Source organism: Camelus bactrianus, chromosome 3, assembly GCF_048773025.1.
Source record: "Camelus bactrianus isolate YW-2024 breed Bactrian camel chromosome 3, ASM4877302v1, whole genome shotgun sequence".
Taxonomy (NCBI): domain Eukaryota; kingdom Metazoa; phylum Chordata; class Mammalia; order Artiodactyla; family Camelidae; genus Camelus; species Camelus bactrianus.
Genome location: NC_133541.1, coordinates 33,729,356 through 33,873,534, shown reverse-complemented (window position 1 = coordinate 33,873,534; position 144,179 = coordinate 33,729,356). Strand labels below are relative to the sequence as shown.

Here is a 144,179-nt window from a genome sequence, read left to right as displayed (position 1 = left end):
AGAACATCTTTAAGGGACTGCTGAAATTGGAACTAGGACAATGGAGAACTGGCATGTGAAAGAGTTTATGCGATTATTAGAAAAAGTCAACAAAAAAAAAACCCTAGGTAAGGAAAAAAGCATTTGCCTAAGAGAAGGGTATAGAGAATGAGCAAAACAAGCTCTAAATGTGCATAAACTAAACTTAAGGGGTAGAAAATTGGGATGGAGAAGAGTGCACTCGTTATATTGACAAAGAATCTTATTAAATGTAAAGGGAAACAACTACAATTATCCCTTGGGAAATGCGGGCTCTCTGGGATATCAGCATTTTGAAAGCATTGCTATGTACAAGGTTCGGTGGACAAATGATCCTGAAATGCGAATTACATGCTAGAAAATAGAACGGAAAAGGCAGTGACAATTTGAGTAACCAGTCTTTATAACGTTTTGCTATTTAATATTTTTGTCAGTTTAGTGGTGAGAAGAAAGCCATGAAAGTTGAATAAAATCAGTTTGAAAGATGTGCAGTCATCTTAAGTATGTCTTTGTTAGACATTATTAATGTTTGTGATTTCTAGCAGTAACTTAAAGGGAAATCTGTATTTACTATTGTGAAATACATTTTTAAACACTGTTTTTCTATTGAGGAGAAGGGCAGGAAAAGAGAGGGCTGACTAAATGAAATTGTAAAAAAAACCAACAAAAACTCGCCTAAGTACCTATAGATTATAGTGGAAATTTAGGGATTTGCCTTCAAACTTGGATAGATACAAACTGAAAATGATGTTAAAGAAATAAGAATATTATTAGCTTATTTGTGACTTATATGTATATAGATAATATATTGCACCCAAGAAAAAAAAAGTTGAAACATTATGGCTCAATATGATATTTTCCTTTAATATCAAAGGAATGTAATTAAAATCAATGAATTATAGAGAAGAATGTTGACTTAGAAAAATATTTTTTAAAGAATTGAAAGAGTCAGGAGCATGGGGAAATATTATTTAATTGCCATAAAGTGCAAATGTCTACATTAAACAGAAAAAAACTTTGCTAACCTTTTCTGACGTAAATGGGAAAACTCTTTTTTAGATATTTACAAGTGAAATACAAACAACCTGATCTTTGAAAAAATGATTGACAGGAGTTAGTCTGTATGAAATTAGGCATATGAGACTGTTGATACTAAATTATACTTGACTCATGAAAATGGTAATAAAACGTGATTCAAATTAGTACACAATTTATAAGTATTTATAGAGTGCTAAATGCATATTGAATGATGTGTGATTTTGCCTTAAAGGAGGAACAATTTTCATGGATTTTTTTTATAATCACTCTTACAAAGTTAATCATGAAAGTAAAACAACATTGACTAATTTCATAAAACAGTATAGAGGAGTAACCCTGGCAGGAATTAAATGAAACATAGTTCTTCCTGATGGCTTTGGAACACATTTTCCCTTGGGTATTACCATTTTCTTGTCTGTGACAGAAGCCTCAGGTAGTCAGTCATAAAAGGTTTCACAACTTTCCTGGTTTGTTATAAGGTTAATCTCTTTATTGGTAAGTAATTTCCGATTTGGGTTTTAATATTAATGATCTCTTTGGAAAATGTGTCTCTGAAAAATTATTTGGGGAATGAAAACATTCTGTGTATAAATATCTGAAATGAGCAGTCATAGCGGCATCTCGGGGGACGTTTGAGATCTTTTTCTCTAAAGCAGCCAAACAGCTTTTCAGCAGCATGTCCCGGGGGCTGTCCTGAGGAACTGAAATTTCCCTTGAGAATGGAATAAGGGTAAAGACGGAATTTTTATTTTAGCTTTGGAAGCAACAAAAGTTCCTTCTGAAGTTTCGAGAATTCAGCTTAAATTAAAAGTCAGCCGTTTCTGCCCTAAACAGTGCTAAAGGTTTGCTAAAGGGAGAACTAGTATGTTTCAGCAGGAGGTAAACACTGAAATAAAGCAAAATTTAAAAAAAATACTCTTTTCCCTCATTCTCCCCAAATTTTCATTGTCATCACAAACACCCAGGAGGTCTTCCTTTTCTTTTCTTTTCTTTTTTTAAAAATTCTTTTCTATGTGTTCATATCATTTAATGTACCATAGTGAGGCTTTTTTTTGCCCTTGTTTATACTTTCCAAACTTCATTCTATCACAAAAATTGGCTAAAAAAAAAAAAAAAAAAAGGAATAACATGGACAAAACTCATCATTCATAAATAATCACAGTGATCAAAATCATTTTTTGTTTGAATTGCACATTGTAGTTTTTCAAGCCCTTAGCTGTATGATTGTCTCACTTTACAAAATCCATTGAGATATGTATGGCACTTTGCTTATATCCTTTTGACGGTGAAGAAACTGAGGCCCAGCTTGGTTAGTGATATGTTCAAGATAAAAAGCAGTATTATGATGAGTGAGTTGCCTGTTGCCTAATCTCAAATTCAGAACCACAGCCAATCCCACAACACTCCTTCTGTGCCTGGTGCCCCAGTGGCAGGGGTTTAACTAGAAATTCTGGGCCTTTTACTAGTACATCTGAAAAGAACATGTCTACCTTGGAAAATTTAAGGGTCAGGTGGGGACAGAGTGGAGAAGACAATTAAGGCCTGCCTGGCTCTGCTCTTCTCCCCACAGGCTTCTGTGCAGACCAGAGAAACACAGTCATTGATCTTCAATCACCTAAAACATTCGTTTTGAGCAAGACGTACTTCCCACAGGCAAAGGAGATTTAGCTGAGACGAGGACTGTGAATATAGTACCTAGTGACTGAGGAAATATCCTTGGTTGAATTAGATCTTACATTTCTTTGACTTCCAAATTTGTCTCTTGGGAGCCCTCCAGTTTCTAGGCCTCCAAACCTTGCTAGGGCTCCCTCTGGCTAAACTTGTCGTCTAGGGTTGTTTTGTTGTTGTTAGCAATTTCAAGGAAAAGAGGAGGGACATTTTCGAAGCAATGCATGACCTACAGTAGCAATTCTCATTTCTGACATTTAAAAATAAACTCATACCTTAATCCTACCCCAAAGACTCTGATTTAATTGGGCCCAAGCAACAATATTTTTTAAAGCCCTCAAGAGATTCTAATGTGTGAGCACAGCTTGAGAATCACTGTCCCCAGGAAATTATAATAGACATATTTTAGAGAAGCTCCAGAGAAAGAACAGAGAGCAATGCAATACTATATGCATTTAAGACTTTAAAAGAACACAGATGAAGGAAACATACATAGTGAGGAAATGTCAGTTTTGAACAGGGATTCAGAATTGTCATGGGATTATTAATACATACAGGTTTTTAACTGGGTCAACTCAATTCTTCTATTTTGAGAAGCTAAAAGTTTACAAATTGTGCTCTGATAGAAGGGAGATTTGACCAGTCCAGACAGGTAAGAGGCACAGGAGACCCTTTGAATAGGCAGAAGTGGGAGAGAAAGATCTGTAAGAAAGGATGCTCTTCGATTTTTAAAGTCTGAGTTGGGCCAAAAATAGGAAGCAAGGATGAAGATGTGTGATGAAAATGAGACCTGTGGTGAGAGCCTCCCGGCTTAAGATGAAGACACTGCTGTGACTGCTGCACTGTAATTTACCTTAGTATTTCAGGGTGCAGGTCCGCTGAGATGAAATAATGATTTTTATTTCTTTCCTGCCTTAGAAAAGGAAAAACAAAAAAGTCATTATTAATTTAATTGCTTTTTCCTAGATAGCCTGCAACACTTGGCAGCAGGGCAGAGCAGGAATAATATGTACTTGGGACTCAGTCAGACCTGGAATCGTCCCCTGACTCGGGCCATTTAGTGTAGTGAAGAAGGACCGTGCAGTATTGAACTGTGTGCACCTCTTCCTCTTCTGCACCTCCTGAATATTCCCCTCGGAGGCAGAGGCATCTACATTGCCTTAGAAGAATTAGGTAGAGCAGAGAGGTAAAAACAAAAAACAGTTAATTTAAAAATATCTTTTACTTTAAATCTAGAATTTTGAGAATAAAACAGAAGGCTATCAGAGGAGCAGAATACAGATGTCTGCTGTAACCACTTATCTCTTCCCTGGGGGATGTTACATGAAGGTGTCCAGGCTGGAGGAGTAGCAGTGAGGAAGGGGAGGAGTGGAGGTCTCCCTCTAGGTGTTCTGGGGAGAGGAAGTCTCCCAGGCAAACGGTGGTGCACCTGCCGTAACAGAGGGAAAGGCTTTCAAGAGCTGTTAAGAAGATTTGCTTGGACCCTCCTGCAGAGATTCTAGTGAGGCCTGGGAGTGAGACCTGGACATGTGTGCATGCATCTGAGAGTCTCCCAGATGGTTCTGACATGCAACAACTGTCACATAAAGCATGTTGCTGGCAGAGAGTAGGCACTCAGTAAGCATAGGTCTCTCTTTCCACGTTTTCATTACTTTGACTATTACCTGCATGACCTCGTCAAGTCAAATCTATATCACTGCAAAAATGTCCACCCTGGTTTCCAAGACTTTAATTTTGCCAGAAGAAATGATTGCTTTTATTTTGTTATCACTGTGACTGAACACCACTGATGAGTTTACTCCCACTTCGGAAATAAAGTCTCACGTTTCTAGAGTTTACCGTGGTCAACAAACTCATATCAACATGCCCATGCTACCATAACATGCCCTTCAAACTCACAGCCTTAGGTAAGTAAAGCCACGTAAAATTAAGTATAATAGACAATGTCTCTTGTTTATTCATTTGGCAGGTTTTATCATTTTTGAACTATCTTGTAGCAGCTGCTCGACATACGTAATCTCATCAATCCTCAAAGCACCTGTAGGGAGGAGGAGAGTAATGTTATTGTGTGAAGGAAAAGCCAGGCTGGTCTAACAAGATAACTCACAAGTCTAGGAATGTGAAGGAGAGGCTGGGCTGGGCTAACAAATCTAAGTATCAGAATACTGATCTGAGTTCTGCTGGACTAACTTGTAAATCTAAGTTAATTAGTGTTGGTTTGCTGTTCATGTTTTTTGCTAGCCAGCTGGATTTTCAAAGATATATATCTGGCTTTGGAATGTTGGTTTGCTGCCTCCCCGCCTCCACCTTTGTGATAATGATGCTGCTAAAGCTGTTCCATGCCTATTGGCCGAATACCCCAAGCTTGTACTTTACCCTATAAAACCTCATGTGCACATCTTGGAGGTGCTCAGAGCTTTGGAGCAGAAGCCCCTCTGAGCCCGCCGGCGTAATACATCTGAGTACTCCAACCCTCCGAGTGGTGCTTGTTTCTTGGCTGGCCTGTCGTTTCCGTAACAATTGTACCAATTTATGTTTTGTAAGTTTTTAAGAGAAATGACTGTGCCTAGGGCCTTTTGGAGCCTTGCTCTTCAAAGTGTGGTGAGGGCTGGAAACATCCATTTATCACCTCTAGAGTTGGAGAACTTAGGGCTCCACCCTAGACCTACTGGACCTGAGAGTTAGAAAGGACAATTCAACGTTATCCCTGAATGGTTCACTTACACATTGTAGTTTGAGAAGTACTGGGGATGTAAGTGCTCAGCTAGATTAGCAATCACTGTACACTCAGCTGTCTGTTGATTGAAGACAAGTAAATAGTCACGCTGGAAGGAAGGACTAGTGGTATCATTATAGCATACAAGTGAAAAATATTCATAATGTATATTTACTTTCCTATGAAGAAAAGTCATAGAGTTTTCTGTTTCTTGCACCATCCCATTAAACATCACCACCAAGAACAAAACCAGTAGCTTAATTCATTGACCCGTGATCTGTACAAACAACTTAAAGATCCATTAGATGAAGTCTGAGAAACTTCCAGATGAAGGATCACTACACTTGACTGGTTTCACAACTACTGTATTAAGGACAGTCATTGAAAACTAACATTATAACCTTTTAAAGAAAACCCAGGGGAAATCTTCATAGCAACCAAGTCTCATTCCTATCTGGAGACTGTACTGAAAAACAAATTTGGCCAGTGCATTTTGCTCTTTCATTCACCTCCTCAAGCAGTAATATCAATCTCACAACAGAAATGCTTAACACCGCTTTTACTCTGACCTTGAGAGACAAATGTGTTTGATAATAGTAAAGGTTACTCCTGTGTTTATAGATTTCTCTAGTATTAACAAAATATATAATGAAAACTAAAAGACTTGAGTCTAAAAGTTAACTGCCAGCCATAGTACTTTGATATCTTCTTTTAAGATACTCAAATAGACGCCATTTCTGAGTGTGACTACAAATTGATACTCAAATAATGCTAAAATAAATATCTCAGAAGAATTTCCACACACATCACTGTCTAGTATAATAATAACCTGATTAAATAAAATAATAATATAAAAATATACACAAAATAATATGAAAAATAAAAATATGATTGTTTAGTTTAATCACCTATTATAGACTGAATGTTTGTATCTCCCTCTAAATTCTTATGCTGAAGTTCTAGCCCCCAGTATGACTATATTTGGAGATGCGGCCTCTAAAGAAGTAACTAAGGTGATGAGGTCATAAAAGTGGGGCCATTTTATGATAGGACTCGTGTCCTTATAAGAAGAGACAGCAGAAAGCTCGTTCTCTCTCTCTCTGCTGTTTGAGGACACAGCTAGAAGGTGGTCATCTGCAAGCCAGGAGGAAAGTTCCCACCAGCACCTGACCCTGCCTGACCTTGATCTGGGACTTCCAGCCTCCAGGGCAGTGAGAAAATCAACTTCTGTGATTTAAGCCACCCCGCCTATGGTATTTTGTTGTGGCAGCCAAAGTAGCACAGTTGTCAACTTTCTCTTCTGCCAACTTCATAAAGAGAATGGAGTTAACTGTTGGTAATTCATGGGGAGCTCTAACTTTTAGCAAATATGTGAACTCAAAGTTCTCCTAAAATCACTGAAAGTCTCCCAGGGTCCCTGCAAGCAGCCAGGCACTTTACAGGGACATATTGCAGAGTCTCATTTATTGGGCATACAATTGTCCACAGGTTTACTTACCGGTTTCATCTCTCATGGAAATCAACAACTAGAAGTATGAAAAATACTAAAAGTTTGGTAAATTTGGACTCCTCAGTGCCACAGAGGAAGAGACACAAAGCCTAAAATACAGTCCTAGTATTTTATTTCAATAATGGATGCTCATCAAAAGTCATTAAGACTCTATGAATAATGAAACAAACACAGTGATTCATCTTGGAGCTGAAAACCTTAGTTATCTGGGAAATTTACTGTATGTATAATGCAAATCTCAGTTCTTGACTATTTAATTGTATTTCTAAAAGGAGTAGTTCATCGTCAGAATATCAACACTGAGGAATTGCTTTACCAAGGTTTATATGACATTATTTCTTTTGTATTTTCTTTATTGAGTGTACACAGTACAAATGCACCCAGTATAAAATTCTAAAATATTCCTTCCACAACATTCTGTAACCATCCAGTGCTTTCCCTAGTGGCAAACATAATTCCCTGTTTCTTTTTCATCCTTTCCTAACTACTATTAAACGCAAGCAAAATTCAATTTTATTCCATTCAATACTATTTAAGGGATGTTACCCTGAAAAAGCAGGTGTTCTTTTTTATAAGGTAAACTTGTTCTAATTAGAATAATTTGCATCCCACAGATGAAATGCTGTCCAAAATTCAATGATCCAGAAGTGTTCTTTGAACATTAAAGTAAAAATGTGTATTGCTGTTCTTTATTACTCCCTGATGAAACTGGACTTGGCAGGAGCAGAGTCTGGGATAATGCCAAGTTTATTTCCAGAGTTTGCAATCAGAGAGCAGACTATAGTAGACATCACGAAGGCAGCATGGTGAATGGCTATTGGGCCAGTGTTGGGCATTTAGCAGGGAATGGAGAGAAAAAAGGGAACTAACACTTATTTATCAGTAATAATCAATGTAATGTGGTACAAGGATTCCTGGAGCCTGGCTCAAGACATCTGAGATAGTGCCCTGATTTTCTTTCCAAAGAGTCACACTACCTTGGAAAATTACCTTAGTCCACTTCACTGGGAATTGTGTCCTTCCCTATGAAATAAAATTTCAAGGATTTCTTGTGAAACTTTTGATAATTCTTAAAAGGCTGGCTGTAAGTTGTCTTAACCATTACTGTATCTCTTCATTGACTATAAAATGTCATAGAACCTATGTATTATTATTATTGCAGTTGGACACATAACCAATGAGATTTTAAACTGATGTTGAACATGAGCACAGCAGTGAGTGGGAGACGTGTTCGGAACCCCTGCTTCCAGGTAACCTCTAAAGAATTTAGGGTTTCTTGATTTAGGGTTTTAGGATTTCAGGTTCTAGGGTCTAGATTTTTAGCAGAGCAGGGTAATTTGATGTGTACATAACACTTTTTTGGCTTTTGTGTGACTCTGAGTGTGGGCATCTGAATTTGTAGATTTTTTGGCCACAATCAACAGTAATGGAATCTTCTTGAATGTTACGCTCTAATATTCAGAAGCAACAGATTCAAAACATTTACATCAGACAAACTAGGGATTTGAACTCTGGCTCTTTCAAGTTACTTTCTTTGATCTAAATATCAGTTTGTTTATCACAAAAAAATCATGAATAGTAACTTTTTAGAATCAACATATAGATTAAATGAGAGAATTCATATAAAATGTTTAGCTCAGTGCCTGACATTAAACAATAATTCAGTACATTCTTGTTATATTTATTGTAATGATGTTCTGGTAGGTCAGAATTTTTTCTTTCTTTATTCAATCTGCCTGGAATTTGCCTCATAAAATTGATTTTGGTTTTCACTTGGGTAAGAATTCAGTTGTTGGAAACACACGTCACAGAAGCAATATTGGCATTCATATTTCCTTCCCTTATTTCGTTTTTTAGATACGGCTTTACTGTGATAACATTCACATGCCATACAATTCACCTATTTAAAATGCACAATTCAGTGATTTTTATTATATTTAGAATTGTGCAACCGTCACCACAATCAATTTTAGAAAATTTTAAGTACTCCCAAAAGAAACCCCAGACCTATTAGCAGTTACTCTCATTTATTTCATGTTGTTTGTAAAAGTGAGGAAAGTCATTAGATTGCTCTTGGAATAAGTGAGTGTTGAAAAAACAAGCGGTGGATGAGGGCAGAGTACGTCATGCAAATAAGTTTGAAAACAATATATAAATATTTTAACAAAATAAATGCAATAAAATTCAGACAGTTCTGTTCAAATCCATGGAGTAATATTCTCTGTGGAAAAGGGAACATAGGATTTCTTTTGACAAATAAACCCTCATCATATTATCCTTTTTGGCAATTGTTACAAAAACATTTATTATTCTTGACTTAATGATGTTCTTCTGGGAATACATCCTTAGGAAATCACTCAAATTAGCAAAAAAATAAAGATTTTTTTTGATAAGAGTCCTGTTTATGGTTAGGATAGTAAAGGAACATGAAAGACAGTTACTCCTACTCACACAAGTTACCCAATAAACCAAAAATTGATGCATTTGTTGAAAATCACCATTTGGTGAAAATCCTGTTTAGTTCAGATAAATCTAGAACTAAGCTATCCAGAGAGACATATTCTTCACAGGCGAGCAAGAGATGGAGAACACTTTTACCTGGTGCAGTTGCTGAGGCTGGAAACAAGACAGGTGTAGGAGCAAGGCTCCAGAACAAGGACAGTCTTTGCTTTGAGTAAGAGAAGACTGCCAAGTGGTTTTGAACCTCTGAGCTGATGTGAGGGCTTTGAGTCTGAGGCTGTCTCAAGTGCAAAGAAAATGCTCTCTCCCAGTTAATTCTACTACATGAGTATTTTACTAGTAATCAAGTCTTGGGTCTGGAAATGGAAACACAGGGCAGTACCTTTCAGTCTCACAGTTTAAAAGTGCTTTATTTTTGCTATTTTCTGATCTCAGAAGTCCTGTGGTCCCTAAGACATGAAGTTGTGTGGTCTCACTGTCCTGTAGTCCTACAATAACTAGAAAGAGTCGTAAGTGTCAGCAAGAATGTGGAGCAACTGGAAAAGTCATACATTGCTGGCTGGAATGTAAAATGGTACAATTAGTTTGGAAAATGGTTGAGTGGTTTCTCATAAAATTAAACATATACCTACCCTATGACCCAGAAATTCCAGAATAAGTATTTATCCTAGAGAAAAATCTATGTCCACAAAAAGACTAGTACAAGATGCTGGTAGCAGTTTTATTCATAATCTCCCCAAACTGGAAACAACCCAAATGTCTTTCAACATATGAATGAATGAACAAATTCATACAACAGAATACTACTCAGCAATAAAGAGGAACAAACTACTGATACAGATGACAATATGGATAAATCTTAAAAATACTATACTGAACCAAAAAAGCCAGACATAATAGATACTGTATGATTACTTTGTATTTCATTCTAGGACAGGTCAGACTAATATATGGTGATAGAAAGTTGGTAAGTGGCTTTGGGATGAGGAGTTGGGAGAAGGTGGGATTGACTGCAAAGAAGCTCAAAGAAACTCTCTAAGCTGAAGAAAATTTTATACATCTGTATTGGTGGTTATATGCAAGTGTATATTTGTCAAAACTCATTGGTCTTTATACTTAAAACATGTGCAATTTATTATATATATTATATCTAAGTAAAGTTGATTAAAATATACTTCATATTCAAATAAATCTTCTAAACCATTATTGCAAATCTTCTAAATAGTTATTTGTTGGAAAATATTCATTTTAATGTTCCCTAATACAGAAAAGCAAACAAATAAAGAAATTGAAACAAACTATGTAACTAAAAGTTGAGTGATGATATAGTCAAATTAAGGTAGCTCAGTGCTGAATAACATTATTCAGGGCAGTTAAATTTCTAATTTTATTAGAATATTTACTGGAATTTTATTAGAATATTTAACAACATTTCTAATATTATTATTCAGAATACCATTATTCGGGGTAGTTAATTCTTTAATTATTAAGAACATGTAGCAGCATGGTAAATATTTAGGATATATAAATAAACATTTAATTAGAAAACAGACTGAAAAACGAGAATGTTATGGATTGCTGACATTGAGATTAATGGGACTCATAAATTTAAGATGTACAGTCTTAGAAAAAATCATACTTAACATTTCTAGCTGATTCTATACTTTACTGATAATGTGCAAACAAAATAACCATAATAATAAGAAATAATACTGTCAGCAAAACTTAGGTAGTAGAATAGATCAGGCACGTCTAGTTTAAGTGATTACATTTGTGAAAGTTAATCATCATTCTTTCTCAATAAGAATTATAAAAGCCTTTGTGGAAATTTGGCATGCTAAAATTTTTTATTTCTAGCCTTACTATAAATATTAATATTTGTTAAATATTTTCCTAGTCCATTATATTACTAAGTAAAGCAAACAGCATAAAGTATGCATCTCTGTGCATTATTCTTTGTATAAGTAATATTTTGTTAAAGTTTAGATAGCTCTTTAGATCATGCATTTATTAATATATCAGTTTATTTTCAAGGTTAGCACCAGACAATAATCAGAAAGAAATGTCTTAATATATTACTATTCCTCAAGTTCTCTAAATATCTAATATTGTAATGAAACTTTAGTAAAAATGAACCAGCATTCTACAGCAATAACCAAAATTTTAAGCCTACTTGGTATGGAATAAAACAAAGGAAAGACAACAGTGATATCTGCATACATTGTGGCATAGAAAAATACAGCAGCAATTCACCTGTTCAGTGTTCTTAATTTCCTCAGAAAAATAATTGATACTGATTTCGGTTGTATTTATATCTGTAAACTGTACTGTACAGCAATCCAAGCTGTGCTTGCAAAGCAGCCATAGATGAGACAAGTAATACACATGAACTTGATTTACATTTTGGAATTCAAGGGCAAAGATAAAGAATAACCAGGATTTGAGCTATTGAGGGATGTCTCCAGAGTAGGCAGCAATAAAATGAAGTGAGGCTAAGATTGTTCTTTTATACATGGTGAGGAGTGCAGCTGTATTCTGTCACTGCAGCAGCATTTAATCATAAAAGTAGTCATTTGGTGAAATGCTAAGATGTCAGATTGCATCTAATACAGGACCACTCCCACGAAGAGAATGAGAAAGGTAGTAACTCTTCCCACAAACTAGCGCTTTCTTAAGAATATCAAAACGAATATATGTAGGTACATACATGACTGGGACATTGTGCTGTACACCAGAAATTGACACATTGTAACTGATGGTACTTCAATTAAAAAAAAAATAGAGCTTATGTAAATCTAAGGGTTGTTTTCTAAACGCAGCTACTGATGTTTCTAGAATGGTGTACAGTTTAAAAAAAAAAAGATGGCAGTGAGTTTTTCTATTTCTTCTAATGTATTGTCTACAAAACTCAGGCACATTAATAGTCCTTACAATGTCTCACATAATTAATGTCTTCACAACTGAAGAGTCATCACTGTTGGAATTACTTGAACATCTATCCTTGATTACAAGTTCCCCAGACGTAATCTTATACTTTGCTATGATAAAATAGAGAAGAAAGAAAGTCCTAACCTTGAAATATTTCATTTGTGGGTAAAGGAGGATAAACTCAATAAAGAAGTTGAGTAGTTGCAGCTAGACTAGGAGAAGACTGGGAATGAATAGTGCCAATGAAGGAAGCGAAGGGAAGGAAGGAGTGGTCAACAGGTACAAAAGTTACAAGGAGATTAAGTAAAATGAGGTTGAAAAAACATCTGTTGGGTTAATCATTTAACAAGGGGAGTGAATAGGGAGTGAGGAGTGAATAGGTGTGAAGAAAATGTAGGCAGTGAATATGGACAACTTACTAGAAGAGTTTAGCTGTGAAAGGATAGATGAAGAGGTATTTAGGGCTAAGGGGCAAGGTTTTCTGTTTGTGTTTGTTTTGACTGGTTTTGAATATGGGAAAGACATGGAGATATTTAAAAGCTGTGTGGTTGAGGAAAGGAAGAAAAATAATTGGTAGTGTCAGTTTCCTAAGACAGCAAAAGACGGATTGATTCAGAGCACCAATGAAAGGACTCGTTTCAAAAGGAAGAGGGTCAGCTTCTTTATTCCACTTTGAAGAAGACAATGAATGGAGGAGACATGATTGTTGCATTTATTTGGGGAAACTGAGGTAGGTCCAATCCAATGGCTTTTTTGGGGGGGGGGAGGTGGGAAACATCATAATTAGATGCTAAATGTTAGACTTCATTTCCTACCTTTAAAATGGAATGCTTTGAGGGATTAGTAGCGACAATGAATATGAGAGCACTGACAACTGAAAGTGCTGTTCACAGTAACTACTTTCACTATAGATACACCCCTGTAAATCTGAATACTATCACATTCTTTTTAATAATCAAAAAGTTTTTTTTTTACTTTGTGGCATTGTTTCCAAATCCTTTATAAGTAAAGAACAGTATTGAATATCTAGAGATATTATAAGAGTAATAAATATGTAAAATATTATATTTTATTAAAAATTACAAGATAAATTCAATATTTTATTTTACTGTATAGTGTAAGTGTTACATTCATCCATAGGCATTAACACAGTCCCTTACGGTAGTTTATTTTTAGGGTGGAAAGTTAATGTCTAAGAGTAACTCCAATACAATAATTCCAAGGTCTATCAGATTTATGTGAAAAGACCACAAGATGACTAATATCTTTATTCTGATGTTCTTCCATTTCAGCTTTTTTATCTCATTAGGACCCACATGCTTGTTTGTTTTCCTGTGTTTCCTTCCACTTGGAGAGCAATTTTGGTCAATTCCAACATATGAGGTAAAAAGGACAAGAAAAGAAATGGTCCATGGCCAAATTATTTTTCAAATTATAGTCACATATGTCTGGAAGCATTTTTACAACCATGTTTTAGGTTAACCTTTCAAATACTGTGCTAATTCCTTTTCCCAAGTGTTTTTTTTTTTTTTTTTTGACGACTTTGGTGGGACATGAATCCCCAAGTATTTTTAAGGGCTACTCTGCTTTTGTATAGGTTTAGCAATGCTGCTCGTTACTATAATCTATAGCTGTCCATTACTATTATGTTCTTTATTGTTATATTTAACAATGGACTACCAACAGTTTTAACACTTCATTCAGGAATATCATGATTAAAATAAGATTATAGACCTCTTCAGTCTTTGGAATCATCAAAATATAGTGTAGTGTACTGAGAAATATTTATGAAGCCTATTCTAGGCAAACTCTGCCATGTCCCCTAGGTTCTTAGCATTGTAGTGCATGCCAATTGACTTCCAAGAACAGCATGTACATCTCTTTGTGGGTTTTCTCTGGCAGTTGGGAGGTTGCTATGCTGGGGCATGGTAGCTGGCTTGAAGTCCTAGGAAATTTGCATCCCTCAGGAACATCTTTCAACTACAGTTGATGGGAGGTAGTGTTTAAAACTCCTATCTTCTTTGCCCCTCAGTTGGGATAAAGCAGAGGTACATGTTCTACAATGGGTCCCAAAGCCCAAAGTAGTAACTTTCTTAATAACACACTCTTGTTACTGTGTTGTTATTATGTTATTATGTTATTAAATTTGTCTCCATTTTCTGTTTCACTTTCTCACTCTGCTACCCAAGTGTTTCCTTAGGTCATCTCTTATCTGAACTATGTACACTTGAATTCCTTTTTCAGGGCTTACTTGGAGAGGGGGGACTCAAACTAAGATACTATCACATGTTATCATATATATTTTCTAATGTAACTTAAAATATCTAAATATAGTGGAGAGGAAAAAAATGAAGAAATGGAACATGTCACCATTTTCAGAAAAATGAACCTTATGTACATTGTGTACATGATAGGACTCTTGGAATTATCTGAATTCACCTATATAAGTTACAAAACAGTGAAATTTCTATTTATTTGTGATTGTAATATATTTTCATCAATATATATTTAAAAAGCTGTATGTTTATTCATTCAATCAAAAATATTTCTTGAGCAACTACTCAATCCTCAGTACAGTGCTAGGCTGTAAGGATAAAATGGTGAGTAAAATTGATAAGATCCATTTTTATTCATGAATCTTACACTGCAATATATTACAGTGGTTATTAATGTTATCGTCATTCAATGTTACACTGTGGCTAGTGGTATAAAAGAAATATTGGGACCTGGATGAGCATGGAACAGACGAAACTGATCTTATCTGAGGGTCCAGGAGTAAATTTTGAGTTCACACAAGAAGCAAGATTTAGCTGGAAGGATGGTGGATACATTCCACATTTCAGCAAAAAGTAGGCAGCACAAAGGTGCTGAGGACCTATGGATTACGGAACTTTGGAAGAACTAGAACATGATCACTGTGGCTAGCCTATAGGGAGTAAGGGAGAACCATGTGCCTGGACCTTTCTGTCAGGCACTATTAACATTTTGTTAAGGAATTTGGCCTTGGAGAACTATTAGAGGATTTAAGTTGGGAAGTAAAATAAGATTTATATTTTCAAACAATTGCTCTAGACACTGTATTGGAAGACAGGCATAGATTACTTCAATGTCCAAGTAATTTGTGTTAAAGCCTAAAGCTCAAGTCCAAATCATTAGAAATGTCAAACTATTTAAAAATATGTTGCATCAACCTGACTATTTAATAATATGTTGAGATTGCAAAGTGTTTCAAATGCTTACTTGAGAGTAGTTATAAAAGCTTTAAATGAGTAGTCTGTCACAATGTCGGACTATTCTCTGTTTCAAATTCAAAGGCATCCTCATTTATATTCAAATACACACACACACACACACACACACACACACACACACACACACACACACACACTTCAGGCACTAGCCAGCAGCTTCTCTATTAACAAAAAATAAAGCAAAGTGAAAAAGCTCAATGGCAAAGCCTATTGAGTGCACAGTGGCTTCCACATTTGCCAGTCTCTGTGCTGCCTGTTCTTACTGTTGAAAGCAATTCAGAATGGATGAAGTACGATGTCTTTCCCTTCACTTGTAAATTACAAAGCTATCATTTTGTCAAAGTTATGCATGCATTCATTCTAAGACAGAGCCTGCACAACTGAAATAAATTCTGTAAAACAATTTCAGGAATTTATGCGGGATCACCAGTCACCTTTCTATTTTACCCTTCTGCTCTTCTCCTCTTCCTTCTCTTTGTTCCCCTCCTCCTTCTTCATTCTCTAGGCATCTTCCCTATGTCGTTTTCCCATTGAGCCCAAAACTGTGGATATATCTAGACTTTCAGAACTGTTCTGTGGAGCTCAATGGTTAAAGATATCTATGTGCTCATCTTTTCCTCTTAACCCCTGACTCACTGTCTCACTTTGAGTCTACTCACTGAACAATTGTGTCCTGTTATGGAGGGACCTTCTTGAGTCATTGTTCTCATAGATGTCAAAAAAAAAAAAATTTAGAAATTGGGAAACCCAAAGAAGAAAATAACACCATGATAGTTTCAAGCAATTATAAATACATTGTTGTGAAGAAAAATGATTACTGACAAAAAACAAGCAATGCATTCAGAAATTTTACTAATCTGAGAAGAAATCTACACTTTTGATGAATAAAGAGTGAAACTGCTTTATTATCAAATCTTTTCATCTGAAGCTCTTAAAGCATTCATTAAATAGAAAACTAATTTCTTTTTTTGTTGTTCATACAAAAACATTTTTTATTTCTTCCTTTTTTAAGTTGAAGTATAATCAGTTTATAATGTGTCAATTTCTGGTGTACAGTATAATGTTTTAGTCACACACATAAATACATATATTCCTTTTCATCTTCTTTTTCATTAGAAACTTGTTGTATATCTATGTAGTAGTTAGTATCTGCAAATCTCAAACTCCCAATTTATTCCTACCTACCCGCTTTTCCCCTCTGGTAACCGTAAATTTGTTTTCTATGTCTGTGAGTCTGTTTCTGTTTTGTAAATAAGTTCATTTGTGTCTTTTTTTTTTTAGATTCCACATATAAGTGACATCATACAGTATTTTTCTTTCTCTTTCTGGCTTACTTCACTTAGAATGACAATCTCCAGGTCCATCTATGTTGCTGCAAATGGAATTATTTTATTCTTTTTGTATTGTATAAATATACTACAACTTCTTTATCCAGTCATCTATTGATTGACATTTAGGTTGTTTCCATGTCTTGGCTATTGTAAATAGTGCTGCTATGAACATTGGGGTGCATGTATCTTTCTGAATTAGAGTTCCCTCTGGATATATGCCCAGGAGTGGGATTGCTGGATCATATGATAAGTCTATTTTTAGTTTTTTGTAGAATCTCCATACTGTTTTCTATAATGGCTGCACCAAACTTCATTACCATCGACAGTGTAGGAGGGTTCCTTTTTCTCCACACCCTCTACAGCATTTATCTTTTGTGGACTTTTTAATGATGGCGATTCTGACTGGTGTGAGGTGATACCTCATTGTAGTTTTGATATGGAAAATTAATTTCAGTAAACACATTTTATAATAAAAAATGGTGGAAACTGTTAAAATTTTAAGATCAAAGAGAGTCAGTGATACAATTGGAAGAGTCTATGTTCTAACATATGACCAAAGTCATTATTTTTATTGCACATTGCAAATGATAGTAACCATTTTTGCTGAAAATGCAAACAGGTAATAAACTAAACCTATATTAAACATTTTAAAGAGAACATAGTAAATACATATCAGTAAATTTTAAAGCATACATGAAGAAACAATTTTCTCAAAAGAACATATTAAAATAATCAAGCCAAGGCAAAAGGTAAAAAACAAACAAAAAAATCAGAAAACCTAATAGATTAATAATCATTTCATCAGGTAATACCAACTAATTACTTTGTTCTGCTGAGGAAAAGATTAGGTAGACTTCAAGGCCAAATGTCAGATGGGACACGTGCTAAAGGAAAGATTTTTCTGATTTATAACCCAAATTACCTAGTACACTGAATCACAAACCCCCTTTTTAAATGTGTATAAATCTGATTTTAAAATACAATAAAAACAAGCTATGCTATTACAATAACTCTATAATTAATCTTAAATAAATTACTTCATTTTACCTTTTAAAAAATCTTAAGTCATATTTGGGCTAACGATTATAATCTTGATGAGAAAATGAATCATATCTTTTTTATAACTTGCAGTCACTGACAATCAATAGAATATAGCTTTTTTTGGCTTACATGTGAAATACATATTTTATATTTAATTCATTTTATATTATACAAAATGCTAGTAAATGTTATGTAAGAAAAGGCTCTTGAACAAAATTTGCTTTAAAAGGCTTTGTTCAAGTTGCATGGTCACAATGGTACTGCAAAATGTGCTTTATTTAATCACTTTTCTTTTGTTTTACTTAGTTAGCTCAATTTTCAAAGCTACACTGATATAGTCTTGGCACTGCACGGTAGTCAGACATGGGAGTATTTTATGAGAAATGCAGTTGGATAGATTCCTAAATTTTTCTAAATGATTCATGTATGACAGTATAAAGGTAGCTAGATTATGGTAACTTTTTTTCTCTTCCTGAAAATGACTATAATATTTAACTGCTGTGAAATAAAACCGTAAATTATAACCTAGACAGCAAAGAAAGAAAGAAAATCTGTCAAAACATATTCAAAATTGTTAAAGACATAAGTGGATCTGTCTGGCTAAATGAGATTTAGAACTCCTTAAGCCTTTTTTACCTTTAGAAAGGAAAAAGACTTGAAATTTTTAAGTCTGAGGAGAATGATTAAAAACAACAACAACAACAAATAAAGCATTAAGCAGTCTCTCTGCCATTAGTTATTTTGATCATCCATCTATAATCTTTATCCAATCAAATTATGTAACATTTTAATAGGGAGAAAGAAATTTTATTGAGAGAGGAAAATAAATTTTACTAATTGAAGAAACTAAATTCAAGAGACTTAATAAATAGATGCTTTACTGGGATACTGCAATTAGCAATGATAACAGCAATACATAAAGCAAATTATGAGAGTAAAGTGATTTTTCTTCCTGCTAGGCTATAAAAGATGCTTTTTAAAGGGTACATTAATACCATTTCCTTCTTAATGTAAGCTTGGGCATCAGCCCAGGTACCATTTCTAAAGGAGTAGGCATTTAACAAGGCATTTATGGAAGCACATCAGTAGTATTGCTCAAGGCAAACTGTGCATTTCTAGTGAAAGGACTAAGTAGTTATTAGCAACTTTTATTGAAATCTTTTGGGCAACTTTCACAGGAGAGCAATGAAGGTATTGACTAAATTGCTCAGGAAAATGAATTCTAAATGAAAGAAATGCATTTGCAATTCTAGAAGTTCAATGGAAATGCCAATTAATCACATTTTCTATTTAAGAAAAGATTAGACAGACTTCAAGGTCAAGATGGCAGAGGGAACACATGTTAATACACCACTTCTTGTGTGCATTCTCTCTTTCTCTTTCTGTATATATTACACATACATATATGCATCTATTCCTGCCATGGATACATACATATGTATATGTATAATATGTGTGTACATATACACACACACACAAAACAGAAAGATTGATAGATATATAGATAATTGTATAGATAAAGAATTTTTAATATCAGAACAAGAAAGTAAAGTGTCTAGATAGATATATAGATAATTGTATAGATAAAGAATTTTTAATATCAGAACAAGAAAGTAAAGTGTCTAGATGTCTAGCTGCTAGAAACAGAAAAGAGACATATAGCAATAAGCCAGATTTGAAGCCAGTAGGCCATGCAGTGACTATCACTGAGAAACTCCACAGTGGCTAAGGCCTCAGCACCTACAGAGAGAAGAGCCAAGTCTCTGAGCCCCAGGTAAAGTGGGGAACCATAACTTGGAACCATCTGTGAAGCCAGAAGATGGAACGCATTCAAAGTGACAGAGGGAAATATTTCACAATGATAAAATGAACAGTCAACCAATACATGACAATTAAAACTTGTGTGCACTGAACCAGAACTTTGCAATATATAAAGCAAGGGTGGTATAATAAAAGAAGGAAAATCTCAAATCCAAGAATTATGGTAGGATATTTTAACCAACTAATTACAAAACTGATAGATTAAGCAGACAGAAAGCAGGTCTTGAAATGCCCAAACTTGATTAATATTTTTTAGTCAATAGATATTTTAGCAATCTATTCACTCAGTAGAGAATGTATATGTTTTTAAGCACGTATTTTGAAACTTCATAAAAATGAATCATTACTTCAGACAAAAGTTTTAAGAGATTCAAAAAAAAAAAAAATTAAACAGTCCACAACTCTCTAGCCAAAATAAATAAAACTGAAATCAGCAACCAAAGATACCTAATAAAACTCAATAATTTTGGAAATAAAATACCACATTGCTAAATAAATAACAATGGACATTTAAAAATAACTAAAATTAATAAACAGAAAAGGCACTTTATTTTCCAACTAGTGGTCCTAAATCAGTATTTGAATGGGAATATATAATTTATATCTGTTAATTAAAAGTTAAGACAAATTGAGAATAAATAAATTTAGCAATTGTTTAAACAGAAATGTAGTAAACCAAGGGAATATAGAGAAAGAAATACCAAAAGTAAAAGTAGACACTAATAAAATAGAAAATGACAAGAGTAACAGAAGCAATCATAACCAAGAATTGGAGATGATGATCAACAGAACTAAGGGATAATTTTTTGGAAAAAACATTCTTACAAGCATGGTAGATAATGCTGGAGAACATAATGCATAAATATCAACAAATTTGAAAGTATAAATGAAATTACAATTTTCTCAAAAGATTAAATTACATAAGTCAAAAGAAGGCAAAAGAAAAACGATTAATAAACAAAACATATAGAAGACCTATGGATTTCTCTCAGAAGCAGACACCCGAGACAAACATTTGGATCCAAGTAATTTACATAGAACTTGACCTCCCAAAGCACTGATTGGGTAGTGGAGAAGCAAGACTGGGAAGAAAGTTCTTGTACAGGTTACTGCTGGGGGCAACTGAGGCCCAGTCTCACTGGAGACTCTGGAAGACTGTGTGAGGGAGCACCCCTCAGAGTTATCCTGCTTGAGAGGCAAAGAGAACTAGGCTTTTTATCCACGAACTCTCATCTTTCATTTGCTGAGGGTTTCTCTTGGGGGTGTTAGCTCCCTGGATCTTGTGGCCAGCTCTGCCCAGGAGCCAAAGAATCAGCCAGAGAATCCAGGCGCTCCTAGGAAGCAGTTATCAGCATACACAGTACAGATGAATTAAGGGCAGGGCACCAACAGCCTGTGCTGAAGTATCTACTCATTTTTTTTTAAATACTTCAGCAGGATTGCTGGGGGTCGAACAATGAAGGGGACCCCTCACCACAAGGCATGCAACTTGGGAAGCCTCCCCGTCCTCGAGGGCCTGAGAGCCCCCTCTCCCATCCAGCCTGTTAACACTCAAGTTTTTCATTTGATGTGAGAATTCAGATGCAAGAGAACTCGTTTTGATTTGAGGTAATCAGAACAGACTTTTTAGAGGATGTGAAACATGAGAGGGCAAGATTTCAGTGGGTAGTAAGAAACAAAGAGAACATTCCAGGTAGAGGAGACTGGTATACATAAAATGAGTGCAAGAGTAGAAATGAGAAAGCTCGGTTCATGTTTTCATACTAAGGAATGATCCAGGTTGATTATGTAAGTAGTTTGTATGATAAATTTCAGTGGCAGGTGATTTAGAAAGATCTGGAATATGGCTTTAATTGACATTGCTAGGCTAAAGAAATAACAAAGAAAATGGTATTTCAGACAGTTAAATCTGTCAGTAAGGTCAAAGAGGGGGTTTTAGGGCAAAGAGCTGCAGTGATTTTTGAAGTCATGTGAACATCTACAAACAAGTGCCTATATTTGGACTGGCTACAGTGGGGATGGAAAAAAAAAAAGGGACAAGTATGACAAAAGGGAGGATCACATAGAATTTTAGAATCTATTTTAGAATACCACCCACTTCCCTACCATTTTGAAGATCAGGTAACTGAAGCAGAGAGGGGAAATGTCTTATCTGATGTCACAGGCTAGTTAGTAGCTGAGACAAGAATAGATTTTGATCACTGGACTCTAGGCAAGGGCTATTTTTAAATTCACAGGCTCCTTCTTCCAATGATAAGCAAATGATTGAACTATGCTTGTTACATGTAGACTTTCCTTTCCCCTTTCTGGTGTGAGGCATAAGAAAGGAAATAAGAAATAACCAAAGATTCTTTTTCTTATCTCACTAGAAAAATTTTTAGAACTTGGTAACTGGTTAGACATGAGGTTTAAAACCAAATAAAGACGAAAGACAAATGGATACTTTTAAGCCTTAATGTCTGAGGAAATAAAATGGATTTTAAGTGAGAAAGTGAAACTATTTTTGCAGAGATAAAGACATTTCCTCTATGCTTGCTGAGTTTAAGGTGACAACAGCATATACAAATATGGTCATATACAAGCATGGTCAGCATGAAGATGGGGTATATGGTCAGGAGGATTTGAGACTCATCTGTATACAAGCACTGACTTTACTTATATATCCATGGACTTCAGACGTGGCTTCTGAAGTTATTTTATTTAGTCAAATTTCTCTTCTCTATCCTCAAAGACCTAGGATTGAGTAGCAACTTATTTGTTTAACTTTGTACAGTTTGATTAATCTCTGATACCCAGTTGCTACATAATACCTGTATCACATTTATAAATTTATAGTTAAAGTTATTTTTATTTATTTATTTATTTTTATTTAAATATAGTTGATTTACAACATTGTGTTAGTTTCAGGCATACAACTTCAGATTGTTTTCCATTATAGATTTTCAAAAGATATTTAATATAGTTCCTGTACTATACAGTAAATCCTTCTTTATCTATTTTATATACGGTAGTGTGTATCTGTTAATCCCATATGTCTAATTTATCCCTCTCCCTCCCTGTTCCCCTTTGGTAATCATATTTTTGTTTTCTATGTTTGTGAGTCTGTTTCTGTTTTATAAATAAGTTGATTTGTTTTGTTTTGTTTTAGATTCCACATACAAGTAACATAATATTTAGACAAAATTATTTTTAGAGGAAATTTCACAGGGTAAGATTTGACTGTCTGGAAAATATACCCAGAATACAATATCTAGTTCCATAATATTGTCAAATAAATGTACTACAATCTTTTTTTAAAGTCAAGCACCTAAATTTCTTTAGAGAATGTTTAACAAGAATTATCTTGAAAAATGATTTTTAAAGTTTGTCTGAATCTCTGCTCTATGAAATTGATTATGAAAAGTATTTTTCTTTGAATTATTTTCTTTCTTTGAAAAATTTTTAGAACAGTTTTAGGTTTACAAAAATATTTAAAGGGAGGTACAGAGATTTCCCATATACCCCTTGCCCCCACACATGCATAACCTCTCTCATTGTCAACATCACTCACCAGAATGGTACGTTTTGTTTTTGTTTTTAAACCAAGGATGACCCAACATTGTCACACTGTAATCACCCCAAACCCATAGTTCACCCTAGAGTTCACTCTTGGTATTATACATTCCATGGGTCTGGACAAATGTGTAATGATATATATACTGTATCCATTATTATTATATCACACAGTATTTTTACTGCTCTCAAAATCCCCTGTGCTCTACCTGTTCATCTCTCCTTCTCCTCCTCCACCCTTGACAATCACTGATCTTTTTATTGCCTCCATAGTTTTGCCTTTTCCAGACTGTCATATAGTTGAAATCATACAGTATGTTGCCTTTTCAGACTAACTTCTTTCACTTAGTAATATGTATTTAATGTCTTTTTTAAAAAAAAACTAGAGTTCTATTTCATTTGCTGCTGCAGTCTCTAGGTTATATAATTGCTACCTATTTGTTCCTAGATGCATTAAGTCTTTATTGCTATGAGTGAATATTTATTAAGCAGCAATCTGAATAGAGAACTGAATACAGTATGGGTTTGAAAAATGTTTGCTTTCTAATACATGTAAGCTTAAGTGATTTAAATTGGGAAACAAATAAACAAAAAACAAAATAAAACTTTCACTATGTGGTAGACACTCTACTAGCATTCCACTTAATCCAGAAAATGGCTTGCACATTAGGTATTATTCTCTCCACTTTAAATATAAAGAAACTAAAATAGAGATTAAGTAAGATGCCGATATTGATATAATTACTAAGAGACATAGCCTACAAGTGAATCCAAGTCTTCATTCACGTAATCATTCATAAATTAGGAGATTGGGAAACACTGATCCTGCATTTTAGCATAACACTTGACTTGGGGCTCACCACAGTACTCACCACTTCCTGTTGTCTTCTATTTGGCCTGCTTTACTCATTGTCTGATTCACCTAGTTTTTCAGTGAGCCCAGAAAGAGTCCAATAGACTTTGGATAACCCTGTTAATTTTGAGAAACTTATTCTGAAAAGTTTCAACACTGATACGGAGTCTCAAAAAGCCAAGAACCATACTGTGGCTCCTTGGAATTCCCGCAGTTCCACACAGTCATGTAGGAAAGCTCAGAAAGCCTCTTTTATCCTAGGAAACTCCTGATGAATAGGTGAGTAGGAAGGGATTCCAAGGATGTCCCCAATTATGACTTACTGATAGTTGCCTGAAACTTCAACAGGAACGTTAGGGAATGATTTCTTTAAATATAATGACCCTCAATTTAATGACACATGGAGAACTGAGGTGTTAATTCATTCAGCAGTAAATATTTATTCCACCCCCAATGTAGGCTTTGCACTCTGCAATGTGCTGGAGGGTCCTTGGAAAACAGGGTTGGGGTGTCTGCTCTCATGGAGCACAGGTCGGGGGTAAGAAAATAATAAACAACTAAGTAAATAAACACAGATATATAACTGCAGGTTATGAGAAGTGATGGAACAGGGTACTGTGATAAGAAATGGCATAAAAGGCTTTATTTTAGGTTGGGTGGTCAGGGGAGGTACCTCTGAAGATATTACCTCTGAGCTGAGACCTGAAAGATGAGAAGAACCCAATCTCATGAGGGGACAAGGGAGCAGAATTTCAAGCAGAGCTAAGTGCAAGAGCAAAGTGAGGTGGAGATTATGACTGTTCTAAGCACAGACAGAAGGTGAGAATGGCTGGAGCTTCCTGAGGTAGGCAGATAAAAACAGAAAATGAGGTAATTACTTGTCCTTATTTCATGAATTTAATTAAAATCTTCTGGCATATTTACAAATCATAAGCCCCCTCAGTGGATTCTGAAGGCTTCTTACTGTTTAAAAGTGAATAAGAAGACACACACCAATAAAAATGAACAGAAGATTTGAAGAGATGCTTTCCAAAAGGATAGAACATGAGCACATGAAAAGATGCCTAACACCCCTGCTCAGAAGAGAAATGCAAATTAAAACTACCAGGTGATAACACTACCCACTAAAATGGCTACAACTACAAAGACTGACAATGTCAAGTGTTTGGAAGGATATGGAACTGAAACGGTTGCACATTGTTTGCGGGTCCAACTACTTCAGAAAATAATTTGGCAGTTTCTCACAAAGTTAAACATACACTGAACTGTATGATACAGCAATTTCATTCCTAGATATTTACCCCAAATAAATGAAAATACGTATCTACAGAAAAGCTTGCACACTAATGCCCATAGCAGCTGGATGATAGCAGGCAAAAATCAGAAACAATGAAAAGGTCCATTAAAATGTATCAATATAATGGCATATTCTCCTTGTAAGAAAAGGAAACAAACTGCTTACGTCTACAACTCTATGGATGAACCTCAAGAACATTATGCTGAGAGAAAGTAGCTGGACATAGACATAAGCACAAACGTGTGTGTGTGTGTGTGTGTGTGTGTGATGATTCTATCTATATGAAATTCTAGAATGGACAAAATTACTCTATAGTGACAGAAAGTGAAAGCCCATGAGACCAATGGTTGCCTGGGGCTAAGAGCGGGAAAGTGTTGCCGCAAAGAGTCATGAGGGAACTATTTGGGGTGATGCAAATGCCCTAAATCTTGATTGTGATGATGGTAATATGGGTATAGATATCTATGACAACTCACTGAACTTTACACTTAAAACAGATGCATTTTATTATATATAAGTTATACCTCAATAAAGTTCATGGGAAAGAAAAAACAGTGAATGAATTTGCTTTTGTTGATGTTCGTTATTATTGTTCATAAGATCTATTTTTTGTAGTAATCTAATGTTTCTTGTATTTCTTTTAAAATACTCACTTTTTATTATTTTATTTTCCTTTACCAGTTCTAACTGAAGTTTTAAAAAATATATTAGTATTTTACATTATGTGGTACAAAGCTATGAGAAAAATAGGATCTTTTCCTGAACTCAGTTAATTTACTGGCATTAAGGAAACCTTTGCCTTATGTTTTTTGGGGGGGACTTTTTGTTTGTTACTTTAATTTGGGGTATTGTGTTAAAGAATGACAACTATGGATATTAAAGGGAAGTTTCACAGGAAGATTTTAAATTATTGTGGTATTGTAGATTTCTCACAGGTTTAAGATTAAATGTGCCCCTAAGTGGATGTCTTAAAACTCCCTGAAAAATAGAGCCTGAGTCAGAGCTTACGTCCTAAGAGTTTATTGAGAGGGTCAATGCCAGGGCAACAAGAGTGAGAGAAAAAGAAGTGAGTCAAGGAAGGAAGAAAAGTGTTCCACTGCCAAGCAGCCACAGCTTCGAGAAGGAAGTGCAATATATTTCTCACAATTAGTAAGGAAGTTTTCAAAAAAAGGTCTTAAGGAACCCCTGCCACTTAGAACAGTCTGAGAGAGAAGGAAAGGAGAGGAATTTATCTGCTGGCTCTTTCTAGTTCCTGACTCTAATTAGTCTAAGTTTGTCCATGGGGCATTAAACCCTTACACTTCTGAGCTGTGTTGTTAGGTGCTGGCGGGGCCCTGTCCTGGGGCCCCCAACACAATACTCTGTCTGAGTCTAGACGTGATAGGAAGAACCAGAGCTGCTCTGGGTCCCATCAGGATGGGCTTGGGTGCATGGCTGCTGCGGTTCCCCTTGTGGAAAGCGCGTGAAGGCTGTGCTGGAGCAGCTGACACCTGGGAGGACTGAGACACCAGAAGTGTTGGCAGATGAAGCACCAGTGGTGACAGTAGGAGTATTCCAATGAACAACCTGTTGAAGCCTAGTTGGGGAGATGTGAACGTGGGCATCTGGGCAGGTACGTGAGGTCGGTTCTTTACTAGAAGCCAAATGAGCTTTTATAATTGCAGTCCTTTAAGTATGGGGGAAATTTGGTGGTGGTAAAGAAAGAAAGGAAAATTTTCCCTCTCGGACTATTTTGGGGTGTTTACTACTTCAAATTAATAATGATATTTGGTAACTAATTGTGCTCTTATCCTAAAAAAAAAATACTTCTCATGAAGACACAGATTAAATTTCCTTTGATGGTATTACTATATTTTATTTCTACCATGAGTCCACCTACAGTTGTACGTTTCCGAATATTCATTGATCTACAAGGATCAATACTGAGGCTCCAGTTTGGTCACATCTGCAACTTAATTAAAAATGAAACAAAATAAAATAAAATGAATCACCATAACATCATTTTTATGTATGCAAGATGAGAATTAATATAAATTTTAATTCAAATAAAGCCAAACACCACCTTAAACAAATGTCCACAAAAGTTTAAATTAAGATTTAATTTTTATAAATTAAACATGTAAAATGTTAAGCTAAATCCACTCAAAAATAAACAACTACTTTCTGGCATATAAAATTTTTCACATGGAGTCATTAATATTTTATTTATTTAAAATATAGTGTGCTAGAATTTGATAAAGTAAATTCGGTTATATAAGAAAAATTGCATGTCCCTTGCAAAATAGAAAAGGTCAGGCATTAGTAAAACCTGAATGTTGCTTCTCTTCCTTCATCCTATTTCTCCTCATTTTGGGGAAAGTACATCTACACGTATTTTCTTTGTTCTTTCAGGTTCCAAGTAATTTAATTTTTTTTTTCTCTACCAAGAATGAACCAGAGAAACATCTTGTTTCATTTTTTGCAGTACTAGGAAAATTTTTTTTAATCTCAGGAGGAAATTCTGCAGCACACATAAGTCATGGGTTGCCTTGGGAAAACGAATTCTACTAAATATTTTATAATAAATAAATATAATCAGTATGGATCACGTAGTTATAAATGTAATGCAAGATAACTTATACAAGTGAGAAAAAAGAGACACAGAAAAATAATATCAAGAAGTAAGGTCACAAACTGGCCGGTGACCAAAGGAGGTCTAGACTTTTGAGAGTGTAGTTAACCACTATATCACCAGGGACAGAATTTTAAAAATGTATGGCTAACTACATTTCTGTTTTCCCAAAAGCCCATCCTGTTGCAAGACAATTTTTGTCTGGATCTGACCTTAAAATTCAATGAAAGGAAAAGAAATATTCTCTTTGGACTCATTCAGAGTTATCTCAACAGTGTTTACACTGAATATATAATTTCAGTTCTGAGGTTGGCAAAGCAGGAGTTTTTAGGTCAAAGACTCAGTCTCTTTGAGTCTCTTTAATCAATATTTTAGTTTCAGAGAAATGGAATATTCCTGTTTGATTACAATTTGTGTTCTATAGCTTGGAGCAACTTCCATAATTAAAAATTGTATCACAGACACCTTTCTCTGGACACACATATACACACACATGCTTGTGCACATACATGCATCAGCATACACATTCACATGACATCACAAATCTTTTTTTTTAACATTTTTTATTGATTTATAATCATTTTACAATGTTGTGTCAAATTCCAGTGTTCAGTACAATTTTTCAGTCATACGTGGAAAAAGCTAGTAGATCCTCCTGGGACGAAACATGGGTGATGAATAACAAAGGGAGACTGTGTCATCATTATACTTACTCTAGGTGAGATGACACCAGTCTCTTACTCCTAATTATTAATTCTGATTTTTGTACATGTATTACTCTGTAAGTTATGATTTGAAATTGGGTAGACAACCCTTAATAACATTAGTGACATATTGTTAATTAAATACTGAGGAAAGTAATTTCCAAACTTGAAAGTAGTAAAGACTAATGAGGGTTTTTATGCAAGATAATACTCTCTTGACTAATGCTTAAACCACACAAATATTTGAGAAAATACAAATGTTTAGTCAATGAATTTTTAATTATTAAACTGTATTATGGAATATTTTATACATTCCAAAAGAACAAAAAGTTAATAAAAATCTAAATGCTAATCACTAGCTTAGAAATAAAACATTCTGATATAGTTAAAGCTGATTATGAATCTCTTTTTAATAGCATCACATTTCCTCCAACTTCTCAGGTTACTATTTTCCTGGAGTTGCTGTTTATTACTACCATGCATGGCAGACTATATATATATATGTACATATATATACACATACACACATATATATAGAGAGAGGTGTTAAATTATTTATTTAAAGAGCAGCATACTGTATATATTTTTGGCACTTTTTTCAACATTAAATTTGTAAGGTTCACCCATATGGATTTGTATAGCTTGGATTTATTCGTCCTCTCTACTATGTAAGATTCTGTTTTATGAATCTATCATAATTTGTCTATTTTCCAGTTAATGGACACTTCAGATTTTATTCTATTTTTTTCTATTACAAAAAGTACTGCCATCAGTTATTTTGATTACTATCACAGGGGGATTATTGATCCTGTGACTTGCCAAAGTGCAGGTGGCTTGTTTAAAAAAAAGTTCCACTTGCAGATGTTTTACCATGATTTGTCATATTTTTAACATTTAAGCAGATTTATTCCCTTCCAGCATTTTTACATTCAAAATATAATTATTGTGTATAGCTATTGCTTTGTATTCAATTTACATAAGGAAAGAAATGGAATATTTTAAATCTAAATTAGAGAATAATTTTCTGGGAGTTAGTTGGGGAGAAGGAGCTGTTTGATTAGTTTTATGAATAGCATTTTTTAAAATTGAAGTACAGTCAATTACAATGTGTCAATTTCTGGTGTACAGCACAACGTCCCAGTCATACATGTACATACATATATTCATTTTTATATTTTTTCATTAAATGTTATTATAAGATATTGAACATAGTTCCCTGTGCTATACAAAAGAAACTTTTAAAAAATCTATTTTTATATACAGTGGCTAACATTTGTCAATCTCAAACTCTCAAATTTATCCCCTCCCACCCCCTTTCCCTAGTAACCATAAGATTGTTTACTATGTCTGCGAGTCTGTTTCTGTTTTGTAGATGAGTTCATAGTGTCCTTTGTTTTTTTTTTAAGATTCCACATATGAGTGATATCATATGGTATTTTTCTTTCTCTGGCTTACTTCACTTAGAATGATGATCTCTAGGTCCATCCGTGTTGCTGCAAATAGCATTATTTTGTTCTTTTTTATGGCTGAGTAGTATTCCATTGTCTAAATATATCACATTCTTTATCAATTCATCTGTTGATGGACATTTAGGTTGTTTCCATGTATTGTAAATAGTGCTACTGTGAACATTGGGGTGCATGTGTCCTTTTGAGTTATAGTTTTCTTTGGATATATGCCCAGGAGTAGGATTGTTGGATCATATGGTAAGTCTATTTTTAGTTTTTAAGGAACCTCCATACTGTCCGGTCCTCCATAGTGGATGCACCAATTTAGATCCCCACCAACAGTGTAGGAGGGTTCCTTCTTCTCCACATCCTTTCCAGTATTTGTTATTTGTAGACTTTTTAATGATGGCTATTCTGACTGGTGTGAGATGATACTTTGTAGTTTTGATTTGCATTTCTCTAATAATTAGCAATGTCAAGCATCCTTTTATGTACCTGTTGGCCATCTGGATGTCTCCTTTGGAAAGATGTCTATTTAGGTCCTTTGCTCATTTTTTGATCGGGCTGCTTTTTTTTTTTTTTTTTTTGATATTAAGCTATAAGAGCTGTTTGCATATTTTGGAAATTAGTCCCTTGTCAGTCACATCATTTGCAAATATTTTCTCCCATTCTGTAGGCTGTCTTTTTGTTTTGTTGATGGTATCCTTAGCTGGGCAAAAGCTTTTAAGTTTAATTAGGTCCCATTTGTTTGTTTTTGCTTTTATTTCCATTACTCTAGGAGTTGGTTCAAAAAAATATTTCTGTGATTTGTATCAAAGAGTGTTCTGCCTATGTTTTCCTCTAGGAGTTTAATAGTATCCAGTCTTACATTTAGGTCTTTAATCTATTTTGAGTTTATTTTTGTATATGGTGTTAGAGAATGTTCTAACTTCAGTCTTTTACAGGTAGCTGTCCAGTTTTCCAAGCTCCACTTATTGAAGAGACTATCTTTCTTCCATTGTATATTCTTGCCTCCCTTGTCATAGATTAATTGACCAAAAATGCCTGAGTTTATTTCTGGACTTTCTATCCTGTTCCATTGATCTCTGTGTCTGTTTTTTTGTTGCACTGTTTTGATTACTGTAGCTTTGTAGTATAGCCTGGAGTCAGGGAGCATGATTCCTCCAACTCCATTTTTCTTTCTCAAGATTATTTTGGCTATTCGGGGTCTGTTGTGTTTCCATACAAATTTAAAAAATTTTTGTTCCAGTTCTGTAAAAAATGCCATTGGTAACTTGATAAGGATTGTATTAATCTGCATATTGCCTTGGATAGTGTGACCATTTAAACAATACTGATGCTTCCAATTCATGAACATGGTGTATCTTTCCATCTGTATTGTCTTCAATTTCTTTTATCAGTGCCTTACAGTTTTCGGAGTACAGGTCTTCTGTCTGTTTAGGTAGGTTTATTCCTAGGTATTTTCTTCTTTTTGATGCAATGGTAAATGGGATTGTTTCTTTAATTTCTTTTTTTGATATTTCATTGTTAGTATACAGCAATACAACAGATTTCTGTATATTAATTTTGTATCCTGCAACTTTACCAAATTCATTGATGAGCTCTAGTAGTTTTCTGGTAGCATCTTTAGCATTGTCTATTTATAGTATCACATCATCTGCAAACAGTGATAGTTTTACTTCTTTTCCAACTTGGATTCCTTTTATTTCTTTTCCTTCTCTGCTGTGGCTAGGCCTTCCAAAAGTTTTGTTGGAATATGTCATTATGTTGAATAAAAGTGGCGAGAGTGGGCATCCTTGTCTTGTTCCTGATCTCAGAGGAAACGCTTTCAGCTTTTCACCATTGACTGTGATGTTAGCTGTGGGTTCGTCATATATGGACTTTATTATGTTGAGATATGTTCCCTCTATGCCCAGTTTCTGGAGATTTTTTTTTATCATAAATGGATGTTGAATTTTATCAAAAGCTTTTTCTGCATATATTGAGAAGATCATATGGTTTTTTATTCTTCAGTTTGTTAATGTGGTATATCACACTGATTGATTTGCAGGTATTGAAAAACCCTTCCATCCCTGGGATAAACCCCACTTGATCATGGTGTATAATCCTTGTAATGTACTGTTGGATTCAGTTTGCTAGTTATTTTGTTGTGGATGTTTGCATCTATGTTCATCAGTGATATTGCCCTGTAATTTTCTTTTTTTGTGATATCTTTGTCTGGTTTTGGTTTCAAGGTGATGGTGGCCTCATAGAATGAGTTTGGAAGTGTTCCTTTCTCTGCATTTTTTTAGAATAGTTTCAAAAGAAAAAGCATTATCATAAACGGATCCTCCTTTCCCCCATCTAGACTGTCTGATCGCTCCCTTTCTGTAGACCTTTGGACTCAGGGTCTATGCATTACTTGCCTTTCCTGTCAATGCAGCCATGTTTATACACCTGTGTATTTTTAAAAGTTTTTTTTTACATTGATATGTATTATTTTTATACTCCCTTTTAAGTTACCTATCTGTAGCTCAAGTTCTTGAGTCTCTCTAATCTTTCTATTGTGTCTGCTCAAACACTTTCATGGCCATTTATTTATGTGATTGCCGTATGTGTTGTTAGTTTTTAATTGTCAGTTTATTCTAGTGAGGCTTTTGTCCTCTCTTTCTTGTGAGATTATACATGTGGAACAGCTTTAAGGAACAGCCTTGCATTAGCTTTGCCAAGTGGCCTAATGGTAATCACTGTCTCAGGAATAGCATGATGTATTAACAATATATGTTAATTTTACCATCAAGCCCACCATAGCCATAGGACTAGAATTTCACTTAATTTGGGATTTTTTTTTTTCCTCATAGACCAGAGGCAGAGACAAAACAAGCTTTCTTGTTATTTCCCCATGATATTGGGCAATTTAAAAAATCAAATCATCCACCAAATGCATAGATATTTGGGGGTTCCAGCTCTGTTCAGATCCCTCAGTTCCAATTTTCTGTCATATGGAAGCCCAAGGGCACATCCTCTGTCTCAGTCTCACATGGGATGTACAGCTTGAGTCCCTAAAGTTCTGGGAAGAAAAAGCACATCACAGGACAGTTTCAGGTTCCACTCATATTCTTACCATTTGGTTTTCAGTTTCCATTTTATTTCTGGTACCTACCAATTTGCCTCTTTGTTGCAAACTTAGTTACACATTCAAAATAAGTTGTGTTATATATCCCATGTCATATTTAGGTATTCACAGTGGTGGTAGGGTTTCAAGTTATCTTAATTAGTTTTCCTGCTAGAAACAGGAGTTGCATTTTACAGAACTGTACAGTCAGGAAAAATTATTTCAAAAGTGAATTTATCCTTTAGTGGGAATAACAATTGCTAGTAAGCTCATTTTGGTAGAATTAGATACTGTTTTCTATACTACTAAATTTCAAAATAAATGGGCACTTCATTAAATTTGCCACTACAGATATATATATAGGAGCTTTGAATTGGTAGAACTCTTCCTAAATTTAATAAATAAATAAATAATTAAAAAGCTTTCTCCAAATGTAAAATATTACTAAGAATATCAATAAAATAGGGAAGATAAGACATCAGAAGACTATAACTTTGTGGAATACTCAGAAGATATGAAACATATTTTTCTCAACAAATTGGAGTTAATTTATACCCTGGCTAAAAACCGAGCTGTAAAGGTAGTTGTATAAAACAGATTGCAACAATGCTGATGTAACTGTCACATTTCAATTTACTTCACAAGCATTTGAGATGCATCTAAAATGTGCTGTGCTCAGTTTGGGCTACCCAAATATGGGATTATTCTCAGATACCTTATTGTCTAGAATGAGAATGGTACGTAAAAAACATTAAGACCCGAAATAATGGTGCAGTACTAACAGCACGTATAAGAGACAGAAGTAACACAAGGAAGGAAGACTTCACTGGAAACTGCACCCTAGCAAAAATTTGAGAGATAAATAGGATTTGACATGTAAACTAACAAGGAAGGGACATTTGAGACACAGTGGAAACGCCTCACACGTTATGTGCAACTTAATGGAAATGATGCTTAACTGGGACCATCTATACTGAACAAAAGTATATTAATATTTATTCACAGAGTTGGAACCAGAGGACCTTGGAATATCTGAGTTTCCACTCATTAGTTTGATTCAGTTATTCATCAAGAAGAAATACATTTGAGAACTGAAGCAGATTTCCCATATACAAGAAAAGCAACCAATTGGAAAGTGGAATATAAATCTTAGAACTTGCTATCCTACAGTCAAAGGAGAAACATGAATTAACTTGGATGGGAGCCTGTTTTGTACCAATGCAGATGCAGGCTGCATGTCAGCAATGGTTGTATGTTCAGCACTCCATCATAGGCTCCCTTTTTCTCTACATATTTTGTATGTAATGTGGTAGTTTTGAACAGAAGCAGGAGCCACCCTAGATTTGATTCAAATCTAAGCTTCACAACCTGCGAGTTCCATGACTTTGGAGAAATTACTCAACCTCTGAATACCTCAGTTTATGCATGTGCACAATGGGAATAATCTGGTAATGACCCCGGGTCGTTGTAAGGCTTAAGTGTGTTAACATGTGCACAAGCATTAAGAGAACTGACTGGAATTTAGGAGATATTAGCTATTTTCATTATTGCTGTGTGGATAGTCTGCCTTGGTTTTGTCACTCATTCCTGTTATAATACAAAACATCTGTTCAGAGTTCATTTGGAAAAAAATCCCACATATCCACAAATCAATAATGTAAGTATTGTCTATGGGGTAGTGTTCAAAGAAACCTTAATCTTACCTACAAAATTTAAAAATTTGTACACAGAGAATACTTTTATGTATTACTTACACGCGATACAAATTTGCAAGCATTACTACCCTCCACTTGTAGTTCTAGTTTAATGCTGGCTGAGATTCAAGTTTTATCTTAGCAAGGATACTTACTTTATCTTTTGAGCTCTTTTCAGATTAATTACAGATGTAATCAGTATTTCCCTTTCTCTCCCTGTGGCTACATTTAACATTCATTCATTCGTCATTCATTCAATCATTCCTCTAGTCTTCAGTTACTGAGTTCTATGTACAGACATTACTTCTAATTATTTAGGTATGAGTTATAGTTTGATGTTCACAATTAGCAGAAGGGTGAAAGAAAACAAAAAAATATGGTACAGACACACTTGAAGCATCTCAGCAGGAAATCAGTATTTTAGGAAAAATTACAAGGCTTGTAAGAAACACAAAATGATTATCATATATGCATAAAGAATAGGTAAAATGCTGATGGTAGCACCACCTGGGCAATTTTAAATTTAGCTTGTAATGAAGGAGGGGATGTTTTTCACACTTAGATATGTGATTTTTTTTTTAAGGAAAATAAACTTAAATACAGCCAATCAAATATAAAGCCCAAATAGAATATTACTTCTGTAATATATTAGGAAAAAGATCAAAAAATATTTTGGCAGCTCTGTAGGTAGAATAGATGATAGTTGATTAAACTATGCATAAAGCAATGAGGAAGAAAGTAAAATTTATATTAAGGTTTGTTTGTGGTTGCATTGTTTATTTTTTCTGCAAATAGGAAATAAAAAAATACTCTGAGGCACTTTTTTTGATGATTTTTTTTTTAAATTGAGGCAACACTGGCTGATAACATTATATGTTTCATATGTACAACATTATATTCAGATCTCCATATGCACTACAGTGTGCTAACCAGCAAAGGTTTAGTTTCCATTTTGTCACCATACATACAGTTGACCCCCTTGACCCATTTCACCTTCCCTGACCCCCTTCCCCTCTAATAACCACTAATCTTGAACTAAATTTTTGTAACAAAATACTTGACTTAACCTGACAAAATGTTTTTTCCTTCTTTTTTTGCTTTCTCTTTTTAAAAGAAATCTAGATATCGTACTTTTAGAAAGAATCTCCATTTCTCTATTTTGGTGGAAAATATGTAAGGTTTGGCATTTCAGACAGTTTCATTTTGAAGTATCTTCATTTTACGAGTCTCATGATACATTCCCATGCTGCTTAAAAAAAATTTTTCCCCTCCACTGAGTTTGAGAATCTTTCTTAATATACAGGGCCTTATATTAATATACACTTCCCAGTATTCTAGTTGCTTCTCACATTCAACCAGCTTGTTTCGTCCTGCCCGTTGCTATTTCAGATGTGCTCCCTCCTGCAAGACAGCCCTACCCTAAGCTTTAGTAAACACATTCCCCCCGAAACCCCACCTGATAGCCTTCATGACTAGTCTGTCACCCCAGTACTTGTACCATTAATTTAGATAAACCTAATTTGTACTTACTGGTTCCTCGTATGTAGTGTGTTTGGTTAAAACAATAGCTGAATTCTCCTTACACTTGCCTTATAAATATTTTTTAAAACTCTTAAAGAGTAGAAAATATGTCATACTTATTTTGTGTTTTCTTTTCCATTCCTTGAATCTTTATGTAAGATAACGAATGAGTATTTTATTTCTCTTCTAAATTCTAATAGATAAAGTATCCAAAACGAAACAAAACAATAATTTGGTCACTATAAACTCTACCTATAAAGGCCAATTTTTCTTAGATTTTTACTCTAAAGATGATCACAGAATCCTTTAAATGACTGGATTTGCTCTGAGTCTACAAGAACTAAATTTATTTTATTTGCTTAGGCACTTTCTTATCCTAAGAGAACATGTGTTTGTTGCACACCAAACCAGACGGGAAACAGAGGCGGCCAAATGAGTTTAATTCAGAGTATGTTTTCAATGTGTACCTTAAAAATACATAGAAGTTTAATGATTTGTTTTGATTTTTAAATTCTCAGAACAGCCTTCTCTCTCAATTCTTGCTAGCTAAGGGCCTACTTCCCAATTTTCTGTGTACCAGGTAAAAGGGGAAAAAAAAATCACTTTATATATGAACATTGCCCAAAGGTGTCTGTGAGATATATTTAGCAGTATTATAAGGAAGGTCATTATCATGAGAAAAGAGAGACCTGAAAAAAAAGAAGTGCTTTCAACAATTTCCTTTTTTTGAAATTGTTTGAATCTGTTGAGTGTTCCATGAGATGATTTTTAAATCTAGGAGAACAAATTTATGAGAGTTTTTTTTCCCCTTAAGTGTGTGGGATATCACAAGATGATGTAAGACAAAAACGAAATTGAGTATTTGGACAGCTTTGAAACTAAGCTGAATTTAAACGTAGAAATAGATAAAAATGTATCTTTCTAAATTTTTGAAGTGGGGATCTACCTTCTATCTCTATGCCTTTACCGTATTGCTTACTACATACATTTTAATAGATCACACATATAAAAGTTTGTCATTTCTTCCTTTAAAAATGACTCCACCCATGTCAATTTTCCTTCTTTCCTTTATTCTGTGATGACACTTTATGCCTGGATAAGCACAAAGCATTATTGCTGCCTATTAACGTCCTAGTTTGCATCTTCAATGTATCTCATAAACCAAGGTCAAAGCTTCTAAAACACTATTTTTTAATAGCAACACCTCTTGCTCAAGAACCACAATGGTCCACGACTGCTACTTCCATGGGAAAAGACCACTGATGTAGGTAGGAATCAGGTGGTAGCTCCAACATCTGTACAACATCTGTAAGCCTTCTCCACTATAAAAATTAACAATGATAATATCTAACTCACAAAGTTGTCAAAAGTAGTTTTGTTAAAAGGATCAAAAAGGTAAGTATCTCAAAGCAGTTTTAAAATGGTAAAGCCCTATACAGATGGAAGAGTAAACTATGTAAGTTTCAGGCCTTCTCATGAATGGACTACTACGTACCTGTCTAACCTTATTACCCATCACATTTATAGACATACTCTGCTCCAAGTAGACTGAACCTTCTGTCCTAACATGTCATATCTAGCCCCATCTTTATTTCTGCTTGCTCATTCTGTCTGCTCACATCTCCCCCTTTACATCCTACCTAACTGCCCAGGAAAACCCTTTATTCTGAGTTCATTCTCAAACTCTGACCTCCTGCTGCAGGAATCTTCATATCATACTTCATGGATTAGATTTACAGTCATATCACCAGACCCTAGAAGGCAGTCTGTGAACACACAGTAGGTATGCAGTAAATAGCTGTCAATGGGTTGGTTTTGGGGTCAATTCTCTTTCCTCTAAATGCAATGGCATTATTTGTTAGCTTGGGAAGCCAAAGGAAACTAATTAAAGTCACTTGTGATGGTTAATTTTATGTCTCAATTTGACTGGGCCACAGTGTGACCAGATAGATATTTGGTGAAATACTATTTTGGATATTCTTGTGAAGCTGTCTGGATGAGGCTGACATTTGAATCAGTAGACTGAGTAAGGCAGATTGCCCTCCCTAATGTGGATGGGCCTTATCCTATCAGTTAAAGGTCTAAACAGAACAAAAAGGCTGAGTACTGGGAAACTCCTTCTGCCTGACTGCCTTTGAACTGAGATAACCAGTTTTCTGGCCTTCAGACTCGAACTGAAACATTGACTCTTTCTGGGTCTCATACCTATGGGCCTAAAGACTGGAACTATGGTATCAGCTCTCCTGGGTCTCTAACTTTCTTACTCACCCTGCAGTCTCCAAGACTGCATGAGCAAATTCCTTGTAATAATAAATACACATATACATACATATATACATACCCTAATACAGTCACACTTGCCACAGTAGGGTCCCTTAGGATGCTTTTTTGTCAGTGACTTTTTCAAATACAAATTACTCTTAAATCTCTATGGAAATAAAAAGAAAACAAAACAAATAAACAACAATAAGCCAAAATGAACCAACCAACCAATCAAAAAAAAAAAAAGAATGAAAGAAAATCAAATGGTCAAATGCTCTACAATTAAGATATACTCTAGAGAGAACATATAGAGAACTTTAAAACAAAAGAAAAAACTTACCAGAAATTTAGCTATAAGCATGAATAACAAAATTCTATCTCATTTAAATTTGAGAGAAAGAAATATTTTAGGACACTCAGTCACAAAGCCCAAGGAATAAACATTTAGTTAGAGTGAGCATATTAAGAAATGACTGTGTACTTCTTATTATTCAACTCTCTCAGAAGATACTTTGGGAGTATGTGCATTATGTACATACCTAACTTAAGTTTTTTAAAAATAGGATGTCACTCATTAGAAATCTTAAAATATGATCATTTCCATCTGACTAACTTGAACAATTTAATATACTTTCCCATCTTGATCTCAAGGGTTGTCTTTCTAGTGGCATTTTTGTACTTTGTAATAAAATTTGAACCAGACACTTCTTGATGGGAACAATAGTTCACAGTATTCTTATTCTCATTCTTATCCTTATTTTACTTCAAATCTCTGTGCCTTTGAGCCCTTGATCTACATAGCTTCCCATGTCTTCTGCACTCTGTTTTACAGTTTCACCTTGGGTCATTGGACTGAACACAGACTCCATAAAGTTAGGGCCCTTTTTGATTTTGCTTGCACTTAAAATGGTGTCTGGCCCATTGTAAAAGATCAAAAAATTTTATGGATGAAAAAAATAGCAAAATAGTGTGTAGAAAGAAGAATTCAGCAGTCTGTTCAGGAAGATTTCCATTAGAAAATGAGATTTGAGTAAAATCTTAATTTGTAAAATTTTGCTATACTACCTAAACTTAACAGGTAATATTAAGACTAAGATAATGATAAAGGGCTTCCAAATATACCTAAAACAATGTATACATTTTTTATCAGAAGCAAATTAATGGATTCAATTACCTTACTTAAGTGAAACCATTTTATAATATAGAATCTCATTAAGAACAGAACAGTTTTCTGTTAACTGTTAAATATAAAACATGTAATACTTAGCACCAGTAATTTAAGAGAATTCCCAACAATTTCAATGCCAATTGTTTTTTAGAGAACTTATATGCCTTTTTTGTGATTAAAAAAAAAACAAAAAATTTCAAAACTGTGTGGTTCTGGAGCAGAGGGGAAGGAAACAACAAACTTTAAAATTTCTTCATTGCCCATCTTTGGTATAAATTTGCAAGTTTCACAGTATGCATTTGTTACCTAGGTGGAAAAAAGTAAAGATTTTTCCTACTTCAGAATTATTAAACAAGTAAAAATATGTAAAAAAAAATAAATGACTGAAAAATTAAAGTACAGAGAAGTACAATAATTTTAAAAAATTAAAGTAAAAACTGCATAAGTGTGTCTGGCAGTTGGATTTGTGAGGTATGATATTCCCTGCTCGTTGTCTTGCTAGATCTTTTTCAAAGTAGCTCCTGAAGAATAATGGAAAAATTCCAACTGCCCACTTCTTACCTACTTACATATTTTAACTTCTTGATTATCCAACTTCTTGGATGTCTTTATCTGCTTTCTTACTTCACAGAGATAAATTCCCTTGTCTTTGTTGTTTTTTAAAAATTATTTATTTATTTATTTATTTATTTATTTATTTATTTATTTATTTATTTATTTTGGAGGAGGTAATTAGGCTTTTATTCATTTATTTTAATAGAAGTACTGGAGATTGAACCCAGGTAGGCACACACTCTACCACTGAGCTATACCCTTCCCCTGTTTGTTGTTTGCTTTTATTTCTCTTTTCTAGAATCCTTCCCTCCCTTTCCTTGTCTGTGTCTTGTACAGAAGAAATATGGTTATAATAATTGTGTTGTGTATTTGGACTTACATGTTACCTCCTATCCTCTGGTACATTAATTGACTAAACCCTTATATGTAGTAAGATCTTAATGTGGTGCTTTTTTATTCAATTAGAACAAAGATCTCAGTTTCCTCATTTGGAAGTTAAGAGGGAGTGGACCTTTAATCACAGAATCCATCTGCCCCATTCCTCCAACAAACCAGCTTTATTTCCTGTATTTCTTACTTAAGAAGCATGAAAACACCAGTCACTGAACTGTCCAGACCCCAAATAAGAATTCTAGCTTTGGCTTCTTCCCTTTTGTTTCTTACATCCTAGAGCTAAGTAACCCCCAACCCCTGTATATTCTGTTTCCTAAATAACTCTTGAATTAATCTATTTCTTTCCATCTCCTGTCTTATTTATTCCAAACCATTTTCCACCCCAAAAAAGCCATGTTAACTCTTATTTGGAACTCCTGTGTATTTCCCCTCCTTGTGTTTTAAGGTACAAATTCTAACATATACTGAAGGACCTTTTAGACTCTGGCTCCAGCCTTCTTCCTTCAACTTGGATTTCCCCATCACTCTCTTCCCTGCTTCTCACAGCTCTACTCTCCAACTATGCTGAATTTCTTTCAGCTACCTGAACCTGGTCATTCACTTGGGTTTGTGGATTCTTTTTCCTACTTATGGCATTTGCACATGCTCCTCTCTCTGTCTGGAACAGTCTTTTTTCAATTCTTCCCAACTCCTGCTTGCCATTAAGGATTCATCTTAGATGTCATTTCTATGGGTAAATCTTAACTAACTCAGGGCAAGTTCTCTGAAGAACCCTATTCTCGACCCCTTTGTAGCACATAACACATTATTTTATTTTTAAGTGGGTGGTCCACCATTCTGCCATTTTTTTTACAAGAAGAAACTTTTTGTTCATTATTTTGTCTCCAATACCTAGTATAGTACCTTACTATAGTAAGCGCTAATTAAACATGTTTATCAGTGAGTTCATTTATTTCCCTTTAATTATTTTGACTAGATTGGGCACTTGCTTTCTCACTTCTTATTATTTTTTTTTCTGTTTCTTCCACTTCCTCTGTCAAAGATAAACAAAGCAGGTCACTAGTTAAAGTGGTAAGGACAGATTTTAATCAGCAATATACTAATTCACAGAGAAGAGAGTCTGCTGTGAACTGAACTCTGATTTATACTGAAGTGACCGGGAGTTTTAAAAGGAGAAGGAGTCAGTAGGGAAAAGAGTGAAGGAGGGCTCCATAGATTCAGGGAAGTGAAAAATTACAAAAATCAGGTAGAAGAGTTGGCCCATTTGAAAGCCATCTGGGTCTGCTAATTGGCATTTATCGTTTACTGAGGTTAAGCTAGTCTCCTTCCATCAAGGCTGGGGGACAGGGGCTCCCTCTTCAGGTATTGGCTGGAACACACAGTAAAATCTGGGGGCAGCTGCAAGTTTTCTCTGGTCTTGAGCTATTAGAAACTAAGCTACTGTTTGCTTAAGTCTTCATAGGCCAAGGTTGAAATCTAGTTGAGAGGAGGGCTTGGAGGATCCTAGCTAAAGTTTGATGAAGGAGACAACTTTTGTTTCTTCTTTGAACACTTCTAAAAATCTCCCCCTGTTTTAATCTTTGCCTTTGTTAACTCTTCCATCCAATGGAATTGAAGTAAATCAAGTGTATTAAATAAATCTTAATACATATTATAAATTTAACACAGCTGTATTAGCTTACACTGATGTAGAATTTGGAATTGAGAGAAAGTTGTTTTGAACTGGTACCAAAAATTGGTTTCTAATACAGGTGCTATTGCCCAATAAATAGCTGCTTATGTGTCTAGTTTATGTCTAATCCTGAGAAGTCCTTGTTGACCATTCCCAGAGGAACTCTCATGTCTCTTTTCTGAAGTGAGTAGTCAGACTTTCCATTTTCTTTGCTTTTATCTTTCTTACTCTACAGTAATGATTACAATCTTACATCTTAACATTTCTGACATCAGAAGGACATGTCTTCGTTATTTCACTAACTCAGAAAGGGCAGGTAATGAAACTTTCTTTATGGTAAGCATTTTTCCACTCAAGCTCAAAGAAGGAAGTTTTAAGGAGCATGAAATAAATGTTATCACTCAAACTGAACAGACTCGTTAAGCCAGGAGGTTCTTTCCATCTCTTATATTTATGGTCCTATCCTGATCAAGGACAGAATAATGTATGGATAAATTAAGTAGTTGAAGATCGTTTTTTGAATATTTGATCCACTCACTAAATCCTGTAGTTTATTACTGGTATAGTTCTTCGGTTCTCCTTTCTGACTCCATTTTCCGGTTTGTAAATAAAAAGCAAGGTCTTTTAAATAACTGGATTAATTTCTTACAGTTTAATATAGCCCTCTTTATGATATGTCTATTTGCTAAAGCTGTAGGGTCCAAGATGATACAAAAAGCTATTCTGTAAAAGCACCAAAGATATGTTCTTAAGAATGCCACTTATGAGGGAGGTTATACCTGTAGGGACATATAGGAAATCTCTGTAACTTTCTTTCAATCTTGCTGTGAATCTAAAACTGTCTTAAAAAATTAAATCTGTAAAAAAAGAAAAAGAAAAAGACTAGTTAGGTCTTTGCTATTATTTATATTCTGATAATGGGGAAAAAGGAAATGGGGAGGGGGCTGGGCAGTTGTTTACACCTATTGACAATAATCCCCTTCACTATATAACAGTAGAGAATAATCTGTTTTAAACAGTAGAATAGGGAATGGGGGAAATGAGGAGATGCTGGTCTAAGGGTAGAAACTTCCAGTTAGAAGATGAGTAAGTTCTAGGGATCTAGTACACAGCATGGTGACTATGGTCAACAATATTTTATTATATACTTGAAAACTGCTAAGAGAGTAGATCTTAAATGTTCTCACCAAATGGTAATTATACAAGGTGATGGAGATGTTAATTAACCCTTTTATGGCAATAATTTCATAATGCATATGTGTATCAAATCACCACATGTACACTTTAAACCTTCATGAAGCCATATCTCAGTTATATCTCAATAAAGCTGGGAAAAAAAGAATAGTCTATTTTATCTCTAAATTCAGAGTATAAGTTTTAATAAGGAAAAGGAGGGAAGGGAAGGAAGTTGACAGATTTATTTCAAGGCAACCAATAGCTTCAAGTAAATATTTTTAACATTATTTGATTAAGCTTCTAATAGCTATAGATGCTATCATTTTATCTTTGGAGCATTGTTATCTTTGTAGATAAATCCTTACTTTTCAGGAAGCAGGGAAGTAATACCTTAAATGTAAAGATGCCTTGTTACTCTTACACGACTTAAACTGGGGTAAGCGCTTGTAGATAATGTCCGGTAAAGGAGGAGTTCTTGTTTCTTGAGAAAAGGATTGCTTTTGGACAAAGCTCTTTTAGAGAAATGAATCCAAACAAGCATTGAAGAGAAAATTTCTTTGCAAAACAATCCCCAAACTATTCCTTACCAAATCCAAAGCAAATGGTTGCAAATTGCATGCAATCACACATATGTAAGATTGCACTTAAAATAACTTAGGTTTAATAAGGCCAGGGAAACAAGGTAGGTTTATACTCAAGAAAAAGAATTTCACATAAAATCAAAGAAGTCATATTCAAAATTACCACTAGAGGGCAGAAAATAGGGGGAAAAGAATAACTAATAGTGGGTTTCTACAATCAAAATTTTCAAGCTCCTGGAACTTCTGAAAACAACTGTAATGATCAGAATAGTTAACATTTATGAGATGCCTACTGTCTGTCTGTCTGTCTGTCCTTCTATCTATCTAAATATCTAAACTCATTTAATTTCACAACAACCCCACGAGGTAGGTACTATGAACCTAATAGATGGGGGAAAACTAAGGTTAAATGATTAGTGCAAGGTCATGTAGTAACCGAAAGGTATTAATGGAGTCAAATTCAGGCAATTTTATTTCCAAGTCTGCATGTAAGCACTACTTCTTCCCACGGATGACAAGCTCTCTTTTGTGTGAGTACTTTACTACAGAGAAGAATGTGTACAATCATCCTGTGAACTGTGAGAGAGAGCAAGAAGTTTCTTCTAGCATGATACATTTCCTAACTTGCGTCTACTGCGGTACCTGGCAAGCCAGGAATTTTGCCGCTAGTCTCATATACACACCTTGGGAAATAAAAGTCTAAAAATGTGTTTTATTAATGCTGCAAACTATCAACACTATTAAGTTTTCTGGATAATCTGCACTAATAAGCAGGACCTGTCATGGCATCATTGACAGTGTCAAGGGGAGGCTGACCTCTAAATGGAAGAATAGCTGCATTAACCAAACACAGAAGAGTGTTATGTGACAGTGCTGGAGCTCTCCTGGCGGACACCAAATGATATCAAGTATAGGAAGACCAGAGACCACAGCTTTCCCTTCAGCCATTTTGGTGCTGTGGGGAGTAGGGTGCAAATTAAAATAGAATGGTTGAGTCTTCATTGTTAAACTGCAAGTTCTCTGTACCCCAAACTCACCAGTTGATTGCAAGTTAGGGCCTGAATTTTAAATCTACACTGGCACATATGACTTGTCAGTGTGGCTGATTCTCCAGTATCAGTGGACAGGCGAAAAACTAGGGAAATGTCATGTTTGTGATATAAATGAAAGGCAATAAACTGAAACTCACAAGTCAGCAGGATTAATGGACCAGACAGAATAAGGGTCTAAAATATACATGATCAGTATTTTCAAGGAGATGCTATTCTATTTTCAGTCAAAATTCAACCAGGTATTTTTCTGGTGGAACTTAATTGTATTAAAAAATATACATGGAAGAATAAAGGTCCATGAATAATTTAGTCATTTTTATCTAAAGAAAAGAGAGAATGGGAACACATTCTGCTAGATATAAGACATAGTACAAAGCCATAATAATGTATGATAATAATGAAACCAATGTGGAATTCATTGAGATGGAAAGACCACAGTACACAACAGCAAGCTCAGGTACACACACACACACACACACACACAAGCACATATATGAATTTTTTATATGATAATGTTGAACTATAAGTGAGTGCAAAAAAGATAGTTTTGTAGATGACATTAGGAAACTGATATAATTCAAGAAAATTAAGTTGAAGCCATACCTCATACCATAAATGAGTTACCTCAGATGGATTAAACATTATAATGAAAAGTAAAATTATAAAAAGTTAAGAAAAAATTCAGGAGAATATATACATTGCCTTAGGGTAATATAAAATCACATTTATTAAAACTCTAAGAGGACAAACCACAAAGGAAGGAAAGAAAGAGAGAGAATATGGATTCGATTACATTAAATTAAATAGTGATTTTAATGAGTAAAAAATAGAGACAAATTATTCAATGGTTAATAAACTGGGAGAAGATATTTGCAATGTGTCGAATAACCTGAAGATTGGCATCTAGAATATGCAAGAAATTGTTGAAAATCAACATGACAAAGACAGGAAATCCAGTTTAAAAAAAAAATGGATAAAGGAGAATAATAGGTAATTTCCATCCAGAGAAAACTGCTCAGCTAAGAATTCTGTGTAGAGTTGCTCAACTTTTCCTGTAAACAAATAAATGCAAATTAAATCAACAATGAGATATGACTTTACTCCCATTAGTTTGGCAAAATGTTGAGAGCTGGATATCACCAAGTATTGGTAATGCAGTGCGGAAGGGAGTATAAATTGTGTAGCCATTGTGGAGACCAGGGTAACCAGACAGAATGGAATTAAAACTGTGTACAACTTATGCCCTAGTAATCTCACTCCTAATTGTTTCTCAGAGAGCCCTCTATACAGATTCATAAGGAGACATGTATGAAGACATGTATTCATTACAACGTTGTTTTGAAAGCAGGAAGTACATGACAATCTTGCTTTTCTTACCAGGAAAATTGATTAAAAAAGATGAGCAAAGCATACTAGGAATAACAGCATAGCTGAAAGAAGCACTCAGCTAGATGTATTTGAAGAGCATGGATAGATTTTTTAAAAAATAATACTGACTGAGAAAAGTTAGAAACAGTCAGACCAATAGAATACAATCATTCAGTTAAATTCAAAAGACCTACACTCCCCAAATACAATACAATTTGCAGAGTACAAGGGAGAAAAAACGATTTTCCCTTCTACCCATCTTAGGTTCATTGGCTGGGCCCTACAAATTAAGACTGACAAAATACAGATTAACAAGAGAAAAACAAACAGAAGTTTATTAATGTACTTGCTGATGATGTTTTCAGAGTAAAAGTAACTCAATTTTCTGCAACTGAGCTTTAAAATAGGCAGAAAAATATAGCAGTTTGAAAGAGGGATATGGAAAACTCTAGAAGGAGAATTTTATTTTCACATATAACTAAATTCACATTGCTATGTTTATAAATTACAGATTATTACTAATATATTTTGAAAACATATTACTGTTGAGGAAGTACTTTGAATAGGAAATTTTCTCATATTTTAATAAAAATTTTTATATTTGAGGTACTGGGCAGATGGGGCCTTAGATTATGTGCAAGATGGTTTGTATGAGTGTATGGAGATCCTTTCTATGGTACAATTTCTAAGTCAACGTATGACATCTGACTTACAAAAATTAACAAGAGAAAATCAAGGGAAGGAACCAGTTCATTAAAAAAAACAGAAATCATTTCAAAATCCTTGAGTTTTAAGGGAATAGACTGGTATTCTCGCTGAATAATGCAAACATTGGCTCTCTCTCTCTCTCTCTCTATATATATATGTATGTATACACTTTTTTTTTTCTAAATAGGTGGCACTTTTTGTGTGTGTGTGTGTGTATGTGTATATATATGTCTTCCTACAAAGAAGACATACAAATGCCAACAGGCACATGAAAAGATACTCAGCATCACCAACCACCAGAGAAACGTGAATCAAAACAATGAGATATCACCCCACATCCACCAGAACGGCTCTCATCAACAACTTTACAAATAGCAAATGTTGGCAAGGATGCGGAGGAAAGGGAACCCCCGCACACCGCCGGTGGGAATGCAAACCGGTACAACCACCACGGAAAACAGCACAGAGGCCCCCCAAAAAACTAAAAATAGAGCTACCGCACGATCCAGCAATTCCACTCCTAGGCAAACATCTTGTAATGGAGCATAATCTACAAAACTTCTGAATCAGATTGCTGCACACCTGAAACATTTGGATGAAAAGGAATTGTTTTAAATTTCACAACTGGAGGGACAAAATTGTACGCCAGTGTAAAATGTATCACCAATTGGAAGAATGAACCATGCACATATATATGCCACAATTATATAAATATAAATGCCAGGTACCTGTATGCAAAACCATAAACACTCCAAAGTGACCACTATTTTGTATCATTAGTATTTTTATCTGTGAGGTAGAATTAGTCACATTCAAATGAGTGATAAGTTTTAAGCCATGGAAAGTAAATGAAAAATGAAATCATAACTTGGTCTGTTATCTCATAGAGGACTAACAGACATAACTACCAGGAAGAATGGAAATCTTTATTTCTTCTCCACCTAGTTTTATAATTCAAAAGACATGTTCAAGCTACCTAAGAAAATACGAAGTATTTCTAGTCATTGTGCTATTTTTATGATTTTATTAAACTGTAATTTCTCTAAGACCTGAGACTTTTATGCATCTTTTATGGAGATTGCTTATGCTTTTAAACTTTCCTGTTATCTGATTTTTTACAGCCTTGAAATAACACATGCTATGAAGAAATGGTGTATTTACTATATACCATGATACAGTGGAATTATGGAACACATGTATCATCCATTTCACAGTTAGCTGGTTCTATTTTGTTAGAAAATTGTCCCTGTTGTTCACTAACTGATTGATCCAACAAACATTTTAAAATCACTTTACATATACGTAGATATGTAGGGAGCATTGGGACTAAAAGCACACGTACACACACATGCACAATATTCCCTGCCTTTGCAGAGCTTGCAGTCTCGAGAGGTTTTAATTGAAATTTAAATTGAACCAAAAATCTAACTTCCTGTAGATTGACATTTTAACTGCTGTATCTCTACAGGAAACCAAGTAAACTTCTTACCTCTGCCACATGAGAGCTCTTCAAAAATTTTAAGAATCATTAGAACCTTTCTTATATAGTTATTATGAATGTATTCTCAGATCACATTTCATTTTCTCCAAGACCCTTTTAAAATGCAATATCCAGAACTGAATGTAAATATTGTCTACTAAAACAGTAAAATTATTAACTATGAGAGAACAGATGTTAGGTAGTATTTTTAAAGTAGCCTGGTAGGCCAACAGGATGTCATTATTGTTTAGACATTGTAATGTGTCAATTTGGCTATTTGGAACATTTTCCATAACCCCCTTTCTTGTGTGTTAGGGTAGACACAGGGGAGATACTTGGGAGATCTGGAAGGCAGAGGGAAAGCAACAGCTCTTTTGTAGCTCACACGTTTCTGATCTGCTGACTCACCTCCTTGGGGTGAAGTAGCAGCTGCATCTGTAACCGCTCTAGCTTGCTCTGGGTCCAATGTCAGCTTCTTTTACACCTGTGTCAGGTGTATGTGTTAGCTCTGTGACAAAGGGCCCCAGAAATTCTGCAGGATACCGTTGTCACTAAGGTCCCAGGTGACAAAAACTGACATGGGTTTCAGTCTGTCCTCTTACTGTTCCAGCTCATGCTTATGGGTTCCAACCTTCCCTTGATCTCCCCCACTTTACGGCCATCTTCCTTTCCCAACTGCCTACCTAGTGGACTTCATGCTCCAGCATTAGAAGCAGAGATAACTGCCTTACTGATGTTGCTTAACCAGCTCCCACAATTGCCCAACTCCCTGTAATAAATTATATATATGTCTTCTAGTGGTTCTGCTTCTCCAGCTGAACAACTACAATTGCTGTGTAAGTTTTTATTATTTTCAAATTTAATTTTGAAGTAATTCACACACACACTGATATACCCCATTTATGAAGCAAAACATTACTGATCCATCTGATGCCCTTTTGTTCTCATCACTATTACACTTGCATAGCTCCACATGCCTCCCCTGCATTAGTAATCACTGTTCTGAATTTCATGCTTACCATTCCTTTGCTTTTCTTAAAATTTTAATGTATATATCTTTTAATTTTGCACATCTTTTGAACTTTAAATAAATGGCATAATTTTAGGCAGCCATATGACAGTGGTGACTTATACAAATATTTACTTAAACCTATATATATTTTATTAAGAAATATTTTCTAAATAGGTGTCTTCCATCCCACACTATATTTTTCCCTCATTACATGTTATTATGTTGATTTTGGACTCTCAACCTAGACAGTCGACATTAGCTTGGGTCTTGGTTCAACTCTCTAGTATATTAGATTTCCTACCTGAAGCTTTGCTTTCCCTCAAGTCTTGCTAAGAATATTTTCTATGTTTTCATTCAAATGATAAAAATATTAAGTTTCAGGGACATTGTACAGACACATGCTACTATTAGCTTCACCTTAGTATGGTTTTCTAGTTCAATTTATATGTTGCTTTGCTGTTACCAAAGTGTTCTTAGCATCTTCTTTACCACATACTGCTGTAATTGTTTATTTACTTATTATCATTCTCAACAGCCAGACAGCAATATCCTTGGTAAAAGGACAAATCTAAATTAGTTTTGCATTTTCTGTGAAATCACAAATCTTGGCACTAAATACGTACTCAATAATTATTTACTGAATTACAAAATTCATTTAGAAGGACACATAGGAATTCAAGAGATGAATGAAGTGGGAAAGGGTGTTTTAGGCAGTGGAAGCAATAAAGGGGCAGAGAGAAACTGGGCAAAACTGGGGACAAGCTCAGTACTATTAAATTTCCTTTAAGGAATTCATATTATAGAAACATAGGTAGGCAAATAAACCAACCATCAGATTGGGCTTGCGGCTGAAACAGCTCAAGAAGTCTCAATAAAATACTACAGGAAAATGACAATAGGGACTGATCAAGAATCATCTTGAAAAAAGAGTTCATATTTTAAAAGGCATAAATGGGAGCAGTCTTTCCTGGTCTTACACCTGTTTTTGAACAGTTTGATGTGACTTTTAAATGAGCTGGATAAACCATCATATTTTTCGCTTAATAAACTTAGAGATATTTGAATATTTGCTTTTGTTCTCTTAAGCAAGGATTTTTTGATACTGACTTCTTCATTATTTCTTTTTTCTCTCCTCCATCTTACACAAGTGATTTCTGTCCTTGTAATATGGTTGAAGGGAGGGAGAGAGAGGGGAGGAAGGAGAAAGATTGATGGAGGAAGGGGGAGAGGGTATGAGGGTGGGAAAAGGTTTATGGATTTTCTTCCCAAAGATTCTGATTCATCAGATCTGAATTGAACTCTACTGTGAAACAATATTTTTAGACATTTCTTGAATTGATGGTGATGTGAAACCAGGTTTGAGAACCATCATCTAAGGGGTAAGGTAATGAATTGATAGACAAATGAGCACAACACAAAAAATCATTTAGGAGTCTTGTGTTAAGCTATTGATCTATCATTAGAATTTTAGTGACACCTACAGTCAGGATCACATCAGCAAATATCTGTCCTGGTTCTGTATCACATTCTGCTGCTTTCTCTCTGGATCACTTGTAAATCAAACACCAATAAATTTTCTGACTTGATCCATGTGCAACAAACTGGTTATTTCTTTAAGATATTAATGTCTTATTTTCAGACTTTCTCAATATTTCATCTGCAATTAGAACAATTTTGAGGCATCAAGAATTTTTCAACTCATTTTATTTCCATTGATCTATTTCTCTTTTGTATTAATTAGATTACAGGTTTATGAATTAATAGTATATATGAGAGAAATAGAGCAACAAGGATTTCTGAAACGATAATAAATTTCAAAGTTAATGCTGTCATGAATGTAATATAGAAGTATTAAAGGAGAACATTATCTATTCAGAGACCAGATTTTAAACCAAATTAACTACAATTGATTACAACATTAAAATCAGACTTGGCAGCAATGGCTCTATTTTGAGACACCTTTATTTTCAGAGGTTTAAAATCATTTTCTAGTAAAATATCTTTAAAAATCAAACAGTATCAGAGCTTCACTGATGTGTAGCTTTCAAACTACAATGCGTTTCTGTTTTGTCATTTTTTACTATACAGTTTGATTTGAGAAAAGCAGGGATTCAAATAAACTTGGGTTTGATCCTAGACTGAGAAAGTTTAGGTTAATAGCCACTGCTACTTGGGAGAATTATGTTGCTATTTTAATACCACTAATCAGTTCATACAAAAAATCCTGATTTATAAGTTGTATATACATTATTTCATATTTTAAAGGGTAATAAACACTGAATTTTGCTTTTTCACAGAGAATTTGGTCCTCAGTCAAATATTTCTGACTTTTAAAATCACATATTTTAGGAATATACATTTATTAAACTGAAAGTTTTGTCACATATATGAATTTGAAACAATACACATGAATATAAACCTCTGTGTGTGTGTGTGTGTGTGTGTGTGTTTGTGTGTGTGTGTGTGTGTGATTTGAACTGAATTTATGTCTTTTAAGGCCATCTCATTTGCTTCCATTCCCTGAGCGCACTACTTTTTGTTATTTGAGTTTCTGAATATTCTTTTACACAAACAAAATAGAATTAAGGAAAATACTCCAGACAAAATATTGAATAAGTGTTTTAGATGATTAATTATAATTCAGGTCAATAAAGAATATTAAATAGATAACTGGAAATAATACTAAAGGGCTAATGGTATGTCTAATAGTGTGAAATTAGAATATATGTATAATGTTGATGAAATTTCTCATTAGATGAAAATATAGAGAAAAATGCCATTTTATAGTTCAAGTCCATTTATATGCAAGCAGAATGTAGCAGTAAAGCTATCTGATGAATATATGTAATATTGAAAGTTAAATATTATAACTTTCAGAAAATAGTTTTGTATTTACTCTCCTTGAAATTGGTAGTAGATGTGTAAGGTACAGATCCTACTCAACAGAGAATAACCAGTTCCTACATATATTGCATACATACATGCATGTACACATCCACAACTATATATATTTAGGACCAGACTGAAAATTTGGGAAATTCAAATTTTAGAAAAAAAAATTGGCTATTGCTGTCAAATAAACAATAACTCCCCGAACATAGAGATGCTAACCCAGTCAAATACTAACTCTAATGGAAATATATATAAAGTTGGTGGAATGGCTGAAATTATGAAAGAAAGCAAATTGACTCAAGGAGTTTCTTTAGTAGCAGATTAGAAAGAGTCTGTCTTCTTTCCTATCTTTCTCCTGATATTACCTGTCTCCCCATCTGTAAACTAGAGTTGATTAGATAAGTGAAAGTGAAAGGCAGATGTCTAGAATTTCAGTTCCTTGAGGAGCAATGACATGTGATCTCAAACTACTCCACTGCAAAGATAAATGGCTTGGTTGAAACAGAAAACACAGGTAGTGTAGGACCACTGATGGGGACAATCAATTGTTTGAAAATACTTCAGAAATTGAAAAATACTGTAGCTTTTAAAATGAGATAAGGGCTAATTAAGAAAAAAATCTTTCCTATGTATTTATAGTTATTCTTGATAATACTTAAAAGTAAAAATGATTATTTAGTTTAAATATGAAACATTTTCTTTATAGTTTCTAAGGTTTTATTACATTATATAATCTTCATTATTGAGGTATATTTTGTGTACAGCATTATATAAGCTTCAGGTGTACAACATAATGATTCATAATTTTTAAAGATTATATTCCATTTATAGTTATTATAAAATATTGGCTATACTCCGTGTGTCATACTACATATCCTTGTAGCTTACTTATTTTATACGTAATACTTTGTACCTCTTAATCTCCTATCCTTATCTAGTTCCTCTTCCCTTTTCTCTCCCCACTAGTAACTACTAATCTTTCCTGAAAATAAAGTATTTTGTAAAAAAAAGACAGTATTTTATAAATAGGACATGTAATAATCATAAATAGAAGATAAATTTTAGCTCTGACAACCTATGAAGAATTTAAATTAGTAGTCATTCAAAATACACTCATCTTCAGTTTTTAAGAAAAAGTTGAAGAAATACATGAAGCTGTGTGTGTGTTCACATGTGTATCCAAAGTATTTTTTTAGTACTCACTGTCATATATGTGACATGAATCATATATCAACATATTTAACTCCATCTGTGAGTACCTTTTGAAGGTACCTTAATACATTTCTTTAGGATCTTTTGACTTGTATCTATTCAGGAAAATGATTAAATATTGAAATATAAAGTACATTTATTGTTTGTACACTATAATCTTTTAAAGACTAATCTAACAAGTAATCTTCATTAATAAATGCTGATGTAGGAAAGAATGCATCACCTTTGAAGTCAATACATGTAAACTGTGAGTCCTCATTTGTCACTGTACTAAAAATGACATAGGAGGAAAGAAAGGGCAACCCTTAGTTCTTTTATGTCTCAGTCCTTCTTACCTCATCAGTAAGTTGAAGGTAGAGAGTAGGTAGAATGGGCATGTATCAAAAAGCAAAATAAAAACAGCTGAGTTACTTTTCTGCAGCATTTTCACTTGCTTAGTAAGAACCAAATACACATGTATGCGTGAGCTATGAAATATGAATTGTGTACTTTCAGTGATTCTGTATTATGAGTTAAATGCCCTTATATTTGCATCAAATCTGGTATTGCACAATATAAAGATGAATGGTAAAAATTCTTTCTAATAATTAAAAACAAATTTTTCTTTACCTAGAACACCATTACATAAGAAATAAAGACATGACAAGTCAAGGGAGAGACTACAGAAGAAAGGTTAAAAGCTTCATAGTTTAGTACTGGTAATGGAACTACTTTCTGCTTTTTGAACAAGGGGCCCACATTTACATTCAGCCTTGGGTTCTGTAAATTTTGGAGCTGTCTCTGCCCAGTTTACTGAGGCCCTGGAGAGGATACTACAATGGCATAGAGGTCAGTGACTCTGTCTTCTTGGTGCTGCAGGAGATACTTTGACCATCCTTCCTGGTTCCACCATTGTGGCAAATCTCTCTAGATTGTCTTTGCCAGTTTGCTGGGGCCAACTCACTCAGACTCACACCATTTCACTGGCCTGCCTGCTTACTTGGTTCGCCAACTATGGGGTCAGTAATTTCAAAAAGGTTTTTTTCACAGCATTGCCAAGACAATAAAGATCTTTTCTCTTGACTAAGGAGCCTGGCTGACCCACAAACAGATGAAGAATGTAATTCATCCCCTCAACGTTCTGAACGATACTGAGAACCTGCAGTTCTTGCTCTGTACCTGGCTATTCCATGCACCTCACGATCTGAATGAACTTCCTAGTTACTTTTCAGGCTGTCTCTGTGCCAATGGCTTTGCTGATAGATCTGTCTGTCCACTTTATTTCCGATTCATGCAGAAGCTCATTATAGAAGCCATGAACTGAGATCTGTGGTGTTTAGAGCCTGGCAAAGAAAGCTGAGAAACTGAAATAGACTCTACTTTCTCACCCAAACTTTTAAGACCAAGCATAATCCATTACATACTGTCTCAAATGCATCCCATCCCACTTTTATTCAAGTGGAGTCTTTATCTTTTGTAGATTTACTGATACTCTTTTAATATTAAGGATATTAATACTTTGTAGATGATACACTGTACGTATTTTCTCCCAACTTCTATTTTGTTTTTATTTTGTGGTGTCTTTCATCATGTATAAATTTTCTTTTAAATTCCATGTAGTTACAATTTTGTGATTTATTTTATTCTTACTTTAATTGGAATTCCTATAGTCTTTTGCTGTTAAATATATTTTTGGCTGCTGATAGATACCTATAATCATGCAAAGAAAGGTTCTTTCTATTTCTAGCTTACTAAATGATTTTTTGGTTATTATTTCTTTAATAAACAAATGGATGTTGAATTTTTATCAAATTCTTTTTGAGCGTGTATAGAGATAACTGTGTGTTTTCTACATTAATAAAAACAGTAAATTACATGAGTAGATTTCCTAATGTGGAAGTATTCTTGTATTTCAAAATATAACCCATTTGACCTAGTGGTGTTATTGCTAAATCTACAGTCAATGTTTACATTAGTAGGCATATGTAAGTATATTTCACAGCTGATAATTTTAACGTATTATGAATTTTTTTTTTGTTTTCCCTCCTCCTTTTATTTTTTTTCTTGTGTGTGTGTGTGTGTATCTATTGTTATTTCCCTCCACCATTTATCAGTAGTAGCCTTTAAATACAATTTTCAATAAGGTGATTTACATTATGTAAATTTAGACATTTCAATTATTTTCCTGGAAACAACCCTCCTGGAGACCCTTTTCCCTGTCTGAGCTGGTTGCACTCTGGGCTTGAAGCGTAACGGTCATTCTAGGATGACCCTTTTCCTTCATACTTTAAATTCTTTCCCCTTTGTCTGGCTGGGACCTATTGCTTATGGCTCCCACCTTCTTCTTACTTGATTTCTTGCAGAGGCATGGGGATGAGAGCCCTCAACAAGCCACACTGCGCCAGTCTGCACTGACTGTACCCTGTGCTCATGCCCGTTTATCACCCCAGGCTCTCCCTTCAGTGTCATCCTGATGATTTCTGTTCCTGTATTTCCCCCTTTAATTTGATTTACTCTCTTGATTTTGGGGAGGACTTCCTTGCTGAGAAAAATTATGCACAGGAGATGCATTTTTTGAGACAGTTAATACTTCATGTTTTCATTTTATTCTCATATTTGATTGACATTTCAAAAGGGCCTAGAATTCTAGGTTGGAAACATTTTCCTTTAGAATTTTGGAGGCATTTTTCTTCTGCTAAGAGTGCCAAAGCCATGCTATTTTCTGGCCAGTTCCATATCCCTGCCCCCTTCTTTGGAGCCACTAAGATTTTCTCCTTGTCCACAGTGTTCTGAAATGGAAGATTTTCTCCTTGTCCACAGTGTTCTGAAATTGCACAATGATGTGCTTTGATGTGGGTCTATTTTCACTCATTTGACTAGGAACATGGTGGAACCCTTCAGGCTGCACTTCCTTCAGTTTTAAGTTTTGAATTATTTCATTGTTGATATCCTCCCTTTTGTTTTCTGTTCTATCTTCTATTATTCAGGTGTTGGGTCTCCTGGACTAATTGTTTAATATTATCTTTTTTTTTCTTCTTACAGCCATCGCTGTCCTTATGCTCCACTTTCTGTGAGATTTTTCTTAGCTTTATTTTCCAAAACTTCTTTCCTTTCTTCCATCACATTTTAAAATCTGATGTTTTTTTCTTTCCTAGATGTTCCTTTACATAATAATAACATGTTCTTTTTTTTATAGATGTAATATCATGTCTTAATGAGGGTTTTTATGATAATTTTCTAGTGAAATTTTTTTCTCTCTGTATGTTTTTTACTCATAAGTCATGTTTCTTCTGTTTTGGCTTCTCTTTCTATATTAAATCTTGCCCTTGGGTGTTTGGAATTCTTTTATTATTAATTGTTGTTTAAGATTATGAGGATTAAAAGTTTATTTTAATCACTTTGAGCATGTGTGTGGGACATTTTTGACTTTAAACTTCACTTGACAGTTATGTTAAATATTATGTTTTTGGGGCTCCTTGGGCTGGTCATATACACTTAAAAATACTCTTTCAATCTCCTATCTGTAGAGTAAAGGTAATGGCCCATTAGTAAAGCATTCTTAGCACTGAGGATTCAGTTGTGTGTTAGAGTAGGCAGGTAGCTAGATATGAGCAGAGAAAGAGGGGCATGGGCCAAATGGCAGAATACCATACACCTTGTGAATAACGGGGGTCCTTGGGCAGAAAGAGAAAAGCAGGAACCTCCGGACTGATAAGAAAGCACACATTTTGGGGTGATAATTGCCCTGGAGGCAGACAAAGAAAGGTGGGAAAAGGTAGGGATCTCCAGCATCCAAATGTAACCTTTCGCTCATTATGCCCTCCTTACAATAAACTTAGCCTTGTGAATTAGAAGAACCCATTGTGCACCAAAGCCATGACATTTTGGATCCAGACTACATAAGGACAAAAACCCCTCCTCCCCTTGGGAAGATGGAGCTGGAATGGAAATCAGGGAATATGACCCCAAACCCCTCCCTCTCCAATGAATATTCTGCCCTTTCATTTTTATACTCTATGTAACCAGCTTGCCAAGGAAACTCACCACAGCTGCCCACCTGAGCCTGCCCACTCTCCCCTTGAGAGTGTACTATCTGTCGCTTAATAAATCCTCACTTTACTTTCTTGACCTCCGTGTCTCATCTCTGAATTTTTTCTGCGACGAGACAAAAATTTAATCACCAGTAACATCTTTGCTGACACTGATCCTCCTATTTCCAGTAAAGTATTATGTGGCCAACTATATGAGGGCAGAACCAATTTGTACAGTCACATTGAGCCCTGAGAAGGGCCCCACATCTGATTTAATTGTCTACTGTGTTCATCTTGAAATTAGTAATTTTTGAACAACGGACCCCATAAATTATGTACATGGTTCTGAGCATCCATGCCCTTAAGCCTGCAGATCCAAGGCCAAAGTTTTATCCTCTCCAGTTGTCTCTGAGGGTGGGAAGAGGGGCATTTGCCCAATACCGTACAATTCAAGTGGGTATCTAGAGATCTAACTGTTTCTAAATCAGACTTCAGAGTTCTCTAAATTCCTTTCATCCTCCTTCCCTCTCTTTCAAAAACTAGCTGTGCCTAAATCTAGCTTTCCATGGGTATCAAGGCCACAGCCTGCTGGCAGCTGACTTTTCTCTGCAACTTTGTTATGTAGCTAGCCACCCAAATCCAGAATGCCTGTTGATAAGCCATCTTTTATTCTCCCACCAAAAAGGTTGCTCTTTACCACCAACAGAGGGGTAGAATCCTTCCCCTGAATGCTAACCCTACGTTGTACGTACAGTGTAGCACCCTGGCCCTAGGATACCTCTCTGTGTGATAAGGAGAGGTATTGAGGACCTGTGCCTTTCTTTCCAGTGATCACATGCCTTATGTTTTGCCAATAAAATCAATTGCTTGACCCATTAGAGTGACTTGGTAGCAGTTCCAACAAGGCATGGCTCCAAATGGATGCATTCTGCACTGTGGGAAAGCAAAATTTGCCACCCCAAAAATGTGTCTCTTCGGAATGAGGATTAATTTAGGCTGGTTATTTTTAAGAATCAGAAGACTCAGAATTCTTTCTTTTTACCTCCTCCTTAACTGCCTAACAGAATTTATATAAAGGGCCTGTTCCCAAAATAGAGCTAACACTAGAGATATCTGCAAAGAATATGGGCTAGCTGTGACCGGCATACGCAGCAAGGCCTTGAGGTCAGAGTCCACTCTGTTTCCCAATGTGTCTGCTTGGCCCAGCAAACATTTATTTACCAAACATTAGCTTTTCCAGCTCCATGTCAATTGCCTTCCTTCCCTTTGAAGCCCCTAACCACTACCCCCAACACCCTCTTTTGTCTTTATCTGAAGATAGTATTAAAGGGGAGGCTTTGGGCCATTTTGGCTGCTTACTTAGTTTTCCTGGATCTCTCCCATGTATACATGTTATTAAACTTTTGTTTTATTTTCTCCTGTTAATCTATCTCAAGTCAAATCAAGTCTTAGACCAGCCAGAAGAAGGGTAGAGAGAAAATTTTTACTCCCTAACAGCAGTATGTGTATATATATATATTTTTTTCACTATATATATATAGTGAAATCTATAATAATGAAAATAACACTAAAAACAACAAACATTCACATATTTTGTTTTATTGTTTACTTTCTTCTTTACAACATTGGCAGATATGTATTATTTCCCTATTTTTTAGGAAGATGAACTCAATTTACAAAAAAGATTAAATGGTAGTGTTCAGTCTCAAAACTGCTGCTTCCAAGTGTCCTCTTAACCAGTGTGAACATGCAAGGCTGTCTTATCCACAGGCAGAGGTTTCTCTCTCTCTTTTTTTTTTTATATAGCAGCTCCATTTTTGCTAATTTTCTTTACTGGGGAAAGCTAATCCTCCTGCCTTTCCCTCTCGGTCAAGAGTTCCTTGACAAATAATACCTAAGTTTATTAACTAAACACTTTCCTTAGCAACCATTAATCTTCTAGAATGAAGACAAAGCTGCTTTGTAACAGAACCCAAACCAGGGTTACGATTTATTTATTTATTTATTTATTTATTATGCCCGATCTTCAAAAAGACATTTATAGAGCACCCGATGGGTTGTAAAAGCTAAGATACAGTATATTTTCTCTGCAACAGTTTAGTGAAAGAGAAATGAAGACACCGCTACAAATAGCCAAATATCTAGTTGTTGAGATCAATGAGTTTTATTAACTTGTTTTAAAAAATTTAGTTTAAAAAATTTTCAACAAAACAGTTAAAATATTATGGGAAATAATATATTGGCTATATTCTGAGATAAAACTTTCTGCATAAAGTCAAACATTTAGATAAAAATGGAGACTTTTAAGTCACTTATAATGGAAAATGTCCTCCCTCGCCATCTCCTCCTCACCCTTCACTCACATTATAAAGGCTGAAATAAAATCTTATGGATCAGGCTTTGACATCTTTGATTTTGTCTTTTGTAAATTGCTTTATCTCTAAAATATGAATATGAACTGGATCTCTTGAGAATCAGTCTAGCTACGCAATCTTTACTTCCATCAGGCTAAATAGTCAGATTATTGGACATACTCAGATTATTTAATTTTCCTTTCTCATTCATGTTTTTGGTTAGCCTTTCTTTCTATATTTTTAATTAGGCATTGTCACTTTTTTGAGCTAGCTTGAAATATGAGAAACAGGAATATTAAACAAATCATAAATGAATAATTCATTTAAATGATTGGATTGCTTTATTACCCCAACTGCAGAAACAATATGAAATTTTAAAACAAAAGATGGTTGAATATGACATGAAGATGAGTCATAATTATTAACTTAAGTTTATAAATGCATCAAAAATTCAAACATAAAAAGAGAAAGCAAAAGTACTAGAAGAAAACATAGGTACTTTTTATATTTTTCTTAAAACAATGAAGACTTTTCTAGGTATGCAAAAAGCAGAAGCCATTTTTTTTTTAAATCTTCTGACTTGTTTAAGCCATATTTTTGTTGGGGGTTGGGTAATTAGGTTTATTTATTTATTTTTTAATGGAGATACTGGGATTCGAACCCAGGACCTTGTGCAGGGTAGGCCTGCACTCTACCACTAAGCTATATTCTCCCTCCAAAGCCATCTTTCCTGAAAGACTGGTTAATATGACTATCTAATACATAATTTTTGGTGATACTGTCATAAGACAAAATGTATACTGGGAAAAGTTATCACCAAAAACTAAATAGATAGTGACAGGTGGCCCAAGCAGGTTTGGTTTCTCCTGGGGCCACTCTCCTTCACCTGTAGATGGCCACCTTGTCCCTGTGTCCTCAGCTGGCCTCACCTGTGCACATATTTGGTGTCTCTTCCTCTTCTTATAAGGATGCCATATTAGATTAGTTCCAAGATTAGTCATATTGGATTCTAGGCCCACCCATAGGACCTCATTTAACCTTAATTACCTTTTGTACAGGCCTGTATCCAAAGACACTCACATTCTAGAGTACTGGGGTGTTTAGAGCTTCAACATATGAATTTTGGGGAAACACAACTCAGTCCATTGTACCTTTGATCTGGCAAAGGCATTCTTTTCCCTCCTTATCAACTGACTTCGGGAGTCAAGTAATAACAGGGTATCAGGATTCCGTCTTTGACTCTTCGCCTTTATGTTGGGATGCCCAGAGTTGCATCAGTCACAGTGCTGAGTGGGTCCCACAGCAGAAAGTCTGTATACCTTCAAGCCATTTCTAAACTGGGTGGCTAGCAATAACTTGTGTCTCTACCAAAGGGACTAAAACACAAATTCTAACTATATTAGAATAAGTCTCTACCAAATATATCCTTAACTCAACTTCCTCTTAGCAGGATCCCCAAAACATTCACAGCATACCATCTGACACGTGGGAAAGTATGACACAGGAGAAGCTGGAGTAGAAATAAATGGCCATATTAAGTAGTTCCAGTTAAAATAGCTTACTTTGGCAAATTTTACCAAAAAAAAAAAAAAAAACATACGGAAAATGAACATATTACTAGTCCCTGTCCCAGGGCTTTAGAATGAATCTGTACAAGTCATTAATCTGACTTCCCCTTCTAACGAGATCTGTCTCTTTCTGGGTTTGGATGGAGTGTCTGCTTTTGAAATGAGTAGAAAGTATATTAAGTTGAAGAAGTATCTGCTTTTGTTTCAATGATTAAGTATGAAGAAGGATTGCTTGTCAGTAGTAGATAGGACTGGAGTGGATATTTGATATATTCAGGACTTCTTATCATATTTTAAAACCCTTCTATATTTGGGGAAATTTTTGCATTATGAATCCTGCCTCCCCTCACTGAGGTCAGAACTCAAAAACCAGCCTCTCTTGCAGCTAGCACTAAGGCATGTGCCCGAGCCTTCGACACACCCAGGTGAGTGAGGCAGATGCAGAGACAAGCAGGGCAGCACTCCTGTTTATGCAGGGCAGTGTTCCCATTTGGCAGGTGTAGGTGGCAGCAGAAGTTGCAAGAGCAGGTTCCTGATGCACAGGCAGCATCAGTGATGAAGGCAGTAGTGGGTGTGGGGTATTGAGTCCCTGGCATTTCATGTTGGCTGGAGGAGGCATCAGTGATACCCAGACTAGTATCCTGTGTGGTTTTTGGTGTTCCTGCAAGTTTATTCTTGAGACTGTTTCTTCAACAATCCCAAGTAGTATCTCATAAACTTTAAGAGATTATTTTTCTGGTTAAACTAGCCAGACTGGATTCTGTTGTTTGCAATGTTTGCACACCACATTTTAACATATAAAAAATGCTCACCCTGACTTATAACAAAAGAAATACAAATTAAATTGTAAATGCATGCTGCCATTTTTTAACTGTCAGATTGGCAAAGATCAAGGATTTGATTTGTTGGCATTAATACTGGGAAACAGGCCCCTTCATTGTTGGAAAGAATGTAAACTAATATAATTTTGAAGCAAGACAACAGTACAATATCCATCAAAGTTTAAAACACAAATACCTTTTGATGGAGAAATATTATTTCCATGATTATATTCTACATACATAATCTTGTATGAACCACTAAAGAAATGTACAATGATATTAATTTTTAAGCTGCTTATAAATGGAGGTATTAAAACAATATAAATGCAGTCAAATGAGACCTGGTAAATATATGGTTGCAAATGCACAGAATGGAATAATATTTAGCTGTTTAAAGGGGAAAGCTTTATATGGAAAAAACAGATGTATTGTTAAAGTAGAAAAGCTGGGTGCAGGACAGTGGGCCCAGAATACCACCATCTGTGTGAAAAGGCATAGGCATGCAGAAATGTACTGCACAGATTTGGAATGTCCCTGAAGAAGGCAGCACAAATGACTGTCATCCATGGGGAAGGAGTCTGGGTGAGGGACATGCCAGGAGATGGTTACTTTTCAGAGAATATTTGTAGATTTTTGAGTTTCATTCTTTAATTCATCTCTATGACAACTGTGAGCTACAACAACTGTAGCACACAGGACACAAAGGTAAACCAGACACTGCTTCAGCATTTGGGAGCTGAATGACACAAAGAAACAGATGATTATAGCACAATGTGTTAAGAGCTGAGAAAAAGATTCCAAGATGCTGTGGGAGCCAGAGAAGAAGCTCTTGAAATGGGACAAAGAGAATTTTCCGCAGAAGAAGGTATACAGAAACTGCGGTGAGAATTAGTCAGCAGAGTATAGGCAGAGTCACTCCAAGCATTAAAAAGAAAAAAAAGGAAAGAAAAAAAAAGAGAAAAGAATCAGAGATAGAGCCACAAGGCATATAAAATAGCCAGCTTTGGGGGAATTCCAAGTACTTAAGGATGAATATAGTTTGCATGGGGGAGGATGTTGAAAGGTAAGTTAAAGAGTTATTTAAGACCCTTACATACTGGATATTATTCTTACAACAAAGGTAAGTCATTAAAGCTAGGTGGAAAGAGAATCCTGTGTGCAGACAGAATGCGAGTTCCAAGGCACAGTGTAAGGCTTTTCATTTAAACCAGGGAAGTCCTGTAACATACAGGAATGCATTCAGCTGCCATTAACCAAAATCCAAACAACACTGCCATAGCCAATAGCTATTATTATTATTTTACACAGGTCTGGAGGAAGGCATCTCAGGGTCAGTGCAGCAGCTCAGTAATGGCACCAAGGACACGGGTTTCTTTTTTCTCTCTTCTCTGCTGTTCTTGGAAAAGTTGATGGATCACCATATGATTGCAAAGTTGCCACTGTTGATACTGGCAACATGCTTATATTCAAAGCAGGAAGAAGGAGGCAAAGGGATAGGGCAAAAAGATTTCTCTATTTAAGGCTTTTTCTCTCTGATGAGGGAAATCGTCCACAGCATATTCACTCTTAAATTTCATTAGTATCCCCCTTAGACACACCACTGCTAAGGGGAATAAGATTATACTCACTGGTTCAGATCAATTATGATTTATCCCCTGGGGTATATAGAGGACTTCCATCCCTGAGGTCAAAAGATCTCCATACATAGCTTAAATAATTTAGAGTTTTATATATATATTGTGTGTGTAAATATATACACATATATACATGTATGTGTTTGTGTGTATATATATATATATTTTTTTTTTTTCTTTCTTCCTAGAGAAGTAGAGCAAATGACTGTCAGATGGACATAGGTCCCAGCTGAGAAATGATACCACCTTCTGAGTAGCTCTGGAACTTTATCATCCATTCTTCTTAATATCCAAAGAGGACTAAAGTAGTTTCTGTTTTCTTCCATATCCACTCCTGAACCTGTTCAAGTATAAAATCCTTTTCTTACAATGAAAACAGAATCAAATCTGATGGACTCTGATGTGTATTAGTTTTCTATAGCTGCATAACAAATTACTACCAACCTAGTGGTTTAACACAAATTTATGATATCAGTTTCCATGGGTCAGAAGTCTAGGCATAGTTAATTGTACCCTCACCTCAGGGTCTCACCAGGCTGCAGTCAGGATTGACTGGGGCTGTGATCTCATGTGAGGTTTGGGGCTTCTTCTAAGTTCACTGGTTGTTGGCTGAATTGAAGTCCTTGGGGTTGCAGGCTGACACGCTCAGCTCCTGGGGGCTTCCTGTCTCCATGGGCAGTTAGCTCACAGTGTGGCTGTTTGCTTCTTCCAGACAAGCATGAGGGTATCTGCCTCCCTAGGAATGTCTCCCTTCAGCCTGCTAAAATAGAGTCTTATCAACTGTAACCTAATCCATTTAGTAGTGATAACCCCATCACATTCACTAACCTGCCCCTATTCCAGGGTCACCCCATGGGACTAGGGGTCAGGAATCTCGGGGTCCACAGCAGAATTTTGCCTACCATATCTTATGACTTGTATTTATATATTTGTTTATTTTCTACTAATAGGCAGCAGCAAATTCCCACCGTTATGTTTAGTACTTTATACATTACTGTTTGATACAATGTTTCTCCAAAATTTTTTTTTAAAATTCAATACTATTTTCAATAAGAAGTAACCCACTCCACATTCCCACTCTCATTTTCACACTTTGTCAGGATCTTGTCACACACTTTTCACTCAATGACAGCTTAAGAAAAAAAGTAAAGATTTTATAGCATTATTTTACAAACACGAATTTTAGGAACAAAAGGAATGCTTTGTCTATACTGATTCTCTAGCAAGTAAAACACAGAATACACTAAAAGCACTATTTTCTAAAGACATAGCAGGAACTATAAAGACGTACAGAACTATTTTCAGGTACTGAAAAGAGTTGTATTGTAGATGGGAAAGAAGATAGAATCATATAACAAGTTGAATACCAATAAAATATTTAAATTGAGATTGAAACCAACAATAAAGGTCAAGTCACAGGCTGTAAATTATTAATTGTTAAATGAATCCTAGGGACAGTATGAGTTGAGAGGAGAGTGTTTGGATAATTTATTGTGGTGACACAAGCTTCCCTTAACTTTGGTGGCTTAAAACAACAACGGTGTTCTTATACCTCACAATTGCATGAGCCAGGAGTTCAGGTAGGGCCCAGCTGGGCAATTTTTCTTTTTTAAGGAGCATCACATGGTATTCAGTTGGCCTTGTCAGAGGCTACAAGAAGGATCCCTCACAAATCTAGCACCTTACTGCCCTCCAGCCCCTCTCCTTCCACATGACACCTCATCTTTCCAGGTCCTCCATGTGGTGTGGGCTTCTCACAGGATGGTGATCTCAAGGTAGTCATACTTCATTCCTGGCAACTGTCTTGTAAGAACAAGGAGGAAGGAAGTGGACTCTCTTGTGGTCTGGATCCGGAAACTCACACAGTGTTACTTCAGCAATGTCCAATATGTAAACAGGAGTCACAGAGACCACCCAGCTTGAAGAGAGGAAATACAGGACCTTCTTTCTTCCTCAACAAGCCTTATGATAAGGACAGTGTCAAAGCAGGTGTGGCCATGTTTAATTCACTATGCAGGGAAAGGTCCATCTGGACCAGAAAGATCAAAGAAAGCTGTTCAGGGAAGGTAGTAATAAACTGGTTTTAAAGGATATGGAACATTTGAAAAAAAATGGACTGGGAATAAGTCTAAAAAATATTAAATATGAAACAGTAGTAATGGGGAAAGGACTTTCAAAATGCTTAGCAAAACAAGAATTATATTTCTTTCTCAATTTGTTTTGCTCTAACAACAAAAGCAAAGTGGTAAGTAGCCTCAATGTGGCAAGTCACTTTTTCCTGTTCATAAACACATTGATTTGACTGTGAAGATAATTTTTCTTTAAATGAGGTCAGCTCATTTGAAGAAAGGTGAATTTGAGCTTAAGTATTTTGTAGGACTAATTGGGGAAGGTCAGAATTCACTTTGTTTTGAGAAGTGCTTACTGTTAAAACTCTCCAAAGGTACAGGGAAATGTCTGTAGTCAGTTCTGAGACAGGATACTGGGCAGTGAGATAGGGGTGCGATTTAGCAACCAGTGATCTGGCAATTTGGGTTTAGCAAGTCTGCTCAAGTTCCTAAGAGGGTCATGATGTAAAGTATTTAGTCCTTCAAGGTCTGTCATAAGGCTTTGTTCACAAAGGCTTAATCATTATAACTGCAATTTTCTGACAGAGAAGAGGCTTTCTTTAGATTTGTAGTTCATATATAAATAGGTGTCTACTGTGTGTACATTACTGTGTTCCTTGCAGTACATGCATTAAACACAGTACCTAGCACTTGGTAGATACTTATTGCTTAACAAATTGTCTTACTTATATTCTCTGAATACAAATTTAAATAATCTACTTTTCCCCCAAAGTATTGCCTATGTAATATTAAACTGGAAATAGTAATATTTTTTTATAATAACACACCAATTAAACTTAACCATTAGTCATGAAAATTAATCTATTAATCATAGCTCTTGTTTAGCACTTCAATTTTCAAAATTTATATATATTTTCTTTAAATCTTTTTTGAAATTGATTTATTTTGAATTTATGACTATCAAACTTGGGAGAGGGAATGAAGCTCATGAGAAATATTTACTTTAAAAAATATCTTTTAATGTGTTATCCTGGAGAATCATCACATCTTACTACTCTTTTATGTTGTAATGTAGAGTCCTCCTCCCCCTCCGATAAAGCAATAGCTTTTAGTTGTTTTATTTTATTTGGTCAGGAGCACTGAAAATTCCAAGCTATAGTAAGTAAGGGAGAGCATTTTCTTAAACAACGTTAGAGTTTGCCGAAGGTGAAAAGGTGTGTGCATTTTACACAGTATCTACTTTCAAGGTTTTGTTTCTTGAGCTCTATAGGTGTCTTCACAAAACCTGTTAGGCTAAGCTAACAAAAGGAAACAAAAAACAGATACACGGTGGGGCCCTGGGACCCTGAAACCTTAATCTAGAGAGAACCGGTTAAGCCTTCAAGAGACTGGAGGGGTGGGTGTGTGCGATTGGTACGCAGAGCAAAGCCAGATTAACCCAGGATGCCAGGCAGCTGGGTAGCGCCCTCCACCAGCGCAAACCTAAGCCTCCTTAATAACCCAGGGATGGAAGGGGGAATCTAAAAAGTGTTCTCCATCCTCTCATTTGTCCCACCAAAGTAAATAAGTTAACCCTGCTTCAGATGAACTGCAAAGGACAGCCAGCAGATAAATATATAGATATTAGCAGTTTCAACATCTCCCCCAGGAAATGGTCTAGGCGTCAACTGCCCGGCGTCTTTAGCAATCATCCTCCCTGATCTGGTGGGAGGACGGTGGTGGGAGAGGATGAGGCGAGGAGGTGGCCACCGAACATCCGGGTGTGCCTGCGGCGGGCTGCGCGCTGCATAATTGATGGAGGGCCGGGCGTAGTTCTGGGTCGGCAGCGGTTGGGCGCTGTTGAGTGTCTCGGGGGAGGAGGGCAAGGCGGCCGGCCCCTCCCACTCTGCCTTTTCTCGAGTGTCCTGACCCCGGGCTTGGCAGCCGGCGCCGGGCCTCCGGCGTGTGCGCAGCGACTCCGGGAACCGACGGTGGTGCGTAAGGACCGCAGCGGACCTGCGGGCGCCATGCGCGCCCTCCCCGGCCTCATGGGGCCCCGGGCCCCGCTCCTGCCGCTGCTCCTCCTGTGTCTTCTCGCCGCAGCGCGCCCGAGCTTGGCGGACGGCCATCCCTCAGGTGTGATGGATGCTGGGCCGAGGAGGGGGAGGAGAGCGCGCGGAAAGGGGCGCGCGGGGATTGCAGGGGAGAGGCGCAGAGATGCTGGAGACCGTGGGTGGGGAGCGGCGGCCGCCTCCGCCCACTGGCCACTCTTGGGTTATCTAAGATGGATGAGAGACCCGGGCGGCGCGGGCTCCTCCGCTCCAAGGCGTGAATCTGTAAGGAACAGCGCCCCGAAGTCTGGGGCGTGTGTAGTAGGACAGTGTCTGGGTGTTCCTAGGAAGAGGGCGTAAAGGTGCGGGCGGGAGCAAGGCAGCGACTTGGCCTCTGCTTAAGTGGCAGGATTTATGAAAGCCACATTTCCCAAGGCCAGCTCTCTTCACTTCAATTGATAGCGAGGCTTAAATATCACCTCCTGGCAGGTGGGTTGGCTTTGAGGATGTTTTTTAGAGCTAAATTGAAACAGCAGAACCAACCAACCAAAGCTCCACGACTGAAGGATAAAGTGTGTGTGTATCTTTTTTTACACCACGGTCTCTGAAAACGAAGAGTGAGTGAGTGTGAGTGTGAGTGTGAGTGTGTGTGTGTGTGTGTGTGTGTGGTAGTTTTATTTATTTAACTTTGAAAGAGGGATTTATGTGCGAAGCATTACCAAACCAACACCAAATTTGCCATTTTAGCTTTACTTGCTTATAATTCCTTTTTGTAATGAAAGTATTCCATCTAACCTACTTTCTAATGCAAGTTCTTGTGTTTTAAATTTAAAAGTATTAGCAGCTAATTAGGAAAATAGACCACTTCTCAGGCTGGCAAATACTACCCATCAGTAACTAAAATCAGGGTATTATTCTTCACAAGGTTTTCAGCTTTTCATAGGAATTCATTTTCATGAGCTTATAGCATGTAGGTTTTTTTTTTTTTTTGCAACGTACTTTAAAGATGGAAAGATAATCAAATAATAGGATTATTCATTTTTAAATAAATGTCCTTTAAAAGGCCTAATTGTTAACAACTTGGACAAAACATTTTGGGTTGCCTCAGTTTCTAAACTTTCTCACTCCACTTTCTCACCACCTTTCTCTTCTTCATTCATGCCACTTACAAAGAATGATCAAGGACTTTTTTTCACCTTGGGGCTATCCCGGATTCACCCTATCATTCACCCTAGAATCTTGCAGTTCTGAGGACCCCTGTATTATAGATGTGCCCTAGAACTTTGGTTCTTGACTTGGCTGTATGTTACCAGTGAGCTTGAAAAATACTTATACCTGGATCCTGCCCTCAAAAATTCTGATTTCATTGGCCTGGGATTCAGACTGGATGTGGAGTTTAAGTGCTCCCATATGATTTTAATCATGTGATCCTAAGCAGGTTGAAAACCATTGCTTTAAAATGATATGGCCTGGAGAGTGCGCTGTTGGGTAGGTATGTATTGGTATCAGGGAGTCAGGTTTAGATTGACACTTAGAGCAGACTTATACACAAAAAGAAAAGAAAAGAAAACAAGTGAAGGTAGGAATGAATTAACAGATAAAGTTGTAAATAAACAGAATGACATCTATGCATGCGTGGCAAATGTCTGTGAAAGCATGCAGTGTAAGAGCTGTCCTTTTAGCTCCACCTAAGCTAAAATTATGGAATAATGTGATATATAAAGGCATGACGTTAGCATCTGATTTTAGGGTAGAATTAAAAATTGTGAGGCAACTTCATTTCATTTTATAGTTGCAGTATTGATCTCTGTGAGATTCAGTTTCCTCTTTGCCAAAGGCCATTGTGAAGTTTACTGGCTATTTTTATCTAGATGCTTCTGAATTCCTTGGAAATAGGTGTTCTATAGACCTAAAATTTGGGGCCAAATGTTAATAACAAAAATGGTTATCACTTTATTAATAAATTTATCCTATTTACTGTATAACAAATACTGTACCATATTTACTACATAATGTGCCAGGCATTGCACTATGTAGTTTGTAGGCCTGTGGGTTAGCTTTTATTATCACTGACATTCAGATGAGGAAATTGGAATTTAGGTAGGCTAAAAAATTGCCCAAGTATACATAATTAGTGAAGCAGTAGAGCAGGAAATTTAGCTTTGTTCAATTCGACTTCTAAGCCTGTTTTCTTAAACACAATACTTAGTTGTCTCTCTGAGGTAAGTGAAAGTTTGGAATCACTGACAGAGACCAGAGTATGTGAATACAAATGCTTGATTTGGGGTGAAGGGCTTGCTGACTCAGTTTGAGTCTTGGAATAAAGTTTGGCACAAACTCACCTTAACTCTTTTAGGCTGTTTTAATTGAGTAGGAAATGTAAAATATCTTTATAAAGGAGATATGCTACATAAATGGGAATATTTAAACATCATTATTATTATCCCTTTATGGGTGAACAAACTGAAGGAATGGGTCATGCTTATTTTTTGAAAAATATTGTAGGGGAGTCATTTGAAATGATCATTTTTAACTCTTCCAGAGAACAGTGCTTATATGTTTCCTTGATTGACTTCCTTCATTTCTAGAGACACCACCCCCAACACACAGCAACTGTCCATTAATAAACATTTGTTGGAACAAATATCATTCAAGCACCTACATGTGCCTGACATTGTGTTAATCTATATCTAAGTATAAAACTTTAGCAGTTTTTACCTTTCAAGACATTTAAACTTTAAAGGAACAGATTAAATATAAGCCTATGTTTAATAGGGTTGTATCTGATGCATCAAAATGTTGACCCTAAATTATCATCACATTGAAAATTACATTATATGCACATTTGTTAAGACTTAGTTCAACTGGTTTTTCCTCTTCCTGGTCTTTTGCCCCGCCTCTGATCTCCATCTCTTCCCTTTTGGGAATGAGCCCTATAGCTATTAGATGGGAAGAATGCAGAGAGGCATTTCCCCTGTTAGATCAGAGAATTGGAGGCTGAGTTGAGTCAGGATGGCATCCAGGTAGGAGAACAGCCCTGTGTAGAGTGTTAGAATCTGAGCACAGTGAGGTGGGTGCTCCTGCAGAGAGGCGTGGCCTGGCACCCAGCCTCAAAGCTGAGCAGAGTGACAAGGGCTTCTATCCAGGGGTGACATTGCAGTGTCTGATCCTGATCACGGGATGGAGGTAAAGCATACAGGAGGGCAGGCAGTTCAGGATGCCAATCTGAATCGGTGAAAAGACATCTCTTTGGGACCAAGAGTAGAAATGAGAGATTAGTTATATATGGGGGGATTGAGCAAATAAGTAAAGCTAGTAAGGATAACTGAATCCAGGTTTTTCTCTAGAGAAGAAGGAAATAAAGAAATGGGGAAAACTAGAATGAACCTTGTGGTGTTGGATTGCAATTGGCAACCTTAGTGTGATTTCCTGACTTTAAATATCTGTCTGTATATCCATGTCTTATGTCTATGTCTCGATAAATAGATGCAGATATTGACATGTGTGTGTAAATAAAAGTATAATGCATATATAAATATGTCATTATATTTACAGTTGACCCTTGAACAACACAAGGGTTAATCTGTGTATAATTTATAGTCAACTCTCTGTATTAGTGTAGTTCCTCTGCAGAGTCAACCAACCATGGACAATGTAGTAATGTGGTATTTACTATTAAAAAAAATCTGAGTATAAGTGGACCCTTGAAGTTCAAACCCAAGTTGTTTAAGGGTCAACTATATATATGTATGTATATTATACCCATTATATATTTGTTGTGCGTGTGTGTGTGTGTGTGTGTGTGTATATGAATATCCACGCATGTATTCTTAGCTCTATCCACTGAGATGGAGCAGAGATTTCTCAACACTGATAAGAATGTTTAGACCCAAATCTTGATCCTTAACACCATTTTTTACTAATAGTAACTAGGACTTCTTGTAGAAATGGCTGATTTCAGGACTGGAGCTGGGAAAGGACAAGATAAGCCTGGAACATCTCGTGCCAGAAGGCAGTGACATGTTCAAACAATGAGGGGTGATGTCAAAAGGATACAGAAAACCATAGTAAAAGGGCTCCCACTGAGAACAAATCTGAGTCAAATTGAGAATCACAATAAATAATAGTACTAAGGGACTAGTATCCACTAATATCTACTGAATAATGCCATTGAATGATATAGGTACTCATGAGAACATACTAAACTAAATTAATTAGATGAATCAATTGAAAGTTTGATGAGGCACAAAATATTACATGGTTTCAAGGTAACTTCCCACAAAATCATATTAATGAAAAGGGAAAAGAATAACTTTACAGTGGCAAAGCCTGGTAGATGCCACTTTAATCAAATGATCAAAGTGAAAATCATCAGGAAAGAGAGAAATAAAAATTGTGTGTCATATGATAGGATGCAGTGAGAAGACCACACCACCTCTGTGATATTTATGCCAAAGGTGTCTACTCCAAATCTAACTGTATTACAACGTCATCAGGTCAGCAACTTATTCTCCAGTGGTTCAGGGGAAACATTCTTTATTCTGTACTTGAAGCTTTTCTGTTAGTTTGAGATTGCTTGAAAAGAAGCAAAAAGAATTTCAGCTCTTTCTGAGAAAGCCTGAGTTAACACAGACAAACCACAAGGATAGTTGAGAAATAGTCATCAGTTTATGTAATTAGCTACCATTTTCCAAAGAAGAATTTGTCCTCAACAGAGACATTATGAGTGTGGAGGCTGTTTGTCCTAGATGGTAATCTTTTCAAGTTACGTTTGTGTAGCTGGCCTCACATATTTCCCAATATTATGTGAACCTTAGAAATAAACAACTTAGGACACACACATTGACGTAGAAGAGAAAAACCTCATGATGTTTTATTTAATATAAACTCTCTACTCCTAATAAAACATAGTCATTATTCACGTACAATAAAATATCTCAAATAATATATTGTTAGTATAGAAATAATAGATGTTATCTTTAAAAATGGGATTTCTCTTTTAATTGAAAATAACACTTTTTTTTCTGGCATTGTTAAAGTTATTGTGGTTATATCATTACTAATGTATCCCTACTTCCAAGATAGAGTCTTTTTATTATTATACCTTATAATTACACAGTTCTGAGGTCCCAAAGGGGAATTTAGATGTCTCATCTGATTGATCTTGAAGTCCAGAGTGCTTTATGATACTGCCAAGAGACTGGAGCTAGCTAATAGCTATAACTTGTTTCCTGCTTTGCATTTCAAAACTCCATCCAGCACTTGGTGCCTCTTCATAAAATGTCCTCAAAAAAGGCCCCAGGAGGATGTGGCTGGCAAAGAAGGGATGCAAGAAATTTTCATGTGTTAAAATATATGTACCTAAACTATGTAAAACAAGACCTCGGGGCCACAGGGCCATTTGAAGGTTATTAAAAATCATCACATTGAAGAATCAGGGTTGAAGATGTATCTGTTTTGAAATCAGAATTTCTCAACCTTGGCAATAGTACGTTTGGGGCTGGATAATTCTCTGTTGTAGAATGCTTAGCAGCATCCCTGGCCTCCACCTTTGTAGTGGGTGAATTTGTGTCCCAGCCTTCCTCCCCCCAAAGATATTCAGGTCCTGACCCTTGGTACCTGTGAAAATGACCTTATTTGCGAGTAGGATCTTTGCAGATGTAATCAAGGTAAAATGAGGTCATACTACATTAGGATAGACCCTTAACCCAATGACTGTGGTCTTTATGAAAGAAGAGAGAGGGAGATATGGATACAGAAACCAAATACACACAGGGAAGATGGCCATGTAAAGATGGAGCCAGCGATTGGAGTGATGCAGCCAGAAGCCAAGGAATGCCAAGGATTGCTGGCAACCACCAGAAGCTAAGAAGAGGCAAGGAGGAATTCTTACCTAGCACCTTCAGACGAAGCAAGGCCCTGGACCTGGATTTCAGGTGTCTAGCCTCTAGAACTATGCGAATTCTAGCCTGTAGAATAAACTGCTGATGAAGCCACCATATTTGTGGTAATTTGGTATGACAACCCTAGGAAACTAATATAACCTAGTAGATACAAGTAGTAACCCCCAAATTGTGACAACCTGAATGTCTCCAGACATTGCTAAATATCCCCTGAGCAAGGTGTTGTGGGGGTGGGCAGAATCACCCTTAGTTGAGAACCACTGAGCAAAATCTCAATCTTATCAAAGAATAACCTAGTGGATGAAACATTAAAAAAAAAACCCAAAACCAGAAAAACCCTACAGTCTCTAGAAAAAGCAGATATCCTGTCAAACTTTTGGGTTTTTATGTTTTTAAGAGTTTTATTTGGCATAAGTTTCATTGTTAAAATATCTTAATGACCCATGTAGAGGTAGTCTGAAACATGAGAGTTTCCATGCTGCCCTTCAAAATACATTCTATTGAAAAAATCATATTTTAAAAAAGTTCAATTTATTTGTATTTCTATATGACCAAATTTAAAAAATAGTTTAACAAGGCTGTGTAAAAGTGCACATTACTTTTGTCATTAGGCTTTTTAATTGTTCTTTAATTTTTTTTAAGCTAGTCTGAAAATGGCCTTCTTGTCCAGTAGTTCCCATACTATGTAAAAAAGCGAGTTCCCTATCTGGACTATTATCTGTCCCTGACTTAGAAAGTCTGACTTATAAATGTTCCCATCAAGAATTTATTTTCTTGCCAAACCTTCTTTTCTCTTTTCTTCTTTTCTTGACAAACTCTCTCTGGGGTATAGTGTCTAGGAAGCAAGGTGGCCTTATCCCTCTCCCCTCTTTTTCCTACTACTGCAGTTATGGACAGGGGATAGGAATACTATATTTCAAGAACCAAGAGATAGGACTCTAAATGCACTGTTTATAAGCAATAATGGCAATTACATATTTTAATGCTATAGCTTCAGCTATATTATGGCTTAAGTGGCTTTTACAATTTGGCATGGGATCTCATGCCAAATATAATATATAGTATAGTTTCTATGAGGAAATACATTCTGAGTTTCAAACCTTCTGTTTATAAATAGTATATATTATCCACTCCTAGGTTATTGTGTTTCTGTAATTGGGTTGTACATTTATAATGCTATATATCAGAATGCTAAAATTAAGATTTACTAAAATAATTTCCATTATGCATGTTGATAGCAATCAACATGTTATACGGATGAGAAAGAGAAAGAGAGGGCATGGTATTTATCCTACTAATAGCTTTTTCTTACATCTTTCTCTAAATGAAGTCCAGACCCTGCCAAGATTTTAAAACATGGATTTTTTTTTGGCGGGGGGAGGTGTAGAGGTATAGTCAAACTTATTTTCTGATTTAAGTAAAAGCAAATGTTAAAACCTGATGCAGTTTTCTAGTGTTACTTATCTTCTTTTTTAGTTTCCAGTTTACTTCAATTAAGTAGGGCCCCAAAGTTAAATATGTGAAAATGTTACCTTAATATTAAGTAGAAATTATAGCATGTTTATTTCATTTAAAATGTTAATAGCATAAATTATAAACCTTCCTAGCAATGCCTATTTTAAAATGTAATCTGTGAAAGATATCTGAGTAGAGACCATGTTGCAATATCACACAAAACAATAGGTGAAAATTAGAATGTTACTCAGTTCTTTGACCCAACACCTCATGACCCATTTCCCATCTAGAGGGAGAAAAACAAATCTTACTACTGGTGCTACTCTCTTCTGTTGGCATTTTTGGCCACCACCTGTAAAAGAATGCCGAGTGGAATGATTCAGCAATGATAAAGAGAGGGGTGAGTGTGATAACCTGAGGAACCCATGTTATCATCTTGGCACCATCACTCAATGGTATCCAGCTTCTCTGACCCTCCTTTCTTTCTCTGTGAAATGAAACCCCAACTAACAAGTCAGTGGCAGAACTTGGATCAGGATGCAAATTCCTGCCTCTCCATTTTGTACCTCTTTTTGTGACTCAGCCTGATCCTTTCAGGGAAGTATTCAAACCACATCTGCCTGAACCTCCTGCCAATTTCCTTTTAAACACCGAAGTCAGCTGAATCAGCCCCCGGCCAGCTGCCCTCCTACTGAAAGCAATAAGGTTTACATTCTCACTTTTTTGATTGAAAAAAAATCTTGGTTAAACAAAGAACTTCTCACTTTTACTATTCTTACACTTTCTGCAGACTGCCCTGCTCTTGTACTCAAGATGTCTGTATATGTCATCTCTTAAAAGGAATGTTTTCCTAAGGCAAAAATCACAACAGCTACACATGCCCTTTAGCATCTGGGGCTTGTTCAGTAGGATCTGGAGCTTGATCAAGGTGAATGCTTTGAAGGCATTATGAAATTAGGATACAGGTGGTGGCTGGTTTATGGATATCTGATTGTATTTTTAATATATGAGCTGGCAATTGGAAGTGGTCACAACAGCTAGCATATTCTGGAACTACCCAAACTTCCCTACTCTTGAAGCTTGGGTTTTCCTTTTCCTCCTATTCCTTCAACTTTTAGAAGCTTAGATTTTGCCCCAGCAAGCCTAGCCCCCTTTTCTCTCCTTGTTCTAATTCAGATCCTAGGTGGGCCTGTCCAGCCATGTCCTGATGATGAATTTTTCTCCTTGGTGTTATCTCCATCTCTATTTCACCCTCAAGAGTCCCTCAGAGATACAGATCATGCTTCATACTCTGTAGCTCACATGCCAACTTGTATATGATACACAGGCTTGTTATAGTCAATACTATGAATGGGTGTTACTCTGAAATTTTAATGACTCTCAGTCACAAACTGTGGGCCTAAACCAGTATTTTTAGGATCCATGTAGCCTTCCAAGAACCAAGTTTACTCAGCTTCATATTATCAGCATCAAGCATGTATGCTCTATATATCCACTAATTTAAGTAAAATAAGAATCAGGACAGCATTTTCCCTAGCTTATGTCACTCTTACTGTTGCTGATACTAATAATAATAATAATAATAATAATAATAATAATAATAATAATAATAATAATAATAATAATAATAATAATAATAATAAATGTCAGACCATCTCAAAAGGGTTATGGGCTTGTTTCAGAGATAAACACTGTGGTGAGGACCTTCAGGACAGCATTCTGCTCTCGGAGGTCAGGCCAAGAGAAAAGGTCTCCCTAGCAAAGAAAGCAAAGATATCAAAGCTTATGTTTGTAAGCGTCATAGAACAGATGAGAGGGTAGAACCGTTCCTTCCTTCCCATCTGCACCCTCCTGACGTCCTATCCAGAAGGGAACAGCACCTGCCTTGATCTTCCGGAGGTATTTTCTCTTTAATACAACCTCTAAGTGAGCTATGCTCAAGAAAAGAAAAAAGAAAAAAAAAGAATTTTCATGTTGATAGGGGCCTTTCTGGCAGAGTGTGTGTGTGTGTGTGTGTGTGTGTGTGTGTGTGTCACAGAGAGTGACAGAGAAAGTATGAATGAAGGAATGAATGATCGGTGTGGGTGAAGGAGAGGTTTTTTATTCCTGTCAGCCCAGTGAGAAACTCACAGCATATTATTCTAAATAATCACTGCCTGAGGGTAGTGTGATTTAGGTATATTATTTATTTCAGGATTATTTTATGGGAAAGTACATCCCACCTTACCTTTCAGGGCTGTATCAGAAGTGGTCAAATGTTTGGAACATGACTTAACTGGAAAAGTAGGTTCTGTGAAGTAGATTTTTTTTTTTTATTGGGCTCTATTGTAAAAGCTGTGTATAAGCTGAAGCAACAAAATGATCACTAGCTTTGATAACACTTTTTATATATATAAGAAAAGGAAAGAACTAGAAATCTAATCTTGCACTAGGAATAACTTTCAGAGCAGAGTATTAAAAATGTGGAATAAAAAGGCCCAGGTTTAATTTAAAGTGAATGAAAAGATTTAAGAATGCAGCCAAGTTTACAATAATGAGCCCTTCTCCTTCTCTGACTTGTTTGGTAGAGTTGGGGTAGTTTTAGTGGCAAGTAAGGTCTGTGTCCTAACATCAAAGAAACAGTAGCTAGTGTTAAAAAAGGAAGCTTTGAGGAGAGTGGGACAGGTGGAAATGGAAACCTTGTTTTTTTTTAAATTTTTTTTAATTTTTGTTTTGTGGTGGGAGGCAATTAGGCTAATTTATTTTTTTAATGGAGGTACTGGGGATTGAACACAGGGCCTCAGGCATGCTAGGCATGCACTCTACCACTGAGCTATACCCTCCCTTTTGAAACCTTGTTTCTTCGATGAAAGTTTTTGAAAGAAGAGATAAGTGCAGAAGAAAACCAAAAGTCAGTTTGGTAGAGGGCATACTGGACTGTCACCCTAGCTGAAAAACAAAGTGCAGTGCAGACTCACTGGGCATCCATTTTTAATCTCTGTCCTCTGCTGCCCAGCCCTCTCTCTTCTGTTCCTTTTTTATGCCCTTTATTGTGGTCTCTCTGTCCCTATTTGTCGTCTTATGCTCTCTGCCTTTTTTGTCTTTCTTTTTTTCTGGCACTCTTATTTAATTCCTTAATGTCTTCATCTATGTTTTATAAAGAAACTACAAATTACAGGATAAGAAAAGGAAAGTGCTTTATTTTAAGCCACTTGATGTAAATCAATAGAAATTTTTCAATAAAAAAAGAGCATAGGAAAAATTGGAAATTTTGTCACATTTAATAGTCCAATGTATTTCTGAATGTCAGTGGAGCATGTAAGACCTAGTTAATCAGAGCTTTCTGAAAATATTAGTTTTCATCAATAGATACAGTGTACCACTTTAGCTGTTGTGAACTAGCTTTCAGACAGTCATTTAATCTTAATAATAATATAATCATGTGCTCTTTTTCTTACAGCTTCACCTTTTACAACTCCACCTGTCCGTGAAGAAACGATGGCAAAATATTCTAACCTTTCTTTGGAGAGTCATAACATATCACTGACTGGTAAATGTATTGTGTTTCAAATAATACAATGCCCAGATAATTTTTTTATTTTTATTTAAAAAAATTTTTTTTATTGAGTTATAGTTATTTTACAATGTTGTGTCAAATTCCAGTGTAGAGCACAATTTTTTCAGTTATACACGAACGTACATATATATTCATTGTCACATTTTGTTTGCTGTGAGGTACAAGATCTTGCATATATTTCCCTGTGCTATACAGTATAATCTTGTTTATCTATTCTGCATATGTCTGTCAGTATCTACAAAGTTTGAAATCCCAGTCTGTCCCTTCCCACCCCCCTGCCACCTTGGCAACCACAAGTTTGCATTCTATGTCTATGAGTCTGTTTGTTTTGTAAACAAGTTCGTTTGTCTTTTTTTTTTTTTAGATTCCACATATGAGCGATCTCATATGGTATTTTTCTTTCTCTTTCTGGCTTATTTCACTTAGAATGACATTCTCCAGGGACATCCATGTTGCTGCAAATGGCATTATGTTGTCATTTTTTATGGCTGATAGTATTCCATTGTATAAATATACCACATCTTCCTTATCCAGTCATCTGTTGATGGACATTTAGGCTGTTTTCATGTCTTGGCTATTGTAAATAGTGCTGCTATGAACATTGGGGTGCAGGCGTCTTTCTGAAGTAGGGTTCCTTCTGGATATATGCCCAGGAGCGGGATTTCTGGGTCATATGGCAAGTCTATTCCTAGTCCTTTGAGGAATCTCCATACTGTTTTCCACAGTGGCTGCACCAAACTGCATTCCCACCAGCAGTGTAGGAGGGTTCCCCTTTCTCCACAGCCTCTCCAGCATTTGTCATTTGTGGACTTTTGAATGATGGCCATTCTGACTGGTGTGAGGTGATACCTCATCATAGTTTTGATTTGCATTTTTCTGATAGCTAGTGATACTGAGCATTTTTTCATGTGCCTATTGATCATTTGTATGTCTTCCTTGGAGAATTGCTTGTTTAGGTCTTCTGCCCATTTTTGGATTGGGTCGTTTGTTTTTTTCTTATTATGTGTATGAGCTGCTTATACATTCTGGAGATCAAGCATTTGTTGGTTTAATTTGCAAAAATTTTCTCCCATTCCGTAGGTTGTCGTTTTGTTTTACTTATGGTTTCCTTTGCTGTGCAGAAGCTTGTAAGTTAATTAGGTCGCATTTGTTTATTCTTGCTTTTATTTCTATTGTTTGGGTAGACTGCCCTAGGAGAACATTTTTGAGTTGTATGTGAGATAACGTTTTGCCTACATTTTCTTCTAGGAGGTTTATTGTATCTTGTCTTACGTTTAAGTCTTTGATCCATTTTGAGTTTATTTTTGTGTATGGTGTAAGGGAGTGTTCTAGCTTCATTGATTTACATGCTGCTGTCCAGTTTTCCCAACACCATTTGCTGAAGAGACTGTCTTTGTTCCATTGTATATTCTTGCCTCCTTTGTCGAAGATCAGTTGACCAAAAGTTTGTGGGTTCATTTCTGGGCTCTCTATTCTGTTCCATTGGTCCATATGTCTGTTTTTGTACCAATACCATGCTGTCTTGATGACTGTAGCTCTCTAGTATTGTCTGAAGTCTGGGAGAGTTATTCCTCCAGCCTCTTTCTTTTTCTTCAGTAATGTTTTGGCAATTCTAGGTCTTTTGTGGTTCCATATAAATTTTATTATGCTTTGTTCTAGTTCTATGAAATATGTCCTGGGTAATTTGATAGGGATTGCATTAAATCCGTAGATTGCCTTGGGCAGTATGACCATTTTAACAATATTGATTCTTCCAATCCAGGAGCATGGGATATCTTTCCATTTTTTAAAAGTCTTTAATTTCCTTCATCAGTGGTTTATAGTTTTCCGTGTATAAGTCTTTCACCTCCTTGGTTAGATTTACTCCTAGATATTTTATTACTTTGGGTGCTATTTTAAAGGGGATTGTTTCTTTACTTTCTTTTTCTGTTGATTCATCATTAGTATAAAGTAATGCAACTGATTTTTGAATGTTAATCTTGTAACCTGCTACCTTGCTGAATTCTTCTATCAGCTGTAGTAGTTTTTGTGTGGACCTTTTAGGGTTTTCTATATATAGTAACATGTCGTCAGCATATAGTGACACTTTTACCTCTTCTTTTCCAACTTGGATCCCTTTTATTTCTCTCTCTTGCCTGATTGCTGTGGCTAGGACTTCCAAGACTATGTTGAATAGTGATGATAGTGGGCAGCCTTGTCTTGTCCCAGGTTTTAGTGGGAAGCTTTTGAGTTTTTCACCGTTGAGTACTATGCTGGTTGTAGGTTTGTCATATATAGCTTTTATTATGTTGAGATATGTTCCCTCTTTACACACTTTGGTGAGAGTTTTTATCATAAATGCGTGTTGAATTTTATCAAATGCTTTTTCTGCATCTATTGAGATGATCATGTGGTTTTTTGTCCTTTCTCTTGTTGATGTGATGTATTACATTGATTGCTTTGCATATGTTGAATCACCCTTGTGTCCCTGGGATGAACCCCACTTGATCATGATGTATAATCTTTTTTATGTGCTGTTCGATTCTATTTGCTAATATTTTGGTAAGGATTTTTGCATGTATGTTCATCAGTGATACTCTTTTTTGGTAGTGTCTTGCCTGGTTTTGGTATCAGGGTGATGGTGGCTTCACAGAATAAGTTTGGGAGTATTCCCTCCTTTTCAATCTTCTGGAAGAGTTTTAGAAGGACTGGTATGATTTCTTTGTATGTTGGGTAGAACTTCCCAGTGAAGCTATCTGGTCCTGGACTTTTATTTATAGGGACGTTGTTTATTGCTAATTCGATTTCATTTCTAGTGATCGGTTTTTCCAAGTGGTCAGTTTCTTCTTGATTCAGCCTTGGTGGGCTGTATGTTTCCAGAAACTTGTCCATCTCCTCTAGGTTATCCATTTTGGTTCCATACAGTTTTTCATAATATTCTTGTATGATATTCTGTATTTCTATATTATTTGTTGTAATTTCTCCATTTTCCTTTCTTATTTTGCTTATTTGTGCTCTCTCTTTTTTCTTCTTTGTGAGTTTGGCCAGAGGTTTGTCGATTTTACTTACTTTTTCAGAAAACCAGCTTTTGGTTTGATTGATTTTTTTCTATTTTTTTTAATCTCTATTTTATTTATTTCCTCCCAGATATTTATTATTTCCTTCTTTCTGCTGACTTTTGGGGTTGTTTTGCTCTTCTTTTTCTAATTCTTTTAGCTGGTAGGTTGGATTGTTTATTTGAGATTGTACTCTTTTTTTTTTTTTTTTGAGGAAGGCCTGTATTGCTATAAACTTCCCTCTTAGCACTGCCTTTGCTGCGTCCCATAAATTTTGTGTGGCTGTGTTTCCATTTTCATTTGTCTCAGGGTATTTTTTAATTTCAATTTTGATTTCATCATTGACCCATTGGTTTTTTAATAGCATGTTGTTTAATCTCCATGCTTTCATTTTTTTTCCCTCCTTTATTTCTCTGTAGTTGATTTCTAGTTTCATGGCATTGTGGTCAGTAAAGATGCTTGAGGTAATTTCTATCGTCTTAAAATTGTTGAGGCTTCTTTTGTGCCCAAGTACATGATCAATCCTAGAAAATGTTCCATGTGCACTTGAAAAAAATGTATATCCTATTTTTGGGGGGTGTAATGCTCTGAAAATATCCACCAAATCTAATTTTTCTATAGTATCATTTAATTTCTCTGTTGCCTTATTTATTTTCTGTCTGGAAGATCTATCTAGTGATGTTAATGCAGTGTTAAAATCTCCAACAACAATTGTATTCCCATCAGTATCCCTTTTGTCTCTGTTAGTAATTGTTTTATGTACTTAGGTGCTCCTATATTGGGTGCATATATATTAAGGAGTGTAATATCCTCATCTTGTATTACTCCTTTAATCATTATAAAATGTCCTTCTTTATCTTTCTTTATGGCCTTTGTTTTAAAGTCTATTTTGTCTGAAATCAGCACTGCTACACCTGATTTTTGGCTTTTCCATTTGCATGGAATATCCTTTTCCATCCTTTCACTCTCAATCTGTATGTGTCCTTCTCCCTAAAGTGGGTCTCTTGTATGCAGCATATTGAAGGTTCTTGCTTTATTATCCAGTCTGCCACTCTATGTCTTTTGATTGGAGCATCCAGTCCATTAACATTTACGGTAATTAATGATAGATTTGAGTTTATTGCCATTTTGAACTTATTTTTGCAGTTGATTTGGTATTTCCTCTTTGTTCCTTTCTTCTTCCTTTTGTGATTTGGTAATTTCCCTTTGTATTATCTTGGATTTTTTTTTAGTTTTTGTGACTCACTTGTAAGTTTTTGGCTTGTGGGTAATTTAATAGCCCAATGTATTTCTGAATGTCAGTGGAGCATATAAAACCTAGTTAATCAGAGCTTTCTGAAAATATTATTTTTCATCAATAGTATACAGTGTACCATTTTAGCTGTTGTAAACTAGCTTTCAGACAGTCATTTAATCTTAATAATAATATAATCACATGCTCTTTTTCTTACAGCTTCACCTTTTACAACTCCACCTGTCCGTGAAGAAACAATGGCAAAATATTCTAACCTTTCTTTGGAGAGTCATAACATATCACTGACTGGTAAATGTATTGTGTTTCAAATAATACAATGCCCAGATAATCTTTTTATTTTTAATTAAGCCACTGTATATTACCTTATGAAGTGGTAATCCCTGCTCATGGTCTAGTAGGAGAAACACACCGGCACCTTATACAGTTATAATATAGTGTGATGGGAATCTAATGTGATGAGGGTGGTGTGCTCTGTGTGCAGGGAGGGAGCAGCTAGTTAAGATGTAGGAGGCTTAAGAAAGGTTCTCTAGAAGAAGGACACCTGAGAAGAGGGGAGGCTTCGTTATGATTTGCAGATACCCTTTCAACACATCTTGCTGGCACATCCATTCAGATCACTATGCATTGAGAAGAGAATTCACGTATCTACTGGAAGACCTTTAGGCAGATAAATTAAATGTTATCAATGAGTCAGTGATGTTGCTATGGAAAAACAAGGAAAGAGTCCTGAAATAAAAGTCAGTTCTGCTTTCTTTTTACAGATTTGGGTTTGAGTGTTTCAGAAGTAATCTTAGAATTCTTTAATGAGTAAGAGTAGTTATCTGTTTTAATAACAATATTTCAGGTATACTTAGAATTTTAAACCTGTTTATTAAGTCAAAAATAAGTTTTATCCAATTATATGTCCAGTCTTTAACTGTCCTCTAGTCTTAAGAACTGTTTCTCTATTTCTGTTTAATATGAATAAAAGGTGCACCCCTCCCACTAATCTGATACCAATGGAATGTTTGCAATGAGTTTCTGGTAAAACATTTTTATGACTTTGTGCAATCTTTGTTTGTTCTCAGATGTTCCCATTTCAGTATTTGGAGCATTTTCATACTTGTAAAAAGTCATTACAACACTCCTGTGGTGTTACTTGTTCTACTTTTTGCATGTTCTAGTTGTTGATTTCCTTTGTTAGGATGAAATATTTCTTTAAGAGCGATTCATGTGAAAACATAAGTTTGCAAATCTTTTGACTAACCCGGTAACACTGGCAGCAGCACACCCCTTGCTTATCCAGAGTAGCTGGAGCCTGGGGGAAAAAAGGGTCAGGTGCCCAAAGAGACAGCAAAAAATGCACTTTTTAGTTGATGTCAGATTGGTTGTTTACTTATTTAACCTGTTTGGAGGGTTTTACTACTAACCACTATTTTATTCCGATACTGCTATTAAAATCAGTATTGCTACTGTTAAGAAGAGAGAAGGTGTTCACAACTAGCCATTACTTATTTTCTGCCTTGGTCTGATCAAACTTTAGTCAGGTTTTCCTCTTCCTCCCAGGCCCCTGAACTTGGGCTTGCTCCTACTCTGAGCAAGTGGTAAATGCATGGACACAGCCCAGTTGTGCTGTCTGCTTCCACCCACTGGGTTGCTCCATTTCTTCTCAAAAGTTCCTGCTAGTCTGCTTACTCCTTCCTATAAAAGAGAAGCCTTCTTTCTATTTGACTTTGAGATGCTTGTAGATCCAAAGTTTGGAGCACGTTCCCTATTGCAGTAGACTTTTAGGATAAAGTCTCTCTCCTTATTTAAGTCTGGATTTGTTTTTATTTGACACAAGAAAAGATTTGACATTAATTTTGAAACACTGGATCTCTGAGCTGTGACCCTGGTGGTGGCCTCTCCATGCAGGTGGTTGTTCTGGTTGCCTCCCCATCAAAAAGCTTAGTCTTAAGAACTGCCTTTATTGAAATATAGAATGTAAATCTGAAGATGTGCTTATGCTTATTAGGAGCCATAGGCTTTCTTCTTACTGCTATCATTAGGATTTTTAATCTACTTCATGAATGTTTTCATATTTTACCATATCATTGCTTATTTGAATTGTGCTTAATTTCTATGTTGTTATTCATTATTTTCTCTTTCCTTCTGGCCATTTTAGAAGGTGTTCTCTCTGTTAGGATAAAATATTTCTGGTAGAGAGATCCAAATGTAGTACATTAGTTGCTGATTTTGGGCTAGAATGACAACATTTGCCAGTTTTCAGCACACTTACTTACCCAAAGATGCTTGAGACTGGGAAACAGAAGTCCTGTGCCTCAGAGAGTGAAAAACATGACCTTTGATTCATGAAGGCCAGTTGTTTACTTGCTTTATGGTTTTTAAAATATTGCTAATCATTTACTTAACAGAAACATGGTACTGAGCATGTATCATGTATGTGTTTCTAAATATAACTTCATTTAAACCTCGTAAGAACCCTAAGCAATGGGTACCATTATTATTTGGAATTTGCAGATGAGGAAAAAGAGGCACAAAGAGATCAAGTGAACTGACCAGGGTTACAGGTGGTAAGTTGGGAGATCGATTTTGAACCCAGACAGACCGGCACCAGGGGCATGCTATTAACCATTATGCTATGCAGCCTTTCTTAATGCCCAATTACTCATTTCTTTCAACAGCATTATTAACACAATTATACCTATTTCAAGGAAACTTGGATTAGTTTGTAAACTGAAGTTTCAAAAACAGTGAAAACAAAGCTATTTTACATGCCCTTTGCCAAATAGATTTGTCTTGGAAATTACATTTACTGAGATAATGGATATATTTGTAAAACAATAATCGACTTGACTAAGAATAAAGTGGGTTTTTTTCTAGTCTAATATCACTGGGTTTCAAGAATTGATCTTTTAATAATGGACTATTTTTACATCACTGTACTAGGTTTCACAATGTCAACATATGGAATTCACTGCATTATTGCAATGGGAGTGTTTCTTTATTGTTTTCTTTTCTTCTCTGTGTATGTAATAGTGTTTGGTGTCTCCATCAGTGTGTTACAGTTTAACCAAAGAGCTTAAAATCAAAATATCAGCTAGCAGTTTTCTTGACTATCCTGGTAATGTTGGCATAGGCTCTCCCCAGTGGCACATTTTATTTACCATATTGAGATGTAAGCAGCTGGCTTGGCAAGGACCTGGTGAGACAGGGAGGTAGACACAGCAAGTACTGGAGCTACAGATACGTACATTGAGGCACGGAGTAAAATTTAGGAAGATTAGTCAAGGTCAGGAAAGGCATCCATGCTGCTTAGACCAGCTAGGCAAGAAGTCTGGGTTAGGACCGCTCAGATTCCAGGTTCAAGTGCTTGGTCAGCAAGATTGAGAAAAAGAAAAGAACTGAGAGACCCTTACACTGGCTGCTCAGATATTTTGTTGCAGAGAAGATCCTAAAATGACTCCAGTGAGATGCAAATGTTTATGCTGTTTCTCAGGAGCAGACTGCCAGTCATTAAATCTTATGTAGATGGTTGAGGTACAGAGGGGAAAAAATGTGAATCCCAGCATTCACAGAGAGTGAAAGAGAAGGTGGAAGAGGGATCCACCACAGTAACACGAGTGATAGTAGCTGTAAGCAACTTTCATTTTACACTAGGGATTCTCATTAGCAGAAAACCTGACATTTTGGGTTGGGTGATTTTTTGTTGCTGGGGTGGGGAGGCATGTGTTTTGGGGACTGTAGGATATTTAGTGGCATCCCTGGCCTCTACCCACTAGATCTGAGTAGCACCCACCACGTTGTGACAACCAATGATCTTTATAGATATTGCCACATGTCCCTGGGGAAACGAAAATATCCTCAGTTGAAAACCATTGCTCTACACATAAAAAAGAACAGCTGTATAACTGTTTCCTGTCCCCTCAACATGGGAAGAAGATGATTTAATAATCGCATGGTTGTTAACATTTAATAAAAAAATCTCACCAAAAAATTAGATGATGGTGCTGAGTAAATGGGACCTCCAAGAATAAGTGGGACAGCAGTCCTGATCAGTCACAGTCCCGTCTTTCCCCTTCCCTCTTGTTGATGTTCAAATCCTCCCAATCTTTGAAAATTAAGTCAAAATCTATCTCTTCAACAAAGCACAAATAAAGAGGTACTGTTCCTGTTTCTCTGATATATAGTCAGCATTTTTTGGTTAATTTAAAATTATGTAAGTAAAAATGAGTTCATTTTAAGAAATATTAAAATGTCATTTTATTTCCAGCAGTACAATAAATTAGAGAATCTAAAAATTCTCTTGTCACACCTGGAAAATCTAAAATATAGCAAACATTCTTTTAAATATATAGCTAAGTACTATCGACAGATATAATCAATAAGTCAATCTATAATAGGAATGGAAAAGAGTTTTATTTGAACGAAACAGAGGATTATAGCCAAGGAGACACAGATTCAAGAAGCACTTGAATGGTGTTCTGTTGGTCTACAAAATGGGGAAGGTTTATAAAGGCAAAAACTGCAAAATTAACATAAGTTGTTTGTCCAGAATTAAAATTAGAGCTGGCAAGAAGTAAGGTGCTTGTTAATAAGGGTTGGTTGAGGTCCGAAATGGTTGCATAGTTACAAGGGGAGACCTTAAGACTACAAGGTTGCAGCTGGCAGCTGCTACCAGATACCATTTGGAGAATGGCTGGTAGTGTCCTTGAATCCGATACAGTTCAGAAAACTCAAGTTCTCAGTGCTGCAGGAACATGTCTGAAATCCCATGCACAATAGCCATCCAGGTCCATTTTGAATGTCTGAACCACAGTTACTCCATTTTGATTTTTAAATGCTTTCTTTTCTTCAAAAGCAGATTTACAATGCATGTTTGACAAGTCATAAGACAGGCTGTTGTAGTTAGTATAAAGTTTAAGTTAAATTGTGTATAAGTCAGAAAATTTCTTCCATCAGTACACACAAAAAAGTAAAGTCAGTTTCCACTGACCCAGACTGATGACCAGGCATCAAACCTGTGAATTGATGTCATGTTAGGTTTCCTTGTGTTTGTCACCAAGGCACTTGAATTCTAAGAGACACAGACCTAAGAAGGAGAGTTTGAACTTAAGCAAGGAGGGGAGTTGGAACTGAAAAGCCCCAGAAAACTGGTCCTTCCAGAAGGCTGGAACTGAAAAGCCTCCTAAGTCTATAACACAGACAAAGGATTGATATGGGGGAAGAAATCAGCTGATCAGTACAAGGCAATAATCAGCTGTCTTTTTGCTTTTAGCCTGTTTTGCACCAAGACCAAGACTCCCCTGGGTATTCAAAGACAAAGGCCTGCTCTCAATGGGGCTAGGATAGCAAATTTACATTACCTGCTTTACATAGGAGCTTCCAAGCTGAGAAATAACACAAAAATGACCCTGGCAGGTGATATCTGTGGAAAGATGCATTACCCTCCCTGGCTGTGTGTTCCCTATATGGACCTGCTAGCAAGACAGAAATGTGAAAAGCACTGAAACAGCGCCGGAACTGAGAGTCAGCTAAGGAGCAGTAGGATTAGGCAGTTAGAACTTCAGACTATAGAATACTAGGGAGCAATATAAAGGGAGAAATACCTGGAACATGAGAAACTTGAGAAAAGAACATGGTGCTAGAAAAGATAAATACCTTTTTTGGGGATCTGTATAAGGTGGTGGATGACCATTTTGCAATATATGTAAGTCTAGTCACTATGTTATATACCTTGAACTCACAATTCTGTATGTCAAGTATATCTCAACAAAACTGAAAGAAAAAAATAAGAGAGAGAGACAAATCATGTTTGGAAAATAGCCAAATAGAAATTCTGGGGATAAAAATGAAACTTGTTAGACTTGACTACCTACTGCTTCTGCCTCAGCTCTCCCTCTTCTGTGGTGGTGACCTCTGGCCAATGTATGTGTATGTATGAAACCACAGAAAATATATAGCACTGTAAACTACGTAGTAGTGCTTTGAATTCTTTAGTACTAATGGTATAAACTCATATGTGTCATTCTGAAAATTGCGTTTTGTTATCGTTCAACATTAGTTCTTGGCATTCTAGCCATACCATCTATAGATTGAGTTTTTTCTTTTCCTTTGGAAACAGTATAGATAGCCCAGCTTACCTGAACTGTTTTCTCTTAATAGACCATAGTTCATTTAAATGTTTTCTATTGTAAACCCTGCAGGAATGAACACTTCTACATATCTCTTTCTGGGCATGATTGTGTGAGTTCCTCTAGGATAAATACTGTAAAGTAGAAACCATGCACATTTTAATATATACCTGAAAATTGCCCTCCAAAGTATTCTGACTATTTACCCCTTCCCCCACCTGCACAGTTAAGTATGATTTTCCCTAGATCCTGACCAACCTTGATGTTATTAAAATTTTGTCTTTGCCATCAGGAGTGTGAAAAGCTGTATCACTGCTGTTTTAATTTGCATTTTGGAGTTGGGCATACTTATATATATGTATATGTGTGTGTGTGTGTGTGTTTATCTGTTAATATCCTTTATCCATTTTCCTTCTGTGTTTATACAGTTTTCAATTGATGTAAATGAGACAGCTATAAACTTTGAATATTAATCTGTACTTTTTATAAAAGTTGCAGATATTCTTTCTTGTCTTTAAATTGTTACATGGTATTTTTATTATGTAGCAGCTTTTCATTTATACATTTTCTCCTATTAGTTTCATAGGAGTCTTTCAGTAGGAGTTTTTCAACCTTCAGTTTTTAACCCATTTAAAATATGGTTTCATGTATTGTGTGTGACAGAGTACTACCTGTATTATTATTATTTTAGATAGATAATGTCTCAACATCCTTTACTGAATAGTTCTTTTTCCTACTGCTTTGAAATACTACCCTAATCATATTGCAATTCCCATATGCTATTCTGTTTTTCTGCTGTTTCAATGGTTTTGAAACTTTTCATAGAGCTGTGCAAAGTAAGGAATAAATCTGCCTTGTAAACTGATGCACCACCATGCATGCACACATCCAAGTCAAGCAACACCCACACCTAAGAGATGAGTTACACTTTGATAATTTCTCCTCTCTTACAATCCATTAAAAAACAAACCTGGGGTAACTACTAAATTGATTTCCTGACCCACTAATAATTTCTGACATACAGCCTGAAATATTCTGCTTATTTTATTCCATTAATTTCTTGGTGTTTTCCAGCTTCATTAACAAAATAATATTAGTTTTTGAAATACCTTATCTTTATATCTTTGCTCTTTTTTTTTTTTTTTAAGCTTTTCCTATTTCCTGGAGTTTTACTTTTTTCATGTGGACTTTTTTTGGAATCAGTTTCCATAAAAATACTTTCTGGATTTTGACTGATTTTTCACCAAATCTGTAGATTAATTTGGTGGAGAATTAGCATCTTTATGATACTGTATTTTCACATGTGATTTAGATCTCATTTGACTTAGGGTACCTTTAACAGTTAAATTACACTTAAATTTTTCCATATACATATTTTTTAAGATAAAAATTGCATATACTTCAGATGTACAACATGATGGTTACACACACACATATATATAGTGAAATGTTACTACAGCCAAGCTAACTAGCATATCTTTATTTTAATTTTGGTTATCCAAAAATATAATAGTCCATTGCTACAGTGTTGGGTTAACTTTGTGTTAAATATTTGGAAGTAATAGTAACCTATTTGATTACTAAAACAGTTTAACTATTTGCTTGTAGTTTTGCTATAATTGGTGTAAACAGTATTTGCAATACTATTTGTTCTACTCCTTATGATGAGGAAAAATGTATTTAGTTGTTAGATTATTACTCAATGCTGTATCCTCAAGTTAAATATTATATTGTTAAAAAAAGGAAAACATGCCTTTCTGAAATTCAGATGGAACCATGTACCTTTTTTCATTTTTCTTTGAAATGAACTTAAATTAGTTTAGAAAGTATAGAAGTAATCATAACTTATACTAATTGAAGTGGAGGAAAACAGTGATCAGCAGGAACCTTGTTTAATAAAACTTGGCCAGCATCTTTTCTTAGATAATTTAAGCACATTTTCCAGAATATTTAAATATTTGATGAATTATGTTTGGTAAACTGGGCTTCATTTGTGTAGAAATTGTCCACATTTTCTATTATTTCCCTTCCTTTTGAGGATAACTGTATAAAATTCCCAGAAGTTTCATAATAGGCTGTGCTCATATAACACCAACCACACAGTTCTTGAGGACTTCTAAAGGGAGGCCTTGGAAATTTTATGTCCTTCCCCTCTCTCTCTCTCTCTCTCTCTCTCTCTCTCTCTCTCTATATATATATATATGTATATATATACACACACATACATACACTATGTCTCTTCAGGTTTCTCTGTGCCCATTGGTGATTTCACATTTCAAGCTTATGGAATTTAGAAATCACATGTATTTTAGACTGTATCACATCAGTATTGCACTGATCAGATGGCATATAAATCAGAGATTAAATTTTTAAAATGATGATTATAATTATTTATTTCAATATGAGATTTACTTTGGGAGAGGGATGAAAATCATACGACTCAAGCAATGCTCTTATGTTACTTCACAAATTTTGAATATGCAGTTTAACATATTTTGTTGTTAGTCAGAGGAGTTATTTTATAAAGTCAATTCAGCTCCATATGGTAAGAAGTATGACATTAGTGGAACAATATCATGTAAAACATAGAATTGATTGCTCCACTTTTAAATATGGGTGTTAGACTCATGTTAGAGTGGCTTTCTAACTGTTTCTGTAAGAATTCTGGATTTTCTATCTATATTCTAGGATGTAGCATAGGACCTCTTTGACTTCTACTGCAAACTGCTGGAGAGCTCCATCTCTGCTTCAGTCAGAATTGCCCCATCTTACCAGTTTTATATGTGGTAGTGTACTTAACTCTTTTTAATTAAGAGTTTCTGCCTTTAAAGAGTGTTTGGAAACACTTATCTTATGCACAGAATTTTAATTGACTTTTTCCATTTTTTTCTTTTTTATGTAAGAACAAAGTAGACTTCTATTTCAAATGATATGATTCCTAAATGGACCCATTAGAGTCTAACTGTTGCCATATCTATGAAGATTACAAGGAATCTTGAAGGTCCATATACTTTTTTCCTTTCCAGTTTTATTGAGATATAACTGACATACATCACTGTATAAGTTTAAGATGTATAGCAGAATGATTTGACTGATACACATCATGAAATGATTAGTTTAGTGAATATCTATCATACAGATGTAAAATGCAAGAAAAAGAAAAAAAATTTTCCTTGTGATGAGAACTCTTAGGATTTACTCTTAACAACTTTCATATATAACATATAGCAGTGTTAATTCTATTTATCATGTTGTATGTTACATCCCTAGTACTTATTTATCTTATAAGTTTGTATCTTTTGGCTACCTTTATCTCATTCCCCCGCCTCTGGTAACCACAGATTGGATGTTTTTTCCTATGAGTTTGCTTGTTTGTTTGTTATTCAAGTATAGTGACTCTACAACAATATGCTAGTTTCTGGTGCACAACATAGTGATTAGGTGTGTCTGTACATTTCATAGTGGTCACTACCACCATCTGGTTACGATCTGTCACCACACGGAGATATCACAGTATTATTGACTGTGTTCCTCACACTGTACATTTCATACCTGTGACTTTTTATTTTGTAACTAGAAGTTTGTATCTCTTAACTCCCTCACCTATTTCTCTTATCCCCCCACTCACCTCTCCTCTGGCAACTACTTGTTTGTTCTCTGTGACTCTTTCTGTTTGGTTATATTTGTTCATTTGTTTTATTTTTTAGATTCCACATATAACTGAAAATCACATAGTATTTGTCTTTCTTTGACTTTTATCAGTTTGCATAATGCCCTGTAGATCCATTCATGTTGTCACAAATGGCAAGATTTCATTCTTTTTTATGGCTGAGTAATAATTCATTGTATATATATACCACATCTTCTTTATCCATTCATCTATTAACGGGCACTTAGGTTGCTTCCATATTTTGGCCATTGTAAATAATGCTGCAGTGAACATAGGGGTGCATATATCTTTTTGAATTATTGTTTTTGTTTTCTTTGGATAAATACCCAGGAGTGGAAGTGCTGGATTGTATGGTAACTCTATTTTTAATTTTTTGAGGAACCTCCATAGTGTTTTCTATAATGGCTGCACCAATTCACATTCCCTCCTAAGCACACAAGGGTTCCCTTTTCTCCACATCCTGGCCAGTACTTGCTATTTGTTGTCTTTTTGGTGACAGCTATTCTGACAGGTGTGAGGAGATATCTCATTGTGGTTTTGATTTGCATTTCCCTGATGTTTAGTGATGTTGAGCATCTTTTCATTTGCCTATTGGCCATCTGTATGTAGTCTTTGGAAAAATGTCTATTCGGGTCTCTCCCCAGTTTTTAATCAGTTTTTCTTTTATGTTGAGAAAGTTCCATATTCTTCAAAAAGTTTTAATTACGAGAATAAGAAAATATTTAGGCAGATGTAAATTACTGTATGATTTAAAGAACACTTTTAAAAATATAGTTCAGAAACTGAGCAAATGAGTATGGTCTTGGAAATGTAGATGACGTGGATGTTTTTGTAACATTCTAAAACAGCAGAGATGCATTTGTGAAGTTTTGGGGAAGTTGAAACATTATCCAATGAGTTCAATGGACATATTACTTTGTTGGATAACCACAAAATATTCTAATGTTAGAGGTAAAACCTTTTACATATTTTTGATTTTTGTGATTTCCTGACAGGAAGGAAATTAGGCTGCAGAAGCACCTACAAAGTACTATAAAAACAGTGAGATAACAATTAGGACTTGGAGGATGGCCTGGCATGAAGAAAGGCTATGTTGCAGTTTTAATAGAAGCATTTAGTTGAAAGTGTGAATGTTTAACATATGTTGATCAAGGAAAAAATACTTTTTTCTTTTTCGTTTATTTTGTATATATATGAGGTGATGGATGTCCCTAACCTTATTGTGGTAATCATTTCATGATATATGTAAGTAATATCATTATGCTATACACTTTAAACTTAGACAGTGTTGTATGTCAATTACATCTCAATAAAATTGGAAGAGAAAAAATTTTTAATTAAAAAAATGTTGATCACACCATTCATATATCATCACATTGCTACATTATAAATTTGTTTCATCTTATATTAATGTTTCAGTTCATTTAAACTCTTGGGTCAATAGTTTGAAAGTGATGAAAAGTTAATTCCATTGTGAGGAACATTTCATATCGATGAGAGTTGGGATATACTGTTGATTACAAGAATCTGGACTCAACCACACTTAAACTTGAGATTTCTGCTATTATTATCTTGATGCATGATTTTGGGCTAGATAGTCAACCTCTCTTTGCCTCAGCTTCCTCACCTGACATAGTGATGATAATAATGGTACTTAATCCATAGAACTGCTGTGATTAAATGATAAAATTGATATACAACTTTTAGCAACATACTTGGTAACTTTTGTTATATTCTCCAATGAGATAAATGGTGAGAGGAAGGGAGTGGGTAATTACTCAGCAATTACTATATTTTATTACTAATAGCTTTCTTATGATAATCCATTTAATCCTCTCTATCTCATGAAATATGTATTGTCCCATTTTACAAATGGGGAAACTGAGGTGTCTGATACAGTTTGTTTTGTCCTGTGAGTAACCTCAGGCAAGGAACCCTAGACATCAGGCTGCTCTCTTGTGAAGTGGGGGAAAAATTCATATTCTAACCTCCTGCTATGTTATGGGGCTCCAGTGAACCACATCACCAAGTAGAGCACGGTGACCTGGAATCACCCCTGGAATGAAAATATCTCTGTAATGCTTCCTGCTAGGAAAGAGAATTCTGCTTCATTTCCCTACCAGTACTTCCCCAGGACAGTCTGTCATCAGCCCCACAAGATGCCAAAGAAATAATGCAAGAGTCAAATAGCCTTTTCTGGGTGGGATGTTCTGACTCGCCAGAGCTTCTTGCATCTTCTCTGGGCTGACCTGTGACCAGCGGGAATGAACTCAGCTCAGGCGTGAGAAAGACTCATAAGACTCTACAAAGACTTTATCCCTAAAGCAGAGTTTTGCCAGATGTGAAAGAGTGTTTTGGAGACTTGAGTGATGGTCCATCTACTAGGACCTTTCTGACCTGTTTCAGGGAAGAAGGGTGGGGGAAGGTCAGAGTGACCTTCCTGCTTCTCTGTTTTCACAAACTCCTTTAGCTTAAAATATTCAGTGTACCAAGATGCCATATTTTGGGGGCAACGTATTCTGAACCCCTTCAAAGCCCTATAGTAGGGAGGGTTAGAGACAACTGGGCAAATTTGATGGACATTTCAGAGATAGATTCAACTGAATTCTACTGGATGTGATTTCGTGTTATGTGTCAAGGGAAGAGAAGGCTAATGCATTGCCCTTGAATATACACTGAGTTTGAAGTACCTTCAGGATACCTAACTTTAAAGCTCAGTAGATATCTGGAGCTACGGACCTGGGGATCAAGAAGTCTTGAATGGAGCCAAGAGTTTTACAAATAAAGGATATTACAAATACTAATTGAGTCCAACATGGGAGTGTCAAATTGCAAAGTAAAGAGACCGGACAGCAAAGCCCCAAAGGGCTTTTGAGCCTTCTACTTTTCCTCACTCCTGGTATCTATACTTGTGACTCTGAGCATTTTTTTTGTACGTTCAGCCCTGCTGCCATAAAGGCCCTTCCGTGGTGAAAAATAAATAAATAAATAAAACCATTTATGAGGTAGGTAGAAGAACTGGTGTGGCTAGTGAAATGTTAGGATCATGAAATAGCCAAGTAAAGGGAATTTCAAGGAGTAGGTAGTCTCTGGCAATATCTGATATTTAGGAGACATCAAATAAAATATAAGCTCTGAAAAGAGGACATTAGGTAAAACAATTAGGCCATTTTTAACCTAAAGAAAGCACTTTCTGTGATGTCCTGAGCAAGATAACGGAATATGTTGTATTGAAAAGAGAATGCCTGTGAGGACAGATTGTGTGTAGAAAACTCATTTAAGAAATTGACTAACAAAGTAAATTTCTCTGACAGAGAGATAGGACTAATAAGTTTTAAGGCAATCCTAGAGCTAAAGGTGAAGTGAAAAAAATTTACAGAAAACAGATGCTCAGGACCAAATACAGTAGCTCCTGAAACATTTTCTCCCATTACTAGTAACTAGTGTAATTTCTGCATGTACTAGGTGCTCAGTTAATATGCAGTTTTACTGACTCAGTTTTTTCCCTGTATAATTGAATCTTGTTAAGTTTCTATACCTAGGGTTTTGTTTTGTTTCTCCTTTCTAGGCGTAAAATTCAATTCAGCAATTTTGGATTTATCTGAGCATTTATTTCGAGCATGTGCTCACAAAGCACTTCACACTAGCTGTTCTCCACTGCTTGCAAACTTTGCACCTGGTCATGCTTAAGGAAGCATTTTTGTAAAGCTTTAAATGTAATTAAAAGTGGTGTTATACTATTTTAAGTTCTGCTTTTTTCTTTCTACATTTTGCCTCTGCATTCTACTTTTAATGATACTATTCTATTGAGCATGAGATTGAGAAATGTGTTTATGTAATGCAGTGCCCTCTCCCAAACACAACCCTTTCTTTCACATTAAAAGTAACCATCACTATTCTGATTTTTATATAGTCACTTCCTTGCTTTTTAAAATTGTTTTTAAACAAGGGCCTACTTTATAGCACAATGAACTATATTCAATACCTTACAATAGTCTATAATGAAAAAGAATATGGAAAGGAACATATATATGTATAACTGAATCACTATGCTGTATACCAGAAATTAACGCAACATTATAAATCGACTGTGCTTCAATAATAAAAAATAAATAAAATTGTTTTATTAATTATGTATACATCCCTAAATGTTATAGTTTATTTTACTTTTTAAAAAATGCATGTTTTTAAAAATTATTTTACTTTCAGGTTTCTCTCTCTCCATTTTCTAATTTATCTGTTGGAAAACCCAGATCATTCATCTTGTAGGGTTTTCTCAAACCTGGAATTTGTTGATTTCTTTCATGGAGTGTAATTTAACATGTTTTCCCATCCTCTATATTTCCTGTAAACTGGAATTTGGATCTAGAGACTTAGTTTCAGGGCCCCTTCCCCTTTACTTTTTTTTTCTTTTTTGGACAAGATTACTTGCTGGATAGTGGGGTGTTCCTCCTCAGGAGAAGCATAATTCTGTCTTTGAGATGAATGCAGCAGTTGATGCAAAATGCCTGGATTCATGATTCAATAGGGGCAGCTGCATCATTGTGTTACATTTCTGTGATTTCTTCATTTGTTTAATGGAATTCTATGAAGAGAAAGTCATTCTCCTCTATTGTTTGGTTACCAGTGGTACATTTAATGTAGGAAGAGTAGTGTGCTTGCTTGATATTTTTCCTTTATTTACCACTGTTCACAATAAAAAACTTGGCTCTCTGTATTTTCTGCAAGTGGGAGATATCTATATATCTGTATATCTACACCTACGTATTTATATATGTCACCCCACAACTTTGTACTGATATTTCAAGTTCAGTGAAAATTCAGAACTGCAGGGTGTTTATTTAAACTTTTCTGTCTTACGTTCGTGTCTTTACTCCATCCCTACAAGTTCTTAAGGAGTAAGAAGACTGGGAATGATAGAATCAGTATGTCATACAAACCCACATTATACACGGAATATTCTTATAGTAAAAAATGATTATTGTTTTTACTACTATGCTGTTTCTACACTGTCAGAGCATATGGCACTTCTTTAAACGGTACTCCCCCACCCCCACCCGTATCCTTGCCAGCTAGAGAGCAAGTTGAAGATCATAGCCATAGGCTTTTGTGATTCCATTACTGTTGTAACAAAACTTTTCTTCAGTTGTGTATATGAAAGAAAATAATAAAGGGAACCAAATCTATGTTGACAGAAGAATAATTCTTCAAAAGAATGTTACATTAAGAAACTTGATAGAGCACTACTGTTGATGATTTAAACTGTTTTATTATATATTGGATTTCCCCTAAGTGTAACTTTTATAACATCTTTTTTTTTCCTGTTTTCTTTTGTGGCTAATAGAACATTCTAATATGCCAGTAGAAAAAAATATCACTTTAGAAAGACCTTCTAATATAAAACTCATCTGCCAATTCACAACATCTGGGGATTTGAATTCAGTAAATGTAACTTGGAGAAAAGATGATGAAATACTTGAGACTAATTATCTTAATGCAACAGGAAGCATCCTGTATACCCAATACATGTGAGTATACAAAATTTTAACCTGTGTGGTGAGATGAAATTAGTGAAATTCTAAACATTTTTGCTGCCGAGGCATTCTTTCCTTTGCTGTCACTTGAATGTTATGCTAATATTCTAATTTTCATATTTATAGAATTGTTTCTATTTAAAATTTTTGATTAATGGCTGAGTCTTTTCATTTTCATTAACATGTTTTGAGAACTAAGCCTGTGTTAATAAATTATCTTTAGGTTCACCATCGTTAATAGCAAACAAATGGGAAGTTACTCTTGTGTCTTTGGAGAGAAAAAGGAACAAAGGGGCACATTTAATTTCAAAGGTTAGTACTAATAATTTATAGAGTAATAACTTCAGCTTTATTTTCTTAGAATTCTAAATCCTCAAGTTTTAAAACTATTATTACATTACTAAACATAATGCAGCTGAAAGAAAATCATCATTTTCTTTCCATTGACTCATAAGTGGCTACCTTGGAAACGGAACTTCCCAGTGCTCCTTCCCCCAGTATAAAGAACCGGTTTTTAATTTGAAAGACCGGGCTGCCAAGTTATTTGCTAGTTGTAGCAATCTTTTGAATTTATTTATTTAGCCTTCTAAGCTCAGAGCTTTAATAATATTCCTTAGGTGTCTGTGTTTTGTTCTCCTGGACTGTGAGAATATGCTTTGGTGTTCTGTCTCAGTGGCTCCAGGACTTGGGATTTTAGAAATAATATGGAGATGCACACAGGTTGCCTGGTTTTCATTTCAGCAAGTAAGGACAAACCCCAGAACTTAACCCATGGCTCTCCCCTGTGGGAACAACTCAAACTATTTTACTTTTACCATCATTAAATCAAAACTTAAAGGTCTCAATCTCATAATAAAGACTAGTTGTTCAAGTTTGGTAATTATCTTCACGAAAAACCCATATTCTGTGATAGATCAGTGAATGTCACTGGCCTTGCTCGTATTTGGGAAATATAGTCTGTTGCCATATTAACTCTTTTGGGCTTTGTATCACATTAATTTTCCAGGGCACAAGAAAAATTGTTTTCTACTTTTCCTAAAAATTGTGAAATCTGGCTAGCTGCTCTGAAAATATGGATACTGTCCCCAAGGTCCCATGAATAGCAGAATGGCCTGCTTCCTCACTGCCATGAATTAAGATGGTTCCCTCCTTAATCCCTCCCCGTGGTCCCTTTGCACTCATAGACTCCTTTCCTTCATGTGGTTTTATAAATGTTCCTTTTGGGTAAATATAAATCCTTGTATTCATGCATTTTGGTCTCTGCAAAGGCAGAAACGATTACCGTCTTTTGATTATTTTAATCATGTACATTCTCTTTTAAACTTCTTTTACCCATTTGCCAAACTTAACCTAGTGAAGGATACAGGTACCATATACATTTCCTTCCCTTACTCCTTTTCTTCCCTTCCCTTTTTTCTTTTCTTTCCCCAGTTTTTTTCTCTCTCTCCCCTGCATCCTAGTGAGCTAATAGGCACTAAACACATGGACTAACAGAGTATCCTAGTAAACATTTTATTGTCTTCTTTAAATGTGTAAGGAAGGCCTACAAGTCTTGAGGAAATACTCATCAAATCTTGAGGTTTTAAAGTGCTTCCAGGAGATTCAACTTAAAAAATTGCTTTTTCCCCACCTTCTAAATCACACTGTTTTCTAGAAATACATACTAGTCATGTCTGTTCAAAGTTTAAATAAATGAATATAGTTTTTTTTATTAGCACTCTCATAATAAATTATTATTTGGAAGTGCTCATTCTGGCCTCTAATGTAAAGATTAACAAGCATTTTAGCTTTCAATATACCAATACATTTAATGCCAAGCAGTCTTAAAGAAGGCCTCTTGATTCATATGTATTTTGAGATAACTAGGTTGATGCTGGCTGGTGTCAGGAGCACCTACACAAGGCCTAGGTTTGAAATCAAGTGCTTAAGGAATGCAAAGAGCCACTGAATATTTACTTTTTTCCTTTTTATAGTTTTCTTGAAGCAGTTTAGTCCAGTTTGTTAGTTTTAAATACCTACCTAATAATGTAACTTTTAAGTATGCACTGTACCTTAAGGATATTTATAAAATTAGTAAGTTGGGTCCTTCCAGATTTTCTTTGCTAAAATAATAATTCTTTAATTTATCTAATTTGAATATTGCTTGGAGGACTCATTTCATTTGACTACAATTTAAAGGCATCTGCAGAACAAGTCCTATTATAGTTATTTAATTAATCTTGTAAAGCTTCTAGAATGGTGTATATTTTTATAGATATCCTATTATACTCTTTCTCCACATGGATTGCTTATGGCTTTTCCTAAGAAGAAGGGTTATCTTTCCTTAGACATACAACAATTGAGTGTGATTGAAAAGCCTGTTTTAGATTGAAAATTGAGCCTCCCACACACACACACACAAATTCTGCTACTGACTACATGAGTCCACTAAAGTGTACCAGCCTGAGTCCTCAGAATAATTTATCGGCAAAGTCCCTCTTCTGCCTTCGTGGGAGCTGGTTGATTTATTACTATAAGATTGTAAAAGGGCCTCAACATCCTTGATGAGTACAATGCAAAAAAATCTGCTGACTCTGTGTGTTTGGCTGTTGATGACAATACAGGGGAGATACCAAGTCACACTGGAAACTTGCAGTTGCTAATATGTCAGTGATTACCTTTCATCAAGAAAGATAAGTGATGGTTTACAGCGTTTTTCTTTGGTAGGTCAAATATTCTGATGAAGTTGCTGAAAATTTCTATAATAATCATCAATGTTAAAATCTCTTAGTAAAAAGATGCAGAAATTTAGTTGGTAAAGGATAAGTAATAGGACATAGAACTTGTTTGAAGACATGGTGAGATTTTGACAGTATTGAGTGCTATGGAACCTGCCTTGGCTCAGCGACCTGTCCTCACTGGGAAGCATCCAAGGAGTCATAGAAGAGCAGCATAATAGAATCAGTTGGAACTTCAGCTTCCAACCCCAGTGTTGAAGCCTAGTTAGCTGTTTTTGACTATATGGAAGAATATTTTTTTCTAATTTGATAATACCTAAACATCCTTCAGCCCAAAATGACAGGCTGATGTTTTCTAGTCCATAATTATGCAATTATAAATCTCTAACCTTACAACTCCAAGGACTTTCACTGAATAGTTCCTAGACCCCATCTGCCCAGACACTAGTATGAACCAGTCTTCAGACTCAGATTCTTTCAACTCCAAGACTCTGTGTGTCCTACTTTATCCAGAGTTCCAGAAGGACAACAGGATGCTCTATCACTGTCCTTCTAGTCATAAATATTTTCAAATGTAAGCAGAAGCCTAGAACCAACCATTACCTCTGGACCAGTTTGAACAAATTAATATTCCCTGAGCACAGTGCACGTTGTAACTTAGATCCACACCACTGTTATCAGCCACTTAAAGCATAACAGAGCAGTGGTTAATGTCATCTTGGCCATTAGTCTAGGAGATAGTCAAGAAAACAGAAGAGATGAAAAGAAAATAGAATTTGGGTTTTGTTTTTCTGCAGCATCCCTCAGTTATCTTCAGTCTCTACCCCATTTAATTGGGATGATTTAATAGCATACCCATGTGTTCCTCACCCAAACCTTAAACAATATCCAGGACTTTCTTGAAAAGCCCCCTGCAGCTACCAGTTTTACTTTCTGAGTCTGCCTCTTGGAGGCTTCCTACAGTGTATCTTCTGCCATGTTTTTCCCCTGAAACGTTGCCTTTCTTCCACTTATGATTAGAAGTCACTGGGGAATTTCAATATTTTGATCATTTTTCAACACACATTTTCCTGCTGAAGCATGACCTGAGTAATTTCCAGAAAGAAGCATGCTGAAATCAAGAAATAGAGTAGATATCTGGGAGATCCATGAGCTGGGAAAGCAGAAACTTTGCCCTTAACTAGTGCTCAGCCGAACCAGTCACATAATCTGCCTTCAAAGCAGTGTTTGTTTTAAGTGAGCCTATCCTGGCTCTAGAAGTAACTGCATCAGAGCCACACTGTTAATAAGCAGTGCCAAATACGTACATGTTGTACCTCTCCACGTGGAACTCAGGGAGGGTGGCTCTGCTCCATCTGAGGTTTGGAAGGAAATTTGTGCCTTCAGAATAGAATCCATATTTTAGCTAAAGCTCAAATCTCTACCTAATCTGCAGGTCTTCAGTTGAGGTCTCTCCTAAAGTAAGGTTGATCTTTCCAAGTGGGACTTTATCCTTCAAGTGCATGTGTTTTCTCACACTTCATTTAGTCATAAAGCCACACCAGGTGCCGTGTGTATTGGAATGAAGTATGATTAGGACGTGGTATTGAGCTGATAGTATTTTGTCAGGAGACCCAAGAATAACTCCATTCTCACCTGATCCAATCATTCATCTTAACAACAAAATCTCAAATATGGAAATACACACAGAAAAGGAATACCAAAGTAAAGTAACCTTTTATTATTGGCCAGCCTTTGTCCCAGATCTTGATAAGGTCCTTGGATCGCTTCTTTCATTTTTTCCGTTAGGTCTTCCTAACCTTACACCAAAGCAGTCACCAGTTCCTTCGCAGTCCAAGCTCAGTGTGGTACTTACTTTTTTCTACAGGAGGATATACTCTCCTGAACCAGAGAAAACATGCTGAGCATGAGGCTGAGTTAGCTATACCTCCAAAATCCCAGTCCTAGAGAAAAAGGCCCAGTCAGTGCCCTGGAACACCATCAGTCCAGGACAACCCTCCTCTCTAGGACTGGAAAGCTAGAAGGTTGAATGAGAGGAGGGAACTTACACTGAGGGCCACCAGGGACTTCAGTCCAGACCACTGCCCAGCCTTCTGCTGCCTCTGCCTCCTGTGTCTAATGAGAAACTGGCTCTACCATTAGAAAAACTAAACAGAAATACTATGTTCTGTGGTTCAGCCTAATTTAGGTCTTTCATATTTTCACATTTAAACTTATTGTCTTGTTTCTCAGGAATGTAAAATATAGTTGTTATGTTGGTATCAGGACACATGCTCAACCTTTTCTCTTGGATCCTGGAGTTGCTTCCAGTTTTCTTACATTGGTTATTTTCCTCCAATACAGTTTTGTCTGGGTCTACCAATGGCCCTGAAGGGGTAGCCACAGACTGAGGAAACTGAAACAAATAACAAAAGTAGCTTGATGTAATAGGGCAGAACACTTATGTGAGAGAGATCCTCTTTGCTTTTATTTTTAAAAAACGCATGTGTATAGTAATTAATTCTCTTAAACATTTAGCTCATGGTGTCTTAAAATATTAGTTACTTTATTATGCCTTTTCTTGTTAAATCCAATATGTGGTGAATGGGCCATTTCCTTCTTATTTCGGGGTTTTACAATAATATGTGAAGTTATTATTCCATGCATTCTTTCTGTTCCATATACTGCATGTTACTGGAAATAATATTTTCTAACTTTTAATCCTGATTTCTTTATGGTAAGGAGTGGAAATTAGGGCTCCTGATTTAAATTTTTCTAATTTATACTTCAATTGTAATCCTTATACAAACAAAATCTTATTCAGCTGCTTTAGCTGAGGGCTTGAATATGTATTTCAGGCAGTAGAATTTGTTTTACAGCTTCATTGAAAAGATTTTTTAAAATATGTGTTATTAAGGGATGGACTGGTGCCATCACCAGCCTCTCAAAGCTACTGTTTCTTCATTTTTCTGGGCCTTGTTTCCTGTGAATTCATCTTGAATTTTTCATCATTTTAATCTCTTTTAATCATCTTTCTCAGATGGGCTGGGTTTTCTGTAAAAGACTCAGTTTGGACCCTTTTCCTTGTTTGGGGATATTTCTACGTATTCTTATGGCTCTGAGATGAATTTGGATGAATTTCTGGTTCTCCTTGTATTCTAGGTCTTATTTCTTCTCTGTTCCCCAAGGCCAGCTGGCCTAGAAATCATTTTTGCACATGACAACGATCCATGTTATTAAGCTGGCTAAGGTAGAAAGGCCGTGGGCATTACAAACTGTAGGAAAGCTCAGTTAAGGAAAGCAGTAACAGTACACGATCACAACAAAAGCTTGAATTTTGTTGTGTTTACACTAAGCACTTTATGTACTATGTTCTTGTACTTAATTCTTTACAGCAACACTGTAACAGGGGGGTCTGACCTACCTATGTCCTCAACACTAGTGACACTGAAGCTATAAGTCTAATTCAAATATTTCCTGGACCCAAATTTTATATTTGTCACATCACTGTCACATTGTGCTGACTCCTTCAAACACTCATAACCTGATCTTTGAAATGGAACCTATTAACCACATTTCTCCTAATGTCCCTCAGACTAATGGTGCCTCAAACAGAGTGCTTAGAATATATTCTGGCAAGGTCAGCTCATCACTTCCTTCTGGCTGGGATGACTTCAGTCACGCCAGTTGCATGTACTCACTTCATTCCTCCCTCAGGAGCACCCTAGTGGTACTGTACTAGGTACTCGAAAACTATTAGTGGAGTGATTATAAATTCTGATTGACAGTTCTCATCTGTGGTTAAATGTAAGATTGCAGATCATTTGGTTTCATCAAAACATATTCCCTTGGTTATGGAAGGTATGAGAACCACTGACTTATAGATTGCTCTGTCACCTTTTCTATGATTACTTGAACATTATACTTTCATTGGTGACATAACCTTCTTCTTATTTGTATCTTTTCATTATTAACAGTACCTCATTTAACACTTGGCTGGTCAGCATTTCTCATGAAGGAGAGGGTGATATGTGCAACTGTGTTGAGGCCCGTTGTAAATCATAAGGAAAATAGAAAACTTCCCACATTGTAACATTAATCACCTAAAGACAGAACCCATGAAGAAATGCTATTCTCCAACCCTATTTTTACCCCTTATTATCTTCGGGTAGTAGAAAGCCAAGAGCATTTAGAAAATGTATTTAGTCTAGAAACCAAATTTTAGCAATTAAAATTGATCTTTTAATTTTGCACACTGACCCTCCACAAAATAAAATCTCAAAATACGGTATAACAAGTGATTATCAAACAACATCCATAAAATTTATCAACAGTTAAAAATTTAGACAATTTCACACATCCTCTCTCTGCTGGCAAACCAAACAAATAAAAAGGGAAAACAGAACACAAAACTTGGTAAAATTAGTAAGAGAATAAAAACAACAGAAGTCATCTTTGTTGATGTCTATATTTCCAGCATAAGTGCGCATTCTATAGTACATCCTTTGAGGTCATTCAGGAGGAACTGATTTCACCATGGAGGCTACTGGTTGGCTTTTTATTGCTTTGCTTATGTTCTTATGTTTTAATTATCTTTACAAAGATATTCACAGCCTTAAAATTTAATTCTTCTAAATTCAGTGCTTATTTTTATTCTATTACTAATGGCACCTGCTTCAAACTTTAAAATATTTATCACAATGAATATTAGTTTTTGTTTTTTTAAAAAACCACATGAATATTAAGTCTTGTTTTTTATCTCATTTTCTTTCCTACACTGTTCTCTTTTTCTTAAATTTCCTTTCTTTTGTCTCATGTTTTCACCTTCTCCAACTCTTTTCATAAATATGTGTCCACTAAAGATTTTAAGTCCTGAAAATTTTGTCCCTTCACTCAAATACCATCTAAAAGTAAACTTTGAAAAAAAAAATTGTTCTAAAGTAACTTAGTAGGTTGGAATAAAGAATAGGCGTGAAGACAGGAAGTTTCTTTCTTATCCAAAGCATGTAACAGTTTATTACAATACTTACAGTTGTTAATAGGCTTAATAATAGAAGACCTTTCTTCTGTTTCTACATTACTGATAGTTATATTGTGCTACCTACTCCAACTATATATCCAAACTACTATAAATTAGTTCATTTTATACAGAACAAAAAACTACAGAAAGAAAATCATATATTAATGAGAAACTGAAAGGAGAAATTATCTTCAACCCTCTATTCAAACTCTTTCAGTGACATACATTTCTGTACATTTTTCTTAGTCCCTGAACTTCATGGAAAAAACAAACCATTGATCAATTATGTGGGGGATTCAGTTGTCTTGAAGTGTAAATGTCAAGATTGTTTTCCTTTAAATTGGACTTGGTACAGTAGTAATGGGAGTGTACAGGTAAGATCATATTTCTTTTATTTGAAGAAAACAAAAACTTTTATTTGGTAAATAATAAGATTATAATACACTCAGAGTTCTTAGGACTATTTATACCTGTTATCTTGTTCTTTAATATGTATTCATGAAGAAAAAACAGTGATGAACTGAGTTGTCATGTGATGTTTTCGCATATTACATTATACATCTGAAGATGCTCTTAATGTTTCATTAGTTGGTACTTTGTTTTTTAGATTTAGAAATTTATTTAAATTCTATGAAAGGAAGTTAGAGTTCATTTTTTTTTAATGAGTTTAGCTATAACCCCAACAAAAAAGTTTTTTTTTTTCTTATCATTCCATAAAAGTAACTAGGAGGGGAAAAAAAGGAAATTTTCTTCTCCTGCTTCTGTCTCTGGAAACATTTGATAGAATACAATATAATGGCACCATTTGAGAAGAGAATGAAAATATCATAACTTAAACTTAGGTCTTGGGTTATTCAATAAGTGTCATTGACCTCTTTTGGCTTTTTTTTTTTTTAAAGAATTAAAGGCTTTTCAGAGAGCTGATATTAAGGAAAACATCAGCATTTAAGAAATTATTTCTGATTCCCTTCCTCCCAAATAGCCTCTAGTAGCAGGGAAATTTAGGGTGTCCTTTAAGGGACACACTTCTATTGCCCTGGTGCTAATAAGCATTGAAATTAAAGTCCTGTACAGTCAACTCTAGAAGGAACAGTCTGAGACAGTGTAGATTTTACAATGAAATATTACATTTTTTCTTAGACAACATTGATGCTCTCATAGACCACTGTCGACGACAGAGGAAGGACTTGAAGAGTGACTCTGTGATAACATTGGTTTGAGTTTTCAAAGAAATAGCTCAAATCACTTAGGAGTAGACTTAAACTATTAATATCTGTACCTATCTTATTGATGCTCAGGAAAGACAATCATTGTGTATGTAAATATTTTTAAAAAGTATGTAAATTTGTAAAAATAAGTAACAGCTGTAGTTTTTGAAATACATAGCCTAATTTATTTATGCATATGTGATACTAGACAAAAAACAGCCTAAATCTAGTTAAATTAAACATTTAGAATGTAGTTTGTGCTTCTCTCCATTTGCTATACTAAGTTTCTCTCAATTTGGCCCTAAGCATGTGTCATATTAGGGTGAGAAAAGTGCAGGAAAGAGGACACAAGTCAAAACTTTAGGTCAAGTGTTTTTTTCAAAATGTAGGTGGACCATCTGTATCAGACTCCCTGGGGTGGCTATGAAACATGTGGTACTTCGATGTTAGCAGCTCTGAGTTAGAGAGCACAGCTGTAGCAAGAGTCACGGGCAATGTTGTGCACCAGGAGCCAGGCTGCAATAATTTTTTGGCAAATAATAAACTCTCAGACAGTTCTTCATCAGATAACTTCCAAGCATATTTGTATGCAGAATAGCATTTATTAGCCTGAGAATAAAATTTAATTTAAATGGATTAAATAATCAGCCCCCAGACAGCTTCATATGGCTCTTGAGATGCTGAGGAAAACCCAGTGAATCTCAGAAGCCAACTTGTCTGAGAGAGAGATTTGGATATGGTAAGACAGAAGGTGTGCAGACTCCCACGTATAGCAGGCTCACAGGGGATTTCTAACATTCCTTCCTTATCAGCATCAAAGCCTGAAGATTTGATCATCAGTTCCAGTCTGAGGAACTTCCAGTGTCAAGAGCCAGTGATATTCTTTTACAGGAGTGGTCAGATTTAATAGCTGCATGAATTTAGTAGCTGATTTAATGAATCTGTGCCTGCGCTTGTGAAGGAGGAAGTATTTTGAACAGCGTAGTCAGGGATTAGAACGTGAAACCTGGATGGCTGAAATTTTTCTGTACTTCTAATTCTCATAGAATATTTCCTCACAATGATTTGCACACTGTAGTTCCAAACATTCATTGCCAAGTACTTAAAGCAAAGTACACTTTTCCTTTGCTTGCTACCTCTGAGAGATCAAACTCTGATAAGACTTTGAGCTCTGTATGTATAACTTCTTACAAATTTTAATATGCCTTTTTCTGATAAGCAGTTTTCTTGGCACTTTCACTCAAAACTAGGTAACTCAGGACATGTATCTTTTATGCTGTATGATAAGAATGGATTTTAATGTCTCCTTATATTAGGTTCCTGTTGATGTTCAAATGAATGATAAGTATGTGATCAATGGAAAAAATGCTAATGAAACAAGGCTCAAGATAATGCAACTTTCAGAAGAAGATCGGGGGTCTTACTGGTGCCATGCAATATTCCAATTAGGGGAGAGTGAAGAACACATTGAACTTGTCGTGCTGAGTTATCTTGTGCCCCTCAAAGCATTTCTTGCAATAGCTGCTGAGGTGGTTCTTTTAGTGGCTATTATTCTGCTTTGTGAAATGTACACCCAAAAGAAAAAGGAGCACTCAGGTAGGATTACTTTTTTTTAGATAACATTCTCATGTTATGAGTTAATACATTGGCTTTAGAGTTTTTGGGGAAATTTTAACTTTTGTCATTTGTAGTGGTGTTTATGTTAATATCACTGGTGACAGTGAGCTATGAGTGTGTATTAATGGTCTTACTGTTTCAACTTCCTAAACATTTTTAGTGTTAAAATATACCTTTTTAATCCTTTCTTTGGTGTTATATGAGTACCAACACACCAATTAGGTGATAAGTGATTTGGTACTGGAATATTAGAAAATTCTGTGGTTGTTTAATATAAAAGATCTCAAAGACAAACAATTATTTTCTCACTTAGATAACTCATTTTAAAAATTGTTTTATCAAACATTCTGGAGTTCTTATAAAAGAGACATCATCCTGTCAGTTTTCTGTGTTTATAGCCTGTAACTGATGGATTACAGACTGAAACCAACGGTTCCCTAGGGAAATTTGTCTTATATTCTGTATAGTTTCCTGATTATGTACTAAGTTTTTAATAACTTAAATAGTTACAGATCAATCAATCAATCCTATTTTTGAAAATCTCAGGCACTAAACTAGGCTTGATCAAAGCTGCAGGCAATTTTGCAGCTGGGAGAACAGGGAAGGAGGCGGGCATGATGGAGGCGCAGCTGTCTAATGTAGCATGTCTCTTTCATTCCAATGAAGGGAAACAGCACAGGCATTCAGGGGGTGTTGAATTCAGGGGTAAGTTGAATTGCGCATATATGCTCTGTAAGAATTTTAAAGCAATTTTAATAGTTAAATTCTTCTTTTGTTACACAGATGATGGGAAAGAATTTGAACAAATTGAACAGCTGTAAGTATTATTTTTTACAGATTAGTTTTAACTTGAGTAAAATACAGATAAAGATGAAATCGAATAAAATGTTTGTAGTTAGAGAAAAAAAGCACAAGAGTATATTACCTGTCTGTTACTTTCTGTACATGTCCATGTTGTACTTAAGAATGGCATTTGGCGTTTGCCTGCCTGCAGCAGAATCCCCCTCCACCACTTATTTTCACCTATCTGTGCTTCAGTTTTCTCCTCAACAAAATGGGTTTAATGATAATACTTACCACATGGGGTTTTTGGATTAAATGACTTCCTGTGTGTAAAAAAGCTTAGCATAGGCTTTGGTAACCATAAGGAAGTATCATTTGTGTAAAAGCAATGATTCTCAACCCTGGTTATAATTTTTGATTACTTAGGATGTACCTTAAAAATACAGTTACTCAGACCTAACTGGATCTCTTGGACCAAAACCTCTGGAATTGTGCCTGGGCGTCTGTATTTCTTTAAAGTGTCTGTCACTGATCCTGATTTTCTGTAATGTTGAAAATCACTGGGCTAGAATTCTATTACTCATTATTTTTGAAAATACACAAGTGTGCCACTATTTTACTTACAGTCCCCTATGTTTAGAGTTGAGCATGAGGAGAACTGGGAAGAAAATACCAGGGATGTAATGTGGTTTGGTGAAGGTGGGAGTTGCTAGTTCCACCAAACCAGAGACCTGAGAGTGGAGCCCAGGGAGGGGGATGCCCAAGACTGGGGTTCAGTCAGAGTAAAAGGGCCACGGCTCAGGACCAGGAAAATGAGACCCTATCCAAGCAGCTGAAAGAAACCTAGGAAGTGGGAGGCCTGAGCAACCATCACCAACACAAAACACAGCACTTGAAGTTTATCTCTGTCAGTCAGTCGGGGCTCTGAGGTGGGAGAGCTACGGCCACTGTTAAAGAGCAGGTGCGGGGCAGACGGTTGTCATGCAGATGTGTAGATACTATTCAAAAAGTTATTTTTTACTCAATTCACACACAGCAGGTAAAATAAATCAACAGGATATGAGCTTCTATCCGAATTAAGGGCATGAAATAATTGTATCAGGAGTTCCATAATCCCAGGCAGGAAAAAAAGCAGTGTTGTCTAAGAATCAGAGACGCTCATGGTTGGAAGGGAACTGAACCGCTTTTTGAAGAACTTGGACATCTTGTTTACACTGATTTCAAAGTTTTTTTATTTCTGGTTCATATGCGTTTATTACCTTTCTTATATTTGGAGTCATTCAGGTATTTGAAACAGTTACAACCTTGCCCAGATTCTCCCAGCTCAGCCTCCCCAGTGTTTCTGTCCATTCCCTTGCAGTCACATTTGGGTCTCAGCGCATTCTGGTTTGTTTAAGACAGACTCTGAAAGGATGGTGCTTGAACAGTATGGAGTAGACGATCAATTCTTAATAATTTAATTTTCATTTGCATAGTCCACTGTATTTAAATAATATTTTAAATGTAGTTTTTCTTATAATATCTTAGGAGCAATGTCAAACTGATTTGATCTATAGTATAATGAATTAATTTTCTTTTCATTTATTGATAATTGGAATGTTGTACATTGTTTTCTCCATCCTATACTGTTCCACAGAGATCACTGACAGTGTTTTGGTTTCCTCATCTTTAGGTTATTTCAGAATCTTTAGATTTAATACAAGTATTAAGGACACTTGTACTCAATCAGAGCAAACTTTTACCAATGCCCTTTTAGAATTTTTGGTTAGGTGATAAACTTTTCTTTACAGAGATTATTTATCAATAAAATTTATATATGATGTTTATATATATGTTTAGATACCAGTTATTTGTAGAGTTTCTTGGTGAAAATGACTTTTAAAAATAGTACCAAGCGTGTAACATCCAAACAAGCTAGTCACTTCAGACAGTTCGATGAGGAGCTCACTCATTTATCTGATCCACTCAGATGTGTAATCCATACAATCTCACCTACGCACCCCGTCCCCCAAATTCTGACATAATTGACTAGGTGGTTGAATTAATTATCTGGTGATACTAGCTTAATGAGCTCAAGCCTTCCCAGAACATCTAAAAGGGTAGTTATTATGTATCCTAGTTGACATTCCTGTCTTAATCTGGAGCCCACGTTGCAGTGCACAATGGGTAGATAAAGAACCATGTTTAACTTCTAATTCAGTGAATAAACATGTTAAATTACAGCACCCATATCTCACATATTGGCTGAATCTCCTGATTGGCTATTATCTTGCATGTGTCAAAGCAACATATAAGTTATGGCCATATACCCAAGCCTCCACCATGCCTGGGGAGAAGCAGTTCTCCCTCTGCAGAAAATAAACAGGCCTTTGTCACCTTCATCTGTGGCAACAGTTCCTCCCCAAGCCATGGCACACAAACAAAATCAACATTATGAATAAATATTTTTAGGAAGAATGAGTTCTGTCTGTATTGACCTTTTATATTTTATCCTGATGGCCATGATATAGATGACATACTGATGTTTACTGCACTGTAAACATCTAGCAATTTTCTTTTTTGCTTTCCATACAGGAAATTAGATGACAGCAATGGTATAGAAAATAATGCTCCCAGGCACAGAAAAAATGTAAGTTGCTTCTAAATGATATTTCAAATAAAAGCTAAAATTCAATATGCATAGGCTATCTATTAATCCATCTACATTTTTTAGCTTCATAAAAAACCTAGTCATTCAGTATGTGCTTGAATATGCTTTTTTTTTTACAATATTATAGGAAAATATAGTTATATAAAAATAAATGGCATCTTTTTTCCACCAGAGAACGTTACAACCAGTCTAAAATAAACCTATTGCACTGCAGATAATATATTTTTTCACCTGTCACCATAGGCTAGTTTCTTTTACAATTTTTAATGTAGTCTTATTTTTTTCTTTCTCAGTCTTTATGAATTCTGCTATTTTATTCTCATATATTGCCATATATTTGTGCTATGAATGAATCAATATTAGCTTATTCTCTTTAGAATTATTTATTCTCTTTTTGATTAGAATCAAAATTTTCATAATTCATCAGCATTTTCTTTCCTGAGTATTTAGAATAGGAACTGTTGGTTTTGGCAGTACTTTGGATCACCTCTTCCTAGAAATTTCTGCTTTGCTAAAGTGGTAAGTTATTGTAGAGTAACTAGGATATGCTAATTATGTTTCTTTATGCTTTATGAAACTCAGGAAGCTGTGGGCCAATGAATGAGAAGCATCATGTCAAGAGTCATGGGAAGATGCACAAAGAGTTTAGATTTCAGCTTTGCTTATGGCTTCCTGTTAAGAACACCCGAGTTTCTATTTTTAAAAGGATGAAAATTTTATGCAAAATGCTCAGCAGCAGCTTTGTAAATAATATATGCTATTTCAGATCTAAAGATATATTTTCATTCTGTAATTATTTTGCATTAAAGCAAGGTAAATTGTATTAAATATGTTCTATGAGCTGTAACCCAGGATAATTCATTACATTTTGGTCCTCAAGGGACACAAAGAACAGACACCAGCAAAACCAAATAGTACATAGAGCCAATGTCACTCAAGACCTGCTTATAACCAAAGAATCTATTAAAGACAAAGCCTTTGCCATTTCTCTTAAAACGTCTTTTCCCCCAATCATGTTTACTATGTATAGAAGTATTTGTATTAATTTTCATGTAAAGTCAATCCTTCAGTCATACTGAAAAAAAGTCTCCTCAATGGGAAATAAGTACCTTTTGCCTTTGTTAATGATGGTTACTCTACAATCTCCACCAAAAAAAACCCATACTTTTCCTCCAAAAATATTCGTTTAAGGCAAGGAAATAAAACCATACACTTGCCCCAATATCCATCACTCCAAAGCAGATTTCTCAGTCTTATTCCACTCATCTCCACTGTTTTTATACCAGGCTAAAGTGATTATTAGTCTTTATAAAGAGCTTTTTTTTTTAAAGCCACTGGTTTTGGCTGTCTTGAGTTACAGCAGGTGTTGACATTGCAGGGTACAGGTCCACACAGTCACAGGTTAGCACTGTTACAGAACGTGCTTCTGTAGTTCGTGGTTTCCTGGTATCCATGGCTGGCTAAATATCTAAAAATGCATTATTAGTGCTTTATAATACTAATGCTTTTGTCTGAAATCAAGAAGTACTAAAGAACTAAGGTACAAAAATAGAATACTTTGTTTCTATTGCATATATAACTGAATTATTTTATAAAAATCACTGTAACCAAACCCAGTGGAATCTGAATAGACAGGAAAAGTTGTCAATGGCTCTGAATGGTAATATATTAATATCATATAGCACGATACTAGGTTAGGTTGAATATTGTGTGAAACCTGCTGGGGATCCTTGGTGCTGGTGAGTCCACGGTCCCCCTGCTTGTGGTGCAGCAGAGTAAAGAGCAGCTGTAGACAAAGAGGGAAGAGTTGGGGATGGTGGCAAAGAACCCACAGTGTTGGTGACTAGGGGATTAAAGCTGGAAAAAGAGAAGTTCAGTTGTTTGGAAAAAAATATAGAAATTTATACATTGTTCTGGCTGAGAAAATTATAATAAAATTCTAGTAGTGAAAATTATACCTTATAGGGCATCTTAACTAATGTTAAAAATATTACTGGTCTGAATAAAGTGTGACTTGGAAGCTACTCATTATTTTGTTGCAACAGTGTTTTGTGTAAACCATGTTAATTATACACCCAGGTGTTTTTTGTTTATTAAGTTATTTTTTGAGGGGAGGGAGGTAATTAGGTTTATTTACTTATTTAATGGAGATGCTGGAGGTTGAACCCAGGACCTTGTGCATGCTAAGCATGTGCTCTACCACTGAGCTATATGCTCCCCTCCCAAGTTCTGCTGAATACACTACATCCTTTAAGTAATGGCAGATTTCATCTTACTCTTGTCTCAGAGCCATAAGCCATGGATTTGTTTTGGTTTAATTAATTATTAATATGATAAAGTGATCTTGTGTGGTATCTATATGATGGCAGACAACCAATCAGTTTACTTAATTAATCTAAGCAATTTGAATTCAGTGAAAAATTAGTCAGATATGCTATATTAACTAAGTCCAATTCAAAACAGTATACTTGTGACTGGATATATACAAAACCAGAAACAATATGTAGCTCATATGCAGTATGCATTCTTCTGTTTTGCTACCACTATTTAGGCTAAAATAGTTTTCAAGCAAGAAAACTTGCTGCCTTAAGGTAAAATAATCTAAAATATTTATTTAGTAAATTGAATTTTTAAGTGTCAGTGCTTGCTGCTTTTCCTAGCAAAGACAATTCACTTTCAGTAACTGTAAGGAGAAAAAATACTCAAAAAATTAAAGTTGAATTTTGGCTTTTCAGAGTCTGTCTGGAGGACTTCCAGACAATTACTTCACCACTGTTAGATTAAAAATGGAATGCTTTCATTAACTAACCTCATGGAGATGAGTGGATTAACTAAAAAATGACCAATTGTAAACTGAAAATACTAAGCAGGCAGAAAAGCTGAAGTAGGAAAATTACCCCATGTTCATGTATTAGACCCCTTGGGAAATTCTATTAATCTTTTAGCTAACAGGGTTTTGCAGCATAATAAAGAGCTTTAATGATGTCTTAAAATTCCCAGATATTTTCATACTCAGTTTATGCTCTAATGTAAATCTTCTCTTGGTAGCCTCTCTCTTTTTCCTCAGGAAACCTAGAACTCATTGTGCTATTTTTTTCTCCTCTGTGAACTAATACGTATTCATGAATCTCTGTTCCTTTGGCCTTCCTAGTAGCTCATTAATCCACCCATCACCTCCCCACCCCATTCTCACCAGCTGCACTAGCTCAGGTCTTGATTTTCCTACCTCAGTCTCTCTGTTAATCCATTTTTTTGGACTGCTGCTGGGCTATATTTCTAAAACACAAATCTTACTATGGAACTTAATGTGGCAGCGTCCATGCCAAAACTCTACAGGCTCATCTTTGCTATATCTTAATATTGCAGTTGTCCAAATTCTTAATCTTTCTCCACTGTCTTGATTTAGCTTTGACATAGAGAGATTCTGTGCAGAATGCTGTCCCCCGAGTTCACTGAACTCAAGTTTAGCTTTTAAGACTTTAATCTGATGTTACTTTCTGGCAGATCCCTCATACCCTGTTGGGTGTGTACCATCTCATATGTGCAAATAATTCACATTTCTTTGTGCTTATTACCCTGTATTATAAATATGCATGTATATATCTCTGGATTCTGCTTTTATTTCTTTGACCCGTACCTACCACAGAGAGGGAGTACATTGGAGATGTGCTGAATGGATAAATGTATATGTAAAAGTCAAATTTTGTAAATTTATACTTATTTTTAGAATAACAATCTTAATTGTGACATCAAAATTGAAACAAAATATTTTAACAGAGATAAGCAAGCCTTTATCACTTAAGTGTCTGCTTCTATTTCTTTGAAAAACATATAGCCAACAGAATAAAAAGTCTTGTCAGATTTTTATAATGTGTAATAATGTAGTGAGCAAAGGGAGTTCTGATTCCTAAACTCTTATACAGGGTATGTTGCTTTCAACTTATTTAAATTCCTGTTATCCTTTATTTCTCATGAGCAGTGCAAATGTTACTCTTATTTTTATCCTTTATTTTAACAAGATAATGTACTGACTTTATATATGTAAAGAATTTTAGCAGTTGTAGTTCTTTGCATGGTGTTGTAGTGAGTGTTGATTTTAGTGTCCACTCCATTAAATTTCTCATTCCTCCTCCCCACCAATACCTCAAAGTACCTTAGAATATCTCAGAATCCAATTCAAAAAGTTATCTTAAACCTTTTTTTAGAAAGCTTTTGTTTAGTTTTGATCACTGAAAGCTTATCTTTAATCAAATTCCTCAAAAGAAAAAAAGTCAGTTTTGCTCACAAATTCCCTGGTTCTTCATCTTTGAGGCATTTAAATAGATTTATGCAAAATTATTTACTGCATAGCTACTTCTTTATAGAAGGTTAATCTTATCTAACTGAACCAATTATGCAATGAATTAGGGACTTCTCATTAGCATTTTTAGGTAGAGCAGGTGCAAGTGTGTGTTCCAGTATTAATTAAAAGGCACACTGACATAGCTTGCTCTAAATTAACATTTATTGAATGAATGAAAAACAGATTAATGACTCAATTATTCTGGAATCTTAAATCTACATATTTATGTAATATCTACTTTGACTTTAATTAATTGAATGTATTACTCTAGTATAGATAAAAATAAAACTGGAACTATCTGTGTGCATTTCTTTCACATGATAGTTAGGAATGTATCTGCAGTATATCTAGAAGTTCAGTTACATGTTCAGTTTACCAACTGAGTTTTTATTGAGGGTATATCATATTATTAAATAGTAATAACTCACATTTGCTGAGTGCTTAGCATGTGGCAGGCACTCTGCTGATTGCTTTGGAATGTGTTATCTCATTTAATTCCTATATCATCTTATTCTACAGGAACTATTATTATCATCTACTTTTTTATGGATGAGGAAACTAAAGCTTGAGAGATTAAGTGTTTGGAGCTAGGCCTGAAATCCAAGCAGTCCTCCTCGGGAGTCTAGGTTTAATGACTACATTGAATAGCTTTGGCCTGCTACTTAGGTACTTCTTAGAAAAATAAGACTATTATCTATTAGCTATCTTTTTTTTCCCTTAAAATTTCATTCCTTTAGATGGTCAGTTAAATAATAAGTTCCATAATTTTATTCTTAAGGCTTAGGGTACCTATGCTATGGCCTCCTTGTGTCCCTGCAGTGGTGCTGGGGAATCAATATACTTTTGTTTGTCTGGAGAGTCTTTATTTTTTCCCCTAATTTAACTTCTCAATAACTAGTGTAACCATAAAATTTATCATCCAAACACTGAGAATGAAGGAAGGTCCTATTTATAATTTTACAAGGACAGACAGAAGACAGACTGTAAGTCACATTTTTAGCCTGCAGGTAGGGGCTAAGTACTTTATGGATGTTCTAGTCTAGGCACAGCAGTAACATCTGCAACTCTGAATAATAAACAGAAATTCACTTTCAAGTAAAGAACCAAGTTTAGCAAATGCCAGGTGAGTTTCCCTACGGAGATGTGCCTATAATGAGACAATTTAGTAAGCTTAAAGATTTATTACTTTCCAAAGGAAATATGATTAAGATTTACTAGCATTCAAAAGTATGATTCACAAGTTGTAAGAGAAGCTAGGAAAGAAAGTACTATTTTTGGCGGCCTGTTAAATGACCTGGACAATTCTTTGGACCTGCTTATTATCTTCATGACTAATGTGTCATAATGATGATATCAGTGTGATTCTCCATAAATCAGGAATGCCTGATTATACCTTTATAATAAATTTTACTGACTAAATCAGTGAAGATCACTCATGACTCATATTGTCAAAATTACTTTTAATCACATGATCAACCTGTAACATCTATATTTCTTCCTTTCTCATTTCCCAAATGGGAGAATGCTAGGGAAACTTGTTCAGAGTATTGGTTAAAATCTATGTATTATTTTGATGTGTTATCTTTTATGTTATGTTTCATGTTTTATTCATAAAAATTGATTTTGCTATTTAATTTGTAATTTACTTCAGAAAATAGCACAAATTCTTATTTTTCTAAAGTTTATTTGATAAACAAATGAAAATGATAGACTTATTATGTATGTAATTAACTATAATGCTACTTAATGCTACAAAAATATCATAAAATATGATTATATGAATTGCTTTTGTGTCTCTTAAAGCAGAAATTTGACCATAAACTTTGCTTTTTTTTAAAATCAAGGACATAAATGGATTTATTATGACATATTTCCTAATAATTATAATGTTTTCTTTTTTAGCATGTGTCTAAATTCTCATTAATGCCTTTCTGTTATTATATAAATAGCACAGAAATGTTTGTATCAGAATGTTTAATTTTGTTGCATTAACTCAAAGGATATGCCTAATATGCAATTAAATTCAATAAAATGTACTCTGAATTAAAAATTTAAGTATTAGAAAATATATTTTCAATGTAAAAATTTTGATAATCACTTAAATGTGAATTTAAAGGCACTAGATAAGAGAAAACACTGAGTTTTTTTCTTTGATTATACTCACTGGAAATTCAAGTTTTGTAAAACAATTCATGCTTCTCAAGCCCCCCAAAACATGTGCCTAGAGCTGGGGTTCGGTATTTTGACACATCAAATAGGTAGTTTGAAAGGAGTTTTTAAAACACACCAAGATATATTTGAAAAATTTAATGGCCTTGACATAAACTGACATTTAAAATGAAATTAATGTAGAGAACATATTTGCTTATTGTCCTGGGTAAATTTTTTTCAGTTTTGCAGTGTCATTTTCAACTGATTTAACAAAAATAGTTACAAAATATTTCAAAATTTGAATTCTATAAAAATGTCTACTGCTACAAGAGAGAATCAATATCCCAAATAGAGCATTTTAATGTTCCAAATAGTCAAGGAAAAAAGAAAAAATATTAGGGAAGATAATAGCATATTTCACTATGCATATTATACTTGACTCTGACCTCAATTGAAATAATTAACTATAAATTAAAATGATTAATGGCTAATATAGAAGTGTTTGTGTTGTAAAACATGTAAGGCCAATTTGAAGGGAGTAATTGTTTTCAGGCGGTGACTGGATTTAAAATACAGTGCTTGGGGAGATCCACATCTGGAAAGATGGAGTAGACATATTTTCCCCTATCCTCCCCCCACCTAAGTATAGCTAATAACCTTGGGCCTTACTAAACAAACAGTAACAGATTCTGAAAGGTGAAAAGTAGAATGCAGACCAACTAGGAACTCTGGGAGACAGGGTATGACACACCAATGAAATTATTGATTTTTCTTTTTAAGTTTTTTTGTGGGGTGGAGGTAATTAGGTTTTTATTTATTTATTTTAAATGGAGGTACTGGGGATTGGACCCAGGACCTCATGCATGCTAAGCATGCAGTCTACCACTGAGCTATACCATCCCTCACTGATTTTTCTTTTTCCTCATATACCCCAGATTAGGTGCTGGAGGAGCCAACAGCCTGGACATACCAATGGGTTCAGATACAGAAAGCTCCTTTCTCTTTGGCCAAAGAACCAGGAAAGGAAAAATCTAGCAAGGCAGAAAAACATTTAGACAATAACTATTATTAACAAACACCACCACTGTGGCCCCACCCCTACAACCAGCAGCAAAGGTTTAGTGGGGAGCTGAGACCTTTACCCAACTGGTGGTAATGAGGCACCCCTCCCACTCCTAGCAGAAACCTGAATTCCCACTTTCACCCTGGAAGTACAAGGTACCCCTCCTTCCCTGAATGTCAGTGGAGGCAAAATAAAGAAACTGTATTTCCAACTCTGACAGTAACCAGCTGAAGTACCCTTTTCCCACTAAAGGGTCTCATAATACCTAAAACACCCAGGTTTCTATAAAAATCTCACTTGTTATACCATAAATCATGAAAATATCTACTTGAGTAAGAAAAAAAAATCAACAGGTGCCAACATTAAGATGAAAACAGAATTATCTGATGATGATTTTAAAGCAGCCATCATCAAAATGCTTCAAAAGTGCAATTATGAACCAATGAAAAAACAGAAAGCAAATAAACAGAAAGTATCAGAAAATAAATAGAAGAGATAATGAAGAACCAAATAGAAATTTTAGATCTGAAGAATAAAATAACTGAAATAAAAAAAAACTCAACAGATAACCTTAACAGCAGGATGGAGATGTTAGAACAAATCAGTGATATTGAAGACAACGATAGAAATTGCTGAGACAACATAGATAATCTAGACTAAAAAACATGGTCAGAGCCTCAGGGACCTGTGGGATAACAACAAAAGATAAACATTTGTGTCACTGGAGTCCCAGAAGGAGAAGAGAAATGGTAGTGCTAAAGAAGTACTTCAAGAAATAATGGCTGAAACTTTCTCCAAACTGGCAAGTGACATAAACCTACAAATTCAAGAAACTGGGCAAGCAATAAATCATAAAACCAAAGAAATCTATGCCAAGACACTGTAATCAAAGTTGTGAAAAGTAGAAATAATCTTATAGTAATATTAAAAGCAGCAATACAGAAACATCGGGTGGGGAAAAAAAGCAAAAAACAAATTGAATGACAGTGGATTCCTTATTAAAAACCATCAAGGTCAGAAAGAAGTGTCACAGCATTTTTCAAATGTTCAAAGTACTGTAAATCCAGAGTTCCATATGTGGTGAAATGATCCTTACATAATGAAATGGAAATCAAGGCATTCTCAACGAGGGACAACTAAGAAACTTTCTCACCAGCAGACTTACCCTAAAAGAATGGCTAAAGTAAGTTCTCTAAAGAGAAAAGCAATAATAAAAGAAGAAATTTTGGGACATCATGAAGAGAGGAAAACACAATGGAAAGAGTGAAAACATCAATCAATACTATAGACTTTCTTATCTTTATTTTTCTCTATTATGTTTGTTAAAGCACAAATTACATTGTCTGAACTAGTTGCCAATGTAAAGGAAATATTTAATATACTTACATTATAAATGGGGTTGTAAAGGGACATAAAAGGAAATAAGGTTTCCACACTTAACTCAAACTGGCAAAATGCTAACATCAGTAAATTCTAATAAATTATGTATTATAATATGATACCTAGAGCAACCACTAACAAAGATATACAAAGCCAAGAATTAAAGTCATTATAGATAAATCAAAATGGAATTTTAAAAAATATTCCAGTAACCCGTAGGAATGCAAGAAAAAGAAAACAGAGAATGAAAAAACAGTAAAGTAAAAGGATAAAAATATATGCCATATAAACTTCAATCAAAAGAAAGTTGGAGTGGAGACTACCACTATCGAATAAAGTGGCTGTCAGAGCAAAGATAATTACCAGGAACAGAAAGGGCCAATCTGTAATAATAAAAGAATCAACCCACCAAGAAAATATAGACCAAACAACAGATCTGCAAAATATGTGAATCAAAAGTAATAGAAATGAAAGAAGAAATAGACAAACTCTCAGTTATGGAGACTTCAACATCCTTCTCTCAACAACTGATAGAAATAGACAGGAAAATAGCTAGTATATAAAATAACAAATAGTATCTAATTTATATGTACAGAACACTAACACAAAACAGCAGAATATGTGCCCATGGGGCATATACCAAGATAGATCATATTTTGGATAGCACAAACATCAACAAATTAAAAAAATTGAAATCAGTATGTTTTTTGATCAAAATGGAATCAAACTAGAAATCAGTAACAGAAAGCAAACAGGAAATCTCTGTACTTGGAAGTTAAACAACACACATATAAATAACCCAGGAGTCAAAGAGGAAATCTCAAGGGAAATTTTAAAATTACATTGAACAGAAAGAAAATGAAAATACACACCAAAATGATGAGGATGACATCATAACATTAAATTCTTATGTTAAAAAGAGACGTCTTAAATCAATCAAAGCTCTCACCCCAAGAACCTAGAAAAAGAAGAAAAAATAAATCCAAAGCAAGCAGAAGAGAAAGAGTTTATATATATGAGAACAGACATCAATGAAATTGAAAATAAAAACAATAGAAAAAAATCAAGGAAACAAAATTCTGGTTCTTTGAAATGGTTAATAATATTGACAAACCTGAAGCAAGACTACAAAGAAAAAAGAGAGAAGACACAAATTACCATTATCAGGAGTGAAACAAGGCATTATCATTATAGACCCTGCAGACATTTAAAAAGATAGTAAGGAAACAGTACAAACAACTCTACACACATAAATCTGACAATTTACATGGAACAAACTACAAAATTACCACACAAACTACCACAAATCACACAATGTAAAAAAGATAACTGAATAGCTCTACAACTATTAGGGAAATTAAATTCATAATTGAAAAACTATCTAAAAAGAAATTTCCAGGCCCAGATGATTTCACTGGAGAATATTACCAAACATTTAAAGAGGAAGTACATCCATTCTTCACAATTTCTTCCAGAAAATAAAAGAGGAAGGAACATTTCCCAGTAATTTTTATGAAATCAGTGTTACTGTTCCACTAAAACCAGGCAGCACAAAAAAGAAAACTACAGACCAATATCCCTTGTGAATACAGAGCAAAAATCCTTAACAAAATATTAGCAAATGGAATTTAGCAATATATAAAAACACTTATACACCATGACCAAGTAGAGTTTATTCCAGGGATGTAAAACTGGCTCAGTATTTGAAAATCAATCATTAGCTACCATTGAAAACTACCATATTATCAGTGTAAAGGAAGTAAATCACAGTATCAGCAACTGATGCAAAATAAGCCTTTGACAGAATTCAACACTCAATCATGATAAATATTCAGAACCCTGGGAACAGAGGGGAACATCCTCTACTTAATGAAGATAACACAATAATCCAATAGCTAACATCATACTTAATGGTGAAAGTGGAATGCTTTTTTTTTTAATGAGGGGGAGGTAATTGGGTTTATTTACTTGTTTGTTTATTTATTTATATTTGGAGGAGGTACTGGAGATTGAACCTAGGACCTTGTTCATGCTAAGCATGCTGTCTACCACTTGAGCTGTATACTCTCCCCCCATGCTTTCTTTTTTAAGATTGAGAATAACGCAGTAGTGTCTCCTATTCCCACTGCTATTCAACATATTATAGGAAGTTCCAGGAAGCTCAATAAGGTGAGAAAAGGAAATAAAAGACATACAGATTGGAAAGGAAAATATAAAAATCTGTACCTATTTGCAGATGACATGACGGCTTACATAAAAAGTTCTAAGAAAAAACCCCAAAACTCATACAACTGATACTTACTGATACTTGACAGTTCAGTAATATCTTCAGATCCAAGTAAAACATACACATATTCATTGCATTTCTGTATACAAGCAATGACCACCTAGAAACTGGAAGTTAAGAATACACCATGTATAATCTCTAAAAATAAAAGAGACTAAACACTTCGATATGAATCTAATAAGGATTCCTATGCTGAAATCCATAAAACACTGAAGACAGAAACCAAAGAAGATCTAAATAAATAGACATCTGGTGTTCATGGATTGGAAGAATCAACAAAGCAGAGATGTCAGTACTCCCCAGAATGATATGCAGATTTAATTATTATAATCCAGGAAGACTTTTCGAAAGATAAGTGTTGAGTATTGTTGATATTATTCACCTTTAAAAGAGAAGTAAATCCTGTTACATGCTACAACATGAATGAAACTTGAGGACATTATGCTAAGTGAAATAAGCCAGTCACAAAAAGACAAACACTGTATGATTTCACTTCTATGAGGTATCCAAATTTGTCAAATCCACAGAAACAAAGGAGAATGTTGGTTAGCACTGGCTGGGGAGGAGGGGGATTAAAGAAGTTGTTATTTAGTGGCTTTAGAGTTTTAATCTTGCAAGATGAAGAAGTTTGGGAGACTGTTTAACAACAATGTGAATATAATGCTACTGAATTGTACACTTAAAAGTGGTTAAAGATGGTAAATTTTATGTACTTTTAAAAAACCACAATAATAAATTAACAATAGGATTAAAAAATAACTTATAAATTCTTTAGCAGAAAAATAAGAGAAAATCTTTGGACTCTAGGGCTTGGTGAAGAGTATAGAGGAATGATATCAAAAGAGCAATCCAAGAAGAAAAAAATGGTAAACTATAATCAATCAAAATTTTAAACTTTTACTCTGCAAAAGATACTCCAAGAGGATGAAAATATAAACTACACACTGGGTTAAAATATTTGCAAGTCACATACCTGACAAAGGACTCATATTTAGACTATGTAAATAAAGAACTCTCAAAACTCAATGTGCACTGAGCTGACTTGAGAAAGAATGTTGCCAAATGAATGAATTATGACACAGCTGAATTTCTGCAAAATTCTGGGAGCTATGGCAAAATGTGATTTAAATCACTGAGATCATAAATAAGAATTTACATGTTCATTTTCCATCAATTTTCCTTTTAAACCACAAATAATAGAATGTGGTAGTTTACTAAGTTATTTTTTTCCTGATTTTCTAGTTTGTTTGTTTATTTATTTATTTATTTTAAAATATATTTTTATTGAAGTATAGTCAGTTTACAATGTTGCATCAATTTCTGGTGTACAGCACAATACTTCAGTCATACAGGAACATACATATATTCATTTTCATATTCTTTTTCACCGTAAGTTACTACAGGATACTGAATATAGTTCCCTGTGCTATACAGTATAAACTTATTGTTTATTTGTTTTATATATCTTAGTTAGTATCCGCAAATCTCGAATTCCCAATTTATCCCTTCCCATCCCCTCTCCCCCCTGGTAATCATGTTGTTTTCTATGTGAGTCTGTTTCTGTTTTGTAAATAAGTTTGTTTGTCTTTTTTTTTTTTTAAGATTCCACATATAAGTGATATCATATGGTATTTTTCTTTCTCTTTCTGGCTTACTTCACTTAGAATGACATTCTCCAGGTCCATCCATGTTGCTGCAAATGGCATTATTATTTTTTATAGCTGAGTAGTATTCCACTGTATAAATATACCACAATTTCTTTATCCAGTCTTCTGTCAGTGGACATTAGGTTGTTTCCATGACTTGGCTACTGTAAACAGTGCTGCTATGAACATCGGGGTACCAGTTTACTAAGTTATATCTGGCAAAACTGTTGCTAACCAGAATCTGGTGAGAGAGAAAGTTGGGCATCAGCCAGAACTTTGCTTTAGTTTCAGAAATCCCAAGAATTTACACATAAGGAAGGAAGTTAAGGCATTTAACAGAAATCACAATTTGAAGCCAATTTGCTGTCTTGGAATCAGGTCACAAGTGGGCTGAGAGGAAAGCATCCCTTTACTCCCATGCCTCTTCCCAGGCTTTTCACCCTAAATCCTAGCTTTGTGTCTTGAAGGATAGAATAGGAATTGCAGGAATGTGAAAATTAAATTCTTGAATTTAAATTGTACAGAGCACTCTTTTCACTTCATTTCACATCCTCTTCTATGACAATACCAAGACCATTTTGCAGCAAGTATTAACTGAAATTTTTGTTGCTCATTTTTTAGTGCGTGTTTGTAAAAGGCCCTTAGCACCACTTAAGATTCAGTTAACATTGTAATGATGTGGGAGCCCATGATTGGGTTAACAAATTGTAACAGATCCCAGCCGCTCATCTCCTTAAAGAAGATATGCTTAGTAACTGCCTTGAGGATTTAGCAACGACCCAGGCCCCAGGCTATAAATGCTGGGCATGCCTGCTGTTAGTCTTCTATCCCCAAAACAGCCTTGGGCTGGAATGGTAAAGAGCTGCAGACTCAGAGGTGAGAAGGCTGGTTAGCCAATGACAGGTAAGATCCCCTGAGGGGGCAACCTAAGACAGGCACAGCCGCCTGAGTCCAACAAAAATCTTGTTAAGCAGGTGATTCTCATAATTTCTGCCCTGATAAAGCTGAAAGGCTCAACACGATTATGATTCACCAAAAAGGGTCTTCTGACCTTGAGCCAAAGACTAACAATAAACAAAGCCTTTGTACTCATTGTGATCCCACCCTGTCCTTCCATAAATTCCTGCTTCGACTGTACTCAGTAAATATGAGAGATTTGAGAGGCTCGAGGAGTTGGCTCCAGACTCCCTCTCGCTCTCTTGACTTTTCCAGAGTCTTGAGTAACTCATTCCGTCTTGGTGGGACTTCTGCTGGCCAGAACCCACAACTGGTGACAAACCCACATAATGACAGATATTTCATATATGTTATTTCATTCATATCATCAGAATGACTGTAAATGCTATTAGAAAGGCTCGTGCCTTCCACAAACAATTACTGAGGGATTACTGTTCTCAACTGTGTGCTAGCCACTGGGAACACATAGATGAAAGAAGCAGGTCCTCAAGAATTTACAGGCTCGTGCTAGGTGAAAAAAAAACAAGCAGCAATTTTCAGTACAATGTGAAAAATGCTTTCCTCTTTGCTGAATACTTTCTAGACTAAAAACAGAAAAGAACATACAAAAGACAGCTAGGCAGCCTTCATTAAAATGGAATGACCTTCTGACAGGATTTAGTGCAGAAATGAACACCTTCTCAAAAATTTTCAATTTTAACAATTCCTGACAGTTTTTCAGTCTGGACTCTTATACACCAGGTACCTCTGGCTTGTCCCTCCAGTTTCCTTCTCAGTCTATGATGCTGTTGCCTCAGCTACACTGCCTGAGTTAATTGCCACTAATTTGGGCACAGCCCTACTCAGGGTGAGACTGGCACCCTGAATTTGGGAAGAGGCCTCTGCTTTCTCTCTGACTGCTTCATTCTAAGATATGGAAGAATTCCTTTCTCTTTATTCATCATGACATAGAGAACATTTGTCCAGATGTTACTGAAGACTTGACCATACTAGAAGGAAATACAGCATAGAAAATAATTTATAATTATTCCATGGTTGCAGCCCTATACTACAGAGTTCTTACCCGGCTTCATTCCTGTTTAAATCCAGCCTGTCTTCACCAATAGGAGAAATAAATCCCAGAGTCTCTCTCAGAGCCTGGGCCACACGTTGAGAAGATCAAAGCCTTTCACACTTCTCAGGCTGTGGTGCACCTCTGGAGGTTCATTTTCTTCCCTAGAACTGACATCTTTCCAGTATGACTGACTGTAGGATAATCCACTGAGAGAAAATTCCATTCTTGTCCATAAATAATCATAGCCAAACAATCCCACAGTAGTGTAAGATCAATATATTTCTTGAATTCTGAATTGTATAATGTTAGGTAATATCTTGTTGTGTCAAAAACAGTCAAGTTCAGTGGATAATAGAACTCACTGCATTTCCATGTCAGTCTCTTCCCACCAAATTAAAAGAAAAAAACAAATTTAGGGTCTAATCTCACCTAGATTCTTCCTGTCTCCTGAGTGTAAAAATGAAACCAACAACAAAAAAATTTACCAAACTGTTCTCTGAAGACTCTAAGAGACCTTTAGCAAATGACCATTGTTATGTCAATTTACCAGCCTAACTATCCTGGGTATAATAGACAGGATGATAGTATAAAAATAGTAAACGGATAAGCACATGTATAATCATTTATTCATATGTTCATACATTCAAGAAATAAATATTAATATACATTGTGCAACAGTGCCTGGAATGGTTCTTGGTCTGGGAGATAGAGTGGCGAACAAAATGAAGTACCTGCCTCATGGAACTTAGCTTCTACTGGGAAAGACAGATAAACAAAAAGGCAAATAAAATATATACAGTATGTTAGTTGGGATTAATAAATGCTACCAAGAAAAAACAAAGCAGATGAGGAAAGACTAATTTGTGCTTTGATTTAAGGTATACTGGTTAGAAGTCTCTTCCAGAGGAAGCCCAAGCAGAGACCAGACAGACTAAAGTTAATATATCTGAGAAAAACATGACAGACTGAGGGATAGAAAGCACATAGACCCTAAGATAATAATGCTCTTGATATGTTGTTCAAGGAGCAGCTAGCAGCCCACTACAGCTGGAACAGAGTGAACGAGGATAAAGAGTTGGAAAGAGCAGCCAACGAACATGCAGGCCATGGAAAGGATTTTAATTTTATTCTGAATCATGTGAAAAATTAGCATTAGATACAGCTGCACGTGATGACAAATTTATATTTAGACTAGCTTAAGAAAGACAGATCATTTCTCTTTCATATAAAGACATCAAGATATAGTCATCAAAAACTTCAAAAAAAAAATTGGCAGTGACAGAGCTCCTTCTATCTTGCTCTTCACTGATTCTTAGAATGTGGTTTTAGCCTTGGGAACTGAGATGGCTGAATAAGCTCCAGCTGTCAACTCTGCATTTCAATCATCGAAAGTACAAGGAAGCAAAGGAAATGTTTCTATTTATAAAGTCATATCCCAAGACATCTATGATTACATTCCATTGAATAGAACTTAATCTTAAGGCCACACCTAGCTATGAGAAAAAGCAGAAAACGTAGTGTTCATTCTGGACACTTGTGAATATATCAGGGGTTAAACTCTCAAAGAAGAATGATAAATAGGTATTGGTGGAAATGAGTAGACTCTGACATAAGAGCCATTGGATGGTGTTGAGCAGAAGTGTGACACAATCTGATTGACATTATTAAAGGGTAGCTTTGCCTGGTGTGTGGAGAATGGAGGATGCAAGAGCTGAAGCAGGGAGACCAGCTGAAAGTCCACAGTAGTCATCTAAATTCTACTAAGGTCACCTTAGTTATGATTTAATAGATTCATAGCTATAGGGTTCACTTTGGAACAAACCAGATACAAGTTCTTGACATTACATCCCCAAATTTATTTTTCCTTAATTATTCACTTTATATTTGCTTCAAAAAAATCACAAAGTCAATTGACGATATAAAAGTCTTTTTCTGTATCCCTATTCCAATGAGGTACACGTCGAATCTCATGGACAGGAAATTCTCTCTCAATATTAAATATATAAATTAGTGCAACAATTATGGTAAAACAAATTAATATATGTTTGGTAATATTAGTAGCCTTTAGAGAAATTACTGAAATCAATGTTAGTCATTGCAAAGCATAATCTCAGTAGAAAACATTTTGCCATCATTCTCTTGCCAGTCTATGTGGACTAGAATTTGAAATATTATTTCTACAAATCTCTTCCCAGTGAGAATTCAATCTACAGTTGAAAAAGAAAGAGATAGAGAAGGAAAGGAAAGGGGAAGGGGAGGTAGGGAGGGAGGGGGAGAGGAAAGAAAGGAAAGAAGGAAAGAAAGAAGGAAAGAAGGAAAGAAGGAAAGAAAGAAAGAAGGAAAGAAAGAAAGAAAGAAAAGAAAGAAAAAGAAAGGAAGGAAGAAAGAAAGAAAGAGAAAGAAAGAAAAGAAAAGGAATAAAGAAAAGGAAAGGAAAGGAAAGGAAAGGAAAGAAAAGAAAAGAAAAGAAAAGAAAAGAAAAGAAAAGAAAAAAGAAAAGAAAAGAAAAGAAGAAAGTAAGAAAAAGGGGAAAAGAAAGAAAAAGTGACAGTCACCCTTATGGAGGGCCATGGCTTAAAGGCAGCAAGAAAGATAATCTGGTAAAGTTACAGTTTTGACTGTTTACCCTTTATTTTTCATATTAACATGCCTACCAAATCTTTTAATAATGTATGATTTTTTTTTCACTGAAGGAAGAAAAATTATACTTTGTTTTTGAGCAGACATTTCTTCCCACTTGGCTAGGAAAATGCAGTTCATGTCGTGCATGCTTGAGGGCAAGGTAGAGTGAAAGAAAAATTTGAAAACAAAAAGAAGCTGGAAAACAAGTCATTATTTTCTCATCAGCTAAATAGCATGAAATTTGATTTCCAAAAGGACTTGATGTGTTTGGTATCTTGATATCCAGGCCAGCTGCCTGTGCAGTAGTCTGATTTGAAAAGTATTAGGGAAATTCCACCAACTGTAAATATTTCCTCCACTCCTTCAGTAAAATCACTCCTTTGGAAAAGTAAAACTTAGAAAGTCAGAGGCATATAAAGAGAAGGACACCAAAAATCAATTTTCTAAGGGGCAGTATAATGGATGGTTCAGTGCCTGCCCATATATGGACTAGGAAGAATAATTATTTCAATATTTTTATATTTCATTTTAGTATACTTTGGGGTTTAACAGAATTGTTTCAAGAAGTTCTTCAATAAACAAAATGTGAAAAATCAGCATCAAACTCACACTATCAAGTTGGAACTATAAAGACCATGTAAATTTAGTTTAACTAAACAATCCCCACAGTCTAATAATGGTTATGAACTAAAATGCAGTAGTTGCTTTAGAAATTCTTGACAGAGTCATCTTAGATTTTAAGTGAATTAGACTCCCCCAAAGTATTTTTTTTAACTGAAGTATAGTCAGATACAATGTGTCAATTTCTGGTGTACTGCATAATGTTTCATACATATTCATACATATATTTTTTTCATATTATTTTTCATTATAGGTTATTACAAGATATTGAATATAGTTCCCTGTGTTATACAGAAGAAATTTATTTTATCTATTTTATATACAGTAGTTAGTATTTGTGCATCTTGAACTCCCAATTTATCCCTTCCCATCCCCCTTCCCCCTAGTAACCATAAGTTTGTTTACTATGTCTGTGAGTCTGTTTGTTTTGTAGATAAGTTCATTAGTGTCTTCTTTTATCTCCTTTTTTTTTTAGATTCCACATATGAGTGATACCATATGGTATTTTTCTTTCTCTTTCTGGCTTATTTTACTTAGAATGATGATTTCCAGATCCATCCATGTTTCTGCAAATGGTATTATTTTGTTCTTTTTTATGGCTGAGTAGTATTCCATTGTAGAAATAAACCACAGCTTCTTTATCCAGTCATTTTTCAATGGACATTTAGGTTGTTTCCATGTTTTGGCTATTTTATATAGTGCTGTCATGAACATTGGGGTGCATGTATTTTGTTGAATTTGAGTTCCCTCCAGATATATGTCCAGGAGTGAGATTGCTGGATAATATAGGAAGTATATTTTTAGTTTTTTGAGGAATCTCCATACTGTTTTTCATAATGGCTGCACCAAACTGCATTCCCACCAACAGTGTAGGAGGATTCCCTTTCCCCACAGCCTCTCCAGCATTTATCATTTGTGGACTTTTGAATGATGGCCATTCTGACTTGTAGGAGGTGATACCTAATTGTAGTTTTGATTTGCATTTCTCTGATAATTACCAATTTTGAGCATTTTCATGTGCCTATTGGCCATTTCTATGTCTTCATAGGAGAATTGCTTGTTTAGGCCTTCTGCACATTTTTGGATTGGGCTGTTTGTTTTTTTGTTATTAAGTTGTATGAGCTGTTTCTATATTCTGGAAATTAAGCCTTTGTCAGTCACATCTTTTGCAAATATTTTCTCCCATTCTGTCAGTTGTTGGTTTGTTTTGCTTATGGTTTCCTTTGCTGTGCAAAAGCTTATAAGTTTAATTAGGTCCCATTTGTTTATTTTTGCTACCCTAGGAGAACACTGCTGAGATTTATGTCACATAATGTTTTGCCTACATTTTTCTTTTAAGAGGTTTATAGTGTCTTGTCTTAATTCTAAGGATTTAAGCCTTTTTGAATTTATTTTTGTGCATGGTGTGAGGGAGTGCCCTAACTTCACTGATTCACATGTGGCTGTCCAGTTTTCCCAACACGACTTGCTGAAGAGACTGTCTTTTCTCCATTGTATATTCTTGCCTCCTTTGTTGAAGATTAATTGGCTGAAAGTCTGTGCTTTCTATTCTGTTCCATTGGTCCATACATCTGTTTTTGTGCCAATTCCACACTGCTTTGATTACTGTAGCTCTGTACTATTGTCTGAAGTCTGGGAGGGTTATTCCTCCAGCTTTGTTCTTTTTCTTCAGTTTTGCTTTGGCAATTCTAGGTCTTTTGTGATTTCATATAAATTTTAGGATTATTTGTTCTAGTTCTGTGAAAAATGTCCTGGGTAATTTGATAGGGATTGCATTAAATCTGTAATTTGGGCAGTATGGCCATTTTAACAAATATTAATTCTTCCAATCCAAGAGCATAAAATCTCTTTCCATTTCTTTAATTTTCTTAATCAATGTTTGTAGTTCTCCATGTATAAGACTTCCCCAAAGTTTTATTTCCTTCTTATTCTCTTGTAAATGTTTGCATATAACCCAAAAGAACACCCAAGTTCATGAATTCAGAGACGGTGAAGGTCAATCCCCACAGTTATAAATTGGGCTATAATCAATGTGTCTTCTTTTTACAAAAATTGGCTTCCTAAAAAATCTGAAATGGGCATCCAAGCTCTGGATTATGCTTTATGTAGTAGTTAGACAAGAATAGAAAATATTCACGCTATGAAAAAAAATTTAGGCATTTAATAATTAAATTTTTCTATACCTTTAAATGTTTCTTTAGAAGAACATGGAACATTGCAGGATCTGAAACCTGATAATCATAATGTTTATCAAGAAAAAGTTCACCACATGTTATCACAATGCCAACTGGGAGTTCAGTTTTAATGAATCATAGACGATTGACTTAGTTGAATTTATTCCTTTCATAGAGAAAGACAGAAAACTATTCTCTTGCTTGTATGTGGCTTCTAGTCATCCCACCAAGTGGTACCAATCTCAAGAGGGAGAAAGGTTTGCTAATTTGATTTCTTTTTATATAATCATAGTGTAAGTATATGATTACAACTAAGGGAAAAGGTAGAAACCCAATGGACAAATGATATTTTTAACTATTGAATAATTAATGGAGAAATTTTTCAGGAAGAAGAGAGCACAAACAAAGGTATAGAAATGAGAAATATAAGGCAAAACCAAGGAATGCTAAAAGTTATGACACCATGGATGAAAAGGGAACCCTCCCACACTGTTGGTGGGAATGTAAATTGGTACAGCCACTACACAAAACAGTATGGAGATTCCTTAAAAAATTAAAAATAGAGTTACTATATGATCCAGCAATCCCATTCTTAGGCATATACCTGGAAAAGAAAAAAGCTGTAATTCAAAAAGATACACATACCCCAATGTTCATAGCAGCACTATTTACAGTAGCCAAGACATGGAAGCTACCTAAATGTCCGTTGACAGATGACTGGATAAAGAAGATATGTTTTACATATATGAAACAGAATATTCAGCCATAAAAAATGAAACAATGCCATTTGTAGCAACATAGATGGACCTAGAGATTATTATACTAACTGAAGTAAGCCAGACAGAGAAAGACAAATATCATGTGATAATACTTATATGTGGAATCTAAAAATAGTACAATAAACTTATTTACAAAACAGAAACAGACTCACAAACATAGAAAACAAACTTACAGTTACCAAAGAGGAAAGGTGGGGTAGAGAATGCGAGCAACAGATGCACATTACCATATATAAAGTAGATAAAAAAAAAAGGATTTATTGTATGGCACAGGGAACTATATTCAATATCTTGTAATAAACTATAATGAAAAAAATTGAAAAAAGGGATATATGTATATACATATAAACATACATATATATCCAAATCACTTTCTGTGGGAGCCCATGATTGGGTTAACAAATTGTAACAGATCCCAGCCGCTTATCTCCTTAAAGAAGATGTGCTTAGTAATTGCCTTGAGGTTTTAGCAATGACCCAGGCCCCCCCGGCTATAAACGCTGGGCGTGCCTGCGGTTAGTCTTCTATCCCCAAAACAGCCTTGGGCTGGAATGGTAAACAACTTACAAAAAGCTGCCAACTCAGAGGTGAGAAGGCTGGTTAGCCAATGACAGGTAAGATGCCCTGAGTGGGGCAACCTAAGACAGGCACAGCCGCCTGAGTCCAAGTTGTTAAGCAGCTGATTCTCATATGTTCTGCCCTGGTAAGCTGAAAGGCTCAACACGATTATGATTCACCAAAAAGGGTCTTCTGACTTTGAGCCAAACACCAACAATAAACAAAGCCTTTGTACTCATTGTGATCCCACCCTGTCCTTCCCTAAATTCCTGCATTCCTCCTTTGACTGTACTCAGTAAATATGGGAGATTTGAGAGGCTCGTGGTGTTGGCTCCCGACTCCCTCTTGCTCTCTTGACTTTTCCACAGAGTCTTGAGTAACTCATTCCGTCTCCGTGGGACTTCTGCTGGCCAGAACCCACAACTGGTAACGAACCCACAACTTTCTATATACCTTACAATAATACAATACTGTAAATCACTATACCTTAATAAAATAGAAGAAAATCTCCAAGACTGAAGGCTAGGTAAAAAGTTCTTAGATTTGATATTGGAAGCACAATCCATAGCAGTAAAAACTGATAAAATGGACCTCATCAGTGCTATAAATCTTTGGTCTACAAAAAAGTTTTGGTTTACAAAGCCTTTGCTCTATCCTGCAAAGAGGATAAAATTACAAGCTAGAAATTGTGAGAAAATATTTGCAAATCACATTTTTGTCAAAGGATTTGTATTTATAATGTGTAATTGTGACACTGATTATAAAAAGGAGGTTAGAAGAAGGAGGTTGGGAGTTAAGTGTTGGTTGATGAACCTCAAAAAGTAAATTGGACCCATGATGTGAAAAGAACATTCATGTACAGGATTTCGTAAGGAGAGAAGTTTTTGTTTCCTTTGGATACATGTCTAAGAGTTTAATTACTGGGTTGTACAGTAATTACAAGTTTAATTTTATAAAAAACCTGTCATATTCTTAACTATAGTGACTGTACCACTTTACATTTCCATCAGCAATGTATGAGTCATCTGGTTTCTCTACATCCTCATCAGCATTTGGTGTTATAACTACTTTTTATTTTAGTCATTCTGATATATGTACAAGACTCAGTGTGGTTTTAATTTGCATTTTTCTACCAGCAAATGATGTTGAACATCTGTGTACATGCTTATTTTCCATCTGTATATCCTCTTTAGTGAAATGTCTGTTCATGTCTTTTGCCAATTTTGTAACTGGATTTTTAAAATTATTTTAGATTTGGATTTGAGAGGTTTTTTTGTATTTGTTTTGTTTTTACTGTTTTTTATTTTTGCAAATACAAAAATGCTGAACTGAAATCCTGACATATATATTTTGATACAATTTGTGGATCTAAGCTTAGAGCAAGATCATGACACTGATTTCTAGGTAAAAATATTAAACATAATTAAGTCATCTTTTGTAATAGTTGCACTGTTATATACTCAACAACGAATGGAGTATTCTTTCTCCATACTCCTACCAGCAACAAAAATCCTTTTACTTGAGAAATACCTTTAAATGTCTCATATTTAAAGGTAAATATTGAGGAAATATAATGCTCTGTTATAATTGCTCCTCCTTTTGTGAAATAAGGCACTTGAATAGTGATATGAATGAATAAATAAGCAGAATATGAATTAAGAAGTAAACACATAATATGTACTATTTATCATGATTTATTATTACATATTATTTATAAGGATATTATTTATTCCTTATGTGATACTTAGAAGGTTGAAATTTATGAAGGTGTATCATCAAGTTCAATAAAGTTAATTAGCATTAAAGAAAGATTTCAGCTGATTATTGAGCAAAGTCATCAGTATATGATTATTACATTTATCAGTACTAACTCTTAAGAATTCCCTTCCTAACATTAGATGGCTCAAGTGCTAGAGAAAGCATATTGGTATTCTGTCGATGTTATTTTTATAACTGCTTACATTTGTTTGCTAGAGCCAAATGGCCAGGGATTTGACACCTATCCCATGACCTCTATCTGTTTTCCTGTTTGTCTTTATTGTTAGGTAATAATCCTGTTGGGTATTTTATATTTCTCTCAGGAATATCACATTTACATTAACCACAGGCTAACAATGAGAGGTTACAGCCATGGAAAAAATCAGGTGTAGGATTTGGACTTGTGTTACAAAGACTCAGTTTTCCACCTGTTTTGCTCTTCTGTGTGTCTCCTTTACTGCCCACATAAAACACTTCACTTTTGACCTCCTGGTCATCAAATGTTTGAGTTTTTTCCCCCCATGCCAAACAATTCTCTGTGATACCAGCTGGGTGTCCTACAACTTAATTCAGTTCTAATACTATCAACCAGGAGCTAGTGTCAGGTTAAGTCTCAGTCCTGCAAGACAGCTCCCACCCTACTTCAGCTGCTAATTGCAAGTATTAGGTCCCTAGGTTACTCATAACTTCTGTCTAATTTGGCTACAAATCAAAGGTTCCCATGACCCCTTCCCTAGGTTCAATTAATTTGCTAGAGAAGCTCACATAACGCAGGGAATACCTATGTTTACCAGTTTATCAAATAATATGACAAAGGATACAGATGAACAACCAGATGAAGAGATACATAGGATGAGGTCTGGGAGGATCCCGTGCACAGGAGCTTCTGTCCCTGTGGAGTTAGGTTGTGTTAACCTCCTGCTGGGTGGAGGTGTTCATCCATATGGAAGCTCCCTGAAACCCATGCTACTGGGATTTTTATGGAGGCTTCCTCGTGTAGGCATAATCAATTACTAACTACACATTCAGCCTCTCTCCCCTCTCTGGAGAAGTAGGGGTTGGGGGAGGCTGAAAATTCCAAGTTTCTAATCATGTCTTAGTCTTTTTGGTGACCAGCCCCCACCCAGGAATCCACCCAAGGTCATCTCATTAGAACATAAGATGCTTTTTTTGTTTTTATCACTTAGGGAATAACAAAGGTTTTAGAAGCTTTGTTGAAGGAATTGGGGGGTGGGGGTGGGACAAAGACCAGTCTGTGTATATTTATAACTGAGCAGGGCCTCCTTGGGATAGATCCCTTCCCCCATGTCTTCTGCTTTAGTCCCTTTCTGATGTACCTAGATAACAGCATCTGATGCATATTTCCTGAGTTGTTTTACAGATGATAAAACTGCCACCAAATAGAAGTTAACTACTTGATGACCGTAAGTGTGTAGCCCCTAGACTGAGGATTGATAATATTAACCCCTGTGACATCGCCCTGTTCCTTTATCATCAACCAGAGAACTGTGCATGAGCTGATCACACAACCTGCAACTCCCCTCCCTTACCTTGCCTTTAAAAATGACTCCCTGAAACCCATCAGAGAGCTTTGGCTTCTTGAGCATGAGCTGCCTCGATTCCTTGTCTGACACTTTACAATAAATGCCGCACTTCCCTTCACCACAGCCTGGTGTCATAGACTGACTTTATTGTAAGTGGATAAAATTTGGCTTGGTAACATTTTCTGTTATCTCATAGGACTATAGCTGTTTTCACAAAGAACTCCTCTCTGGCAGCTTTCTGTAGCTTTCCATTTTAGAGATAGTCTCTTCCAAAATTAAGGCTTTTTGGCACTTGGGGCCATTTTGGCATTTGGCACTTAAATGAATTTATATATATATTATGGTGACTAGTGACACAGTAAGAATTTACAAGTAAAGGAGATTGGAAAATATTGTCATAGCCACTGAAAAGCTGGCTTCTTGTCTGATTTAGAAAGTTGAGATATTCTCTTAACTAAAGGTGGTAAGAACCAGATAGTTTCTTATTGTTCCTCCCCTTTCTGTGATTTTATAATACAATTGGTTTGACTGACAATGGCTGCTCTTATTTTTCTAAATTAACTCTTGATATGTTGTGGAACCAGAGCTAAGAATTCACTGAAAATGTTGGAAAATTCCGTATTTCCAACTGTCAGGAGTCACAGCAAAAGACTTTTTTTTTTTTTAGTCTCATCTGAAAGGGATGAATCTTGGTCAGGCTGGTTTTCTTGTGGTTCAGGGAAAATGCTATGATCATTACTGAACTTCTGGCCCTCCTCTCCTTCCCTAGCTGGGATATTGTTTTCCAGCTCCTTATTCTAAGGGTATTCACACTTAAAAACTCAGCTATACTGTCCTCCTGCAAATGCTCCCTTAAAACTGTAGAATTCATTGCCAGATTCTTCTTTGAATTTCTATATGAATATTCTTTACTTTTGAAAATACTTCATTTCAATTGATTTCACAATGGAACATGAGATAGGCACAACATATAGAAATCTGCTTATTTTATAGATAGTGTAGCAGAAAAGAAGGAACCTGAGCCAAGCCATATTGAATCTGTTCCTTTAGCTCTAACCTTTGTGCTCTGCTGCCTGTGCTTAGTCATGCTGGCTCTGCACCTGTGTAAAAGACTGTTGCCTACCACCTGAAATATACATGATAGCCCATTCTCAAGGCCTGCATCCTAGGCTTAACCTTTAAAGGTATAATGAAAAGTTGTAGAATAGAAAATACCATTGTCTTGTTGAAGTTTTATAGAAACATTGTGACCAGACCTACTCTAGACAGCTGCAAGAACAAAGGATTCCCACACCAAGAAGTTTGCAACAACCAGCCACATCCCTTCCCCTTTCAGTATAAAAGAAGCCTGAATTCTAACTTTGGTAAGATGGTTCTTTGAGACACCAGTCCACTATCTTGGTTTGTTGGTGTTCTGGATAAAGTTGCTATTCCTTGCTCCAACACCTTGCTCTTGATTTACTGGCCTGTTATACAGCAAGCAGTATAAGCTTGGACTTGATAACAATAGTAATAATGAGGCTTGTAGGTTAAATAACTTGTGCAAAATTGGCCAACTGGTAAGAGACAGAGCTGAAATAAAGCGTAAGTCTATTTTCCACTTCAGTGCTCTTTTGTCTTAACATACTGCCTGTTTAGTTATAATAGGATTGATTCTGCAATTATTTACAGATATAAAAGATGTAAAAGATATCCTGAGCTTCTGATATAGTACAAACTATTATGTACAAAATAAGCTACAAGGATATATTATACAACACAGGAAATATAGCCAATGTTTTATAACAACTATAAATGGAATATAACCTTTAAAAATTGTGCATCACTCTATTATATACCTGCAACTCATATAATATTGTACAACAGCTATAACTCAATAAAAAAGTATAATATATTCAGTTACAAAAAAAAAAAATAAAGCCAGTAAGATGTGAAGAGACTTAGTGGGACTATAGGAAATGGGAAATATCTCTTTCTTTTATAAGAAGTGAGGTCTGAAACTTTGATAACCATTTTCCTATCATAAGGGAAGGGTCCAGATATTCCAGAGACAACTAGGTAAAGTTTGAGGATCAACACAGCATCTCAGAAAACAAAAGGAAGAAAAAGGGTAAAAACGTTATTGGTACTACATTTTGAGCTGGATCAAGCCTTGCCTGAAGATGCCCTTGCTCTTTTATACAAAATGATAGATCTCACTTTTTGTTTAAATCACAAGGGAGGAAGGGAGCGAGGGAAAAAGAGAGAGACAATTGGACATATAAATCTGAAAATCAAATGTGTGGTAGGTTTCATTAAAGTCATAAACAAGATCTGTTCATGAAGGATACCAAAACTGAGCTTTGTAGAATATCTACTCTTAGGAGGCAAGAGGTGTAAGAGGAGCCATTAAAGGAGTTAGGGTGGTAGAAGAAAATGTAGTTCAATATAATAAAAGTTAAGAAGTGACAAAAATCACTACAAGAGTTAGGTGTCAATGCCAGGTCTCCAGTTTTTGAGCTCTGCATCACCTGTATGAGATACCTCTGGGGCCTACAGATTTGAAATCTACTGTCACTCCAGTCAAATGAGATGAGTCCTCTGGCCACTGTCTTCTAAGACCCTCCCTTGTACACTATGGTTTGTGAACCAGTACAGGCATCTCAGATATGCAGAACCTTGGTTCCTCTTTGAGTCCCACTGATTCAGAATTTGCATGTTAATAAGCTGCTCAGGGGAATGAATGTGGCGGCTAAATTTGCCCTGCTTCTTACCCTATATCCAAGAGCTATAGTATCCTTTCAAATGACAATCCTTTACTACTGGATTATTTCTATACTCTCTTTTCTCTTCTTCCTTTTTTTGAGGGAAGCAGGGGAGGTTCAAGATTGTCTTTATTTTCAGAGCCTACAACAGTTGGCTAGCAATGCTAGCTAAGCTGGTATAAACTGAAGGCCATCCCATCTCCCTTTTCAGGCATTCAATCAACAGAATCCCTACAGACAAAATTAGCGACCAACTGAGATGTGTCTCAGTGTGTGTGGGGGACAAGGCCTTTGTCCCTCCCCTCCTCCCCACATAAATTTCCCCATTTTGAAAAGCAGTCCTCCCTCTACCTCTTTATCTGAAGTGAAAACCTTACTCTTTCCTCCAGATTAATCAGCTCTTCCTATATATTATGTTGCATTTATACGGAATGGTGAAATAAATAACTTAATTCACTCATGCTGTGTGACACAACAGGGGGCCGGTTGGTGGCATGGTAACATGCAGGTTGGTAAAAGTATTTACCAGAGATAACGTATGGGAATAGAAAGGAGTTTATTAGGCTACGCTGTCACAGACAACAGCAGGCCACACAGGTGAGGGGTGCCTGTGTGAGCCAAGAGCTGGTTGTCGGGGTCTTTTATAAGGTAGAGTCACAAGGTGCCTGGTAGCCTTGTGTGCAAGTCTCTGATTGGCTGTAGTGAGGTAAGAGGTTTAGGGTCTGTGAAGGGCGGTGGGGTTTATGGCTCTGATAAGGTGGGATGAAACAGGCCAGCCTTAGCTATTGTGAGATTAGGCATTACATAGTGTTATTAGTTTGTCAGGGGAAACATGCCCAGTAAAGAATGCACTTTATCTGTTGAGGGATCACAGGCAGAAATGAGAACCCAGAACAGGGGTCCTTGGACTCTGAAGGATGTCAGGGGGCCCAACAATTCATTCATTCATGCTTCAGGCCCTCTGGATTTGACTAAGAATCAAAATAGGATACAGCTCATTAACAGTGGGTGAGAATGACCATAACAACCACATGTGCCCTACGTCTTGCTTTGATAACTACATTCTGATGTTACCATCCTCTCACCTTTTCTCTATCCCTTCTCTTCTATGTTCCTATTTGAAGAAAATGGTACCGAAAATGGCAGCCTCTGTACCCCCAAAATTGAATTCGAACTCAGAGGCAGAGTTTGGGGAACAAAGGAAAGAGCAGCTTTATTGCTTTGCCGGGCAAAGGCGGGTCACAGCAGGCTAATGCCTTGGAAAGTATCTTGGGGTTGGGGTCTTGAGTTTTTTAGAAAAGGTGATAACATCACGGTGTTTTACAGGCTACATTCCTCTTAACCTTAATGAATCTTCAGGTAGGTGTGACCATTCTTCTGAGATTATCAGCCTGTTATCTCCTTCCTGGAGCATAGCCTCTGGGTTAAAGTTATTCTCAGTAATGAATGAATCAGCCAACAGTTTCACACCAGGGAAGTCAGTTTGTTAGTTTGCTTTATATTCCCTCAAGAATAGTGATAAAGTGGGGCAATTAAATGGCAATAGAGAAAAAGAAATAGAGAAAACATAGTCATTGTTCACATACCTCTGTGTTTACAGAATTGGTGCTATTGCATTTATCCAAATCAGAGCTGGGGATAGGAGATGAGACAAGAGATAAGCCTACAGAGCAGAATGCTACCTACATTATCTTCTAGAGTCATTCTCTCCCCACACTTCTCGAGTTCTTAAATGGCCACTTTGAATCCTGTCATTTTGGTGATTTTCTCTCTCAACCTGTGGAAAATTCAACTGTCACCCTCACATAATGAGTTTGAAATGATTCACACATTCCTGGGGTGTTTGGCTAGGAGACCCACAGAGTATCATAGAACACAGACTACCAGACAACTGAGCATACTGTGACTAAACAAACAATTAGACATTTCTTGAAAAAAAAAAAAGAGAGAAACAAAATCAATATAGTGAATTGTGTAGAAAACTACATTTCCTAAACATAAAATATTATCCTTTATTCTGATATTATGCCTTTCCTATATTTTGCTATTACAGTATCTTTTATTTTATGAAATGATGGCTAGAAAAGGTAGTTGCTTTAAACAAATTGTTCTTGGCTAAATAAAAAGTTGGCAACCCCAAGTCTGAATATCTTTCTATAAATTGAGAGCTTGTTTTGGGGTCTGCAGGATGTTCAGGGCTTTGTTCATTGGTCCTTATCTGGAGAACTGTCTTCTTCTTGTCAAGTCCTGTGTAGCCTAGGAACCTTCCCACTGCAAGGATGTAAATCAAACAGCAAACATTTGGAGGCAATGACAGGGCAGGCCCAGCAGAGAAGGAAGACATCCATGAGATGATTGGTAGTGGGTATTTCAGATGACAAGAATATCTCCTAAATTTATATTTTCCGTAGATTTGAGTAGTAATTATAAGATACGTGTACAACTAAGCTATAGACATGCTGTTGTTACGACTGCATGTCCGAGTATAGATCTACTCTTCAAAAAAATCAACAAGATCTAATAACAGAATCAACAAATGCAATAGCTCTGGGACAAGGAAGAAAGACTTGTACAGTCTCTTTGTTACCACTTCCTGTGTGTGTGTGTGTGTGTTTGTATTTTAATGCCTTGGTAAGGATGGATTGGAAATTAAGATTAGAACATTTAGGATGACTCAGGAGGCAATTTGAGACCTCAGAATGCCTTGAGGTCATCGTTATGGACATTCATTATCATGGTATTAATCTTGCCTAGCTGTAAAACACTAGCCTTTACAACTCTGAGTTTGGATGGTGGTTTATTGCTGCGGAGTCCCAGAACATTAAACTTAGAAAGAACTCAGAGAACTTATAACTCACTGTCCTCATTTTAAGGATAAGAAAATTGACAGTCGAAAGTTTAAGAAATATTCCTGTGGTCACAAGTCTAGAAAGTGGCAAAACTGGGACTTGAATTTAGGTCTTCTGACTCTAATATCAACATTTTTTATTCTGCAACTATTCTAATATTTTCCAAAATGAGCATTCAATGCCAAAAGCACGTTTCAGTCAAAATTATTAATAATGAATATAAACTAGATTTGTCAACTGAAGCATCACATTAACATGTGGTCTTTTAAGTACATAATTCAGAATTTACCATTCATTTATTCAATAAATATATATTAAGGCCTTATTAATTGCCAGGAAGACAAAGATAAAGTCAAGGATATCATAGTTGAAAATGGATGCTAACCAAAAATAATTATTATTCCAAATATTATTTTCAAAGTAGAACTTTAATTTTATCTTGATTTGCTAAATAATTAATTCTTTCAACAAATATTTTGACAATATACTATTCTAGGTATTGTTCTAGACATTGTTCTAGGTATAAGTACACACAGTAATCAAAATAGACAATGCTTCTTGCTCTCTCGTGGCTTGCATTCC

General features: G+C 35.6%; 1 protein-coding gene across 2 annotated transcripts; it reads left to right on the top strand.

Moving 5' to 3' along the window:
• Positions 1-26,959: 26,959 nt before the first annotated feature.
• EMB (embigin) lies at positions 26,960-115,099 on the top strand. Of its 2 annotated transcripts, none has more exons than XM_045525091.2 (10): positions 26,960-27,096; positions 79,371-79,460; positions 83,976-84,065; positions 98,905-99,088; positions 99,318-99,406; positions 107,057-107,184; positions 109,335-109,614; positions 110,419-110,452; positions 112,993-113,047; positions 113,651-115,099. In XM_045525091.2, exons 1-10 carry the CDS (start codon positions 27,042-27,044, stop codon positions 113,666-113,668), a joined length of 1,023 nt encoding a protein of 340 aa, XP_045381047.1. In that variant the 5' UTR covers positions 26,960-27,041; the 3' UTR covers positions 113,669-115,099. The 2 variants fall into 2 exon arrangements, with proteins under 2 accessions (XP_045381047.1, XP_010964609.1); XM_010966307.3 differs by lacking the exon at positions 26,960-27,096 and adding an exon at positions 68,272-68,658.
• Positions 115,100-144,179: the final 29,080 nt, after the last annotated feature.

What these genes read in the sequence shown, in the direction of transcription:
- EMB (XM_010966307.3), top strand. Translation starts at nt 68,550, where the DNA reads ATGCGCGCCCTCCCCGGCCTCATGGGGCCCCGGGCCCCGCTCCTGCCG. An exon ending in GGCGGACGGCCATCCCTCAG is followed by an intron (nt 68,659 to 79,370) that starts GTGTGATGGATG and finishes TTTTTCTTACAG; the next exon opens with CTTCACCTTTTACAACTCCA. An exon ending in GTAGTAATGGGAGTGTACAG is followed by an intron (nt 107,185 to 109,334) that starts GTAAGATCATAT and finishes TCCTTATATTAG; the next exon opens with GTTCCTGTTGATGTTCAAAT.